This window comes from Euleptes europaea, chromosome 5, assembly GCF_029931775.1.
Source record: "Euleptes europaea isolate rEulEur1 chromosome 5, rEulEur1.hap1, whole genome shotgun sequence".
NCBI lineage: Eukaryota > Metazoa > Chordata > Lepidosauria > Squamata > Sphaerodactylidae > Euleptes > Euleptes europaea.
The window spans coordinates 21,577,617-21,703,848 of record NC_079316.1 but is presented as its reverse complement, the minus strand read 5'-3'; the positions used below and the strand labels follow the sequence as shown (position 1 = coordinate 21,703,848).

Here is a 126,232-nt window from a genome sequence, read left to right as displayed (position 1 = left end):
AACCAACTCTTCTTTTACATTTGAAAGTGATGCCTACCCTGCAGCTGTGTCCTTAGCCAGGTGACACATATAGGGTCAATAAATTAAAATAAAGCCTGTGGTTTGAAATCCAGATGGGGGGTTGCTCTGAAAATCAAAGCTCTCCAATCTGACCTGGGAAGTTAAAGCAATGGTGTTCATACTGGAAAGACACTGGAAAAGCAGCAGACATTGCTGAGTTTTAAGAACTTTGCATGAAATGTCAATATCTTTCATAACCGGACTGGGAGAGTAGCAACAATTGCTCACTCCTGCTTTTTTGAGCTGAAAATCCTAGTTTTTATTTTCACTTCTCCGTTCTCTGGCTCAAACCCACATCTCTTTATTCCCCCACCATTTCTGCTTCAACAACCTTACTGATGAAAATGGATATCTTTGAAATTTGGTTTATATCTAATGCTGAAGTAGTGGGACCACTGGTCTGATCCAGCACTAGTGTTCTTATTTTCTTACAAAATAAACAGGAAACATTTGCTCATTCCTGGGAGAGAATAAAGCTTTTAATACCCCCTCCTCCAGTGTAATGTAGTTGTATCTACAGAGGCTCAGACCATAAACATCTGAGGTCTCTTCTCCCTGCCTCAAAAAGTATTGAAGTTCCCATCTGCCAGGATGAACAACTATGGTCATGCCTTTAACCTAGGGTTCCCAAGTGCCCTCTTATTGCGGGTAATCTACCGGCCATTGCTCCTCTTGCCTGCCCACTCTCAGCAGTGGGTGGGCGGAAGTAGGCGAGGAAAGGGAGGGGGAGCCATCCTCAGGAGCCCAACTGGGGCTGCGGATAAAAAATGCAGCCCCAGACGACCACCCCAATGCTTGAGCAAGGAAGGCAAAACAGGGCTGGAAAACTGCACCCTGTCCTTCTGCTTCATGCGAAACAGCTGATGGGAAAAAAACAGCCAATCAGCAGTGAGGCTCTGGGAGGAGCGTTGCTGGAGGGGAGGAAATAAGGTGCGTCACATAGATGACACTGATCTCCTCCCCCAACCCAGCCTCCCTAAATCTCCCACCGGTGGCAAAGAGGGACCTGGCAACCCTATTTAAACCACTGTTTGATTTGTAGCAATTAGCAAGTGACCACGTTTATTTCCATTCTCTGAAAAGCCTCACTTGCTGATTCCTGAAGATGCTGCAAATAGTATAGCAGGGAGCCAGGTTGTTGTTGTTTTTCTCACCAGCTGGCAACATTATCCCCCTAAGCCCCGAGTTTGTATGGATCTCCACCATGGAGTCAGAGTTGCCAGATCAGCTTTCCAAACTTTTGAAATAAATTCAAAATGTATAATCATTAGCTCAATCTAATGATGCAAGAGAGTATCATAACTTCTGCTTTAAAACCTTGCTTACCTGGCAATGTAAAAGAAAAATAGAGCATAAGAGGCAGTGGGGAAAAAATTTAAAATTAGCACTTCACATCTGATTAGATCTAAATGCATAGTGATTACTTGCACAAAGCGGCTTGTGAGTCATGAAAAACATGTAAAGTTAAACTCTGGTGAAAAATTAGTCTTTGTGTTGCTGTCAATTGGAAAACAGATCCAATTCCCTAGGCCCTGTTAATGGCACGAGAAGATTGCATTAGGGTTCCCCCCTCCACTTGTAATGTATTATTGCTTTAAAGAAAACAATTACTTCCTTTCCTGGAGTAAATCAGCAAAGAAACATATAAGCTGGAAACGGTTTTCTTACAATCCCACCTTCAGTAATTTAAAATAAGGGCAAGTGAAGTATTACTTTGTATCATGTGCTAAGGAGTTTGGAAGGGAGAGGCAGCCTGAAAATGCAGTATTTTAAACCCACAGGATCATTTCATACATTATGTAGTGGTGAAACTCTGTTAGCAACTGAACAGCATCCTCAGTGGACAGCCACCACTAAATGTTGCTCTATGACTAATGCATTTCTTTTTTCTTTTTTTTAAAAAAAGCCCCTTTCATCGATTACAGCCCCATGCACCTTAGACCTTTGCATCCACATGTATTGGAAGCACACACATAGGGTTGCCAACCTCCAGGTACTGGAAGAGATCCAAACAGCACTACAAGGTAATGTTAACAAAAGATAAATTTATAAGAGTGTAGGTAAGTGCAAGAAGTGAACATATATACAAGAATTAAAGGGAAACACAATCAAAGTTTTTCTATACAATTAGCACAAATGGTCCAGCAAGATATGCAATATAACTAAGGAAATTGTCCATTGGATCACATAAAAACAATATAGCTGTCCATAATAGACTTTCCTGTGCTTCTCAGTAGCTGGACACAAGATGTCAAAAACAAGGACCACAGCGAGGAGGTGCCAGAAGAGGTGCCCGGACATGTCGTCTAGATCATGCACACGTTTCGCACATGGCTTCATCAGCTACACGTATCAAAGAAGTTCATGACAATCATATCAAATTCAACGAGGGACCAAACGGATTTCTATCTAAGTCTCCAAAGCGTATGCTGTGGTCCTTGTTTTTGACATCTTGTGTCCAGCTACTGAGAAGCACAGGAAAGTCTATTATGGACAGCTATATTGTTTTTATGTGATCCAATGGACAATTTCCTTAGTTATATTGCATATCTTGCTGGACCATTTGTGCTAATTGTATAGAAAAACTTTGATTGTGTTTCCCTTTAATACTTGTATATATGTTCACTTCTTGCACTTACCTACACTCTTATAAATTTATCTTTTGTTAACATTACCTTGTAGTGCTGTTTGGATCTCTTCCATTATCTATACAGCACTGAGCCTTCATTCTCTCTAACCTCCAGGTACTAGCTGGAGATCTCCTGCTATTACAACTGATCTCCAGTCAATATAGATCAGTTCACCTGGAGAAAATGGCCGCTTTGGATACTGGTGTTAATTACAATGAGGCTCTTTAATATAGATATTCTTAATTACTCAACTGTTATTGTAGAAAGTGGCTTGTTACATGGCACATTTTGGAAGGTTTGACATACTGTATGCATGGTGTATTGGTTTGTATCTTCTCTTTGTTATTTAAATAAAACTTATTTAAAAAAAAACAGCATGAAAGAGGCTCAGATGATCTCATAGAAATGACAGATGAATGGTAGGCATTTCATTCTGTCATTAAACTGAGCTGTTTCCAAAGTATGCTCCAGGATATCATGAGGTTCCTTGGGAACTCATTAGGGGCTTTTCCATAAGAAAATCAATAACAAGCCAGTCCTGAAAGATGCAGCTTGACCAACACATCAATCTTCCACTGAATGATACAGCCACAGGGAAATGTTTTCTAGGGCACACTTTGGGTCGGGTCCTGTGGATCCATTCTGCTAACGGGGGAGCTTTTCTCCAAAGCAAAGGACTTTCTACTGGTACAAGATGTTCCCCTCGAGGATGACCCTCTTACCCATGCAGAACATTCTTTGCACTGGAGGAAAGCATTGCCACTGGCAGAATGGACTTGCAGGATCCAACATTTCCTGTTCATGTGGGGCAACCATGGAACCAATGAGTCCTAGCCTGTCCTCAGCTGACAAGTCAATGTGGAAATAGGTGCCTGAAGACTGACAGCTGGAAAATTGCCAGTGTCATGGCAGGCCATTGCTGATGATCCTTTCCTTCTCAGTGGAAAGAGTGGACCCATGTTTGTTTGTTCTTTTTTTCGTTTTATACCCTGCCCTCCCCCAGCCAGAGCTGGGCTCAGGGCAGCTCATAACAAGAAATTCCATAACAATGTGTGTGTTAAGTGCTTTAACAGCCTTGCTCAGGTCTTGCAAACTGAGGGCTGTGGCTTCCTTTATAGAGCCAATCCATCTCTTGTTGGATTTTCCTCTTTTCCTGGTGCCTTCAGCTTTTCCTAGCATGATTGTCTTTTCCAGTGACTCTTGACTTCTCATACGACAGCCTCAGTTTAGTCATTTTAGCTTCCTGGGTCAGTTCATGCTTAATTTGATCTATAGCCCACTGATTTTTTTTTTTTTGGCACCCCACTGTATCCATAACACTCTCCTCTAATACCACATTTCAAAGGAATCTACTTTCTTCCTATCAGCTTTCTCCATTGTCCAGCTTTCACTCCCATACATAGTAATAGGGAATACTATGGCATGAATTAACTTGATCTTGGTTGCCAGTGACACATCCTTACACTTAAGAATCTTTTCTAACTTCTTCATGGCTGCCCTTCCCAGCCTCAATCTCCTTCTGATGTTTTGGCTGCAGTCTCCCTTTTGGTTGATAATGGAGCCAAGGAATAGAAAGTCTTGAACAATTTCAATTTGCTCACTGTCAACCTTTAATTAAAGTCGTGGTAAGCTGCAGTACTGCAGTCAAAAGCTTTGCTCACGACCTGAGTTTGATCCCGACGGAAGTCGCTTTCAGGTAGTCAGCTCAAGGTTGACTCAGCCTTCCATCCTTCTGAGGTCGGTAAAATGAGTACCCAGCTTGCTGGGGGTAAAGGGAAGATAACTGGGGAAGGCACTGGCAAACCACCCCCGCAAACAAAGTCTGCCTAGGAAACGTCAGGATGTGACGTCACCCCATGGGTCAGGAATGACCCGGTGCTTGCACAGGGGACCTTTACCTTTACCTTATAATTCTCCTGTAGTCATTACTGTTAGATTCCATAACCATAGATACAGTAAAATCACATCACTTAAAATCCACAAACAAAATCCCTAATTTCCAGCCCCATAAAACATCCATAAAGTAGAATTAACAAGTGGCGCTCATGTTGGAGCACAGGACCACTCAAGGCCTGCGAAACACCCAGCATCCCCACATATCGGACTAATAGTCAATAGAAAACACAGGTGGGGGCAGACAGGGAGGCCAGCATGCCTTGACTGTCTTTTCAATAGTCGAAGGCTGCCATCGATACCATCTTAAGCATAGGACACAGGGAATTTCTCCTAGGCAAGCGGCAGTGACATGTAGTGGCTCCAGTCCATACCTGTGGGATCTATGCAAGAGAATTTGCATTGGGTTGTACCCTTTTATTTCTCCCTTTAGTCATGGAGGAGAGACGTGGTTCAATGGCAGAGCATTTTCTTAGCCTGCAGAAGGTTCCAGGTTCAATCCCCAGCATCTCCAGTTAAAAAACCGTCAGGTTGCAAGTGATGCAGAAGACCTCTACCTGAGTCCCTGGATATCCTCTGCCAGTGACAATACTGTTTTGATGGACCAGTGGCCTGATTCGGTTTAAGACAGCTTTGTGTGTGTGTGTTTGGGTGTTCCTCATAAGATCTCTGAATCCTTTCTGTGTCCTCTGATCATTGCTCCATAGACGTGGGATAAAGTCAGCTTCACGTAGCCCAGAATTCTTGGTACATACCTTTTTTCTTTTCTTTTCTTTTTTTGAAACAGATTTTCATTTTCCTTTCGACTTCCCTGGCTTTCCACCATTTTTTATCCTGGCTTCGTTGCTCAGCTCTTCCCACAGCTGCCTTGTTTTTTTTTCACGGTCCAGGATTTCTTTGGGGAATAAGTTCTTTTCATTGAACGGAGCTTTCAGGGCTACAGAACGAAAAGCAAATCCTTGTGAAAACGGGGTATATTTCCCAGTTCCCAAAGTGACCAGCTAATCCCACTACTACCATTCTGAAGAGTCATGCTTTCATTACAAAATCCATCATCTAAGCTTCTTGCTGATTGGCTTTACAGCACTCAATGCTGCAAGCCGTGACCCCCCCCCCCATGTCCCCCCAGTAGGATCCACTGGCAGGAGATTTGGGGGGTGGGGCCTGAGGAAGGCGGAGTTTGGAGAGGGGAGGGACTTCAATGCCATAGAGTCCACTGGCCAAGGTGGCCATTTTCTCCAGGTGAACTGATCTCTGTCAGCAAGAGATCAGTTGTAATAGCAGGAGATCTCCAGCTATTACCTGGAGGTTGACAACCCTACCCCCCAGTCTCTCGCTGGTTGCCAGGCTTTACACAGTGAGTGATTAAATTGTAGAATTAACTAAACTAAACTACTGAGAGCCAGCAGTGGTTAAGAGCATTGGACTCTAATCTAGAGAACTGGATTTGATTCTCCACTTCTTCACATGAGCGGTGGCTTCTAATCTGGTGAACTGGGTTTGTTTCTCCACCCCTAGACATGCAGTTTTCTGGGTGAGTTTGGGCTAGTCACAGCTCTCTCATAACTTTCTCAGCCCCACCTACCTCACAAGGTGTCAAGGTGTCTATTACGGGGAGGGGAAAGGAATGTGATTGTAAACTGATCTGAGACTCCTTAAAGGAAGAGAAAAGCTGGGTATAAAAATCAACTCTTCTTCTAAACAAGGATGCTGCTCAATCGCATATATATACACTCACAACAGAAATTCTCTTGAGATAGATTCACAAGAAGTATGCCTGTTCAGGTGTTGGCAATAACAATAACATGTCTCAGTAGTTTTTTTTCCTGGTATCAGATAATTGCATACTTTTGTAGAATCGCAGAACTAGCAAAATCTGCTTGGAGTATTTGTATAGAATATATTGAAGCCCATGGTTACAACGTACAAAAATCTGTGTATGAGTTGGTGGAGCTAGAGGAAGAGCGTAGCAGCCCAGTGGCCCACTCACACAGATCACAAGGCAAAAAAGGAAGAAAAAAAAACTAAAGATGCTTGTTTCATCACTTTATCCTGGACAATTAAAACCTTTGGACAGCTGCATCCACAACAGCCCCGACCATAGTGCCATCGTTGCGCTATGTAAACCATTCCCAACTGGATCGTCCTGTTCAGATACTCCAGCCCTGCTGCAAATGTTTGCTATTGCACAACAATGTGCAATATCCAGTGGTATGCGAAACAGCAAGGACCACCTCTGCGGTCAGGACGGTGCCGTGCATTTTGTTAGCACCGTGGTGCAGTGGTTAAGAGCGGTGGACTCTGATCTGGAGAACTGGGTTTGATTCCCCACTCCTCCACATGAGCAGCGGAGGCTCATCTGGCGAACTGGATTGGTTTCCCCACTCCTACCCTTGAAGCCAGCTGGGTGACCTTGGGCCATCCACGCTCTCTCAGCCTCACCTACCTCACAGGGTGTCTGTTGTGGGGAGGGGAAGAGAAGGTGATTGTAAGCCAGTTTGATCCTTCCTTAAGTGGTAGAGAAAGTCAGCATATAATAACCAACTCTTCTTCTTCTAGGAAAGGTATTCTTGCCATTTATTAAAGGAGTCACTGATAGGATGGAGAAACTTTTGAAAAAACATAACCTACAAACAGTGTTTAAACCCACCAAGAAAATACAACAAATGCTACGATCAGCAAAAGACAAAAGAGACCCCCTCACCTCTGCAGGAGTATATCGTATACCTTGCAGCTGTGGAGAAGTTTACATCGGGACCACAAAACGCAGCATACAAACAAGGATAAAAGAACATGAAAGATACTGCAGACTTGGCCAACCTGAGAAATCAGCAGTGGCTGAACATGGACTGACACAAACAGGACACAGGGTCTTATTCCAAGACACTGAAAGACTGGACAGTTCTACCAACTATTTTGTCAGATTGCACAGAGAAGCCATTGAAATTCACAAACATCAGCACAACTTTAACAGAAAAGAGGAGAGTTTAAGAATGAATAAGGCTTGGCTTCCTGCCCTGAAAAACCTCCAGACAAAGACAACATTCAACAATAGCCATACAGATTAGTTTTGGATTACACACATTAACAGATCACTTCAGGATACAATGGTTCCATATTAACATACCATATCCTCATTAGCACATTATCTTGATACTTACAGGACAATACTTTTGCAGGACAATACTCAGCTCAAACCCAACCCCTTTCTGACTATATATTACTCTTTCTACACCCTTGACACTGAGAGACACTGTCCTTTAGTGTTACTACTCTGAAGATGCCTGCCACAGTTGCTGGCGAAACGTCAGGAAAGAAAATTCCAAGACCACGGTTACACAGCCCGGATAACCTACAAGAACCAATCTTCTTCTTCTATTGGCAGCTCAGCCCCTCAAACACTGGCCTTATTTTAACCATTTTACAAAGGGCACATTTTAACCTTTCCATTCCTTTTGCAACCTTTTGAAGTGTGTTTGTATGCCAATAAAGGAATCATGATGACACTGGCCTTTATTAAGATTTATTGCTTACTTTTGTAATAGTAACATCTGTCATTTAATTGTGTCCAGAACAGTCTTAGTTGTATGAATTGAGCTCCCATCTCTTCTTTCCCTTTAAAAATCCAGGTATGCAGGTGCCCAATTCTAGTTTGGACCATGGTACATAGAAAGAGGGGGGGTTAAGACTCCCTTCTTGTGCTGTTTCCTTTACCTGAAAGAGCCCCATGGAGCCCCCAGTTACCCCAGTGGGGCAAACAGCCACTCTATGTAGCTACTTCACATTGGAAAACCAGCCTGGGGAAAATTTATTCCTCCCCCCTTTCCCTTACACTTCCTTACACTGGGCCTCCACACACACCTGTTTTTTTTTTAAGCAGGATAAAATGCCACCTTGCAAAATTCTCCTTGCACAGAATTTCCAGACTCTCCTGCCATTCTGCCCTGTCTGTCAAAGCAAGGGCTCTTTGAAATTTAAACATCTGCTAACTCCTTCTTGAAAGAGTTAAAACGAAAGCTTGCCAAGTTTATATCTTGTCCGATGTCCCAAATAGGAGTTTCGGGAAGATTAATGAGAAATTTCTGAAGTGCTTCATATAAATTTAATAATAGCATTTTACATCTAATGCTCCTGGGAAAGAAGGAGCGATCCAGCAATCTGGCGAGATTAACGGCAGGGAAGAACATAAGCATTATTGCCAACTGAGATCATGCACCTTGCTAGTCAAGGAAGCTCTCTGGGAATTGATCCGGCCTCAAAAAGGATTATATTTTAATTTTTTAATTGCTTTCGGAGCCATGTGGGGCTGTCATTCAGCAATGCTGAATCATCAGCATAAGCTCTCCTTTAATTCTCTCTCTGTTTCTCAGGGGGCTTTCTGTCTAATTCTCAGTTTGTTTTGTGTTATCCAGCTTGGAGAAGCAAAATGGCTGTCCCCGGATCACCAGAGATGGGCTGATGCTGAGATACAACAACAGCCTTTTTGTGATGCTAGCTTCACTAGGCTAGCCCGATCTCGTCAGATCTCAGAAGCTGAGCAGGGTTGGCCTTGGTTCGTACTTGGATGGGAGGCCACCAAGGAAGTTCAGGGTCTCTAAGCAGAGGCAGCCAATGGCAAACCACCTCTGAAGGTCTTTTGCCTTGAAAACTCTACCACATTGACATAGGTCTGCTGCAACTTGACAGCGCTTTGTACCACCAGCTTCACTCTCTCAGCCTCAACTACCTCACAAGGTGTCCATTATGGGGAGAGGAGATCTCCCGCTATTACAACTGATCTCCAGCCAATAGAGATCAGTTCACCTGGAGAAAATGGCCGCTTTGGCAACTGGCCTCTATGGCATTGAAGTCCCTCCCATCCCCAAACCCCGCCCTCCTCAGGCTCCACCCCCAAAATCTCCAGGTATTTCCCAACCCAGAGCTGGCAACCCTACCTACTGCTTTTTTTGTTTTTGTTTTTTTGCAGTCTGGACACACACAAAGGAGCTTTTTTTTACCCTATGAAGGTAGGGTTGCCAGGTCCCTCTTTTCCACTGGTGGGAGGTTTTGGGGCGGAGCCTGAGGAGGGCGATGTTTGGGAAGGGGAGGGACTTCAATGCTATAGAGTCCAGTTGCCAAAGCAGCCATTTTCTCCAGGGGAACTGATCTCTATCGGCTGGAGATCAGTTGTAACAGCAGGAGATCTCCAGCTAGTACCTGGAGGTTGGCAGCCATGTCTGAAGGGCCTCTGTACCTGTGTTGTGGAGAGTCACATGTGCCGGCCAGTTCTGTGCTAAGGCTGAGAATTACCTTCTCCTGTCTACCAATAGTCAATGAACCGTCCCTTCGAGTGGGGGGAATGAATATTTGCTCAGCGGCAAATTATGAACATTACTTACTTTTGTATTAGCTACATCAAAAATCAGAACAGCGAGCAAAGGCTAATGTAATTCTATTGTGAAATAGCTCCCAAAATGAATGTTGATTCTGATTACAGTTAAATGGGATTCCTACTGGGTAAATATTTAGCAACGGATGCCATTATTGTATTTAGCATATGGAATTTTCTCTCTGTTTCCAGGTTTTGCCATAGCCAATACTGAAAGAAAGTAATAATACATTGGCATGGCAATGGGGGGGAGGGGCTGAAAGTGCTCAGGGAGCCAACCAGTTGCTATCTGCAGGCCAAGCAGCCGTGGCACCTGTTGCCTTGCAGGACTGGAGCTTTATACGTCAGGAGAAGCAGAAGTAGATACGGTTGAGGTGTAACCCACACAGCAGATGAGTAAGTCCATCCTGGCAACCGGCAGGAGCTTCACAGAGGCAGGGTTATGGGCGGCAATCACCATCAGGGCAACAGCGTTACATCACTTCAAGTGAAAACCTGGAAGTGATGTCCTGCCACTCTAGGAACTGCCAGAAACTCTATGGTTTTCCACTGACGGTGCCCCCATGCTCCCTCCCCAGACTCCTGCCGGTTGCCAGCCACTGGCAACTTGAGGAGTGGTGTTGAGGGGCATCAGCAGGCACTGATTGGCTACGCCTCTGTGTGCCACTTAGAAGAAGGTCATCAGGCGCCAATACCTGACTTGTGGGTGTTACTGGGGTTGCTAGGGACTCACTATGCCGTCTGTGTCTTGGGGGGGGGGGCACAAGTCTTTCCCCTCCCCTGTGGAATGCCCATAGGGATCCAACCAGTGCTACTAATACCCCCACCACAGCGGTCCTCAGGATTGTGCTGCAAATTACTGAATCTATAGAGGTATCCTAGGATGGGTTTATTTTACATTTCTGACACGCCGTCACCTTGTGCAAAATAAAAACTGGGATTTGAGCCACTTTATAGTACTTAGGGGAACAGTATCTGACCTTCTAAATTTGGGGCAAATCAACAGAAGGAGTTGTAATTGGCCTTGCGCTTCCACATGATCATCCAAAGGTTTGCACACAGCCGATGCTCCCTGGGTAGACTCTGTACAAACAATCCAGAGCCCACATGCATGAGGGTTGTTTGGGCATCAGCTCTTCATGCACAACTTCAGATGAACACATGGAGAAGGGCCAGCAGGAACAATCTGATCCCCATTCCATGTGTGGATTCTGCCCAGATTTTGAGCAGAACTAGTGTGAAAATAGGAAAGGCCCTAACATCTAACCCAGAGGGCAATCCACAGGCTAAATATGGCTTTACAACCATCTCCCCCCCTGCCCTTATAAGCTCCATGCCACTACCTTATGATTTACCTGCACACTGGAGAAAGAGAACAGGAAGAGAAAGCCATTCCATGTGTGTGGGGGGGGGTCGGGGGGAGAAGCAGGCTGGATGTGTCCCATGTGCTTTGTTTAATCTATTCCTATCCTCACCAAAACCCATTACACAGTAGAGTATCCACCTGTTCATGATTTTTATGAACTGTTTGCATTGCAGAAGGTTTGTCCGTAATAAACAGAAAACTTATTATGGATGGAGCTTGTCCTTATTTTTCTGTACGAAACACAATCCCCAAGGAGAAGAATAAATTTCAAATGAATGGTGACTCACAGATGATGCACTGGGCGCTTAAATAATACATCTTTTATTGGCACCGTGCAACCCACGTCCCCGTCAACCTCACGTTGACTTGAAGCCAGAAGGGAAATTTCCCTTGGCGTAAAGGAAGCAGAGCGCCAGTTTGCACAGGTAGGACAAGATACAGTTTCTAGGAAGAAATGGTTGAAAGATGTGGTGATCTAGGGATCTTGGAGACAAGCCCTCTGCCTAAATTCCTTGAACACAAGAAGCTGCCTTATACTGAATCAGACCCTTGGTCCATCAAAGTCAGTATTGTCTACTCAGACCGGCAGTGGCTCTCTAGGGTCTCAGGTCGAGGTCTTTCACATCACCTACTTGCCTAGTCCCTTTAACTGGAGATGCCGGGGATTGAACCTGGGACCTTCTGCATGCCAAGCAGAGGCTCTACCACTGAGCCACGACCTTCTCAGTGTGAGAGCTGGTGAAATACACATCAATACTGGCAGGGGCCATAAAATCCCAGGATGTGACCAGTTGGCAAGGCAAGAGCAGAGGTGCAAAATTTTAACCCAGCTCCAGTCTCATCCAAACTTGGATGCTAAGCAGGGTCAGCCATGGTTAGTACTTGGATGAGAGACCACCAAGGAAGGCTGGGGTTGCTGTGCTGAGGAAGACAATGGCAAACCACCTCTGCTCCTCTCTTGCCTTGAAAATCCATGGTCCTCAGGTTGCCTGCGTTGGTTATGACTTGACAGCACACAATTATAGCGGGAACAAATACATTGATTCTTTCTTCAAGATGGGCTTTACAACAGCCGACTGCCCTACTGCTGAAAGGTTCAGAAGGGGAACTACAATGGAAGGTTATGCTTCAGGAGAAATAAGCCAATTCAACAAGTGGTTGTAAGATCTGAAGAAGTTATAAAAGCTGAGAGCATCTTTTGATATTCTTTTTCATTTGGAAGGCAAGTTCAAGTTCAGTCATGGGCTGTACCATTGATCCCAGGAACCTGGGACCACCGAGAGAGACTCTGGTGAAAGCCAACTTAGCAACTTAGGGAAGTACTTTAAGCGTTCATATTTGTGACTGCTTTCGGTAGAATCTGCATACCTTGACTCCTAATCCAGTCTTCTCATTTAGAACCCCCATTTTTTTAGCATCTTTTAAAGGCACCTGAATAAACTATTCATTTTTTAAAAAAACTGAGAGAAGGGGCTACTAAGATCTGCAACCTACACATAATCTGAAGCAGCCCAGCAAAGCAAGGGTTAATATTTGACCTACTTTCCCCTCTCTTGTTTCGCACAAGCCAGACCTCTTAGGGGTAAAACTCAGCACCCGTCCCTTGGTTTGGGGAAACAATGTCTTGCTAGAGGATTTCTTTTACCTAGTTCTGGGAACTTCCAGCATTCCTTTCTCTCCATTTCCCCTCAACTGGAGGGGGACAGAATCCCACCCCCAGATCATCACACAGGGACACAGGAGTCTGTCTTTTCCCCGGAGCACTACACTAGTTTACAGAAACAAAACAGGTAATATATGGACCAAACATAAGTATGTCTCCTCATAAGTAAGTCCCATTTTATTCAGCTATGCTTACTCCCATGAAAGTTTTCTTAGAACTGCAGATGAGCTCTTTTTTGCCCCTATTTGTCTTGCCATCCTGATATAATAATAGCTAGACTGTCCGAAATTTGCCGATTTAAAAGATGTCAACCTTATTGCCCAGGACAGGGTTCCCTAGTTTCAAGTATTCTTAACAACAAGTTAGCCAATTATTAGCAGTTTAGCCCCTTATTAACATAAAAGTCCAATGGAGCATTGCTCATCCACCTTGTCATTGACAAACATCAGCACGTGACACTTGCATCGTCCATATGTTGTCCCCTGCTGATGTGGGACAAGGATGTCATCAACTCTTAAGGTTCTTGAAGGGAAGATGGCACAGAATAGCCTGATATTATCAGATCTCAGCTGCTAAGCAGGGCTAGTACCTGGATGGAGAAACCCCAAGGAAGACTCCGCAGGGGAAGGCAGTGGCAAACTATCACTACTTCTCACTTGACTTCTAAACGCCTTGCTGAGGTTGTCACAGGTTGATAGTGACTTGATGGAACTTACGTACGGATGTAATACAGGTTCCAGGAATGGCTCGGCAAGTCTGGGGGAAAGCCGGCTCTCAAGTTCTGCTGCTGAGGGTAATGTGTCCCTCGTCTTAGTTAATCTGCACTCACAATAGTTGTGGTGAACTCTTGAATTCGCAGCTTACAGGAATGTATCGCAACTAGATGGCCTGTTTGGCCATGACAGACTATAGATTTAACATGACAAACCTTGTTTCCTGCTTCTTGTAACTCCAGGCCTCGCTACTTTTTCAAAGGGTCTGCTAGCAGCCAAGGAATAAATTCTACCATTTCCTATTACCTTTCCCTCCTCTTAACACGGATAAGCTAGCAACCTTTATTTTTGCCTCTCATAGCAAGAGCTAGAGTAATGAGAATATAATGAAGGTCTACTTACTAGCTGAAAGGGTAGGCAGCTTTAAATCTTCCCAGCGTTTCTCCACTGACTTTTCCCCAAAGTATTTATCAGGGTGCAGGAGAAAGTCGAGCTTCTTCATTTCTGTCGTCTCCTTCAGGGCTTCAATGTTTAATGACCTAAATATGACTTTTTAAAAAAAAAGAAAAAACAAGACCAGAGGATTATTTCAGATACAGAAAACCATTTCACATATCAACACAACTGCAACTGAAGCCAAGTTAATTTTTCTCGCCTAATCATGCTATTCCACTTGTGCGGCTGGGAAATTTTCAGAGAGCTGAGTAAATACAGATATATATGCAGAGAGACACTTGCATATTTTATTCTGTACAGCCAAGGAAAAAGCTCACAGTCCTTTATATATTTTTTTAAAAAATCTTAATTTCAATTAAAAGGTAACTTTCCCAAGGAAATGTGTCAAAACCTGTTGCTTACAAAAGTTAAATACACCAATTGTATTTGACAATTCCAACCTGGGAAATTCCTGGAATTTTGAGGAGGGTAGAGTTTGGTGAGGTGACCTGCTGGGTGACCTTGGGCCAGTCACAGTTCTCTCAGAACTCTCTCAGCCCCACCTACCTCCCAAGGTGCCTGTTGTGAGGAGAGGAAGGGAAGGCAATTGTAAGCCAGTTTGAGACTCCTTATGGTGGAGAAAAACAGGGTTTAAAAACCAACTCTTTTTTTTCTACCCATTGTACCAGCTGGGTTGCTGGGCTCCCCTGAACCCCAGGAGAAGCATTTCAGGGGACACATAGCTACAGCGGGAGTGGGAAGCAGGGAAGTTTCATTCTGCCTTCTCCTCTGCTCATTAGATACAGGCCACTAATGTTTACTCAGGCTTTCGCCATCTTTACTAGGGTTGCCAACCTCCAAGTACTAGCTGGAGATCTCCTGCTATTACAACTGATCTCCAGCCGATAGAAATCAGTTCACCTGGAGAAAATGGCCACTTTGGCAATTGGACTCTATGGCATTGAAGTCCCTCCCCTCCCCAAACCCTGCCCTCCTCAGGCTCCGCCCCCAAAACCTCCCCCAGTGGCAAAGAGGGACCTGGCAACCCTATTGTTTACCCATTTATTTTGTCCGTTTCCCATTGCTATTCACTGACAATGTGGTATTTCATTTGTATCATTTGCAGGTTTCCCCCCCTACATTTGTTGTTTGATTTTTCTATACATTTTGAGCCAGACCTTGAGGCTCCATTATGTGGTCAAGCTTTTTGCATCAGGAGAAGACTCCTTGAGCCAGAAGAAAAGTCCACTGCTAGACCAATGGATCTGAGGGATCCAGTCCTTTATACATTAACCATATTTATTTGTCCCAAACGAGGTGTATAGGTAATAGCTACAGGAAGATGTAGTGGTTAGGAGCGGTGGACTCCTATCTGGTGAACCAGGTTGGTTTCCCCGCTCCTATACATGAAGCCTGCTGGGTGACCTTGGGCTAGTCACAATTCTCTCCAAACTCTCTCAGTCCCACCTAACTCACAAGGTGTCTGTCGTGAGGACTGGGGAGAGGAAGGGAAGGTGATTGTAAGCTGGCTTGAGAGTCCTTAATGGTAGAGAAAATCGGGGTATAAAAACCAACTCTTCTTCTTCACATGTGAAAAATCCATTTCCATCTGCCATCCTGAACAGAGTTACACCCATAGATTTCAACAGACTTAGAATGGTGGGACTCTGCTTAATGTTGCAGTGTTATTTCCAGACGGAAAATACTCAAAACAAGTGAATGCAAAGGGAGGGGGGAAACAGTTTTCAACAAGTTTATTCGACTTCAATGAAGTGCAAGAACAAAAAGAAGTATTCAGTGCCAGATCAAATGAGACATCCGAAAGCATCCCTGGCCTCCAAGAATATCCTCTGCCATTTCTATGTTGGTTTCAGCTGATCTCATCCTTTCTCCCCAACAGGGACCCAAAACAGCTTACATCCTTCTCTCTTCCTCCATTTTATCCTCGCAACCATGTGAGGTAGGTTAGGCTTAGAAAGTCTGTCTGGCCCCAGGTCTCCCAGCAAGCTTTCACAGCCAGGACAGGATTCGAACCTGGGTCTCTCAGATCCTAGTATGACATCTGAACCACGACACTGTCTCCTACTGGATCTCAGACTGGTGTGGGACTTCCCACATACTCACAGAGTACCCTAACTTGTAATGGCGACCCCACTGATTTTTGAGGATCTTTGCGTGCATTCCTCTACAATCACATATTCAGGAGTTCCATATGTACACGTGAACCACATGTGAAGCTTTGAGTCACAGCAAAGAAGTCCAAACATCACTAAATATGTCGAAAATGTTGCATACCTGTTGGCTTGATCCCAGCTGTTTTACTGAAGAGGGTGTATTTTCTTCCCTTCCAGTTATGCTTTTCTTTATACTTTTTACCCAATATTGTGTTCTCCCATATATTCACTCTAGGCAAATATAAATGAAATGAAATGAAAACTTGACGTTTCTCTGCCTTCACTGAGAGATTCTGCTTTTCTTTCTTTCTTTCTTTTTTGGAGATCTTCTCTTGTATACAAAGGATCACAGCATTTATTTAAAAAAAAAAAAAAACCAGCCACAGTTTACCACAAACAGGAGAATAGAGTGCCAGGATGAGAGACCAAATGGAATATTTACCCTGAAGTGGAGTTTACCGTCCATGCACCTCAGTTGATTCAACTGGGCTGAACAAGCCAGATGAATTAATTGAATGAAACAACCAAAGACCGTATTTTAGAACACCACTTCTGATAGTTGTGAATTACTTCATACCAACCAGTTAGAAGCCCTTGAGATGAAGCAGTAGCGCATCCAACATTCTACATCATGTCATAATTCACACTGAACATCGAAAAATCAAACTGCAGAGTTATTATTAACTGGAGAAGTAGCAGTCTTGAATTGATGTAATTAGTAGCTCACAGTGTGATCCAATGCTAAATTTCTCTAATCTAATATACATTTAAATGAATGGGGTAGAATGGAGTAACTTTTCACAGCCAGTGTATTGTACTAGCTAGAGTGTTGGACTAGGTTCTAGGAGACGCAGGTGCTCCTCAAGTGTGAAACAGTACAAATATATTCACTGGAAATAGATTTCAGTGCCTTCTTATTTTATAATCAAGATGAAAATCAACTCATCTGTTAACAATACTTGCCAAATTTGTATATCTCTTTGGAGAGATTGTTGAACAAAAATAAAAGTGCACCATGTTGGAATGGGGTTGGAGCTATATTTTCCAGTTTTCCATTTGTTAATTTATTCCTGTTTCCACCTCATCTAGTCTCTGAAGTTTAAGGATAGCTGTAGTTTTAAATGTGATTTATGTTTTTTTTAAGAGAGATCTGAACAGATGCACCCGACACATTTTGAGAAACAACTCTTATTTTAGAGAGGAGGGGGAAAGAACTAGTGAGAATAACAACTGGAAAAGGATCAGGGCCAAACTATATGGTAAAATGTATGAAACAGGCAACCTGTTATAACAGGTGCAGCATAAATTCATCAGTGTCAGTGGGGTGAGATGGCTAAATAGAACCAATATTTTCAGAAGTAGAATACATCTGGATTTCAGCTGCTGGGTGCTACAATAGGGACAGGCTTTGACGTTTTTGTTTTCTTGCTCATAGCTCTTCCTGGGCATCATGTTGTCCACTGTAGGGAAGAGAATCCTAGACTAGATGGGCCACTGATCTGTCTATTATGAGCCTTCACCATTGTCCAGGCAGAAGAATTGGTTGGATCTAACCATTAAAGGAGTTTTTCCCTTGCCTGGTCAACAGAGCAGTGTCTTCTGACTGCTGTACTCAAGACCCTCCCTCAAGCTTTAGCTCTAACAACTGGTCTCATGGATCCCAACCTGAAGAATTAGGTTCAGGTGGGGCTTGGAGTTCTCCCTTAATTACCACTGATTTCCAGACTACAGAGATCCGTTCCCCTGGAGGAAACGGCAGTTTCCAAGGGTGGACTCTATGGCTTCACAGCCCTGCTGAGTTCCCTTCCCTCCCCAAACTGCCCTCCCTAGAGGAGGGATGGTTGCTCAGTACTAGAGTATCCCAACCTGAAGAATTAGGTTCAGGTGGGGCTTGGAGTTCTCCCTTAATTACCACTGATTTCCAGACTACAGAGATCCGTTCCCCTGGAGGAAACGGCAGTTTCCGAGGGTGGACTCTATGGCATCACAGCCCTGCTGAGTTCCCTTCCCTCCCCAAACTGCCCTCCCCAGGGGAGGGATGGTTGCTCAGTACTAGAGTATCTTCTTGGCATGGAGGAGGTCCCAAATTTAATCCCTGACATCTCTGGTTAAAAGGATTAGGTAGTTGGTGATGTGAAAGACCTCTGACCTTGGACATCTGCTGCCAGTTTGAGTAGACAGTACTGACTATGGTGAATGAAGGGTCTGATTCAGTATCAGGCAGCTTCATAATAACATAAGAAAAGCCATGCTGGATCAGATCAAGGCCCATCCAGTCCAGCAGTCCGTTCACACAGTGGCCAACTAGGTGTGCACCACCACCCCAATCTCCAGAACGTCCCATGCCAGAGTTTGCAATCCTTTGGAGAACATACTCCAGAGGTCAAGATTTGGGTATAGCCACCCACAACCCCTCTGAGCCCTGACAGTAGCTTCCTCACATTCTAGGATTTGCTGCAAAAACTCACCAGCGGTTCTCTAATCCATTATTTCTGAAGAATCCCATATATCTGTCAGCAGACCCTATGATCCTGGAAGACAGGGCGTGGCACTAATCAGAGCAAACGCTGCTCCTGAAACTGGCCATCTTACTGGCCCGCCGTACCAACCCTGCATTGCGGATTGAGCTAGATATTTGTTCTGCCCAGTAGCACCACGCTCACGGCAGATGGGTCATCAGGATTATCCTCATGAGCATTATGTCAGCGTGTGAAGGTTACATTCTTTTGCCCAAGGTTATTAAAAATGTTTAATAATACAAAAGCTTCATTATGTTACATCAAGGAAGTTATTTAAAACTGAGGAAGCACTTAGCCGGAGTTTAATTTTACTGTTTTTATGCTTGGGATCATATACATTACAGAGACTCATGCAAGATTTATGCATTTTGCAGTATATGAGCTCACTCAGAATCAGCTTCGCACCTCTAACTTCTCAGTGTCAGAAGTGCGAAATTAGAACAATTTGTAATAAAATGTATTTATATCATACTGCCGTGTTATGAGCAGCCCTGTAGCTTTCAGTTGTATTGCTAAAGAACTTACAGCCTCTTTCAACACAGCTAGAAACTATGGGCTATAAAAACAAGGAGGGGGGCAGAAATGTTATCCCTGTTACCCACCTCCATCCATGCATTGTCTCCATGTGCACCAAGCCAATAAAGCCAGCATGGTCTAGTGGTTAAAGTGCCAGACTAGGATCTGGGAAACCCAGGTTCAATTCCCAACTCTGCCATGGAAACTCCCTGGGTGACCCTGAGCTGGTTAGACACTCTCAGCCTTGACCCTGGCAAGTTTTTGGATGGGAGACCCCCAATTAATACCAAGTTCATGACATGGAGGCAGGCAATGGCAAACCACCTCTGAACGGTTCTTGCCTTGAAAACCCTATGGGGTTGCCATAAGTCAGCTGTGACTTGGTGGGGACAAAGAAAGGGGGATGCACAGAGTTAAGGAACCCGGCTGTCCTCCGCCAACGGGATAGGTTAGCTAAAAGTAATAATAAGTAATAATAATAAAGTGCTGTCAAGTCACATCCAAGTCACATCCAACTTATGGCAACCACTCATGGGATTTTCAATGCAAGAGAAGGTGGTTTGCCATTGCCTTCCTCTGCACAGTACCCCCGGACCTCCTTGGTGGTCTCCCATTCAAGTACTAACGGTGGCCAACTCTGCTTAGCTCCTCAGCTCTGACAAGCTCATTGGGGCTATTCAGGATGATGCAGCCTAAAGTAGGGTTCCCATATTTTTTATCTGAGGACCCAACTAGACCCTACCTTGTCCCCAAGTTCACCACAGGGACATAGAATGATTTTAGAGTCTGGTTTTTACCTTTTTCAAAACACCAAGGGCCAGGGGCTTAATCTCCTCTCCGAAGCCCCTCATCGCCTGGCACTGTAGCCTCCTGACAGCATCAGCTACCAGCAGCATTTTGACAAGTTACAAACGAAGCTCTAAAATGGTGCCGTGTCCCCATTGTGGACTCAGGGACGGGGCATCGTTTAGTTTGTCCCTTCGTTGTTTTGCACAGCAATCTGCTGTACAGAAATTTAGGAGGTGAGCTTAATGGGCATGAAGACAAGCAGTGAAGAAAGATTCATCGGCTAACTTTTGATGGACTGAGATGATGCACATCAAGCAAAGTGCAGGGGCCAATTTTTTTACAAGACAGCCCATTCATCTGTGTTACTCAAATGGGGTGAAAGATGCCTGGCATGTAATGTTTCTCATTCTTCCCTAGGAGGTAGGGAAGCTTCAAGTGCAACTTTTCTTTTAAAGGATGATTTCCTTATGGGGAAAGATGACTAGAGACTTACAGTGCTCTTCTACGGTCTATTTATTGACAAACCGAGCATGGCAAAGCATCTGGGCAGCATCAGTTTATCCATAAGCAAACAGCATGCATTAGCACCCCCCAAAGCAAAGTTGCTGCTAGCCACCCAGCTACAAAATTTCTGCCTCCTGCATTGGCATTTTCATGTTTCTCTGTGAGAAGGAGAAGAAGAAGAGGAGGAGGAGGAATTGGTTTTTATATGCCGACTTTCTCTACCACTTAAGGAAGAATCAAATGAGATTACAATCACCTTCCTTTCCCCTCCCCACAACAGACACCCTGTGAGGTAGGTGGGGCTGAGAGAGTTCAGAGAGAACTGTGATTAGCCCAGGGTCACCCAGCTGGCTTCATGTGTAGGAGTGGGGAAATAAATCCAGTTCACCAGATTAGCATCCGTCGCTCATGTGGAGGAGTGGGGAATCAAACCTGATTCTCCGGATCAGAGTCCACCACTCCAAATCACCACTCTTAACCACTACACCACACTGGCTCTCCAGTTAGAATGTTGAACTGGGATCTGGGTCCTTACTTTGCCATGGAACCTTCTTGGGTGACCCTGGGCCAGTGACACACACTAAACACACATACTAGTCTACCACACAGGGTTGTTGTGAATATTAAAATGGAAGAGAGGAGAATGAGGTAAACTGCTTTGAGTCCCCAGTAGGGAAGGCAGGGTATAAATGAAGTAATCCCTGACCTGGATGGCCCATCCTAGTGTGATCTCATCAGATCTTGCAAGCAAAGCAGGGTTGGCCCTGGTTAATATTTGGATGGGAGACTGCCAAGGAAGTCCAGGGTTGTTACACAGAGGCAGGCATTGGCAAACCACCTCTGTTTGGCTCTTGCCTTGAAAACACTGTGGGGTTGCCATAAATCAGCTGCAAGTGGACAGCACTTTCCGCTACCAAATGAAGTAAATAAACAAACAAATAATCTGAGCATGTGGAGAGTATCCAGTAGCCCTTAGTGTCCATCATGGAAATATCTGGAGCTATCAGCTAAACATCTGCTGAGAGAAGAGAGAACCACTTCCTTTGACAAGCACAGCACTACCATGCCAAATCTTCCACCATCTTTTTCTCTACCTTCATCTTTCCGATTTAGGACCTTTAAAATGGTGCCAGCATTTTCATCATGACAAGAAAGGAATTTCTTTGTCAGTCCCACTTTTTAAAAAGCCAGTATGCTACTGTGATTCAAGATTTGGACTAGAAATGGACATACCAGGGTTCCTCACATTCTGCCATGAAATGTGTGAGGTGATTATGTCAGTTGTTCACTCTCAGCCTAGGCTACCTCATCTGGTTGCTGTGAGAATGAAACTGGAGAAGGGGAGAACCACACCCTGTTTCTTGGAAGGCAGGGTTGCCAACAACCAGGAGAAAAAAGATATCTCACCCATTTAACCGAGACTTAATGTGTGAAAAGGGGCAGCTGAAGCTTTTCATGGCATTAAGGTAAATAACATCACCTGATAAAATAACATCCCATTAAGCCCCTGTTAAAAGGGCAAGAATTTTTTTCCCCTCCAGGTTGTTGGCAACCCTAAAGATGGATGGAATTTAAAATATTATCTCCAGAGAGAAAACTAAAGATAATAACACTACTGTGGCTCATTCTTAATGGCCTACTCTCTCAAAATGTGTCACAGTAAATCATCTTTTAGAGAAATTACTTACGTATATGCTAAGTCTTCTTTATCCTCTATAAAAGGTACGTCCTGTTCCACTAGATTAGGAGGTGACTGTTCCTCCACAAAAGGTACAGGGTCAGAGCTGTTCTCTTTAACGTCATTCCCTTCTTCTGTCTGGTCCTTGTTTTCACCTCTGGGGAAGGATGGGACATAATTTCCAATCCTCCAGTGCCCTTCCTTAAAAGGAACAGAGTATAAAGCCTATATGTTGCAGCATCATGTACCCTTTTGGAGGACTACCTAGCCTAGTCGGAAGGTGATCAGAGTGTCCCTCTGGGTTATACAAGATACCACAGTCCGTTGAAGTAAATTTGACTGGAGAAGGAACTTGGATAAATACTGATGTGTTTAATGCTGTAACAGTCCGTTTTGACCAGTATTAACGCAACTGAAGAAGTATCACATCGAAATAAGGTCTTTTGGACCCATCCTTATTTTGCATTGTTTAAAATTTCAACTGAAAGTCAGACTGTGCAATAATATCAGGTGCATCTAGCTGCTTACAGCCTCTTGGCTAAAGAGACAGTGTCCCTCCAGGTACTAGCTGGAGATCTCCTGCTATTACAACTAATATCCAGCTGACAGAGATCAGATCACCTGGAGAAAATGGCTGCTTTGGCAATTGGACTCTATGGCATTGAAGTCCCTCCCCTTCCCAAACCCTGCCCTCCTCTGGCTCTGCCCCAAAAACCTCTTGCCAGTGGTGAAGACCTGGCAACCCTATCTAATGTAATTCCTTTTGGAGCTGAATGCAAAAAGGAACAATTGTGCAAAGCAAAAGGTTGTAATGTGGAGTCACCATCAGAGACAGAATGAGTATGCAATTACCATATGAATCCCATCTGGCAGAACTAAGTACAGAAATATGTATTCTAGTTCAGCTAGAATACATATTTCTCTTCTTCTGCATAGGAGGAAGCTTCAAATCTGCCAAGACAGTATGCTCCTGGGGGAAAAAATGGCTGGTAACAAACTTATAATACAGCCACTCCAGATTGGTCTAATGAGTATGGGGCCCTGATATATAAAAAATATGGATTATATATCAATGGCTTCTTAATTTCCTCCTCTACTCAGGCAGGATGTGTATAAGGTCATCTTTTTAGACCAGCAATATTTTATGTTTCCCCTGACCTGGATGGCCCAGGCTAGCCTGATTGTATCTACAGGTACTCTCTAAAAGCTAAACAGGGTTGGCCTGATTAGTATTTGAATGAGAGACCACCACGGAAGTCCAGGGATGCTACTCAGACAATAGCAAATACAATTTGCTCAGACAATACTCAGGCAATAGCAAAATTACTTCTTTTTGTCTCTTGCCTTGAAAACTCTATGGCAGGGGTGTTGAACTCACTTGTTATGAGGGCTGGATATGACATAAATGTTACTTGGTCAGGCTGAGCCATGACTTGCCAGCCCAGATCAGGACTGGAAAATAGGGTTGCCAACCTCTAGGTACTAGCTGGAGATCTCCTGCTATTACAACTGATCTCTAGCCAATAGAGATCAGTTCACCTGGGAAAACGGCGGCTTTGGCAGTTGGACTCTATGGCATTGAAGTCCCTCCCCTCCCCAAACCCCTCCCTGCTCAGGCTCTGCCCCCAAAACCTCCCACCAGTGGCGAAGAAGGACCTGGCAACCCTACTGGAGGGGGTGGCTGCCTCGGCTGCCTCACGGGCTGGATCAAAGCTCTCAAGGGGTCGGATCTGGCCCGAGGGTCGCATGTTTGACACCACTGCCCTACAGGGTTGCTATACATCAGCTACACATTGACAGCACTTTCCACACACACACATTTCACACTCAGGGTATGCAAGTCTCTCAGCTCTACTGTTTGCTTAGACAAACTATGGTCTGCCCAATATTATTTCTTTGAGTCATCTATCTGGGCTTTGAGGAAAGCTTGTACCTCTTGGATTTCAAACAATGTCTCCAGCAGTACATTCAGAGGGAGGATATGTGAGGGGTCACACACATGCTTATGGACAAAAGACATGGCGCGCTGTCACTGTAATTATCTTTATACTTATCCCCTATGGAAAGATTGCTGAAGGAAGCCTATGACAACAGGTTACCATTAAATTATGATGAGAAGAAGAATGCAAAGAAACAGGATATGACATCAGCCTTTGTACCTGCCCAAATGTTCCAAAAGGTACACCATTAATGTCGCTCAGAACAATGCTGCAGTCTGTCGAAGATGACAGGATGAAAAGGCAGCTGTTTCGCCTGCAGGTTTCCAGATACGTGACACCATCCTCATGGGGCTGGAATGATCTTGCCAGAGGTGGCAGCTGGGTTGTTACCATGTTGTCACCAGAAGAAAGGCAATAGTCCTGGTAGATGGTGCAAAAGAGACAAGCCCTGAAGTTATCAGAGGGAAAGGACAAGGGTTGGGAACCATTTTTTGTCTAGGAGCCATGTTGAAGAAGAAGAGTTGGTTTTTATGCCCTGATTTTCTCTGCATTTTTAAGGAGACTCAAACCGGCTTACAATCACCTTCCCTTCCTCTCCCCACAACAGACACTGTGAGAGGTAGGTGGGGCTGAGAGAACTGTGACTGGCCTAAGGTCACCCAACAGGCTTCATGTGGAGGAGTGGGGAATCCAGATTAGAACCCACTCACCAGATTAGCGTCTGCCACTTATGTGGAGGAGTGGGGAATCAAACCCACTTCTCCAGATTAGAGTCCTCCACTCTTAACCACTACACCACGTTGGCTCTCTTTAGAGTGGCTGTTGCCATTCTAAAGTGGGCTAGTGAGTCATGTTCAGACACACTCAGAGGGAACAGACTATAACAAGGACTAGGGATGCCAACCTCTTTATGGGAGTTGGAGATCTCCCAGAATTACAACTGATCTCCAGGCAATAGAGATCAGATCCCCTAAAGAATATGGCTGCTTTGGAGGGTAGACTCTATGGCATTATACACCACTGAGGTCCCTCCCCTCCTCAAACTCCACCCTCCCTAGGGTCCATGAATTTCCCAACCTGGAGCTGGCAACCGCACTATAACCTCCTTCACATTTATCCATAGCCACACTCCAGTTGCCCATTGTGCTATCTTACAAGCCTGCAGTATGTGTGCAAACCATGAGAGCAAGGCCGCTTCCATGGCTCTTTCCTAATCAAATGTTGCCCTCAAGATGGGAATAGAATGTGAATGGTAAAGACTCAGGTTTATCAGCCCCACTCACACAGGGTATGGTATACAAGAAGATCCCTAATCCAGCACCCTTTTTCCCCCACTGGCAAGCTAGATGCTTGCAGGGAAACCATAAATAAGGCACAAAGACAACTACCTTCTCCCATTCTTAATCCTTCAGCAACTGTCATTTAGAGGTTGACTGTTCAGAGGAGGCCTCATAACCAATAACCACAGACAAACCTATCCTAAATGACTAGGGTGGCCAACCTCCAGGTACTAGCTGGAGATCTCCTGCTATTACAACTGATCTCCAGCCGATAGAGATCAGTTCACCTGGAGAAAAATGGCCACTTTGGAATGTGGATTCTATGGCATTTTACCTTATTGAAACCCCTCCCCTCTCCAAACCCCTACCTCCTCAGGTTGCTCAGGCTCCACCCCAAAAATATTGATCATCTGCAGGATGGCAACCCTAGTATGAAAACAAATGCCCACTGTCAGGCCATTATTTGAATCTCAGCTTTATCTCATTTCAAGTCTTTTCACTTACCTCTATGTTCCATATTTTCACCCATCCAGCCAGATCCCCTGTTATCAGGTACTGGCTTGCTTTATCAATTGTCATGATAATGGATCCCACGCCACCATGCGCTTCAAACTCTCCCAGTAGCTGGCTTTTCTGTATATTCCAAAACCTGACATAACCAGCAGCTCCACAAGATACTAAATTTGCTCCTCCTAAAACAAGAATGGTGAATTAATAGAAGGACTTCCAGGAAAGTTTGATCTAAAACTGGAGGTTGTGATCAAATTAAAATTGGTAGGTCACTCTCTGACTTCTCCCTACCCTTAAGACAATGCAGAAGGCAAATGGCTACAAACACCTGTATTACAGGATGTGAAGTAAGGTAGAGAAAACTATTGGGGTCTACTGGTCAATTGCTGTCCAGTTAGCATAGATTGGCAATCATTTATAATTCCCTTCCTCTCCCTTAATTCTAAAGGCATGAAGACATATGAAGCTGCCTTAACTGAGTCAGACAATCATTGGTCTAGCAAGGTCAGTGTTGTCTACTCTGACTGGCAATGGCTGTCCAAGGTCTAAGGTAGAGATCCTTCACCTAATCCGTTTATCGGATCCATGCAACCTTAATTTTGAGATTTGTGGCATGTCCTACACGAGAGGGGTACAATCTGTGCTCTTTCCTTAGCTCATCTTGCTAAATACAATGGTTCTTACATAATCAGAAGTTACTTTCTACTGTGCGTGAACCCATTAGATTGAACATTTGTTTATTTAACTTTAGCGTCCATACTGCACCTTTCCAATAGGGTGAAATATGGTTCAAGCCATGGAGTCACCAAACTTACCAAAGTTCTAGCAATAACAAAATGGTCGAGGGGAACCTGGGAATTTATGAGACTGTAAGTCATTATGCAAATGCTTGGCAAACCCAACATCTGCTTGTCAATTTTATGTACTTTACAGACCACAAAGAACCCTCAAGAAACCCTTTAAGGCAACAGATTTCCCAAATCTGAGCAGATAAATTTGCAGAAAGATTGCAATTTGCCTTGGGGGGTGGGAAACAATAATTCAATTCAGAAAAACATCTGGGAAAAGCAGCTGAGAAATTATTTTACGCACTCATGATTATTGGCTGTGAAACTCCCCAACGGAACCAAATTCTGTACTGACTTAACATCCTGCAGTGCCCTTGCTGACTTGCCCGGGATATAAATCAATACTTTGTTTCACTCTCTGCATGTAAGCAGCCTTCTGCTACAGTCTTGCTCATCTGGGTTATTGGAATTTGCTGTCAATATCGAACACAGTCAACTCAATCCTGCCCAAAACAAGAAGAGGCTCCCATTCACTACAGGCCACACATTTTAAATGCCTCTAAACATTCCTTTTTTTTTTCTGTCGGAAAAGATGCCAGCTATTCTCACATGGAAAGCAAAGTGCAGAAGCTCAGGCGCACTTCTTTCACCTTGGCCTTTGTTTGCCCATTATGTGGAGGTTCCCTACAGCACGCCAGTCATACCCATATCCACACCTGTTGACAATCGACGCCAAGGCATACACATGTACAAACTTATTTCTGTGCCACTGTGATCTCAAGCCAAGACACCAGTGCATACTTAGTAGTAGGGTTGCCAGGTCTCTCTTCACCACTGGAGGTAGGTTTTTGGGGCAGAGCCTAAGGAGGGCGGGGTTTGGGGAGGGACTTCAAGTCCAATTGACAAAGCGGCCATTTTCTCCAGGGGAACTGATCTCTATCAGCTGGAGATCAGCTGTAATAGCAGGAGATCTCCAGCCAGTACCTGGAAGTTGGCAACCCTACTTAGTAGGCAATGGCAGGGCTTCCTTAGCCCCAGCCAAAATCTAACCTTGGAGACTTCAGGTGTGCGAAAGTGCTCTTTGTTCATAGTAGAACTGCATAGAAGATCTGGCCAAAGGAGGCCTACAGTGGCGGGAGGCATCCTGCTTTGGAGGCATGGCTATGGGTAAGGGAAATCCATATGGAGATAGTTCTGGGCTGAAATCAAGGCTGCTGGAAGGAGGAGCTACCTCGAATTTGTCCATTTCACTGCCAGAGCAGAATCTTTGGGTCTCCCAACACTAGGGCTGCCAACCTCCAGGAACTAGCTGGAGCTCTCCTGCTACTAGAACTGATCCCCTGCCGATAGAGATCAGTTCCCCTGGAGAAAATGACCGCTTTGGCCTTTGGACTCTACGGCATTGAAGTCCCTCCCCTCCCCAAACCCCACCCTCCTCAGGCTCCACCTCAAAAATCTCCTGCCGGTAGCAAAGAGGGACCTGGCAACCCTACCCAACATGGATGGATCCAGTACAGTCATATTAAATCAGCCCAGTTATGTCATGATGGGATGTTAAACAATATGTTTTAAATACCCTGTGTGGTAAAAATAATACCCAGGCATCCAGCAGCTGTGGGTTTATGCTGGGAATAATTTAACTTCTTTTTTTTTTCTTATTTAGAGCCCCCTGATATTGCGAGGCTATAAACTGTTCCTAAATTTGGCTTTGATGAGCAAGGTTGCCAGGCCTTCCACTATGGCAACCCACACTGCCCACTGTTGCTCTGAGAGGCAGTGGGAGGGGAGGGAACACATTGCCAACATTGCTACATCACTTCCAGGGAAAACCCAGAAGTGGCGTAGGGTAAGTCTAGGAATCACCAGAAAGTGTAGCTTTACCATAGCGTTTCTGGCAATTCCTAGAGCTACTCCGAAGTGACATAACAGCCACATCACCGACGTCACACACACACACCCATGTCATGTTATAAGACAAATGACAATACTTTTTAAAAAAATATGTCAGCAAAATCTGTCCCAGTGATCTCAGTACTTTTCATCCAGCACTACTACATAATAAATTTGTCTCTGCTTCTGTGCTGGCTAAAGGTACAATAGGGTTGCCAACCTCCAGGTGACACTTCCGTGTGTATCAGTACGTAGTACAAAATCATAAACAAAAACCAATATGCGCAAGGAATATAATAAAATGCAAAAATGTATCACATGACAAAAAAGCAAGTTTAAATCAACTATATGCAAACAATGAGATGCAATAATTATGATTATGAATGTCCCATGTCTGACTCTCTCTCTCTCTCTCTCTCTCTCTCAAATCTTCTTGTTTTACAGGTGCAGGTCAGAGACTTTTCACTATTGGATATATTCTGATGTGCTCCCCTTGGCAGGGAGGAAGAGGAAGACAGCTGTTTCAAGTTCTAATTCTTCCCCTCTTCATATCCATTTTGTATCTTATGTTACAAATTCCAATCCCTTCCTGGGCTAGCTTGCAAAGGTTCCCAACTGGATACAATCAAGTTAGTAAAGGTTCCAAGATGAATATACTATGGCATTGAAGTCTCCCTCCAAACCCCACCCTCCTCAGGCTCCACTCCCAACATCTCCAGGTATTTCCCAACCTGGAGCTGGCAACCTTATACAAGAATAAATTTGAATAGATTTCTTACTATTTTGCTTAGTAACGATTTATTGTGATATGGAGGTTTTTTGTGAGAACTAAAGCTCACTTCATCAGATGTAAGAAGTGTGTTCTGTACTGGTGCACATACGTATGTGTGTGTAAAGATAAAATGCAAAATTAGACACATGGTTTGGAACAGGGTCATACCAGGGGGGAGGCTAGGTGGAATCTTTATCCAGGGGCCCATGGTGGCTCTTGGCAGCCCTGGAACTGAAGAATGTTGCCCATATCCAAGCAAGATTCATGTCCAGTAGCACCTTAAAGGCCCTCAAGATTTCCAGGGTGTAAGCTTTCAAGAGTCAAAGCTCCCTTTGTCAGCTACTCTCGGGCGCTTATATCCTGGAAATCTTTTTGGTCTTTAATCTTGCTCTTCTACTGCAGACCAATATGGCCGCCCACCTGAAACTATCCCATACCTGTTACTGACATATTCTCCCGGGCCTCTAGAAAGAAGAGCCTGGTAATAGCACTGCAGTTCTCTGCACCAGAGATGGAGTAGCGAGCCCCGGATAACGTGTGTCTTCTAGAGGGCAGCCGGCCAGTAGAACTCCCTTTCTGCAACTCTACAGAGAAAATTTGTGATTAGTCTGGAAAAGAAACACTTTTTCATGATGCCAACAATACCTACAATCTATAAGGACACGCAAGCTTCCCTTTCAGCAGCTGTCTCCCCAGAATCCCAAATAAGCTTTTGTGCTCCTCTGAGTTGAAAAACCCATTCAGAGAGGTTAGTGTGCTGAATGGAAAACCCCGGGGGGGTGGGAACATATGTGAGCCAGTGGCAATTTCCTTTTCAGTTCATTCTTTTCCCCAAAGGTAAATAAATACAGCCACGAGGATTTGTTCATATTTTTTAAATAAAATCTAAGTCCTTCAACAGCTAGATAAAAAAAATCTATGCACTCAAAATGAATCATGCTGTTCTAGATGGAAATGCTCGAGGCTTATTATTGTACCATATCTACAAAAAACAGTGGAAAGTATTCCAATCATTGCAGAAACAAACAGAACTCTTGTGACGCCGCAAAGACGAACACATTTTTATTCCAGCATAACCTTTTGTGGACCCGAGATGTGCATTTCTGGGAAATATACCAATCTAATGCGCAAATCATCTTACTTTGAAAAAAAATTATAAAGAGGCATTTAAAAAAATCTAAATACAAGTAAAGCTACATTAGAGGTTTAAATAATACATGGCATCTATTTTTACATCAGTTTCCATATACAAGTAAAATTCCCAAAGTGGAACAATGTGAAACACATTTTGGAATACTACATACAGTACACATTCTCACAGAGAAGGCATCTTGGCATCTTAGAACCTTTCATATACTGTACATAAAAAGTGACAGAAATCAAGGCATGCTTGCATTCAACCGTCAAAAGGACTATTAGCTTGTGTGAAGGAGAACATGATTTAGACAAGATCTTGTATTTTCTTGCTAATATTAGAAAGAGAGACACATTAATGATTTTTGGCTCTTGGTGGATGATAGTTTGGAAGCCAAAACTGGTTTGAGAGAGGCACTGTTTCCCCTGGTGTGTAAATATTTCCTGCCCTACTGTTATTTCTGGTCAAACAGGTCTTTGATATACCCCCTCCCCTACAAAAACTTGTTTACCACTGACAAAAGCAGGATGAATACATAACACAAACTTCAGCCCCTCTTCAGCTAGTAGGGTTGCCAACCTCCAGGTACTAGCTGGCGATCTCCTGCTATTACAACTGATCGCCAGGTGATAGAGATCAGTTCACCTGGAGAAAATGGCTGCTTTGGCATTTGGACTCTTTGGCATTGAAGTCCCTCACCATCCCAAACTTTGCCCTCCTCAGGCTCCACCCAAAAACCTCCCACCAGTGGCGAAGAGGGACCTGGCAACACTATCAAGTAGGATTGCCAACCTCCAGGTGGGGACTTAGAGATCTCCTGGAATTACAAGTGATCTCCAGATCACTGAGATCAGTTGCCCAGGAGAAAGTAGCTGCTTCAGAGAACAGACTCTATGGCGTTATACCCCACTGAGGTCCTTCTCCAAACTCTGCCCTTTCCATGCTCCACCCCCAAATCTCCAAGAATTTCCCAACATGGATCTAGCAACACTAGCAACCCTCCGTCAGCTCTCTGATGAAACCAGTGCTTATTTCAACACAGATGACAGACAAACAGGCAAGATATGTTTAAAAATATAGAGTTAGGTTTCAACAGTATTCTCATCACAAGTTCCATTTGGAGAGCAAACAAAGATATGCATTAACTCAGCCGTGCACATGCATGCATTCCGCTTCTCCCGACTGCTCCTGAAGATCATAAGGAAGGAATCCTGGTTTAAAACAAACACTAGTTGCATGCATGTAAATACTGATGAAGTGGGCTCTCGTCCACAAAACCTCATGATTTTAGCTGCAAGAGACTACCGTCACAGTGACACTGTATGAATGCTGAAGCACAGGTTAACTGGAATTAGTTTCACTGCCTTCAACCCCCAAACAGGATTCCAAATCTAGATTGTGTTTGTGTAAAGTGCCAGGGGACTTGTGGCAAATCCGTAGGGTTTCAAAGGCAAGAGACTTATAGAGGTCGTTACAACTTAGTCAAAAATCATTAGGGTTACCCACCTGTAGGTGGTGGCTGGAGATGTCCCGCTATTACAAGTGATCTCCAGGTGATAGAATCAGTTCCCCTGGAGAAAATGGCCACTTTGGCAATTGGACTCTATGGCACTGAAGTCCCTCCCCCTCCAAACCCCGCGTTCCTCAGACTCCGCCCCAAAATCACCAGGTATTTCCCAACCCAGAGCTGGCAACCCTAACAATCATGTTTGTGTGAAGGAAACTCCAGTTAACCTGGGCATTTGTACCTCACAGATAACTAGGGTTGCCAGGTCCCTCTTCGCCACCGGCAGGAGGTTTTTGGGGCTGAGCCTGACGAGGGCGGAGTTTGAGGAAGGGATGGACTTCAATGCCATAGAGTCCAATGGCCAAAGTGGCCATTTTTTCCAGGTGAACTAATCTCTATTGGCTGGAGATCGGTTGTAATAGTGGGAGATCTCCAACTAGTACCAGGAGGTAGGCAACCCTGCCGATAACCTGAGGTAGCTTTAAACCAGGTATTCTTCCTCGTGCTTTGCATGAGTGGGGAGGAGTGAGGTACAACAAACCAAATTTGTGCACATCCTGCCTTAATGGCGGCTTGCCAAGACAGACGATGTTTGCCATTCTAGAGAAATCTACACAGCAAATCATGGCGTGGATCTTTTGGTTTTAATCATTTGCAGGTTGCTTAGATATTTATTCAGATCTAATGAGGTTTCAGTTGTTTGTGTGGCATTCTGTTCTGTTCTAGCCTTTGGGTCAAACCAATAAATTCTATGAGTGATGCCTCATGAATCAGGATAAAAGCTTGTGAAACATGGCCTTGCTAGAAGACAAATGAAACCACCAGCTCTTCAGCTTTTTTTTAAAAAAAGTAGGCAAGTTTGTTTAGGATTCCGTGGGAGGCCTATTCTGAGAAGGAATCTCTCAGAAAAAAATCCATGAATTTTGCATGCACGTGTCTCCAAATAATAACAAAAGGCTATTCTTTTCTTTTTAAAAAACATTTTTTTATATTTTTTTAATAGAGGGAGATGCTTGAATTCTATTCACTGCAGTTTGACTGAGGACCATCTTCTGCTACATGAGCTCTAGGGTTGCAAGGTCCCTCTTTGCCACCAGCTAGAGGTTTCTGGGGTGGAGCCTGAGGAGGGCGGGGTTTGGGGAGGGGAGGGACTTCAATGCCATAGAGTCCAATCGCCAAACCTGGAGGTTGGCAACCCTACCAGAAACCTCCATTTCAAAAAAGGTTTGAGATGCAGAAGGGGAGGGGCAGTTTGCGAGATGCATGCCCTCGAGCTCCCGTTGGTGGCAGTTCGTTGGACTCCTGCCAGTGAGGATTACCAGCCCCACAAGTAAACATGCTGTCACCATTCTGATGATGCAGAGTGGTAATTCTCAGTGAGAAAGGGAGATGGACGCCATATGAGATTTCTTGCTTATAAGCAAATGAATAGATGGAGCGAAGCTGAGACCAGCTTTAGAAAGATTTAAAAAGATGAATGCCCTCAATCTGTTTAAGCATAAAATCTGAATTCAAAATTCTGAAAGCAACCAAGGAAATGAATCCAAAGTAGGGCGCAATAAGGGTAGGATAGTTACTCTCACTGGTCCCGTATTCCATATGGGTTGATTTTCCTGCCTCTTTTGGTACCATTTAATGGTATAATTGTTCAGCTTTTCACTACCTTTTAATTAATTAATTTTATTGATTTATTCTAGACTTATACCCCTCCCCTCCCCTGGGTCCCAGGGCTCGGGGCGGCTCCCAACATTCAATAAACAATCTATCCCTAGAGATAAGACACCATTACAAAATCTTAAAGTACAATTCGTAAAATAGCATCTCTGCTCAGGCATCAGAATAAAACATGATCATTTGGCACCCGACAACCAACATCCCAGACTGGTGTCAAAAACAGGCAGCACTGCTAATAGGTGGTAGAAAACTGGTCTCGACCATCCTGAACTGTCCTCTAATGCTATTAATTTCCTGCACTTTCTTTTCTTTTCTTTTCTTTTTTGCAATTCCTTAATTCTAATTTTGAGATGTGGAGTAGTGGTGAATTTCTCAGGCTATGGTTTGGGAGATTTAGAAAAAGAAGAGTTGGTTTTTATATGCTGACTTTCTCTACCACTTAAGGGAGACTCAAACCGGCTCACAATCACCTTCCCCTCCCCACAACAGATACCCTGTGAGGTAGGTGGGGCTGAGAGAGCACTAAGAGAGCTGTGGCTAGCCCAAGGTCACCCAGCTGGCCTCGTGTGGAGGAATGGGGAATCAAACCCAGTTCTCCAGAACAGACTCCACCACTCCAAACCACCGCTCTTAACCACTACACCACGCTGCAGGTTCAGTTGAGATCATAACCACTGGGTGATTTCAGCCCAATCTCTCTCTCTCTCTCTCAAACCTTCCTCGCTGGCTTGTCGGGAGGAGAAAATAGAGAGGGTGGAGAACCACATAAGGCGTTGCTAAGCTCCTTGGAGAAAGGGCAGGATAACAATATGACACTGAGAGATTTTTTTCCCATTCCTCTGCAACATTATACTTTGAGTTTTATGCCTTCCGGCTTTCAGAAAGCTCCGTGTAACATTTCAGTCATATCCATTAGAAGCCTTTTTTAAGCACATCTAGACCCAGGGGTTATTTATCCAGTGCAAATTAGTCACCCTCCAATTTGTGACTGCCTCCTTCCCCTCAAAAAATCTCCCTTTCCTTGGCTGATGCAGAAGCAAGAGATCAAAAGTCCCCCTTTTCTTATATTTCTGCCAACTGTTGTATAGGCATCTTTGATAGCAGGATTTTGGAAGATTAAATATACAGTCCCTTTAAAACTTGTCTTGGTGGAATACCTCAAGCCAGCTCTGTCAGAAATGTAAAACCTGTTTGCCAAGCCCTTATGCGAACATACTAAGATACGTTTCTTTCCCTGCCATAATACACCCTTCCTCCCCTCCCCAACCCCATATACTCCAGTATTTCTCCCATAATGGAAGCTGCAGTTTGTAGACAGGGGAACAATTACGAATCGCCTGCCGGCGTGGTGCTTAATATATGATAACCATTAGCGTGTGAAGACTCTCAACCAAATGAAAATTTTTCAGGTTATGAACGGCCTCGAGGGGAGGCTTAGTGGCAGGAGGGCTGCCTGCCATTATTTATCACTCTGCGCCAAAACAAGGCAAAAATTAAGGGAATGCTTCCTGCTGATGGTAATAATATATTCTTTAAAATGCTGATGTGCATCCAGGACCATAAACAGAAGCCGTAGCCTTGAGAGCGAGGGAAGATTATCAAGGAAGGCCGACACCCCCACCACCCCTTTGTCACTCTGACAAGGGAAAGGCATAAACAGCTCCTCTAGCTGGAAACTCATAATTAGTAATTTCATAGATCAAAGTTTCCGTAGCCTCGTTGATCCCACAGAATGCAAGAGGGAATGAGCCAGCATGGTGTAGTGGTTTAGAGCGGTGGAGTCTGATCTGGAGAACCGGGTTTGATTCCCCACACCTCCACATGAGCACGAGGCTAATCTGGTGAACTGGATTTGTTTCCCCAGTCCTACACACGCAGCCAGCTGGGAGGCCTGGGGCCAGTCACACTCTCTCAGCCCCACCCATCTCACAGGGTGTCTGTTGTGGGGAAGGGAAGGTGATTGTAAGCCGGTTTGATTCTCCCTTAAGTGGTAGAGAAAGTCGGCATATAAAAACCAACTCTTCTTCTTCTTTTTCTACTCTGGATAGAAAACAAACAGCCATCCACCATGCAGCCACTTTTACTTCCGATGGCCGTAGGAGCTAATTGTCTGGAGTGCCTGCATTTTATCATGAATTTCTATCATATGGGGGCCCTGGATGCTTGAAAGCCACACTGGCTTTTTTAATTTATGAGTGCCATCCATTATTCATTTGTTGATGTTTTATAGAATTTTGTATAGTTTTATGGTTTTATTTATGATGGTTTTATTGCATTTACAGATTGTATGTTGTTAGCCGCCCTGAGTAAGGTGGCCAACCTCCAGGTACTAGCTGGAGATCTCCTGCTATTACAACTGATCTCCACCTGATAGAAATCAGTTCCCCTGGAGAAAATGGCCGCTTTGGCAGTTGGACTCTATGGCATTATAGTCCCTCCCTTCCCCAAACTCCACCCTCCTCAGGCTCCGCCCCAAAAACCTCCCACCGATGGCAAAGAGGGACCTGGCAACCCTACCTCTGATCTCCACCAGCTTAGTTGTATAAGCAAACATTACGTAGCCTTGACAGAGGCCTGAGGTTTGTTAGCAGCCCCTTCCCCACTGACAACCTTCTACTTACCAGAATCTAGGGTGTGGTTTTTTTTTATATACCTTAGGAAATTCCTGGGGATTTGGGGGCAGTGCCTGTAGAGAGAGCAGTATGGAGAGAGGTCAGTGGGGAGTTCACCCTCCAAAGCTGCCATTTCCCACATAGGAACTGATCTTTGTAGTCTTCAGACCAGTTGTGATTCCAGGAGAATACCAGGCCACGGGTTGCCAGCTCCAGGTTGGGAAAAACCTGGAGATTTTGGGGGGTGGAGCCAGAGGAGGGTGGGGTTTGGGAAGGGGAGGGACTTCAATGCCATAGAGTCCAATTGCCAAAGCCACCATTTTCTCCTGGGGAACTGATCTCTGTCGCCTAGAGATCAGTTGTAATAGCGGGAGATCTCCAGCCACCAGGTGAAGGTTGGCAACCCTATCCTTTCACCTGCCAATCCCCATTTAAGGTTACTGTTGCCTTTTTATTTGGGCAGAACCCTTTCCTACGCTAAGGAAAAATCCTCATTATCCTCCTGAGTCCAGGTGTTTTTCCCGCTTTTCCACAGAGCAAGGGAGTCTGCCACTCTCCAGCACACATCTCATGATGATTGGCACTTACCTGAGTGGGACGTTTGGGCTTTTCCTGGATTCAGGTTCAGTTTAATGTAGGCATTTTCTGTACTGTTATTCCATACAACGATTTCGCCACCAGAACTACCTGCATGAGACAAAATGTTAACATGCTGCTGAGGAGGGCTGTGTGCAAACATTTGACTTTGCATTACATATTTTCTTTTTTCTTTTCTTTTCAAGGGAGGAAGATGTTGTCGAAACGCCTTCTGCTAGCTCCACAGAGGAATACAAATTAGTGCTGCTTGAGCTGCTGTACAAACCTACATCAAATGAAACAAAAATCTATCCTATAAATAGGGTTGCCAACCTCCAGGTACTTGAAGGATATGTCCTGCTATTACAACTGATCTCCAGCCAATAGAGATCAGTTCACCTGGAGAAAATGGCCGCTTTGGCAATTGGACTTTATGGCATTGAAGTCCTTCCCCTTCCCAAACCCTGCCCTCCTCATGCTCCACCCCCAAAATTTCCAGGTATTTCCCAACCTGGAGCTGGCAACCCTACTTATAAATTAGAAGAGAACTGAGGTCGCACATCAGAGAGTCAGCCAGACTTATTCCCTCCATGGTTTCTGTTTCCAAATTGGACTTCCGATACATAGGGCTAATTTCAGCAGAGTTTCCCTTAAATGGTCACCCCCCTCACATCACCATGCTTCATGTCCACCTGCTTTCCCAGAATCCCATTCCCTCTATGCAGCAAATACAGGTCCTGCCACTGAATATCAACCAACTTCCTGTTAATTCACAAACAGGTTCTGCAATGGAAACAGGTTAATTGACTCCGTAGCTTAAACAGAACGTGCCGTGCCTCTCACGCGGTAGGACACATTCATTCAGTTTTTCACTTTCAAAACTAATCTCAGACCTCATTGGCTTTCCAGAGTACATTCTGAAGCTGCCAGTAGGTTAATAAGCAAGAGAAAATTATGTGCAAGTGGGATGTCCTCTCACGGAGTCTATCTTAGGGCAGAGCATTACCTGAATTTGCCAGCTAGGGGGTTTGGGACTACATAAATTTTAAGTAGCCAAGTATGTCCGTTTCATACAGTTGAAGAGATGCAGCTGTAAGATGCAACCTGTGCACCCACACCTAGGGTTTAAATTCAGTGTAGGCTTCCTCCAGGTGTCTCTGCCAGTTTTGATTTCCCACTCCTTTACATGAGCAGCGGACTCTAATCTGGTGAACCGGGTTGGTTTCCCCACTCCTACACATGAAGCCAGCTGGGTGACCTTGGGCTAGTCACAGCTCTCATAGAGCTCTCTCAGCCTCACCTACCTCACAGGGTGTCTGTTGTGAGGAGGGGAAGGGAAGGTGATTGTGAGCTAGTTTGATTCTTCCTTAAGTGGTAGAGAAAGTTGGCATATTTAAAAAAAAAACCCAACAACAACAGCTCTTCCAGCATGAAATGGAGATCTCTCATTTCTTATGGAATTGCATGGGCCAAAGGTTTCTGATTAGCAATGGACCCTCTTCCAAACCATGGCACCATGCTAACCCTTGACGCTAACCTTGTTATTACCTCTAAGAAGAAACATTGGCTTTCTTGGACTTTCCCTATCCCTACTTTAAGTGAAGTGCTTCTAGGGTTGCCAACCTCCATGTGGAACCAGGAAATCTCCTGGAATTATCACTGATCTCCAGACTACAGAGATGTTCCCCTGAAGAAAATGGCAGTCTTGGAGGGTGGATTTTATGGCATTATACCCTGCTGAGGTCCCACCCCACCCTCCCCATGCTCCACCCCCAAATCTCCAGGAATTTCCCAAACCGGAGTTGGCAACCCCAAGCATTCCGCCCCCATGCTCGAGAGCGGGAAGATCAAGCCCATTATTTTACAACTCTCATTCCTACCAGGATGTTTCTTTGTCTCCTTAGGAAGCCCTAATTTGTTCACGTCTGGTAAGTAATCAGCTCTGCCAAGAGTATATTAGCTAAACCTGCCCGGGCAGCAGGAGACCCAGCAGTGCATATAGATGATGAGGGCCCTGGTTCCAGTCTCAGGATGATGTATTAGGCAATAAACGTCCCACTACCTGTAACTAGAGTTTGTGGAGGTAAAAACACCGCACATAAGATGTCATCCAGGTGCTGAGCTCCTCCTTTCCATTCCGAGGGCTGAACAAGACTCTGGGTCAAACTGCTCAGGTGGAAGACAGTAATCATCCTAAGAAAGAGAAACAAGCGCAAACAAAACAGTAATCCTCTGTCACTTCTGACCCCTCTTCCCAAATGAGAATATCATAGCCAGAGGCCTATATATTTCCTATATCTCAAGTTCAGCTATCCAGAAGCCAAGATGTACTCCTGGGAATCTTTAAAATGCAATTGAATAAAAGTGAGTCCTCAATAGGGTTGCCAATTTCCTCTTCGCCACTGGCAGCAGGTTTTTGGGGTGGAGCCTGAGGAAGGTGGGGTTTGGGGAGGGTCCAATGGCCAAAGCGGCCATTTTCTCCAGGGGAACTGATCTCTGTCGCCTGGAGATCAGCTGTAATAGCAGGAGATCTCCAGCCACCACCTGGAGGTTGGCAACCCTAGTCCTCAAGAGTGTTGAGGGAAAAGTTTGAAAGTGCAGAGGCAATGGGATTTGTCTAGATCGAGCTTATCAGCTGACCAGTAGAAATAGGATTAAAACACAGGTACATGTTTGTTTGGAAGGAAGAATAGGTGCATATGTGCATATTTGTCCATCTATGCACCATTCCACAGGTGGCAGCTTTGGCAAGGCTGGCACGGGACCTGCAGTTCACAAGCCAAAAGTCATGCTTGGAGAAAATAACTCTGTCTACTTCTCACGCTCCTAGGTTAGCACGCTCTAAGGATGTAAGAAGCTGTCCTTCTGTATCGCACATGCACATTAATACAGCATCTCCTGCCGTCTTCAGCACCAGAATTCCATCAGAACTCAGCACCAAGGAAAGCGGAATCCTGTGGCCTGTATATATTATGGTAACTGAGCAAATTTGCCTAACCATAAGGAAAGGGGAGAGAGCACTCCAGGCCCCACCCCATGAGCATTGGTTTGTTATTTGTACATGCCACCTTTTCTCCAAGATGCTGAGGGTAACACGAGAAAATCTTTTTTCTCACGACAACCCTGTAAGGTTAGACCGGGATGCTCGCACAGTGTGTTGCTTTGACCCCAGGTCTAACACCCTAACTTCTGCAGCTTCTGTACACACTGAGTATTCAGTCGTCAACTCCATGAACACATGAAGATGCCTTATACCAAGACAGATCATTGGCCTATCAAGATGAGTAATGCATAGATCAATATTGCCTACTCTGACTGGCAGCCGCTCACTAGGATCTCAGTCTTTTCCATAACCTATTAGTTAATCCCTTTAACTGGAGGGGATAGGGATTGAACCTGGGACCTTCTGCATGCTAAGCAGATGTGCTACCGCTGAGCCATGGCCCACTCTTTAACCCTTGCCGTTGAGATCTTAACAAGCATTGTCCCTCACTTTCAACCATATCCTCACAGTCATCTGGGCAGAAACTTTGTGGCATGATCCATCGGTTCAGTGCAAAGCTCCACATGTGCTCATTGGGGGAGAAGACTGCCCTAGAGCATGCTATTTATTCAGCCCTTCACTCTTGGCCAGTGCACATAACGCGCATGTGAGCCTCTTATAGAGAGATCTTGTAGATCTTCCCAATGCTACAAACACAGAATAATCAAGAACCTCATGCCTGGGTGTGAGGAGCAAGCGAGGAAGGAGGTAGACCATGTTGTTGCTTAAAATAAGAAAAGAAAATATAACAGTTGGGATTTGCCAAATTCTACACCCATTTCTGTTCTACATGCAGCGCATGCCTAGTCCCATCTGTTATTCCCAGCCAAGTCCATCCTCCGGACCTTTCTGGCTAGGCAAACGTACAGATGTAGTCTCCTTGTCCAAACAATGCAACATGTGTGGAACCCCATGCAAGGAAATCTACCCGATGGCCAAAAAAGGAATAATTTTCACCACTTGGGGTGAGTTCCCTCGGATCTGTTCCACTAGTAGCAGTGCTTTCCTCCAGGCTGGGAAATACCTGGAGATTTTGGGGGTAGAGTCTGAGGAGGGCGGGGTTAGGGGAGGGAAGGGACTTCAAAGGGGTATAACGCCATAGAGTCCACCTTGCAAAGCAGCCATTTTCTCCAGGTGAATGGAAATCAGATGTAATAGCGAGTGATCTCCAGCCACCACCTGGAGGTTGGCAACCCTGATGGAGATGCTCAAGGTTGAACTTTACTCTTCTATATGCAGAACATGTGCTCTGCCATTGAGCCACACGGCCCTTCTAGTCAAAAAGCATTGTTGCAACACAACGGGAAACACTTTAAGGTTCAGTCTTCTTCTTTTCTTTTTTACTCTCTTTATTGGGTTTTTTTTTTATACACAGACTGTATTGCAAGTATCATTCAGGTGCTTTTTCATCACCCATTGTTCCACTGTACTTCTTTGCTGCCAAAACATAATGGCAACTGTCTCCTTTGCAATGCACATTGTTTCCTACCATCCTAGAAGATGAGGGGGATAATTACACACTCCTCTCCTCTCAGTGGTGTTAGGATGAGTTGTGTAGGTGGTTTTTTTAACCTGCATTTTTTTTAAAATTACAAATTGTGGAATTCTTCAACAGCCCGAATTATATATTGGTATAAAAGACCTGGGGTGTTAAAAAAAAACACCCTGCCGGCATAACTATGAAGATGATAAATGCCCTGGATTTAAGCATATGCTGTATTCTTGTGGTATTTACTCAATGGAAGTCCCCTAGAGAAAGGGTAAAGGAAAGCTGCAATTAGTGGTACATTATCACTTACTTAATGAACTATCTGTAATCGCTAGCAGCTGCTTAAAGACCTTCTTTACCCCTACTGGATCTCTGTTATTGTATTTCTCATGTTTCTATGCCACACTTCCTCCGCAGGGCAGTTTACATGGTCTCTTGCTCTTCTTTTGACCTCACAACAACCCTGTGAGGGAGTTGAGCTGAAAGAAAGGGGCAGGCTTAAGAATAACCCAGGCCTAAAGGGCTCAAAAAGACAAGTCATAGATCATGCACCTCCATCCCTCTTTGGAAGAAAGATATTGGGAAGAAAGATGAAACTGCAGATGAGAAGGTTGGGCCAGCACCAACGGGTTGAAATTGAATCAAAAGAGATTTCGGCTAAACATTAAGAAGAACTTTATGACAGAGCAGTTCCTCGGTGGAACAGGCCTTCTTGTGAGGTGGTGGCTTCTCCTTCTTTGGAGGTTTTTAAGCAGAGGATAGACCTGACCATTCTGTGAACATAGGCAGATCATGAGAGGGAGGGTAGGAAAGGATGAGTCCGTGCTCGGCTCTCGTAGTCCTTTCTTACATTCCCAGGGTAATGCCGATCTCCACTTTGGGGTCAGGAAGGAATTTTCCTCCAGGCCTGATGGGCCAGGAATCTTGGAGGTTGTTTGCTGAGTCCCCCCCCCTCTTGAAACCCCCCCTCCTGAAATCTCACTCTCCCCAGGTTCTGCCTAGGTTCTGCCCTCAAATCTCTAGGACTTTCCCAACTCATTGTTGGTAAAACTAATAGGGTTGCCAACCTCCAGGTACTAGCAGGAGATCTCCTGCTATTACAACTGATCTCCAGAGATCAGCTCACCTGGAGAAAGTGGCAACTGGACTCTATTGCCCTCCCTATCGCCCTCCCCTGCCAAACCCCGCCCTCCTCAGACTCTGCCCCAAGAACCTCCCGCCTGTGGTGAGGAGGGACCTGGCAACCCTGAACACTAACCACAGGTCTTTCCTGTAAAATCTGTATGTACTTTTCTTTCCCTTTGTCCTAACTCCATTACATCCGAAATGAGCCCCAAATATGTATTTCTGGAAAAAATAAAACTTGTAGGAAAAGAACCTTACTCTGAAAAGAAGAATTTTTATCAGCCTGCTGAGAGAACAGAGATTTCCAAAGAAAGGTTGAAGTCCTTTAATCCAATCTAATCTATAGTTTACAAACCGCAATACTTATCCGGGCTAAAGCAGGCTTTGTGTAGTATCCAGCACAAGCATATTTCATGTGTTTACATTGATTTTCTATTTCCTGTGCCAATAAAATTTGCTCGTATATAAAAGAGAAAGAATCAGTGGTAGCAGCTGGGCAAAATCAGGCAGAAAGGGCCTGACAAAAGGAAACATTAATTTTGATGCTGTTGTGGTCACTATTTAACCCTGATTTATTGCTAATACAAAAATTTTTCAAGTGTGGCTGGAGGACACTCATCCAACCTAAGGAGCCGTCCTCCGGTTTGTGGCTCTTCTGTTGGTAGAAGAGACAATTAAATTGGAATGCACCTTAAGACAGAAGAAGGCTTTTTACTTTGCAGAGCAAACTGGCAAACCACTGCCTATAATGTTCTGTGCACGTTAAAATTATTGTTATTACTGAGCAGTCTTACAGCATGCCATATACTTGGCACAAGCCACAAGCTGCACCATTGGCCCTCTGGTTGTTAACCCAGAGATGTCAGAAGGAGATAGCATGGCAGCAGGACTTGCCAGTAAGCCAGTTTGGGGACTGGGAGTCATAAGAACATAAGAAAAGGCATGCTGGATCAGACCGAAGTCCATCAAGTCTAACCGTCTGTTCACACAGTGGCCAACCAGGTGCTTCCAGGAAGCTCACAAACAAGACGACTACAGCAGCATTATCCTCCCTGTGTTCCAAAGCACCTAATATAATAGGCATGCTCCTCTGATCCTGGAGAGAATAGGTATGCATCATGACCAGTAGTCATTTTGACTAGTAGCCATGGATAGCCCTCTCCTCCATGAACATGTCCACTCCCTTCTTAAAGCCTTCCAAGTTGGCAGCCATCACCACATCCTGTGGCAGGGAGTGCCACAATTTAACTATGTGTTGGAACCTTTCCAAACCCAATTCTATTCACAAAATGGCCTGCCAAGAAATCTAGTTCCTTACCAGGACTTTATTCCTCATACCTTTGCGGTCTCCCTCATATATCTGATGAAGTTGATTTTCACCTTACGAAAACATATAGACTCAGGAAGCAGTTGTGTTTCTAAAATAGTTTCCTTAATATCTTAATAGTGTCTTATTTTGCTCTGATTATGAGCCAGTACCCATAGCTGTGTTCATCATGTGATGACTGTGTGTGTGTGTGTGTTAAGTGCTGACAAGTCGCTTCCGACTCATGGCGACCCTATGAATCAAAGGTCTAAAACGCATGGTCGCTTTCGCCTCCTTTATTCCCTGTTTCAGCCAGGATTCAGCAAGGATCGAATGCACATTCGGCGAAACGCATGCATTCGATCCTGGCTGAATCCTGGCTGAAACAGGGAATAAAGGAGGCTAAAGCGACCATGCGTTTTCGCCCAAAGTCCTCCAAAATGTCCTATCTTTGACAGCCTTGCTCAGGTCTTGCAAACTGAGGGCTGTGGCTTCCTTTATTGAGTCAATCCATCTCTTGTTGGGTCTTCCTCTTTTCCTGCTGCCCTCAACTTTTCCTAGCATTACTGTCTTTTCTAGTGACTCTTGCCTTCTCATAATGTGACCAAAATACTATAGCCTCAAAATATTGTCGAAGGCTTTCACGGTCAGAGTTCATTGGTTCTTGTAGGTTATCCGGGTTGTGTAACCGTGGTCTTGGACCAAGAAAATACAACAAATGCTACGATCAGCAAAAGACAAAAGAGACCCCCTCACCTCTGCAGGAGTATATCGTATACCTTGCAGCTGTGGAGAAGTTTACATCGGGACCACAAAACGCAGCATACAAACAAGGATAAAAGAACATGAAAGATACTGCAGACTTGGCCAACCTGAGAAATCAGCAGTGGCTGAACATGGACTGACACAAACAGGACACAGGGTCTTATTCCAAGACACTGAAAGACTGGACAATTCTACCAACTATTTTGTCAGATTGCACAGAGAAGCCATTGAAATTCATAAACATCAGCACAACTTTAACAGAAAAGAGGAGAGTTTAAGAATGAATAAGGCTTGGCTTCCTGCCCTGAAAAACCTCCAGACAAAGACAACATTCAACAATAGCCATACAGATTAGCTTTGGATTACACACATTAACAGATCACTTCAGGATACAATGGTTCCATATTAACATACCATACCCTCATTAGCACATTATCTTGATACTTACAGGACAATACTTTTGCAGGACAATACTCAGCTCAAACCCAACCCTTTCTGACTATATATTACTCTTCCTACACCCTTGACACTGAGAGACACTGTCCTTCAGTGTTACTACTCTGAAGATGCCTGCCACAGTTGCTGGCGAAACGTCAGGAAAGAAAATTCCAAGACCACGGTTACACAACCCGGATAACCTACAAGAACTATAGCCTCAGTTTAGTCGTTTTAGCTTCTAGGGTCAGTTCAGGCTTGATTTGATCTATAACCCACTGATTTGTTTTTTTGGCAGTCCACGGAATCCATAACACTCTCCTCCAACACCACATTTCAAAGGAGTCTCTTCCTGTCAGCTTTCTTCATTGTCCAGCTTTCACACCCATACATAGTAATAGGGAATACGATGGCATGAATTAACTTGATCTTGGTGGCCAGTGACACATCCTTACACTTGACTGTAACCACCATTTAATAAACGCTTAACACAACCTATCTCAGCCAGCTATTATGAATACAGCTCCTTTATTAGATGGAGACACTATCCTTCAGCAAAGACACGTTTGAAGGATGAGTTTACATCTTCAATTTAAGCAAAGGCGATAGAATACACTTGATAATCTTATCGCCAGTTTGGCATCTATTGTAAAATAACTTCACAGTACAATAAGAGGTAATGGTCCGTATTAACTGGCAGTAGAAGCTTCACACGTCCTGTTTATCAAATGATATCTACAATTATCATGTGAATAAGACCATGCATAAAAGTAAGCACTAAGTGTTTCTGATAATTACCACCTCATCAAATTTCACAGAGCAACCTTGACATTTTAAACTGCATTGTTCCAAAATTTTGATTCTGTAAATAGCATTATCTACTATAATTAATGAGATTTTTTTTAAAAATTACAGCTGTTCTGGATCTGTTAAAAATCATTCAGTTCCTAGAGTTTCAAAGGAGAGGGAAACACTCCAAAGCAATTTATTCCATCCTAATTTCCAGCTCCTCATAATTTTACAGTGAACAACAGCAATGAAAATTACCTCTACAGAGGAAGCAGTTTCTGTTGTCTACATTTTCAAATTTATGGACAGAAGGATTTCTAATTAAGTCTGCTGTAATTTCTTCCTTAGCATCTGGAAAACATCTTGGCGTAGAAAATACAAGCCCTCCCTCACAGAATCTCTAATGTTTTAATGATTTTTTTCTGCTTCCAGCTGCAAAAAGAATCAGTGGGGTCTTGGGTTGCCAACTCCAGGTTGAGAAATTCCTGGAAATTTGGGGTTGGGGTTTGGGGAGAGGTGGACCTCATGGGAGTATAATGCTCTCCAAAGAATCCACCCTCCAAAGCAGCCATTTTCTTCAGGGGCACGGATCTCTGTCATCTGGAGATCAGTTTTGGTTCCAATAGATCCTCAGGTAGGGTTGCCAACCTCCAGGTGGTGGTTGAAGATCTCCCACTATTACAACTGATCTCCAGGCAGCAGAGATCAATTCCCTTGGAAAAAATGCCCATTTTAGCAATTGGACTATATGGCATTGAAATCCCTCCCTCCCCAAACCCCACCATCCTCAGGCTCCGCCCCAAAAAACCTCCCACCAGTAATGAAGAGGGACCTGGCAACCCTATCCCCAGGCCTCATTTGGAGGTTGGGAACCCTAGTAGGGCCTCATGAAGTCAAGCAACGCTGTCATCGACACTGCAATCCCACCTCCAACAGAAGCTTTCCAAAGGCTCCACTTCGGATAGCGTAACATTGGTAGGGTTGCCAGCTCCAGATTGGGAAATACCTGGAGATTTTGGGGGCGGAGCCTGAGCAGGGTGGGGCTTGGAGAGGGGAGGGACTTCAATGCCATACAGTCCAATTGCCAAAGCGGCCATTTTCTCCAGAGGAACTGATCTCTGTTGCCTGGAGATCAGTTGTAATAGTGGGAGATTTTCAACCACCACCTGGAGGCTGGAAAACCTAAACATAGGGAGGCCTCACCAGCATTGTCAAGCTGCAGCTGGGGTTACTTTTGCCACAGTTCACAAGACCTCAACTAGACATCAATTTTAGAAAATGATATAAGCCACAGCTCCCCAAGGAGCATGTCCAGTCAGCATGAACCTAAGTATCTGCCTCCTGACCACTAAGTGGCACCAAATATAAGACACCAGTGTGTGACACCAGTGTGTGACAATATCTGCCTGACATCATCCTAAAACAAGGATAGGATTCCTACAGCTTTCATATGGAGAAAAAGTATGCACCTCCCCACCTCTATACCATGCAGATAATATGCGCAAATGCCTAATCTACAAAATTCTTTCCATCTCAAAAATGGGAGAAAGTCTGTATAAAACAGGCAACTATGTAGACCATCCCCATCTATAGCTAAGTGACAGAGAGGGATTTGTTCTAGTCTTTCACCATATGAAGATGCCTTACACTGATTCAGACCATTGGTTAATCAAGCTTAGTACTGTCTACTCCAACTGGCAGCAGCTTGTCTTAAGTCCTCAGGCAAATAAAAGTTATTTCCACCTATTTTTTTCTAGCTAAAGATGCCAAGGTACCAGATGCTCACTGCAGCTGGAGGAACTCCCATTCATGCTCTCTGTTGCCCATCCTCAATACAGCAAGTAGCAGGAGAAAAATGGAGGAGGAGAATGATGTCAGACCTCCCCTCCCCATGATACCGTAGAAACTCTATTTATCATTGGGGGATTCCTAGAACGTTGTGGGGAACAGTGACGTCACTTCTGGGTCCTCACCCAAAAGTGATGTCAGTGCATCAGTGATGCTTCCCCCTCCCAGGTTCCATCCCCAGACAGGTCCGGGGTATCCAAACACTGAACATGAGTCAGCAGTGTGATGCAGTAGCTAAAAAGGCAAATGCGGTCTTGGGCTGCATCCACAGAAGTATAGTGTCCAGATCACGCGAACTGGTGGTATCTCTTTACTCTGCTCTGGTTAGACCTCAACTAGAGTACTGTGTTCAGTTTTGGGCACCACAATTTAAGAAAGATGTAGACAAGCCGGAATGTGTCCAGAGGAGGGCAACAAAGATGGTGAGGGGTCTGGAGACCAGGTCCTATGAGGAAAGGTTGAAGGAGCTGGGTATGTTTAGCCTGAAGAGGAGAAGACTGAGAGGGGATATGATAACCATCTTCAAGTACTTGAGGGGCTGTCATATAGAGGATGGTGCCGAGTTGTTTTCTGTTGCCCAAGAAGGTCGGACCAGAACCAACGGGTTGAAGTTAAATCAAAAGAGTTTCCGTCTAGACATTAGGAAGACTTTTCTAACAGTTAGAGTGGTTCCTCGGTGGAACAGGCTTCCTCGGGAGGTGGTAAGCTCTCCTTCCATGGAGGTTTTTAAGAAGAGGTTAGATGGCCATCTGTCAGCAATGCTGATTCTGTGACCTTAGGCAGATGATGAGAGGAAGGGCATCTTGGCCATCTTCTGATCACTGGAGGTGTGAGGGGGAAGGTAGTTGTGAATTTCCTTCGTTGTGCAGGGGGTTGGATGGTGGTACCTTCCAACTGTATGATTCTATCCCAGGGGAAGGACTGGCAGGTAGGATTGAACCTAGTGGATGCCTGAAGCAAAGAGGCTTCATGACCAGTTGGGTAGGTATGCGTGAGGACGTTAAGCATCAAACGGTTTCATTTTAAGACCCCTGTCCTGGTCACATTCACAAACCACATCGTTCTGGCCAGTTAACAGAGGAGAGAAGTATTTGCCGTGGTTTATCTGCCTGCATAATCAGAAAGACATCCTGTTTGACCTTTAGATTTGCCACTAAATTTCAGCTCAGGAGAAATTCAAGACAAATGTGTAGGGTCCTTTTCAGACAAAGTATGTGAGGAGTTTCAAGGGGAGGTAAAACAGACTTGACACGATGAGTGATATCGCTCAGGAGAGCTTTTTACCTTTTCAGAACTGCTGTCAGATTTTAGACACAGTGAATCATGAGGCGAATTTGGAGGGTCCCATTCAGGTGAGAGATATCTACAAAATTTGAAGTAAATCGAAATTATCTGAATAAAATTAATGAAACGTGTGGCATAGCAATATTAAGATGAGGCCATCTTCCTGGAAAAAAAGATATACCTAGGCTGGAGACACCATTTATTTACATTTTCTGCTTATTGTTCAGTTCATATTACTCCTGGATTTCTCCTCATATTTACCTGCTATGTTCAGGAAAAGAGTCACGACTATGCAGTTCAAACTCAGTTGATAGCATCACTTCATTGATTATGAAGCACAAAACAGGAACCATAACAACTGCTCATAAAACATACCCCTTTTATTTTTACAATTTAATCTCGACATTATTAAATCTTGCAGATAATCTTGCTGCCCTCCCTACCTCATTCTAAAATGGCGGCCTTGATCAAGACAGATGAGATCCATTCTTGCTACACTGCACCTTTGAATAGAACATCCTTAGATTCAGTTATCAAATAGCCCTTGAATTAGTTCAACAGCCTGGAAAGATAAGCTTTAAAAGGTTTTATCTCCAGAAAACGGAGGCAAGGAACACTCCCAACTTACAAACTTCTATACACGGCAGTTTAACGTTTACAGTACCTGTCCCAGCCTAGAACCAATATAGTTCGGCTTAGCACCAAGATCTGGGAAATTTCAACAGCTCGGTCTCTTCCAGCATTAAGTTGATGGTGACAGTGTCCATTGAAGTCCCAAATCTGCAATGAAAATTTTAAAAATCAGTAATAATAACTAGGCCAGGTCTACCTAGTTATTAACCTCTCGAGGTTTCATTTAACCTTTGACATTTTAAATGGTCAAACTTTAACCTTTAACTTGGGATAGGTTAACAGAAAACAATATACATATTTAGAACATGAAATTTCAATTTATGTATTAATTTTAATACATAGGTAGATAGATATAGTTAGAGTTGCCAGGTTTGGGTTGGGAAATACATGGAGATTTTGGGATTGGAGCCTGAGGAGGATGGGGTTTCAGGAGGGGAGGGACTTCAGCAGAATAGAATACCATAGAATCCATTTTCCAAAGCAGCTATTTTCTCCGGGGAAACTGATCTTGGTTGTCTAGAGATCAATTGTAATAGTGGGAGATCTCCAGGACTGGCAGGTAGGTGTTACCTGGAGGTTGGCAACCTTAGATACAGCAAGGTTGTCAACCTCCAGGTCAGGCCTGGAGATCTCCCAGAACTACTGCTGATTTCCGGATAGGGTTGCCAAACTCCAGGTAGTGGCTGGAGATCTCCTGCTATTACATCTGAGATCAAGGTGACAGAGGTCAGTTCACTTGGAGGAAATGGCTGCTTTGTAAAGTAGGCTCTGTGGCATTATAACACATTGAAGTCTCTCCCCTCTCCAAACCTCAACCTTCTCAGACTCCACCCCCAAATTATCCAGGTATTTCCCAACCCAGAGCCAGCAACCCTATCTCCAGACAACAGAGATCATTTCTCCTGGAGAAAATGGGTGCTTTGGAGAGTGGAGGAGCCCCGTGGTGCAGAGTGGTAAGCTGCAGTACTGCAGTCCAAGCTCTGCTCACAACCTGAGTTCGATCCCAGCGGAAGTCGGTTTCAGATAGCCGGCTCAGGGTTGACTCAGCCTTCCATCCTTCCGAGGTCGGTAAAATGAGTACCCAGCTTGCTGGGGGTAAAGGGAAGATGACTGGGGAAGGCACTGGCAAACCACCCCATAAACAAAGTCTGCCTAGTAAACATTGGGTTGCGACATCACCCCATGGGTCAGGAATGACCCAGTGCTTGCACAGGGGACTACCTTTACCTTTTTTACCTTTTGGAGAGTGGCTTCTATGGTATTATACCTTCCTGAGGACCCTCCCTAGTTCCATCCCCAAATCCCCAGGAATTTCCCAACCTGGAATTGCCAGCCCTAAGATAGGCACACACACAAACCATTAAATATACTACTGTTATTGGCTATGTACACCTTTCTAGTTCTTGTGGCATATTATAGTATTCTGGATTAAGGCAGGCAGAGAGTAGTGGCTTCAAATCATCTGTGGAGGCTGTCTTCTTAGTTAGAATGCTACCCCTGACTTGTTGCATTAATGCAGGGGTCAGCCATTTCCATGTTTTTGCTACACTGCCCCCTCCCAGCACATAGTATACTTCCGGGCATGTTTCCAGACCTTCAGGAGCAGATTTAGAGAGAACATGTTGAGGGAGTTGGGAATGTTTAGTCTGGAGAAGAGGTGGTTAAGGGGGGACATGATTTCTCTCTTTAAGTATTTGAAGGGCTGACACTTAGAGGAGGGTAGGGAGCTGTTCCTGTTGGCAGCAGAGGATAGGACTTGCAATAATGGGTTTAATTTGCAGGAGGAAAGGTACTGGCTGGATATTGGGGAGGGGAATTTACAGTTGTTGGACAGTGGAATCAGCTACCTAGGGAAGTGATGAGCTCCCCCTCGCTGGCAGCCTTTAAGCAGAGGCTGTATAAAAACTTGTCAGGGATGCTCTAGGCTGATCCTGCATTAAGCAGCGGGTTGGAATAGATGGCCTGTATGGCCCCGTCCAACTCTATGATTCTAGGTTGGGGAGTGGAAAGCAGTACAAATCACTTCTACAAACTTACTCCATTCATGAATCTGACCCACTGACAGAAAAATAGATTAATTTCATTTAAGGCAAGTATGAAATAACAGGATTATAAAAGAGTATAGTTACAGGAGCCAGCTTAGATAAAATTAGCCGAGACTAAGTCCTGTTCAAAATCAATGGAATCGATTAGTAATTATGACTAACTTAATAACTATTGTTTGCTGAGGGACAGCCGCAACTAATTTCTACTGCACTTGTGGCATTTTCATACAATGCCAGTTATCCTAACCCAGGACCAGTGGACCCATTGTTCCCCTCGCCTTTTCTCTGTGCTCTGCAGAGGGTATCTTCTGCTGTGCAGCTCACTTCTGTGTATGCAGAAGTGCTAACAACATAAGGTTGCCAGGTCCCTCTTCGCCATCGGCAGGAGGTTTTGGGGTGAAGCCTGAGGAGGGCGGGATTTGGGGAGGCGAGGGACTTCAATGCCACAGAGTCCAATTGCCAAAGCGGCCATTTTCTGCAGGTGAATTGATCTCTGTCGGCTGGAGAGCAGTTGAAATAGCAGGATATCTCCTGGAGGATGGCAACCATATAACAACAGTGGAAGTGGGTTCTTGAGAGAAGTGAGTAACCAGAGAGAGGTGTGAAGAGAACAAGGTCACAAGATCCAGGCCACTATGAGTAACAATTTATTCTGCACAGTTGCCCACACAAAACATTGTATATAGGCACAACAGATAGTCATCTGAAAATGAGAAGCAGAAAACATATTATGCAACATCAAATCTTGGAGTCACTACTAATGACATTGGGTGGGCAAATTTCATAGAGCAGAATGATTAAATCTTGTGTGTTATGGATAAATGTTTAATAAAAAATGAAGAAGAGAATGGTATAAGCTGCATCAGGTCCCCATTTGGAGAAAATAACGTACATAAAACAAAATAAATTTAAGACAAAGATCTATTAGAAATACAAGGTAGCCAGCTGGATTTTAAGACTGAGTACCATGGTTCCAATCTGTCCCAGGGAAACTCTTGATGATTCTGTGTTATTGTGAACCTATAGCTGTTTTTCACTCACTCATTGCTGATTGCTGGTTAGTGAAACGTCTCACTTCTAGACCCAACAAGGAGCTCTTTTATTTGCCAGCATACTTGACATCACATCAGACCAGCACTACGCTGTCATCAGCAAAATATCCCAGGGGAAAAAATGGCACAATACAGTGGGGTTGTCAACTCTAGGTTAGAATAATAGAATCATAGAGTTGGAAGGGACCACCAGGGCCGTCAAGTCCAACCCCCTGCACAATGCAGGAATTTCACAACTACCTCCCCCCTCCACACCCCTAGTGACCAGAAGATGGCCAAGATGCCCTCCCTCTCATCATCTGCCTAAGGTCACAGAATCAGCATTGCTGGCAGATGGCCATCTAACCTCTTCTTAAAAATGTCCAGGGAAGGAGAGCTTATCACCTCCCGAGGAAGCCTGTTCCACTGAGGAACCGCTCTAACTGTTAGAAAGTTCTTCCTAATGTCTAGACGGAAACTCTTTTGATTTAATTTCAACCCGTTGGTTCTGGTCCGACCTTCTTGGGCAACAGAAAACAACTCGGCACCCTCCTCTATATGACAGCCCTTCAAGTACTTGAACATGGTTATTATATCCCCTCTCAGTCTTCTCCTCTTCAGGCTAAACATACCCAGCTCCTTCAACCTTTCCTCATAGGACCTGGTCTCCAGACCCCTCATTATCTTTGTTGCCCTTTTCTGGACACGTTCCAGCTTGTCTACATCTTTCTTAAATTGTGGTGCCTAATTTAGGTTGGTAAATCCCTAAAGAATTTGAAGAGGGGGAGGAAGGGGGAGGGTTGCCGGGTCCCTCTTAGCCACCGGCAGGAGATTTTTGGGACGGAGCTTGAGGAGGGCGGGATTTGGAGATGTGAGAGAGTTCATTGCCATAGAGTCCAAATGCCAAAGCGGCCATTTTCTCCAGGATCTCTATTGGCTGGAGATCAGTTGTAATAGCAGGAGATCCCCAGCTAGTACCTGGAGTTTGGTAACCCTAAGAAGGGGAGGGACCTCAATGGGGTATAATGCATACAGTCCACCCTCCAAATCTGCTATTTTCTTCAGGGGAACTGATTGCTGTCATCTGCAGATCAGTTGTAATTCTGGGAAATCTCCAGGCCTCACCAGGAGATTGGCAGCCCTGTTAAACAATATATCTATAAACAGAAAGCTATAATTAACAACATCTCACTACTGCCTTTGAAATGAGACTCGTGTATCCACCCTGTAAAAAGTAACGTGAGCTTGGGGCATATTTTATCTTCTGCATTGCAATAAATCCTACTTTTTTGCAATGTTGCAACTTGTAACTGCCTGCTAGAGTAGCTGACTATCTGAAAATAAATAACTGGCATTTATCATTTGTTTAGATTTCCTTTTTGGTCTTTTGCTGAGAGGGTGCATGAAACATAAACCTGTTTGAGCACTGGAACCCCGAGGTCTTTCTAATTGCATCCAATTAAAACAGGGAAAGGTTTCTGAACATCTAACAGAATTAAGCGCTGTATTGAGCAAAGACCATCCAAATGCTTGAACTGCAGTTGCGCATAGCTTTTAAGGCACTGTGAACCAAAGGTCAAAAAACATTATCTGCCTTCAACAGACAAGAAAAGACTGTACTTTTCAAGATGCAGGTGGTTGGTTGCCAGACTGAATACACCCCCACAGCAAAAAACAAAACCCACAAACCCTCACTGTCCATTGAAAATGAGTATATTGGGTGAAAACTGCAGTCTAACGTAATCAGTGTGGTATAGTGATTAGAATAGTGGACTACAGCTGGGGATGCCTAGATTCAAATTCCTGCTTGCTATGAAATGTTCTAGATGACCCGGGGCCAGTCATTCTCTCTTCTTTTAGCCGTCTTTGCAGAGAAATGGAGGATGGGTGAACCATGCATGACAGCTTCAGTTCCTTGGAGGAAGACAAAGCTTCTAGCATGGCGTAGTGGTTAAGAGTGGTGGTTTGGAGTGGTGGACTCTGATCTGGAGAAATGAGTTTGATTCCCCACTCCTCCACATGAGCAGCAGACGCTAATGTGGTGATCCAGGTTGGTTTCCCCACTCCAAGCATGAAGCCAGCTGGGTAACCTTGGGCTAGTCACAGCTCTCTTAGAACTCTCTCAGCCCCACCTATCTCACAGGGTGTCTGTTGTGGGGAGGGGAAGAGAAGGTGACTGTAAGCAGGTTTGATTCTTCCTTAAGTGGTAGAGAAAGTCAGCATATAAAAACCAACTCTTCTTCTTCTTAAAATGTAATAAATGCTCTTTGATCTGTCAATTTTCTACATGCAAGAAGTTTTTAATGAGTGTCGACCTTCAAAAGCATAATCCCCCCTGTGGCATTCTGCAGCTGTCCAGTCACAGAAGGTGACAGATTAGCTCTTTGTTTATTTCCTTCATTTGTACACCACTTTTCTCCCCTCAATGGGAACTCTAAGACGATTACACCATTCGCCCCTCTTCCATTTTATCCTCACAACGACCCTATGATGTAGGTAAGGATGAGTGCGGGGGACTAGACCAAGGTCACTCAGCGAGCTTCCATGGCAGAGCAAGGATTTGAACTCGAGGTGCCCAGACCTTAGTCTGACACTCTGAGTACTACACCATACTGGCTCTCAATAACAGTGTGCCCTTTCTTCTGCGGTTTTATAATGCCAGCGTCTGGTTGTTATTGACTACTGTCTAGTGCAAGTGGAGCTGTCCTCAGTGAAGAGGAAACCTCCTGCCTCCCACAGCAGCCTGCTGGGCGCCCATCAAAACCATATCTTCTATGGTCAGTGGACCCCCAAGAATAGTATGAAGAGTGGAGTTCTTCATTGGGAAGAGGGGAGGGGCTCAATGGTAGAGCATCTGCTTGGCATGCAGAAGGTCCTAGGTTCAGTCCCCGGCATCTCCAGTTAAAGGGACTAGGCAAGTAGGTGATGTGAAAGACCTCTGCCTGAGACCCTGGAGAGCCACTGCCAGTCTGAGTAGACAATATTGACTTTGATGGACCAAGGGTCTGGTTCAGAAGAAGGCAGCTTCGTGTGTTCATGGGAAAGGGCAACTGCTTAAAACCATCTTCCCCTCTTCTGCAGGCAGAAGTGTTTTCCGCAAGCCGAAAAGGAGGACAGGAGCCAAGCCATAATACATTCCCTGCCACTCCTGTGACGGGGGCCCCATTCCCACTGTGCATACATCTGTTTTGCAGCATGGTACCTCTGGTGCTCTGCACCTCTGGTGCACGTTCTCATACCTTCACTGTCCCATCGGTGCTTCCAGTGAACAGTCTCGTCTCACTCCCATCCAGTGCCATAGTGGTGATCTCAGCCTTCCCATGGCAACGTGTGAACTCTTTGATTTTTTGCCCGGTATCAATCAGCCAGAAGATAACAGTCGATCCCGTATCGGAGGTGATTACCTAAGAAAAAGCAGACACGCACATACATAAAAGTTGCTGGACGGCCAATATGGCCTAGTGGTAAAGCATCAGATCAGGATCTGGAGGGATAGGCAGGGTATAAATGAAGTAAATAAGTAAACATAAATAAATTAAAGCCCCATTTATTTCTCATTCCATGTTACACTTTCATTACAACAATCGCAGATGAACGTGCACTTCACTTAAATAATTGCCCGCGGATGAAATGCAAATCCAAAAGGGGGGAAATGGACATTGATTTTTTCATCTTCTTTCTTTCAACTCATTAGAAGATTTATCTTCTTTCCCTATTAAAGTTTGTGGGCTGCTTCTTATCCTAGCTTAAATACCTGCCTTCACAGCGAGTGCCGTTTAACTAAAGAGTAATGATTTCACTGACAAGATCATTAAACGGAGAAGAGACTTGGTCCCTCAAAAGATAATAATTGGGATTCAGAGAGGAACAAAGTGCCCTTTGCAACAAGAATGTGGCGTCTTTTCCACAGATCTTCCGAGGGCACACTAGACAAACTGCTTTGCAGTCTGTGGCAAGATAAGCCATCCCAACTTATCTTAGCGAATCGATCCATTGAGTAATGGATCTTAAAAGATGATCGAGGGAATGTCTCAGAATGCATTAGTTTCCATCTGGAATTTTAACCGTGTAGTCAGATGCTATAAATGGGCAGAACAGCCATTTGGACAGATTACGCTCTGTCCCTGCTGATGTTGGTGGCATGCTTTGTGGCTCATGATAACACAATTACTTCTTGCCATTTTTTGGCATGATTTATTAGATCGTGGTGGGTAGCCATGTTAGTTTGTCAACAGTAGTAGAAAAGAGCAAGAGTCCAGTAGCACTTTAAAGACTAACAAAATTTCTGGCAGGGTATGAGCTTTCGTAAGCCACAGCTCACTTCTTTAAGTAGAGGAGAGTGAATTAGACACACAATGGCAATGTAAATGTCAAAAGCAAGCAAATGACATTAGCAGGTGTGACTGGATTAGGCATGATATGCAGAGGGTTAGTAAAAAGGTAAAGGTAAAGGTCCCCTGTGAAAGCACCGGGTCATTCCTTACCCATGGGGTGACATTACATCCCAACGTTTACTAGGCAGACTTTGTTTACGGGGTGGTTTGCCAGTGCCTTCCCCAGTCATCTTCCCTTTACCCCCAGCAAACTGGGTACTCATTTCACCAACCTCAGAAGGATGGAAGGCTGAGTTGACCTTGAAACCAACTTGAAACCAACTTCCGTTGGGATCGAACTCAGGTCGTGAGCAGAGCTTGGACTGCAGTAATGTAGCACCACGGGGCTCAATAGAGGGTTAGTAGGCGTGGAGAAATTAGCATTGGAAATGAGACAAGAATCACAGATCTTTATTCAGTCCAGGAGAATGCATTGTCTTGAGCTTTATTATTAGTTGTAATTCAGCAGTGTCTCTTTCTAGTCACCCTTTGAAATCCCTTTATAAGAGAACTGCTATTCTTAAATCAGCACATGAACGTCCTGGAAGGTTAAAATGTTCCCCCACTGGTTTCTGAATGTTGTGGTTTCTGATGTCAGACTTATGTCCATTCAATCTTGCTCGCAGGGACTGGCCTGTTTGTCCAGTGCAGAGGGTGGAAGGGCATTGCTGGCATGTGATGGCATAAATCATGTTAGAAGATGAACAGGAGTATGAATCTGAGATAGCATGGCTGACTTTGCTGGGCCCAGTGATGGTGTTGCTAGGATCTATATGAGAGCAAAGTTGGCACCTTGGTTTGTTGCAGGCCTGGGTACTGGAGTTCATGCTACTGGTAAGTAGTTTTATCATTGCAGGTGAGAGTTGTTTTAGGTTAGCAGGCTGTTAGGTTAGGTTAGGTTAGGAAGACAAGGTCATCCTCCCAGTGCATTAGCGAGGGAAGTGTCACAGTCCAGCAGTATCTGATATTTATTTATCCAAACATTACATTTCTGCCAAAAAGGGGCCCAAAGCAGTTTACACTAGCACAGGGGTGTCAAACATAAGGCCCGTGGGCTGGATCCGGCCACATGAGAGCTCTTATCCAGCCCTCGAGCCAGCCACACACACACACTCACACTCGATCTGGGCTGGAGAGGCATGGCCCGGGGGACCTGGGGTTGCCAGGTCCCTCTTCACCACTGGCGGGAGGTTTTGGGGGTGGAGCCTGAGGAGGGCGGGGTTTGGGGAGGGGAGGGACTTCAATGCCATTGAGCCCAGTTGCCAAAGCAACCATTTTCTCCAGGGGAACTGATCTCTATCGGCTGGAGATCAGTTGTAATAGCAGGAGATCTCCAGCTACTACCTGGAGGTTGGCAACCCGGCCCGGCCCAACCAAGTGTCGTTGATGCTATATCCAGCCCTCCTAACTATTGAGTTTGACATCCTGCACTAGCACATACAAGAAATATAAGACATGTAAGGACTGACTCAGATAGTGCCAGAGCTGCAAGGGAACAGCTTCCATGTGGTAGGGTCCTCTGCTGTTTTGGTAACATATATAAAGAACCACGTCATAGCTCAATACCTATAGTTCCTTTTTATAGACACTGCAGGACAGGAATGGGAAAGTGGTTTAAAAAGCACCAGTGGAATTAAAAAAGAGCTTTTCATTCTGAAATTAATAGACTTCTTTTCTGATCCGTTTAACTAGGTCAGAGATGTGGGTTCCTATTCACTGAAGGCTATTTTTACATTTTACAAAGATAGACAATGGTTAGAATTAAATTCTGAAGTCTACAATCAGAAGAATGTCCATCAACATGCTCCTTCCGCTCTCGTGAAGACATTCTCAACCATCCGATCATGAGTCCTGCAGGAGCTTACATCTTACAGAATCTTACAGGATGTTATTCAGATCATGTTTCATTAACAAGACCTCCAGATGCTTTCATCTCTATTCAACATGTGTGTCCTGGCTACTGTGGTTGAAGGTGAACAAGCTGAAATCGAATCCAGTTAATAAAGAGGTAATACTGATGGGGAAGGAAAGTCATTAGGTTATAGCTCCCCTTATTGGTGGGGTAAAGTAATCTTGTAAGAGCTTCATGATACTTCATGATTTTGCCCTATCATTAGGACACAAGGTGCTATAGTGGCCAGAAGTGAGATTTGCCTCTCCCAAATGGTCCATAAAATGTTTCTCTGCCATCTTTGCCATGCCGATTCATGCATCTCTAAACTCTTCAGCTGGACTACTATGGTGCTTCTCTTGAAGTTTTCTTGGAAAATTCAATTAGTACTTTTTGTCAAGAATTTCATGTCATGAGCACATTACGCTAGAGTTAAAGAGCTTTGTTGACTACCTGAGTTCTTCTGAGCTCCATTTAAGCTTCTGGCTTTGACCTAGAAAGCCCTCGGCAGTCTGTGTACTGGAAGAGCAGTACTTTTCTGCTAGTTTGCAAGAGGCATTCAGAGATTGTTTGCCATTGCCTGCCTCTGTGTAGCAACCCTAAACTTCCTTGGTGGTCAATTGCCCCTCCTTCCCACAACAGTGGCAAGTTGATAGAAACTGCTTGTAATCATAGGAAGAGCTCTGACCCACACACTGAGAGTAGGATGTACCATCAAGTCTCAGCCAACTTATGGTGAACGTTTTCAAGGCAAGAGAGAGTGGTTTTGCCATTGCCTTCTCTGCATAGCAGCTCTGGGCTTCCTTGGTGGTCTCCCATCCAAGTACTAACCAGGGCTGACCCTCCTTATCTTCCGAGATCTGACAAGGTGTGGCTAGCCTGGGCCATCCAGGTCAGGGTGACCCCACAGTACCTGCGCTATCTGCCACAATGTCTGTGCTATCTATACTTAACCTATTGGGTTGGATCCAGACAGCTTTTTCACTCAATCTCACCAAATTCCCCTTCTTACTACAGTCCCCATCTGACATGGCTATTTTCTACGCAGGTCCCATGATCCCCAGCATATTTGTGTGTGTGTGTGCGTGTGTGTGTGGTCCTTCCTGTTTTACTAGCTGAAAATCTGGTTGAATCCAGCCCATTATAAAATTGGGTTGAATCTCATGGATCCATTCTGCTAGAGGTGACATTTTCCTCTGGTGCAAAGAACCTTCTGTTGACATAAAAGGTTCTTCAAGCCTCTTGCCAGGGGAAGATTCCTTTGGCTGGGGGAAAGCGCTACCACTGGTGAAGGAGCTGTGTTGGATCCCACCCACTGTTCTGGAAGCAAGTTGGCAGGTTGCATTTGGGTATTTTGTTTCTTTACGAGTCAACAGATAACACCTGAATGTAAAATTATAAAGAAACTACAGCTAGATAAAGGGAAGTCAGCTGCCCTTCAACTTGGGCAATTAAATGAATCAGCCTTGCTAAGCAGCGATATGCTGCATTCTTATTGTGTTAAATTAGCTGCGCTCCTCTAAAGCCTTAAAAGCATCATTACAAATGGTGCCCAAGTAGAATTTTAATTGCCACCCCAAAGAGCTTTTAATAATAGAAGCATTACCAGCGGTCTCTTCTATTTTAGACTCTCCTTCAAAGGAGTAAGGAGACTGCAGTGAAAGCATTTGTCATTGCATGGAGGTAGTCGAAATTAAACCACCTGTGTCTTGCTCTTGGCGGTGACAGAAAAGGACCAATCTGAAGTTTGTACCGAAGGGTACTTTTATTGTGTGGCCGCTCAGGCTCAGCATGACACACTTGCCATTTTGTTTTTCTAGTTGGCTTCTCTTTTCTTCTTTTTCTGGCTGGCAACTTAAACTCGAAGGGAGGTTGCACTACTTCTAATAGAAAGGGATGGAGGTTGGAGTGAAATAGAACATCTCAGCATCCAGCCTTGATTGAAGAAGGTTCAGTAGATGGTAAGCTTACTCAGGCTGAATAACATTGTATGATGGGGCTGACTGTCTTTATGATTATATCAAGTGGGGAGCCATGTTGGTCTGCAGTACAAGAGCAAGAATTGAATCCAGTAGCCCCTTAAAGATCAACAGATATTCCAGGGTATAAGTTTTCAAGAGTCAAAGCTCCATGTGTGTGTGTGTGTAAAGTATTGTCAAGTCACAGCTGACTTATGGTGACCCATTCAGGTTTTCAAGGCAAGAGGTGGTTTGCCATTGCCTTCTTCTGCGTAGCAACCCTGGAATTCCTTGGTGGCTTCTCATCCAAATACTAACCAGGGCCGACCCTGCTTAGTTTCTGAGATCTGATGAGATCGGGCTAGCCTGGGGAGAAAGATGCCTTAGGTGACATAGGAATTATGTGTTCCTTTGAGGGAAGTTGTAAAGCCTTCTTGGGGGCTGCTCCCTATTTTATAGCACCCACACCCAGTTATAGACTCATCATCATCACCCAAGCCTGAGAACCTTTCAGAAGTATCTTGGCGAACTTTGCAGTTTGTTTATTTATTTATATATCCAACTTTTATGCCGCCCATTCCAGGCTTTCAAGTCAGGCTCAGAGCAGATGAGTTAGGAAAGGAAGGGGACAATTCATTTAATTCAATGAAATCTTATTCCGCTCAGCTCATTTCAGATTTGTGCCATCTCTGAACTGTTTGAGATGGGACAGGTTTTATACCTAAACACAGAAATGACATGGGTATTATTTGCTTGGGAGGAGACTGGTTTTCTGCCTCTTCCTTCTTAGCCCTATTCTCTTCTCATGAAGAACGTTTGACCTATACAAGATGCACATCTATCATATGTACGCACTCTCTCTGTTGTGCCCATCCTCACTTCCTCCCTTATAGCCAACCTCTGGCATTCATTTCTGCTGCCAGCTATTTACAGTCCGGGGTGCTTGTTAGAGCCATGACCTTTTTGACCGTCATACATTTCCCACTTTTCGTTTGCAACACTGTCCTTCACATCTTCCTTCATTGTTTCCATCCTGCTCGGCTGCTTCTTCTTCAGTGCCTCCAGCTCAAGGATTGCTCGCTCACTGATATCGATTGTACCAGCCAGCCACTGTCACACCAAGAATACATTCAATCCACTTTAAATGTCCTGTTTGCACTTCTGCTGGTGACTTGATGGCTATTTGCTCATTAAGCTGAGGCCAAGCCAAGTATGACACAGAGCATGCACTCAGCAGGGAGCTGTGGCCCGTCACAGGTCTCTGCTGAGTATACATATATCATGCACATGTTTACAATCACATTTGGCACATTTCACATTTTCCAGCATAGAAGAAGTTGGTTTTTATATGCTGACTTTCTCTACCACTTAAGGTAGAATCAAACTGGCTTAAAATCACCTTCCCTTCCCCACAACAGACACTCTGTGAGGTGGGTGGGGCTGAGAGAGTATGAGTAGCCCAAGGTCACCCAAGGCTTCATGTGGAGAAGTGGGGAAACAAATCCAGTTCACCCTATTAGCCTCTGCTGCTCATGTGGAGGAGTGGGGAATCAAACCTGGTTCTCCAGATCAGAGTCCACCACTCTCAACCACTGCTCTTAACCACTACACCACGCTGGCTCACATGTAAAATGTGAGATGACCCTTGACTTTTATCTTTGTGCACTCTCAGCTCATGAAAATATCAGTCTTTTTACAGTCTCTCATTTGTGATTTTATCCTGCCAGTGGGAAGGGAGCTTATGGCCTAAGAATTTGCAGCTACCGTATATTTCACCTTCTGCTGTCACACTTATTCAGATGCCTGGTGCTTGATACACATAAGAATACAACACAGGCTGCAGACATATAGAATTTCACACACACACCTGGCACTATATTTTTTACTAGCTCTTAATGTACTGCTGTTTGGGGGAGGGAGTTGGAGGAAGCAAGTAAAATTTCTTGATGTGTGTGTAAAGTGCCATCGAGTCACAGCTGACTTATGGCGACCCCAGCAAGGGATTCTGAAGGCAAGTGATTAAGCAGAGGTGGTTTGCCATTGCCTTCCTCCAGGTGAACTAATCTCCACTGGCTGGAGATCACTTGTAATAGTGGGAGATCTCCAGCTAGTACCTGGCGGTTGGCAACCCTTGCTATACTATACCATTCTACACCCCCTCTTAATTGATGCTGAATGCTAAAAACATGGAAAATGCAAGCAGACAAGTGACTTTAAACCATGGTTTGCATGTGAAGCTCAAACCATGGCTTGAGATCTAGGTTTTATCCCAGCAACTGCAAGCACGCTCCTTCCCCGGAAGCCCCTTTTGATTCCTGAAAAGGTGATGCTAGATTTTGTGAGACTCCTGTAGACAAAAAGCCACTTGACTTAGACCCACATGGACAAAAAGCCCAGACTCACACCATAATTTCATATTGCGTTTACAGCATTTTGTAGCTCCAGAAAGTTCCATGCCAGCTCTACAACTCAATATGTGCTGTATCTGCATTATGTGCTATATTTACCCAGCTTGGACACATCACCAGCTGGTTGTCCAATTCTCTTATTAACCTCCACACTATTTTTGCCAATTACATAATTGAATAGCATTGCCCCGTAAACTGATCTCTGTCTAAGTTCAATTTTCACATTTAATTTTTGGACCACTTGGACATTTTGCACAATGAAGCAGCGGATCCAGATTCCATTTCTTTTATTAGTGAAATGCATTTCTCTGGAGTTCCATCTGCTTTTAGGAAGTCATAAATTATCTCTCTCTGCCTGGAAAACCAAATGAACAAGCAAAGCCTAGAAATATGGTGTACAGGCATTTACCCATATCTGGTATACATTTTTACTAGTCATATGAGAGAGAATTTGTTCCTTTACTATACTCCTTGCTTTTATGATATATATTTATTTAATTGATTAAAGCATTTATTAGCCCCTTTCCTACCATACAGGAACTCCAGGTGGCTCAAAAGCCAGAGGCTCAGTTCAGACATCATATCAAACTATGACCTTTCTTAACTATGGGTTGTATTGTACCAATTGCCAGTGGAAAGCGGGAAGGGGCTGTGGCTCAATGATAGAGTATCTGCTTTGCAAGCAGAATATTCCAGGTTCAAACCCCAGCATCTCCAGCTAAAAGAATCAGGCAGTAAGTGATGTGAAACACCACCGTCTGAGAACCTGGAGAGCTGCCATCAGTCAGAGTAGACAATACCAATCATGATAGTAGCCATAAGGTAGTCCCCTGTGCAAGCACTGGGTCATTACTGACCCATGGGGTGATGTCACATCCAGAAGTTTACCAGGCAGACTATGTTTACGGGGTGGTTTGCCATTGCCTTCCCCAGTCGTCTACACTTTACCCCAAGCAAGCTGGGTACTCATTTTACCGACCTCAGAAGGATGGAAGGCTGAGTCAACCTTGAGCCGGCTACCTGAAACCAACTTCCATTAGGATGGGACTCAGGTTGTGAGCAGAGCTTTTGACTGCAGTACTGCAGCTTACCACTCTGCACCACTGGGCTCTGTTAGATAACTTTTTAAATGTATTAATTCCATCCTTTTATCATTTCAGTAGGGTATGGTTATAACCAACATGGTTATGTTGGTCTGCAGTAGAAGAGCTGCAGTAGATAACCACAAGATTTTCAGGGTGTAAGCTTTCAAGAGGCAAAACTCCCATACTCAGATACAAATAGCTACTTGTAATCTGATGAAGGGAGCTTTGGCTCTCAAAAGCTTACACCTCCAAAAAAAATTTGGTCTCTAAGCGCTACTGGACTCCCATGTAGCTATCCTTTTATTATGTGAACCTTCAGGTTCTGAATTGTGTTTATATATGTATTGCATGTTACTGGACATTGTATTGGGCCTACCTTGCATAATTCCAACAAGCCACTGTGCTTTACGGACTCTTTTTTTAAAATATAGAATAAACTGGAGAGATAGAGCAATGGTCTAAGGCAGCTTTAAGAGTTCATGTGTCCTTATTTTAAAAAAAGCCATGCTAAGGCAGGGATGCGAAGAGGGGAGACAGAGAAATTACTCTCTCCTGCATCATGGAATTTTTGAGGTTCTGTTGGCTGGAAGGAACAGTCACATTAAATTCTTCATCCTTACTGTAGCCTCTAATGCTGGTGGCTTTTGTCCATGAGGGTCTTCCAAACTCTAACATCAACTGCTCTGAGAAGAAAAAGAATGCAGGGGAAATCCTCATTGTGCTGGTGATTGCTAGGATATTTTAGTTCTCAACCTATTTGAGCTTCACATACCAACCATAGTTTTAGAGTTGCTTTTTTTGTTTGTTTTTTGTTTTCCATCTTTTCAGCACTTGGCTTCACAAGTTCAAAAATTTACTCTACTCTCTGGAGATGGAGTAAGTACCATGATAATGGTTGTCAGTTTAGACAACCAGTAACCCATGGTCACAAGTCTTTTAGACGACATTAAAAAAACAATGGGGTTTGCCAGACAATTATAAACCATGGTTTATAACACCAGACATCACACCAAGCCTTATTAACCATAGCTTGTCATCTTGATTGAACTCAGACACAGAGTTCTTCTGTACATATGCATCTCATAAATCCTTTGACCTAGCCACTGAAGATTTTACCACAATAATGCATTTGTAATTTAGATAGGGGTGATTCCTCGACAATTGGCTGGACCCTTGATGGGGTCTTTCTTGTGTTGTGGCAATGTGATGACATTCCTTCAAGTATTTACCGTTTTCCATTTCCGTTCACATTAGTTGAACCACTGCCCAGGAACTGCTGAGAGGCCACTGCCAAGCGCTGATGCAGTCGCTGGAATCCATTGTACCATAGATCGAATAGAAGAGGCTTAACACAATATTCGGTTTCTTCTCCTCCCATGACTCACCCAGAGTGCAGAGCAGAGAATCCATTGGGGAAGTCCTCCCTGGCTGTGCCTCCTTCGCTATCTCAAGCAGCAGGGCCAACCATGCGTGCTCTCTCGATTTAGTCCTCCAGGTCCTGAAAGCCCCATTCGTCTTGGGAAACAGGGTCTTCCCAGGACAGCCAAAGTAATTGAAAGAGCCCTTGATTTCTGCAGTGCATTATATAACAAGGAACACTGGAAGTGCCCATTCTGTGTTGTTGCTAGGGTTGCCAGGTCCCTCTTCACCACTGGCAGGAGGTTTTTGGGGCGAAGCCTGAGGAGGGCTTGGTTTGGGGAGGGGAGGGACCATTGCCGTAGAGTCCAATTGCTCATTGTCTCCAGGTGAACTGATATCTATCAGCTGGAGATCAGTTGTAATAGCAGATCTCCAGCTAGTACCTGGAGGTTAATCATTCTTAACAATGCATAAGATAAATCAAGTCCATACATGGAATGGATACCAAAATATATACAGCAAGAATCACAATTCTCTTATGTGTTGCAATGTCCATCTCCTATTGGATCAGTATAGTCACACACTTATGCAAAGAAGATGCCACTGGATTCCATGAGATGGGTTTCCGGTACTGTACTAATTTCACCGCTGGGGCTTCTTCAATTGGGACAATCCTTATGTGGCTGTAAGGTGGATCATTTGAAGGAAAAGATATAGTCTTCTACTATTTGGAATCCAGTGGAATCTTCTTTGCATAAGTATGTAACTATACTGTTCCAACAGGATATGGACATTGCAACACATAAGAGAATTGTGATTCTTGAATATGTTTTGGTATCCATTCCAAGTATGGACTTGATTTATCTTATGCATTATTAAGAATGATTACTCTCAGAAACCATTATATGGAGTAAGTACATGAAGTTTGGCAACCCTAGTCGTTGCCCAAAGAGAAACGTGCACAATGCACATGGCCCTGGTAAAATATCTTCATTACCAGCTTGCCCGGTCCCTGTATCTCCTGGGTTAGCCTTGACACATCCCTGTCTCGTGGCCTGTGCATGAGGCTTTTTCTATCTCCTTCCATTGTTTTCTTCATTGAGGACTCCCTCTGGGTCTCTCTGGTATCTCTAACAGAGACATTAACTCTCACGTGGGGATTCTTCTTTCTCTTCTGGTTTCACTGGATGCAAGCAAGCTGCAATAACGGCTTGTGCTATGGCACGTTTGATTGGTATATAAAATCAATCGCACCTCGATCTTTCAGTCTGGAAGAATCCTCAAGGGATTTTTGCAAAATCAGAATGTAGAGAACAGCCATTCCCCCCCCCCCCCTCTGACAGAAATGAAGGCACAACTCATAGTGGAAACAAACAGGTCATTTAAAAAAAAAAAACCTTACAGCCTCAGCACACAGCAGTAAGGGGAAGTACTCCACAGCTGAAAGTCTCCAAGATAAACTGGCAGAAAGTGAAGACAAAGCCAAAAAACGCCTAAGTTAAGCAACATTTCTTCAAGAGATTCCATTAGCTACTTAATACTTGTGAGAAGATTCGGCTTTCTGCTTTGGCTCTTGCCAAGCAGTCTGCTCAGGGCTGATTTTGAAGACTGTCGGGAAAATGACAAAGAATAACTCGGCCTGTTTCCTCCCTCCAGTGCTGTGGCCTCAATCCTGATCAGCCCCTCTCCTTCAGTGACTGCTTCTAGTCCCTTAAAAAAAAAAAACCTGCAGGGTATCCCAATCATGGATCTTCTGGTGGCTTGGAACTTGGCCTTTAAGGAGAGTCTCTTCTGATATTTAAGATATTGATCCACTGTAAAAGACAGCCTGCAAGAGGGCTTTATGAAGCACTAAAATAACAGTATGCCAATAAAATTATCCCCCAAAATGAAGCAGCTGCATAAAATCCAATAAAAAGAAATCTATCCGCATAAATCACAGAACTGACTGCTACAAAACGCTCAGCAACGGAGCAGTGGCTCTTAGAGCCAAACTGTGACAGAGAACTGGTCGCTACCACGAGATCACCATTGCTATTTGAAAGCGATTACAGGATCAGGCCCACAGCACAGAGATCTTTCCACCCCTCCCCCACATCTTTTCAAATGCCAAAAGAGTCATGGGGGGGGGACTCTTTTGGCACAGCTCATGGCTGTATAGGGTTGCCAGGTCCCTCTTCACCACCGTCAGGGTTTTTTTTGGGGTGGAGCCTGAGGAGGGTGGGCTTTGGGGAGGGGAGGAACTTCAATGCCATAGAGTCCAGTTGCCAAAGTGGCCATTTTCTCCAGGGGAACTGATCTCTATCAGCTGGAGATCAGTTGTAATAGCAGGAGATCTCCAGCTAGTACCTGGAGGTTGGCAACCCTATGGCCCTAGCTGGCCTTTACTCCCAAGCCAATTTATGACCAACGCCTGTGGTGGTTCAGGAGCATCAAAAGGATCATAATCTGTGCTTGCACACAGCAAAGGCTGTCAGTCAGTGTTGCAAAACCAGTTTCAGTTTCTCATTACAAGGCCTAACTACATGTTATGTTTTCCATGTGTCTTCCCCCAGGGTCCACCCCAAAGGCTTTTATTCAGAGATCAGCCGGGAGTTTCCCACAGGGAACCTAATTCCCAAATGTACACAAGCCCAGTGAGGGTCAGGAATGTGGCATGCAGGGTAAAGGGTTTCAGCCTTCCCCACTGTGGCATTGTTCCAACCTGAAATGGCCCCAGAGGATATATTTGACCCCTTTAGGGTTGCCAGCCTCCAGGTGGGGGCTGGAGGTATTCCAGAATTACAACTGATCTCCAGACTACAGAGATCAGTTCCCATTAGTGGTACATGTGTGTACTCATAGGCTCTACCTGCAATCCCATCCCTATGGGTTGAATTGCACCCCCAGGTCATTTTACACCTGGAAATGATGCATGCAGGAAGGCAGAAATATCTTTTCCTCATATGCCCATATGCCATGGTCCCAATCCAAACTGGATCCCACACATGCTTGGAAATTAAATTCCCATCAAGATAACTTGCAGGTGACATAGGGTTGCCAGCCAAGCATGGCAACCAGCAGGAAGGCTAGGGGCAGGGGCATAAGGGGTGCATGCACCATCAGCAATGTTGCTGGTAGGGTTGTGCATATCGATAAACCGAAAATAAACCCAAAATTAGCCGTTTCAGCAATATTTGGGTTTTATCAAATACCAAAACCTTGGAATATTAGATATATGCTGCTCAAGATCAATGGATCAAGGAGCTTCTAAGGGATAAAGGATAAAGGAAAGGGAAACCTTGGAATAAAGCAGAAGCTGAATAGCTGATTGCCGAATCAGCCAAATAGGTATTCGGCTTTTTTCCGCTTTGGTTGTCCCCAGGCTTTTCCCTATGGGAATTTTTTTAATGACTTCTGGGGGAGGCATTTTGGGAGGTAGAGTTCACAAATTTTCAAGGTAGCTTCAAGGGACTCTCCTTGCACGAACCCCAAAGTTTGATGATGGTTGTGTCAGGGGGTCCAATTTTATGGGGTCCGGAAGGGATTGACCCCCTCCACCATAGAGAAGCATTGTAAACTTCAGCATACTTCTCTATGTAGGATGGGGTGACCCCTTCTGAACTCCATAAAATCAGACCCCCTGTCCCAAACTTTACCAAACTTTGGAGTTCATGCAAGGAGAGTCCCTTGAAGCTATGCTGTGAATTTGGTGACTCTACCTTCAAAAATGACCCCCTGGGAGAATTTTTACTCACTTTTCACAGTTTGTGATGGCTGCATCCATCCCAAGATTCATGGGAAAACTCACTTTCCCATGAATGCTTGCAACGGGTATGCACAATTGTGTAGGATCATTGCAAACATTCATGGGAAATGAGTTTTCCCACAATTCTTGAGTGAGAAAGCAGGCGACCGTTATAAACTGTGAAAAGTGAGTACTTCTAAAATTCTCGGGGGGGGGGCATTTTTGAAGAAAGAGTCACCAAGTTCACAATGTAGCTTCAAGGGACTCTCTTGCATGAACCCCAAAGTTTGGTAAAGTTTGGGACAGGGGGTCCAATTTTATGGGGTCCAGAAGGGTTTGACCCCCTCCTCCATAGAGAAGCATTTGCTTTTTTTTTTTTTTTTTGCACAACCCTAGTTGCTGTATCTCTTTTGGGTAAAACTTAGACATGACAATGGGTATTTCTAGGGATTGCTGGAAATACTATGGTGAAACCACAGAGGTTCTGGCAATCCCTAGAGCTACCCTGTATCACTTGCAGGTTTTACCCAGAAGTGATGTAGCATCCTTAGTGCCATCGCTGATTTTTGTTGTTTAATTTTTCTGCTCAGTGTGGTGGAAGTCAATGGGGCTTGCTGGAAAAAGGCCTCCTGCCCTAGTGGGAACCTAGCAAGCCTACATGTGTCTGACTAAAAGTAAATTCAGGGAATCTAGACACAGCCATTGGAAACCCATAATGTGTTGTTCAACTTTAATTTTCACTCAGTTAAACAGGACTTATTCCCAACCGAACGTACACAGGACTGTAGCCAAAGTTAAGGCTTAATTTGTTAAATTGTAGAGCTCTTTCCTTGACAGCATGCAACGTATCTATTACTTTTGTCCAACTGGGCTGCATGATTTGTGCGCTCATCCATACGAAATGAAAAAAATCACAGGGTCTTGAGCGTTTGTGTTAAGAAAATGTTGATGATCTTCCATATCACCCTGCAGTGTGTGTTACCAAGACGTCTTCAGCTGTAGCTGAATCTCAATCCAGAGATTAAAAAATGCTACTTGGGCTCAGCTAAAGGAAAAGGGGGGAGGAAGAGAAATCAATCACACAGGCCTTTCCCTGTCTATCGAGGATGGCTCTTCGTTGAGATTCTGGTCATGCTCCTATTGCAAAGGCCGCAGCGCAGACAAACAGCACTCCACCGGCATACCAAGTGGCTTTGCATTTAACCAACACGTTTTATTATAAAATATGTCATCATGATCCTGGGCCACCACGCTGCAAGGTCACTTTAAGGGAAAGGTACCTGCAAAAATGAGGCACTGGCTTAGTTATGCTTAGGGTTGCTAGCTCCAGCTTGGGAAATACCTGGAGATTTTGGGGGTGGAGCCTGAGGAGGCCATTGCTAAATCCTCCAACAGCATTGGTTCTTGTAGGTTATCCGGGCTCTGTAACCGTGGTCTTGGTATTTTCTTTCCTGACGTTTTGCCCGCAGCTGTGGCAGGCATCTTCAGAGGAGTAACACTGAAGGAGTGTCTCCCCAACAATAAATTCCACATTTTAATCACTCACTATGTAAAGAAGTATTTCCTTTTGCCATCTTGAATCTACTGCCCATCAATTCTAGTATTTGGGGAGAGGGAGAAAAATTTCTCTTTGTCAACATTCTCCACTCCGTGCATAATTTTATAAGCCTCTATCATGTCCCCCCTTAGTCGTCTCTTTTCTAAACTGAAAAGTCCCAGACTCTTCAGCCTGGGGATGCCAACTGCCAGGTACTAGCTGGAGATCTCCTGCTATTACCACTGATCTCCATCCGATAGAGATCAGTTCACCTGGAGAAAATGGGTGCTTTGGCAATTGGACTCTATGGCATTGAAGTCCCTCCCTTCCCAAACCCTGCCCTCCTCAGGTATGCATATTTCACAACTATATCCAGACAGGTGCCACCCAGTAGCTTCTCAGGAAGTTTTCCAAACCAGGTTCATTTGAACCTGAAAGTGAGAATAAAAGAGATCCTTTCATTAGCACTTCAGTAGGGGTTTTTTTTTGGGGGGGGGAGGTAATCATAGACTTGGATAGGGTCGAAAGACTGCACTAGGGTTACTTACCTCCAGGTGTGGCCTGGAGATCTTCCCGAATTGCAGCTGGAATTCTACAAGGATCAAGCTTCAGACAGTCCCATCTGTAAGTATGGGGTGGGGGGAGTGTAATACTGGTCTACTTTATAGGGTAGTTGTAAAGATTATAACACATTTCTGAAACACGGCAAATGCTATAAAAATGCAACATACTACTATTACTCTGTATGAATTATACACCAAGTAAACTGTACTCTGCACCAAAAAGCCTAAATCATGAATCGAAACAAACTGCTATCAAATGTGCACGTTGGTTTACGTTGCAAAGGATGTCTTAGCCATGCAGTCCTCAGCAGAGCTACACCCATCTAAGTTCATTGATTTCACTGGATTTAGAAGGGTGTGACCCGTGGCACAGAGTGGTCAGCTGCAGTACTGCAGGCCAAGCTCTGCTCACGACCTGAGTTCGATCCCAACGGAAGTTGGTTTCAGGTAGCCGGCTCAAGGTTGACTCAGCCTTCCATCCTTCTGATGTCGGTGAAATGAGTACCCAGCTTGCTGGGGGTAAAGGGAAGATGACTGGGGAAGGTACTGGCAAACCACCCTGTATACAAAGTCTGCCTAGAAAACGTTGAGATGTGACGTCACCCCATGGGTCAAGAATGACCCGGTGCTTGCACAGGGGACCTTTACCTTTATAACTCAGTTTAGGATTGCACTTTCTCTCTGCTAATGACAGGAAAGCTGTGGAAGAGTAAACACTACCCCCTGCTACCTCTCTCAGTTGGGGAGGGAGGGTGCTTATCCTTCATTCATTTGTTCACAGAAGTCTATATAGCACATCGGCTTTTAGACAAAATAACATAACCATCATTAAATTCCATTTGAGAAGGAACGTTTGTCACTTTGAGAAAAATAATATCAAATGCACATTTTAAGGTAGCAAATTAAAATTACAGTTAAAATGGCAACAGAATCACAGGATATTTAACCAGGCACTGAGTTAATGGCAGTAGCTTGGGTTTTTAGTGCAGCCGAGATATGTTTGGCAGCTGCCAGAGAGATGGGGTATTCATTTCCAGACAGAAGATTGAGTAAGAGATAATCGTTCAAACAGCCAGGAAAAGTTGCAAGGGGGGTTTATCAGAGAAGCTCTAAAACCACCTTAGAATTTGCATAAGAAGGAAAAACGCCACAGGGTTTCAGGCACCACAAGACCACAGGAATAAATCCTTTAGCCACGTGGTCTGCTCATCCTTCTTCTTGCATTTTGGCTATACCGATGTCATGTACCTGGTGCCTTGATCTGAGCTGAAGTCAATTGACCCGATATATATTGAATCCACTGACATTTGCCAGGGAAATAAAACTCTCGGGACTCCGCAATGCTCGCATTTCTTTCCAGCAAGCACACTAAAAGCCAATAATGAGTTCGCATCAGCACAAAATCATTTCTCTTCCCAATTCAGCGCTCGCTGAAATCCCATTAAAGCGAATCAGATATTCAAACAGCTTATCTGACTAATGCAAAAAGGGTTTTCCTTTTCCTTTCCTTTTTTCTTTTTCTTTTACCTGCTTGAAAACCAAATTGTAAAGAACGCAGGTAACGGCTTTCCTGTGACTCGCGACTCTGCTCTTGCCTGTATCCGGCTCCATTTCCAGTAATGTCAATTGGTTGTTAAATGAGATGAACAGACGCCCGCGAGGTTCATCAAAGTAAAGCAGAGAATAGAAGTCGAGGCTTTTGGGGAAGGAACCAGCAATCCTCTGGATGCAAAGCTGGTGCTGAATATCCCAGATCCTTAACACCTGCACAGGGTGAAAAAGGAGAAGTAATCAGAATAGGGTTGCCAGCTCCGGGTTGGGAAATACCTGGAGATTATTTTTTTTTTGGGGGGGGGGAACTGGAGCCTGAGGAGGGCACAGTTTGGGGAGACTTCAATGGGGTATAATGTCATAGGCCATTTATGCATGGTAATTAGCAGCGCAGTCCAGGCTGAATTGCCCCGCATATTTTTTTGAATTTTTCACACTGAACCATCATTCCGGAAGTGACTGTGAAGCCAGCGCATACCTGCTTCGCATTACTTAAGAGCCCCTATAACGCAACCGTTTGTGTTAGTTCCGCCACTGCCACGAAGAATCCCCTCAAGGAATCATGCAAAACAACAGCGGCACATTTGCTATGCACATGCTAATGGCTATGCAACCAGGAACAAAGGAGCAGGTGAGTGTGAGTGAGTGAGTGTGTGTGTGTAATTTCTCCTTTTGTGTCCGGACAGTGAATAGGCATTTTTAAAGTCACATTTTAAAAAAGAGCTTTGAGCGAGCATCAAAATTGACCATGCATAAATGGCCATAGAGTCCACCTTCCAAAGTGTCCATTTTCTCTAGCTGAACTGATCTCTGCCGCCTGTCTCCCATCTGAGTACAAAACAGGGGTGACTCTGCTTAGCTTCCAAGATCTGAAGAGATTGGGTTAGTTTGGGCTGTCCTACCCCCTTCCAATTCTTTATACAGACTTATGTCCAAAAAATCAAGCATCAGATAACATAGAGGCACTATACAGATACTTAGAAACTACTTGGTGCTTACACTACCTAATGAAGGTACCACAAATAGCCCTTTTGGAGTATTACATTTTTGGCATTCCTATCTTATATACTGGGAGAATGTGCTATGCACAGTCCTCTAAGTATGAACGATGCAATTTTGTTTATGAACGATGCAATTTTGTTTAGAAAAATGTGTATTTTCCAGCCACTGTAAGTGCTACCTGAAACCCCGATTTTCGAAGGCATGCATTCACCTATACCGAAGCTGCAAAATTGTCCTTTTAAAAAAAAGATATTTTATTAACATTTTCAAAAGCAAAGAAACGAACAAACATATACAAACACTTCCATTCATACATTTTGTGCTTACTTCAGGTTATCAGTTTACATGAACATTGTTCTGTTGCTATTTACTTAAACATTGCTGAACCTAACTGTGCTTATACTCCAAATATTTATCTTTATTTACTACTTATTAAAGATATGTGACTATTGTCCTTTTCACACAAACTGATCATGAGGATTGTGCACAGCTCACAGTCATGATGAGAACACATGTATCATGTGCATGTCTGCAATTACATTTGGCACATTTCACATTTTCCAGTGTAGAAGAAGAAGAAAAGTTGGTTTTGATATGCTGACTTTCTCTACCACTTAAGGGAGAATTAAACCGGCTTACAATCACCTTCCCTTCCCCTCCCCACAACAGACACCCTATGAGGTAGGTGGGGCTGAGAGAGCTCAAAGAGAACTGTGACCAGCCCAAGGTGACCCAGCTGGCTTCATGTGTAGGAGCGGGGAAACAAATCCAGATTACCAGATTAGCCTCTGCCTCCCATGTGGAGGAGTGGGGAATAAAACCTGGTTCTCCAGATCAGAGTCCACCACTCCAAACCACTGCTCTTAACCACTACACCATGCTGGCTCTCGACAATGGCTTAATGGGATGTTATTTACCAGGTGATGTTATTTACCTCCATGACATGAAAAGCTTCAGCTGCCCTTCCACACATTTTCTCCGCCCCTGTTGGCACCCCTCTGTATGCCTCATGGAAATCCTCACTTTCAAATCCCCAGACTGAAATGCACCTTTGTTTCTGAATATGGAAGTGGCCATATTAAAATGAACAGTCATTCTCTTTCCAATGAAGGCCTTACCAGACATGAGGTATTAGCCAATCACGAAGTATTAGCCGATCACTAATTCATACGCTTGTCAACCGAGGCCTTCGAAAAGGGAAGCCTTTTATCTTTCTGGTTATGTTTCTTGTCCGACATGGCATTGCAATAGTAGACGTTTGATTTGGCTCGGCTGGCAGTCATTTAGAGATTGCTCTAGCGGAGCAGAAGGGCATTGTATGCAAATACCAAAACCAGCTCAGGTGCCTGCTCATCCATCAAAGTGAAACAGATTCATGCTCGTGCCAACAACAACACAGCACTGTTTGTTAGAAAAATAATGGCAAAGCAAGCAAAGGGAAAAACAATGTTAGCAAAGCTATTGGGAGTCATAGCAGCCGGCTAATGCAATCTGTTCAAATCTGAATGAGGAGCTATTGCCTTGGTTCTCGGGACATAAATCTAGGTTGCAGTATCAGATGTGTACAAGGAACAAGAAAGAACAAGAGAGCTAGGCTTAAGGTTCCATTCAAACCTTCCCGTGGGCTCTTAACAGCAGCCTGACACATAGATGAAGAGATAGGGTTGCCAGGTCCCTCTTTGCCACCAGTGGGAGGTTTTGGGGGCGGAGCCTGAGGAGGGCAGGGTTTGGGGAGGGACTTCAATGCCATAGAATCCAATTGCCATAGTGGCCATTTTCTCCAGTTGAACTGATCTCTATTGGCTGGAGATCAGTTGTCATAGCAGGAGAACTCCAGCTAGCACCTGGAGGTTGGCAACCCTATGAAGAGAGGGGCCATGGCTCATTGGTAAAGCATATGCCTTGTATGCAGAAGGTCCCAAGTTCAATCCCTGGTATGACCTCAGGCAGTGAGCACTGGGAGAGAGCTCCCTCCACCCCAACCAAATAGGGTTATGGCCTGACACTGGACAGGGTAAGTTGTTTGTAGCTGTAGCCAATGCTAAATCCTCCAACAGCAAATTCCATATTTTAATCACTCACTATGTAAAGAAGTATTTCCTTTTGTCCATCTTGAATCTACTGCCCATCAATTCTAGTGTTTGGGGAGAGGGAGAAAAATTTCTCTTTGTCAACATTCTCCCCTCCGTACATAATTTTTTAAACCTCTATCATGTCCCCCCTTAGTCGTCTCTTTTCTAAACTGAAAAGTCCCAGACTCTTCATCCTGGGGATGCGAACTGCCAGGAACTAGCTGGAGATCTCCTGCTATTACAACTGATCTCCATCCAATAGAGATCAGTTCACCTGGAGAAAATGGCTGCTTTGGCAATTGGACTCTGGCATTGAAGTCCCTCCCTTCCCCAAACCCTGCCCTCCTCAGGTATGCATATTTCACAACTATATCCAGACAGGTGCCACCCAGTAGCTTCTCAGGAAGTTTTCCAAACCAGGTTCATTTGAACCTGACAGTGAGAATAAAGGAGATATTTTCATTAGCACTTCAGTGGGTTTTGTGGGGGAGTAATCATAGACTTGGATAGGGTTGAAAGACTGCACTAGGGTTACTTACCTCCAGGTGGGGCCTGGAGATCTTCCTGAATTGCAGCTGGAATTCTACAAGGATCAAGCATCTGTAAGTATGGGGTGTGTGTGTAATACTGGCCTACTTTATAGGGTAGTTGTAAAGATTACAACACTTTTCTGAAACATGGCAAATGCTATATAGATGCAACATACTACTATTACTCTGTATGAATGATACACCAAGTAAACTGTACTCTGCACCAAAAAGCCTAAATCATGAATCCAAACAAACTGCTATCAAATGTGCATGTTGGTTTATGTTGCAAAGGGTGTCCTAGCCGTGCAGTCTCCTGCTACTACCTGGAGGTTGGCAACCCTATTTATCAGCCATGCCTAGAAATCCAGAACTAATCGTCTCAAATTTGCTGCTACCCACCTTATCCTTTGCAAAGCTGAAAAGCAGTTTGCGCTCAGTAATGAACTGGACTGCTACGACACTGTCCGAATGGCCTTCCAGGACTCCAGCGGATTTAGAGGTAACGTAAGGGTTCCAAAGGCAAACACGGCGATTGACTCCTGCAGTTGCTGTTCCAAGTGAAAAAGTTAAAAAACAATTTTAAAAATTCTTTCTAAACCAATAAATACACCTCAGTGGCAGCAACTGGGGAAAAGCTTCTCCCTGTCCACTCTCTCCATACCATGCATAATTTTATAGACCTCTCTCACGTCTCCCCTTAACAGCCTTCTTTCCAAGCTAAACAGCCCTAAGCTGTATGCTTCAGTTCAGAAATGGATGTTTGACAGTTCTCCACTGTGCGTGCCTTTAGAGGTTTGCATAGGATCTACATGCCCTTCCCTGTCCTGCAATTTGCTTTAGCTATTATATCAGCCATCTTCCTACTCTTTCTACTTTCTCTTCAAAACCATCGTGAAGTGTATAGGATGTTCTACACTAGATAAGCCTCCACACTGTGCAGCATCCTCTCCTATCCCTGGCAATATTTCTTTATTGGTTTTTCTGTTTATCTATTCTTCTTCAACACCCTGTTTTGAGGCCCTCGGGCTCCCTTTGTTCCCTTTTTTACCTATCATCCCCGTTTCACATCTGTATGAAGTTGAACTCCATCTGTATGACTTTATGAGTTTCTTTTTTTTTAAAGCGCTAAACTGAGATTCCTCCTGTCAGCAGGTGTTCCTCGTGCTCTTATATTCGTATCTGACTCACGAAGGGCACCACGGAGAGGGTACCCTCTGGGCATTTCTGAGCTGCAGAGACAGTGGTGAGAAAATAGGAGCAACAATTCACACTTCAGTCCCAAAACTGGCTGAACGATTATGGTTTCCCCCCCTGAGAAATACAGAGAACTGGAGTTTCATGAAGGGAATAAGGATTCTCAGAGCCCTTGCAAGACAGCAGCTTGTAGAACTTCTCAGGGAAAGCCACACTGGTTATGATTATCTGAAAATCCACTCACATTTGTGCCACAGTAATATGAAGCGCCATGTGATGTAGTGGTTAAAGTATTGAGCTAGGGCTGGGGAGACGACAGTGCCCTGAAGCTCACTAGCATTGCACTTTCCTGAGAGTAAGCCCCATTGAACAGACCTCAGTAGGATTCTCAGGAAACCTGGATAGGGTCATACTCTAGGTGATCTTAAGCCTGTCAACACGCCCTCTATCTCTCAACCTAATTGAGGCGGACAGGTTAGGTTTCGCCTCTCCCTAAGAGTGGCCAGGGAGACAGTTGAAAACAGCACTTACAAAAATTGAGGGCAGCGGTTAGAAAGGTCTGAGTGAGTCTGGCTGAGCGAAGCTGTGGAGAAGAGCAGCTTAAAGATGGCTGAAAAGTGTCAGTTTGTAAGGAAGGCTCTCAAATGCTGGAAATAGGGGAAACAGTTCAAAAGTTCAATTGAAAAGAAACTTCTACCTGACTTTCTTCAGTGCTATGAAGGAGGAGGAGGAGGAGGAGGAGGAGGAAGAAGAAGAAGAAGAAGAAGAAGAAGAAGAAGAAGAAGACGAAGAAGACGAAGAAGAAGAAGAAGAAGAAGAAGAGTTGGTTTTTATAAGCCGACTTTCTCTACCACTGAAGGAAGAATCAAACCGGCTTACTACCACCTTCTTTTCCTCTCCCCACAACAGACACCCTGTGAGGTAGGTGAGGCTGAGAGAGCTCTAAGAGAGCTGTGACTAGCCCAAGGTCACCCAGCTGGCTTCGTGTGTAGGAGTGGGGAAACAAATCCAGTCCGCCAGATTAGCATCCGCCACTCATGTGGAGGAGCTGGGAATCAAACCCTGGTCTCCAGGTCAGAGTCCTCCGCTCCAAACCACCACTCTTATGTTGAAACTCGAAATAAAAGTTAACTCCTTGTTTGTGTAACCCTGTGGGTGGGTTGTCTCGGGGAAAGAAGCACGCACATATGCATGCATAAGCAAAGATCTTGGTCTAAATATATATTTAGGTTACGAATAAATGGTGGTGGCGTGTGAATGAAACAGTGTTTGAGTCTCAAACCCCAATAGCTCTCTGCAGCATCTGAGTGAGGGGCAATTATTAAAGGGGTCTGGGCTACTCTGTCTGTTGGCATCTCTGTGAGTAAGAGGAAGGACCTGGTATGTGACATGGTCATGGCTCTCTCTATATTTTAAAAGATGGGTGGTAAATGTGTGACTCCCTGACCGACCTGTAACCCTCAACCTGTGGGAGAGAGGTTGTGGAGGGTGGTAGGCCCTCTGTGTGAGTGAGAAAAAGGCCGTCATGCTAATCTAACTATCAGGATTGTTGTGAGGGGAAAAACTGAGGTATCCTGCCCTGAGCTCCTTGGAGGAAGGGTGACATAAACATGAAAGAGATATATACATCTCTCGGCGTTTAGAAAATTGAAGACCTGGCCACTGCTAGGTAAATGGCCTGTTTTACAACCTCACTACAATTTACTACAATTTGCTGTAGGAAATGCAGCCCTAGAAAAGGACAACCTCATTTTGTCAAACGTGTGCTCCATGCGATTGCCACTTTCACTGGACAGGGCCACTGGGAGTGTGTACCTTCCTTACAAAGAACTCTAGTAAGCATGATAAGTCTGATGGGGTTGCAAACAGGCCTGATTAAAAATGTCCTGTCCCTTTAATATAGGGTTAATGTGAGGAAAAGAGCCCCGTGGCACAGAGTGGTACGCTGCAGTACTGCAGTCCACGCTCTGCTCACGACCTGAGTTCGATCCCGACGGGAGTCAGTTTCAGGTAGCCGGCTCAAGGTCGACTCAGCCTTCCATCCTTCTGAGGTTGGTAAAATGAGCACCCAGCTTGCTGGGGGTAAAGGGAAGATGACTGGGGAAGGCACTGGCAAAACACCCCGTAAACAAAGTCTGCCTAGAAAACACCGGGATGTGAAGTCACCCCATGGGTCAGGAATGACCCGGAGCTTGCACAGGGGACCTTTACCTTTACCTTTTTAATGTGAGGAAACGGGCAGCTGAAAGTTTTCATGGTAGGGAGGTAGATAATGTCATCTGGAAAATAACATTCTATTAAGCCTCTAAGACACAGGGCTACATTTTTTATCCAGACATTTGGCACCCCTAGAGTCTAGTCACAGCTGGATTTAAATTCCTGTAAAAAGGTACCCTGGCACCCCACTCTTTACCATTCTTTTATACAGCTACAGTGACATCCCTAAGCAGTTACATGCTTCAAAGCCCATTACTTTATTGGACTTAGAAGGGCATAACAGTGTTTAGGATTGCACCACTGGTCTTTCAGCTTCCAGTCATATAGTCAAGGCCTGTATGATAATTGTTATTTATACACTGTACCTATTTACTGTGGGAAATCTAGAAATATAACAACAATGTTGTCTATGTGGTGTAGTGGTTAAGAACTGTGGACTCTGATTTGGAGAACCAGGTTTGATTCCCCACTCCTCCACATGAGCAGCGGAGGCTAATCTGGGGAACTGGATTTGTTTCCCCACTCCTACACACGGAGCACCTTGGGCAAGTCACTCTCTCTCAGCCCCACCTACCTCACAAGGAGTCAATTGTGGGGAGGGGAAGGGAAGGTGATTGTAAGCCGGTTTGATTCTCCCTTGATTCTTCCACTTCCTCCACGATTTTTATGCATGGGTTGGGTCTGCCTGCTTGGACCTGGGTTCATTGCACGTTAAAGTAACCCGGGTTGGGGGAAACTGTATGCATTGGCTTGAATGATCAGGGATGAAACTGTGTGCTAAACGAACCATGAATACAGAAAAACAGTCTCCCAAGGTCAAATCAGGTCCCACCCCTTTAAATGCTGCTCTGTAATTGGCTTACTTGGCAGTGCTCCCCGTGAGAGAAGATTTCCTTCCCCCCCAAACCCAACTGCCGCATAAAAAAGCATTTAAGGACAAAAAAAAATGGAGCTACCTGAAAGAAGTGGTGTGCGTGTGGGGGGGGGGGGAGAGAAATCCAAGCCTTGTTTTTAAAAAGCCTTTCTTTTGCTCAGAAAGAGCTCTGAGGTAGCAGGAAGCATTTGAATCCCTGCCTCTTTACACACTGCTTTGTGATTGGCTGTGAGAGAAGCCAATCTTCTGTTTTCCCCTGTTTAACCATCGGCATGGTGCTTTGAGGAGGGGGTTAAAAAGGGGTGGGTGTGATGGTGCTGGGAAGCTCAACCTGAGGACAGTATGCACATTCTGTGACTCTGGAATTAGCCAGGATGAACGGTTTAATTCGGGCCAGAAGAGTAATGGGAAAAGCCGGATTCGTTTTGTGTCGAAACAGTGTTGAGCTTCCAAGGAATGAGATATTGTGCATACTGAAAAATTTGATCCTGGCTGAAATGGGGACTAAAGGAGGTTAAAGCGACCATGCATAAAACACCCTTGACATCATAGTACCATACTATTATCACCAGACTATTAGGACCAAATGGGGAATCATCAGTGGAAATATCATCAGTTGATTGACCACCACTTTGCTGGAAGGTAAATATAATATCCAAATGTTAACTGAGCATGAAAAGCCAGCCATTAGAACTTGGCTGGGTTCACTCATGAGTTCCATGAACGCAAATAGAGGTCTAAATTCGTAACAGTGTAGAGATAAAAAGAACATGGGAAGGATCAGAAATCGAAGGCCTTCCAGCCATATTCGGATCATTGGTGCTTTTCCCCCCCAAGGTAAAGCTTTTCCTGAGAATGAACATTCTGCTGCTGAGCTGCCACACGGGACTGGGAGGAAGGAAGGAGACTCTTTAGTACCTTGGGCTAGTCACCGTTCTCTCAGAACTCTCTCAGCCCCAGCTACCTCAAAAGGTGTCTGTTGTGGGGAGAGGAAGGCGATTGTAAGCTGGTTTGAGACTCCTCAAAGGTAGAGAAAATCAGGGTATAAAAACCAACTCCTCCTCCTCTTCTTCTAGTAGGGCAGGTGCAGCCCATGGGCCTTGCGTTTGTACCCCATTTGATCTGACACCCAATCCAAAGCCAAGTTCTTACACGCACATGCCATTCCAAACATATATGGAGGCTATATCTAAATTATTTACTGATTGTATAGCCGTTTACCACTGCCATCCTAGGCAGAATGACCCCCCCCCCCTTCTATGCTCATTGACTAAGCACTTCAGGGCACTTAGAAGAGACCCACTCTGCTTTAGATGGCACTGCAAATGTCATAGCTTCCCCCAAAGAATCCTAGGAGTGGCAAAGATTCCTGGTCCCCCCCCCCAATAAATCAGCAACTCAAAGAGTTCCCTGAACAGAGGAAATAGCTGCCACACTAGCTTGTGTCTGCTGTGTAGACATGCCTTCAAACACTCGGTTGTCATATTACATCTTACAATGAAGCAGAAATCATTAGTTACATACCTATTAAGTTGAGCCGGGGATGGAAGTCAAAAGCATTAACTCCTTGAGTGACATGAAAGGTTGTCATTGTAAGATGAGGACTTAATTTCTCTCTCCAGGCCAGCACTAGGGTGTTCGTACTACACGTTGTAACAGAAATAAAGGCATCTAAAGAGGAGCTGTATGCAACTGAAATTGGAGATGGGAAAGAGAGGACACTGGGATTAAATTCAACCCAAAGTAAGAGGTAGGTCAAATATCATGAACCTGCTGCTGAAAAATCTGCATTGCCTGTTTCCAGGCACAATTCAAAGCACTGGTTCTTAGACCTGTGTGTGGCCATATGTTACATTTTTCTGTGTACCTGTAAAGGGTTTTATGGGCTCATCTTAAAATGTGTGATGTGAACCCAGCCCCAAATAAAGGTATGGTAAAGTACAATATTAGCTGTTATTCCTCCGCAAGCACCCAATAATACTGTCCTAAATTACTTTTTTTAAAAAAGCATAATTGTCTGGGAAATTGGTTTGTTATATTCTGTGGTAAATTTTGCTTTGCAGTCCATCTGGAAAGACAGATTAGAATGCCTAAAAAAAACCTCACTCTCACTTCATGACCGGCCTCTTCGGGCTGCCGGGACATTAATGAGAAAGAAACATTATGAGGTTTAGAAGCCAATTTTGTAACAAAGACATAAAGTTGTTTCTGACTAAATTATGTTGTAAGTCAAGCTCCTTGGAAGATGTCAGACTGAAAAAGGTGATGTTAGAATAATTTCCATAGCAGGAAGATATATGACAAATTAAAGTGTTCTGTTGCATGAAGAAAATATGAAAGGGAGTAGAAGAGTTGAGAAGGAAATGGTGAATGAAGCAAAAATTAAAATTACCAAGGGGGGGAGGACCTCAGTAGAAACCATCAGTTAAAGCATCATATGAACCAGGGCTAGGGTGGCCAACCTCCAGGTACTGATACAAATAAAATAGTAGTAGGCAAAAGTAATAAAGCAATAGGCAAAAGATAGCAAGCAGCACAAACAGCAAAGCTGTCACTGTATTGCAATAAACATAAATAGGCAAACCAAGCTAGGCAACCGAGGTTACAAAGCGAAGAAGTAGCAAAGGCGATAAGAATCAGCTAAGTGCTGATAATAAGTGCAAAAAAGTTCATGTAAGGAGTGGAGTGATTTTCTAGTCAATTTCAATGTATCTTCAGGCGACGGAGATGCAGATGGTAACGCGGCTCCGGACGTATTCCAGCATTTTCACTACAAAAGTAGCTTCATCAGCCTGATATAAAAATATATACACAAAAGTACAAAACAACCTCTATAATAAACTACAACAATTCTTATCATAAATATGTATAAATATGTAACTTACCACAAAGGCTTAATCTTACTATTCCTTTGTGGTAAGTTACATATTTATACATATTTATGATAAGAACGCCTCTACTTTTCTTACTTTGTTTTCACCCTTGTAGTAATTCTGCTACTTTGAGAATCTGCCTACACTGTAATGTTTTGAACCTATATTTGCATCAACTATATTTTCTACTGTCTCTCAACCACATCTCTGCAGCAGCTCTCTCACACTTATCTTATGACCTTTAAATGGGCCCTAATTGTTCTTCAGCTTCTACTTGGTTGGTTTTTTAAAAAGGCATTTGACAACCCATCCCAGATCAAAATACTAAAAATTACTGGCTTTCAGTCTGAGGAAAAGAAATAAAACTTTTTTTTTTCATGGATTTGCTGTAGTCATGGAGTCTGCCGATGTTTTTTATTACTAAGGTCTTACATCAGTAGGGTTGCCAGGTCCCTCTTTGCCACAGGTGGGAGGTTTTTGGAGTGGAGCCTGAGGAGGGTGGAGTTTGGGGAGGGACTTCAATGCCATACATAGAGTCCAATTGTCATTTTCTCCAGGGGAACTGATCTCTATTGGCTAGAGATCAGTTCTAATAACAGGAGATCACCAGCTAGTACCTGGAGGTTGGCAACCCTATACATCAGAGATGGCTCCACTTCTGTATTCTTGAGGCCGTTGTGTTCTCAAGATGGTGAGATGGGGAGGGGGTTAGCAATAGCATTGTCAACAGCCTGGAGAAAAACATGTGATGCCACTTTAAGAGAGTAGAAAAGAGCAAGAGTCCAGTAGAACCTTAAAGACTAACAACATTTCTGGCAGGGTATGAGCTTTCTGAACCTATATATATGAAGAAGTGAGCTGTGGCCCACGAAGGCTCACATCCCTGCCAGAAATGTTGTTAGTCTTTAAGGTGCTACTGGACTCTTGCTCTTTTCTACGGCTACAGACAGACTAACACTACACATACATTTACAAACAGAACGGTTTTGTATCAGCTCAGGTATGTATTTTAAGATGTATTCCTATGATATCAGATTGTTACTCAAATATGTTTTGAATCGTAAAAGCACACATCCAAGGAATGCAGTCTAAATATTTCTTTCTGGAATGGGCTGACATTACAAAGTGTGCAGATCAGTATCAACCTCTGTTTTGTCTATGGAGGTAAATAACGTCACCTGGTAGATAACATCCCATTAAGCCCCTATCAAAAAGGGCAGAATCACTTTTCTCCAGGCTGTTGGCAACCTCAGGGGGGAACATCTATTTTGCCACCCAGCTTGATCCCTTCTGTGAAACTCAGCAAATGTTCTTTCCTCCGATTTAATTAAAACCTGTAAACCAAACTTGGAGCCAAATTAAAACTGCCTCAGGAGCCGGATTGGATGCCAACTGGATACCTCCACCTTACATGAATTTCAAAAGGAGGGGATGACCAAACTACCCATATTGGCCACCTTGCCAATAAAATCCTCTTCTGAACTCCTGTCTGTCCTGCCCCCCCCCCCCACCGCCTTCCCTCACTGCAGAGGTGAGGTAAGTTAATAGGGTTGTCAGCTCTGGGTTGGGAAATTCCTGGCGATTTTGGGAATGGAGACTGAGGAGGGTGGGGTTTGGAGAGAGGAGGGACTTCAATGCCATAGAGTCCAGAGGCCAAAGCAGCCATTTTTCTCTAGGTGAACTGATCTTTATCACCTGGAGATCAATTATAATACTGGGAGATCTCCAGCCACCACCTGGAGGTTGGCAACCCTACATTGAGTCTACCCTGCAAACCTGCCATTGAGGTCTTATTTCCATTGAGACGGTACACTTGTGCCTGGACTGGTCTGCCACGGGTTCATTATGATGGGGGAAGGGTTCACATCATTGAATGTGCCTGCATTTATTTCAAAAATCCCTGAACATACAAAGCTAGCATGTCAGAGAGAAAGCAGGCTAGGAAGATTTGTTTGTTTGTTCACGAAGGAGCATTCACTGATGTGCTCCCCGTTTGCAGCCGGAGGTAGTACAGTTCAGATACAGGTTATCACCTCAGTCTGTGAAAGCACCCCATACCTTTCTGAGTTTGCTTGCCCAAGGCTGCCAACTGGTGGGAGACATTCCATTGGGAGCCCCTCCTTTTTGACGCTGCCATTTCCTCCAAGGGAACTGATCTCCGCTGACTGGAGATCAGTTGTAATTCTGGGAGAACTCCAGGCCCCACCTTAAGGTTGGTAACTCTACTTCTTTGCTCCAGGGATGCCAGCCTCCACGTTGGACCTGGGGATCCCCCAGAATTACAGCTCATCTCCAGATTACAGAGATCAGTTCCCCTGGAGAAAATGGATGCTTTGGAGGGAGGACTCTATGGCATTGTACCCCACTGAGGTCCCTGTCCTCCCCAGGCTCCAGCCCCAAATGTCCAGGAGTTTTGCAACCTGGATCGGGCAACCTTACCCCCCATCCTCCACCGGTGGCGAGGGGGAACCTGGCAACCCTACCTTGCTCCCAACACCTCTCCAATCAGGAAATGGGAACTTGTTCCAGAGGCCCCCTCTGCAGGTCTTGGCAGGATGTGTCTTTGGGTTTGGCAGGACGAAACAAAACTGCACTGGCACCTTAAAGGCCAACAATGCTTATGCCATTATGAGTTTTCATGAGTCACCGCTCACTTCTTCAGAATCCTACTTAGGTGGGAATCCTACTTAGGTGGTCGATTACAAGGTGGGAGAAGTTAAGCCTGGCAACCCCAGAATTGAAGTTCTGCTGTTGAATTTTATATCAGGCCAGAGCAGTGCTGTGGTCGAAAAGGGAGCTATTCCTCCTGTCAGGCTAAGAAGCCCATCAATTATTCAGGCCTGAATAGGTAGGGGGCATGCCATGCATGCAAAGCACTTTATCGTTTTTAAAATTAAAGAGCTGATCTTCATAAGACGTGACATGGGCTTAGATCTCGGAACCACTGTGATAATCTTCTGCAGTTTTGATTTCGGAGTTTTAACTGCTTGGCAATGAGATTGGGTATGAAAGAGACCATAAATGGAAGTGCTCGGTCTTTGTGGGGCCGGACATTAAAGCAAATACTTGGGGTTGGATCCTAGGCAGAGCAAGTGGAGTCACACCATTTCCATGCCTTCCCTTCTCACTGCAGTCTTCTGTTCCAGGTAGGGTTGCCAACCTCCAGGTGGTAGCTGGAGATCTCCCACTAATACAACTGATTCCCAGACGACAGAGATCAGTTCACCTGGAGAAAATGGCCACTTCGGAAAGTTGAATCTATGGCACTATACCCCACTCAAGTCCTTCTCCTCCCCAAACCCCACCCTTCTCAAGCTCCATCTTCAAAATCTCCAGGTATTTTCCAACTTAGTTGATTGACAGTTCGCTATCGTATTTTACTGTGTTGAATGTTTTATGGATATTTATATTGAACTATGTTGATTTTATGGTTGCTACCCACCCTGAGCCAGGCTTTGGCTGGGGAGGGAGGGCTAGAAATTGAAATAATAAATAAGTTTTTTTTTTTTTTTTTTTTAAAAAGGAGCCCCGTGGAGCAGAGTGATAAGCTTCAGTACTGCAGTCCAAGCTCTGCTCACGACCTGAGTTCGATCCTAACAGAAGTTGGTTTCAGGTAGCCGGCTCAAGGTTGACTCAGCCTTCCATCCTTCTGAGGTCGGTAAAATGAGTACCCAGCTTGCTGGGGGTAAAGGGAAGATGACTGGGGAAGGCACTGGCAAACCACCCCATAAAACAAAGTCTGCCTAGTAAACATCGGGATGTGACGTCACCCCATGGGTCAGGAATGACCCGGTGCTTTGGACAGGTGACCTTTACCTTTTTAAATAAAAATAGGAGAGGAGGATAACCCTTATTTGAATATTTGTGCATAGTGCCCACAGTATATGACAAAAGGCTTTAAAGCCACCTCCCTGCATTGTTTCTCAGGTCCACCAGTACCTTGTCTAACCCATTCTTTGTCATGAAGTCTGTGCCTTAATACATAGCAACATCTGTGATCTCCAGAGACCAGCTCTTGCCAATTAATCGTCATTGTCACGTTTTCATCTTCATGGGAATTGGAAGGTCTGTCGAACAATGAGATCAGGGCAGTGTTGAAGAGAATTGCTTGAACCTGGGAGAGAAAGAATTAATATTTTTTAAGCTGTATTTTTACTACTCTCAACATTTCAAAGCAACCTATTAACTGAAAGCAATAACCGGACTATCGTACAAAGCCTCTACTTTGTTATAAATTCATAATGTGCGGGCATTTAAATTTCATAGCCACTGCGATGGCGATTTCCGTTAATGAGGCTGATGGGGTTTGCTTAGGAAGGGACAATGGACATCAATTAAATAGGTATAGCTTAGCAATATGTATAGCTTGGCAAGGGTATGCATTTGACAAAGAGGAGGACGACCCAATCTAAAGGGAAATGAAGGGAGCAAAACCTTGGACAGCTATTAATAGTTTAGCGAAATTCATGAATATGAATACGAGAAGTGAGATACAATGGACTTTTATTTCAACAGGGGAAGAAACCTTGCCCAAGCCAGACGTCTGATGGCCAAATGGCAAAGGAAGCACACACACAGGAGATCTGGAATAGTATCTCTTAATATTCTCATTTCTAATAGAAGCAGCCACAGGTGGATCTGAATTAAAGCAAAGCTGCCACAGTGATAAAAAGAGGGCTAATCTCCCTAACGCACTATTTTTCCAATCTAAATCTCCACCCAAACTATTAACCCCACAGAGGGAAACCACATTTGCTTGGATTCTATGAAAGATGAGCTCCTAGCAGGTATGCTCCAGAGCCACACACACACACACACACACACACACACACTAGCATCCTCGGATCTCAGAAAAACTGGTGCGTAGAGTCATGGCAACTCCATGGACATAAACTAAGGGACATGAGGAATTGGTAACACTTCCTCCATTTTCCTCTTGCAGTGATGGAGCCTTTTGGATTAGCAGAGACTCCACCAGTGGAAGAAAGAGGAAAGGTGATGTTCAGTTCCTCTTCTTTACAGCCTCAACCCCTATGCCCTGTATAATTTTTGTTCCTAACATTAATATTTCAGATATCTTAGGAGGCTTCAGGGAGAAGGAAGAGGTGGGATAGGTCGACATCTACAAGCAGCTTTATGCTCACAGTTCATAGGACGCAACCTACTGTGTTTTCCCACTGTGGGGTTAATAATTCAGGTGGAAATTTAGTATGTGGATCCTAACTCTCTTTCCACTTGCAAAATCTCTCCAAACCTGAACTTCTGAGGGCAGAGAGATACACACAAAATTTGATTTCTAAGAAAAGCAGCCACGGGGAGTTCTGAGTTAGAGCAACAGTGCAGTGTTGTGAAAGGGACACTTCTGCTCACACAAGATTTCAGTCAATTCCCAGTCCCTCTTCAGGGCCCACAAACTGTTCGCAAGTAGGGTTGCCAACCTCCAGGTACTAGCTGGCGATCTCCTGCTATTACAACTGATCGCCAGCCGATAGAGATCAGTTCACCTGGAGAAAATGATTGCTTTGGCCATTGGACTCGATGGTATTGAAGTCCCTCCCCAACTCCTGCCCTCATCAGGCTCCACCCCAAAAACCTCCCACCGGTGGCGAAGAGAGACCTGGCAACCCTATTCCTAAGGCTCCTCTGACACTCCTCCCCCCGCCCCGCCGGCTACATTTTAAGAAGCACAGCCAGCTGCAGCAGTAAAGGGAAAGTGGAAACGTTCCATGCTGTGAACACGGTGCTGTTCATGACCTTAGTAGAGAGAGGGAATTTAGATCGAGAAAATGGTGGGGTAAAAGGTTAACAGTTTCTGTTCCCACTACTGCTGCTCCAATCCAATTTGGAGCTCTACTAAACTGCTTTTAAGTTAGCATAAAAAGTCGGGAGACCTGATCGATATCCCACATGTCTTGTAAGTGTGAAAGCGTTTCTCACAATATGCATAAGATGCTGCCTTATTTTGATTCAGGCCATCCCCTCTAACTCAGCTTTGTCTTCTTTGAATGGCAATGGTTCTTCAAGCACTCAAGCGGAGATCTTTTCCAATCCCCCAACCTGGGATCTTTTTAGCTGGACATCTTGAGTTTGGAATAGAGTTTTGTGCTCGCAAACCACATTCTCTACCACTGAGCTATGAGCAGTCCCCAAATTGCTTTGGTAATGACTCCTATGTCTTTAAATTTCTGACTCAAAGGAAAAGGGCTGAAAATTTGTCCCCCATGCCATGGCCCCAATCCAAGGTGATTCCCACACTGAGCTTCTTTACCCTTCTTGGGACCGGCATCTGAATGTTACCCGTGGTGGGACATATATCATAACCTACAATTTGAAAATGAAAGCTTGGTACAAAAAAACCTTGGTGAGCCTGTAGGCACTTTTGGAATATGGAGAACAGGGAATGGATACCACCACAAAATGGAGCTGGGCCAAATCACAAAATGGCTGCCATAAAGGGCTGGGGCTGGGAGATGAGAAGCCAAGCAGCTTCCTGTGATGAAAGCACCAGTTTCCAAAGTAGTGCTCCCTGGAAACCCAAAGGAGATGCCTCCTTGGTTCTTCTGAAGCTCCTCCTAGTGGAGGAGTGGCTGTTTGCTTTTGGGAAGAAGTAAATGGGTGCCAGAAAACCCATTGGCAGACACCATAGGTGCCACGTTGGGCATTAGTGGTATAAATGATCTGAAGGAGCGGATGTTAGGAAAGACCTGGACTCTGGAGAATCACTGCCAGTCAAAGAAAATTAATGGTCTGGCTTGGTATAAGGTAATATTGTATCTTCAGTCATTGCCAGATGTTGTACTGTACTTGCCTGCCCACAGACATCCCCCATTATCAAAATGGCTTCATTTCCATCATGAGGATTGTACCAATAGTTCATGCATATCACTGTTCCTTCCAGGCCTTGAAGTCTGTACTGACAAGAGAACCCTTGCTTGGAATTCAGCTCGGCAAAGTAAACCTCTTTGCTTGTAAATGCAACTGCAACCTAGAAGAAGAAGAAGAGTTGGTTTTTATACCCTGATTTTCTCTACCTTTAAGGAGTCTCAAACCAGTTTACAATCACCTTCCCTTCCTCTCCCCACAACCGGCACCTTGTGAGGTAGGTGGGGCTGAGAGAGTTCACAGAGAACTATGTCTAGCCCAAGGTCCCCCAGCAGGCTTCATGTGGAGGAGTGAGGAATCGAACCCAGTTCACCAGATTAGAGTCCACCACTCTTAGCCACTACACCACGCTGGCTCCCAAAAGAATGAAAGAAAGTTAATGAGGGAGAAAGGGGGAGAGCGCCTCCAACCCTAAGTCACCCAAAGGTCTCTAAAAAGGCTTGCCCATTCTCCCGTTCTGCCCCTTCTGTATCCAATCCCACAGCATAACATTAACACAACAAACAGGTTGTATTTTCTTGATAACACTGATACAAAATTGGCAGAAATCCTACTCACTAGTATGATTGCCTTAGTTAATTATTGTCTTTCTGCATCTCATCCTGCCCATGCTGAGTCAGTCAGAACTCAGGTGATAGGACCATGATTTCTGGGTAGTTGTGAAGGACCTGAGGTTCCCTATGCCGGTTAGATGTAGTATGGGCTGGATCAGACAATTCTGATGCACCTTTACTCCTTCTCCTGGGATGGTGTTATGGCCCATTTATTGGGAGAGAGAGGAAGAACTAATGCCATATTTGTTCTCCCCTCTATGACCATGGATGCATCCAACATGGTGACTTTTCAAGGCCTACTCTAGCCCCTCTTGCAACATTAGGGTTGCCCACATCTGGGTACTAGCTGGAGATCTCCCACTATTACAACTGATCCCCAGCCGATAGAGATCAGTTCACCTGGAGAAAATGGCCACCTTGGCAATTGGACTCTATGGCATTGAAGTCCCTCCCCTCCTCAAACCCGCCCTCCTCAGGCTCTACCCCAGAAATCTCCCACCGGTGGCGAAGAGGGACCTGGCAACACTAAGCAACATACTGGTAACCCCAGTGGCACCATACAGTTTGGGAATTGCTGCACATTTGGAATGACACAGTACCTGTAACTCCAAAGTGGAGAAAGACAAAGGCATTTCATGGGATTCCAAATAAGGAGCCAGGTCCTCTTATTCAGTACAAGTGAAGCAGCAATCAGAGAAGGCATAACACGTCTTGGCATAACATGGCTGCCTCGGCTGGCTTGCAGGACAGATAAGAGCTCTCAAGGGGGCAGATCCGGCCCTTGGGCCTCAAGTTTGCACCCCTGCCCTAGAGGATTGTGGATCCCTGGGAACAGCATGGAGGTGAAGTGGGGTCTACAGGGGGAAGAAGAGATTATCAAACATTATTGCCCCACTTTTCTGCTGTGCCTTCTTCCAGTGGAAAACACCTAAGCCAAGCTGTGGAAATTTCTTCTAACACTTTAGCAGCACTATCCTACTTTCATCAATACGTACCTTGTTAACATTTGGTAGTGCAACCAGAGAAGTCACCCAGAGGTCTTTTGGTTTGACAGATTCCGTAGTGATCTGAAGAGTCCTCTGTAACATTAAACTCTCTGTCCAGATGCCAAGCAATCCACTCCTGCTCACAGTCAGGTAGCCACTGAGGCTTTTCAAAAACATTATGTTTTCAACATTGTCTTTATGGACTGGTGGGATAAGATGGAGGTCCTTCCACTGGGGGATAACTGATAACTTGGTTTGTTCATCTCTCTCATACAGCTCAAGGAGCACAAAGGAGGTCAATTTCTCCCAACTGATAAGACCATCTCGGGCCAAATCTATCTTATCAAACAGGTCACCATATTCTTCTTTGGTGCCTTGTTTAATCGCTGCAGACATTTTCTCCATGAATTCTTCTCTAGTCATACCGATGTTCTCATTTAACTCTGAGGACTTGAAAAAAACAACAACCATGAAAACGTACAGTCCACAAACTTGCTAAAGTTTCATGTTCAAACTCTCGACTAAATGTATGAACTACCCTCATTGCATCATGTCTGAGGTAACCTAAAAGCTCTGTGATGTCTGCTCCCCATCGGCAAATAACTGACTGATACCACATTCCTCAAGAGACAAACATATTTTGACCCCACCATTCCTCCAAAGAGCTGAAGGCAGAGCGTATAGACCTCTCTCCATTTTATCTTCACAATAATCTCGAGAATGAGCCCCAAAACTTGAATCTCAGGGCCAAGGCCTGACAATCCTTGTTCATATCCCCACACTTTTGTAGGAATGTGAATGCATGAAATTAAAATGGCATCTATCCTACCATTCCAGGAGCAAAGTCTGAAGCCTTCCTCTAACTTAAGCTGCTCTTCCTCTGATGGAAGAACCACCCAGGTTTGTAAGAAAGGGATCTTAAACTGGAGGAACTTCCTTCAGACAAAGGTAGGATGCATGTCGTTTTGGAGGGAAAGGGAGGAGCAGCATTAAGACAAATGCTCTTAATTCCTCTTTACCCAGTTTCCCCCCAAAATCCAGAAATCCATTTCTTTTCCTCATTTAGGAATCTGGAGTCAGTTTTTAATCAATCCTGTTTTAATCTAGGAGAAGTTCGAACAGAGGAAGGGTACTACATTGGCTCTTGATGAGGGAAAATGGGTAATATCAATTCTTCTCCCACTTGCATCAGCAGAAAAGTGAGTAGGATCCAACCCCATAAATTTTTCCCCGTTACGGGGATCCCAAAATACAAACTATCTCTAAAACGTATGGACACATGACAATCTAAATCACAACCCTGTGTCCAAGTAAAGTAACTGCTGTCTTCCTTCAGCAAAATACAATTAATAGCTTCCCTCCGCTTTGGTAACTGATTATAAAGGACTTTTTGTTGTTGCGAAGACCTGAGGTTGCAAACTGATTTCATAAGCTGTGGGAATAATGATTTTTGCTAGAAGCAAGACTCTGTATCCTATTTAATAATCACCCTATCTATTTAGCCTTGGGGCATTATTTTAAAAAACAGAAACACTTGTATTTTCTCATATACAAAAATGAAAGCACTTGGGGGAGAGGGAAAGGGACATGTTATGTATAGAGCGTCTCCTCCAGATCCACTGTTGTAATTAGTTAACTGAATAGCAGACATTAAAAAGGCACTTCAGTTTTTATACTTAATGCAGAGGAGGGGGTGGAATCTAAAGTGTAACACCATGATAACTTTGTGGAAAATCAGGTTTAATTAATTTTCACATAAAAATCCCATTATTATTTCAGCACTCTCTATATCCCACTGTTCCATATAGTACTTTAATGAACCAGTGTCTTAGAATGAAAATCATGCTCTGACTCTTAAATTCTATTTCTTTAAAAAAAAAGGGGGGGAGAAACAGGCATCTGTATGCAGTCAGTGTTAATTTTTACTTTTTGAAAATTACATTTTGGGGGTTGGAACTCATCAATTTTCTACTAGTGACAGCAGGAGGCAAGTCCCCTTTTTACACCAGCACAAGATTTTGTGGACTAAAGCTAGGGTTGCCAGGTCCTTCTTTGCCACTGGTGGAAGGTTTTGGGGGCAGAGCCTGAAGAGGGCGGGGTTTGAGGAGGGGAGGGACTGCAATGCCATAGAGTCCAATGGCCAAAGCAGCCATTTTCTCCAGGTGAACTGATCTCTATCGGCTGGAGATCAGTTGTAATAGCAGGAGATCTCCAGCTAGTACCTGGAGATTGAGAACCCTAAGATGGCATGACCCCACCCCGGCGTAGGTGCCACTTTATCATGGAATAAGGTGGCATCTGCTCAGGCACGGGGGCAAACACATCGGTGTTCGGGCATCACTGGCCCCCACTGCCAGCGCAGCTATGCCAGCAAGGCTTTCCCAGAAGAGAAGGGAAAGCCCATGCCAGCATGTGTGTGTGGGGGGGTGGGAGTTCCCGGGGGTGGAACTGTCTTTAGGCAGCTTCCACAGCCCTTTCACCCCGGGAATGCCCCTATTTGGGTGGTGCAGCCTCGCTTTGTGCTACGAGGCATTTTCCCTTTTTTTTCATTTTTCATTTTTTAAAATTCTTTGTTGTCTTTGTGGCAGCCGGGAAGGCACGGCTCTGCCCCTCCTGACTGCCACGAATCTACCCCCCCCCTTCAGGATGTCAGGATGGTACATCTGCTCATCGCCAGGGACAGGCCTCATAACCAGAAAGTCTGTCTTCTCCCGGAAGGAGGGTTAAACCACTCTGCCATGCTACCAGGCAGAGCTACCCTTCAAACTTTCTGCTCTTTTGCTGAGGCAGATCCAAACGATCACTGCCCTCTCCCCACCCCTCAGGCAGACCTGCCTCTGTGCTTCCCCCAACATTCAGTCCCCCCTCTGAAAGGTGATTGGATGCTGGAGCTGCACTCCCATAGCTTTGGGGATGAAACAGCTGAGTGGCTGTTTTTACATTCAGGGGGAAGGACGGCCTCCTGTCTGTCACGTCAGTAACATCTACTCTGACTAGCAGATGTCTAGGGTCTCAGGTAGAGGTCTTCCAGATCACCTATTACCTGATCATTTTAGCTGGAAATGCTGGGGATTGAACCTGGGACCTTCTGAATGCAAACCAGATGCTCTGTCACTGAGCCACAGCCCTCAAATTAATTTCAGTAATGGTTGAAGGGTCCTACTTTGGGGACAAGGGGCCATTGGTCAAGGGCAGAGCACAGATTTTGCATCCAGAAGTCCCCAGATTTCATCCTCTGGCATTTCCTATTACAAGATTCTTGGATAGCAGAGCTGGGAGAGACTTCTTGGCTGTAGAGAGGCTAAAAATAAGTTTCAGGCATTCCTTAAAGAAGGAAATTAACTTTCTCTGGTTCATAAGCACCAGCTTTTCTGTTACCATCAGGATGGCTGCCTGGGTGGTTATGAGATTAAGGGCACTTTCACGTATGCTGAATAATGCACTTTCAATCCACTTTCAATGCATTTTAGCGATCATTTGCAAGTGGATTTTGCCATTTCGCGCCGTAAAATCCAGTTGCAAAGTGCATTAGGATTGTTGGTTATGAGATGCCAGCTTGGTGTAGTGATTAAGAGTAGTGGACTCTAATCTGGTGAACTGGGTTGGTTTCCCCACTCCTACACATGAAGCCAGCTGGGTGACCTTAGGCTAGTCACAGCTCTCTTAGAGCTCTGTCAGCCCCACCTACCTCACAAGGTATCTGTTGTGGGGAGAGGAAGGGAAGGAGATTGTAAACCAGTTTGATTCTCCTTGGGCACTTTCAATCCACTTTGAAGCTGGATTTTACTGTGTAAAATGGCAAAATCCACTTGCAAACGATTGTTAAAGTGCATTGAAAGTGCATTATTTGGCATGTGTGAAAGTTTAAAAGGTAGAGAAAATTGGCATATAAAAAACAAATCATCTTCTTCTAGGCTGGGTTTCATGCCAACCTTCCCCATAAGACCCTTCTACTGCAGCCCAAATGCCCCCTCCCATACTGTTCCTAGCCTTGGGAGATAGGGGAGGACCATGAAGAGAGAGTTGGAGGGATGATACAGGAGGAGGGAATTGGCAAATATCACACTGCCTTGCGCATGCAGATCTTTTTGACTACCAGCACTGCTTATCATCGCCAACATGATCATCATGCAAATGACAGAAAACCTACAGCTTGTATAAACTAAAGAAAGTAAGCTTTGCTTCCTTATGAAAGACGCTGGCAGAAATTTAGCACAGATAATGATTGATGAACCTCCCAAAGCAGCAGAAACCTTTCGGAGAAATGTTAAATTCAATCCATCAAAGCAATCCGTCATTAAAATGGTGAGCTGAGCCTTCAAGAGTTTTGCACAAAGCCAAACTTCTGAGCACTAAAGCCAAGCGAGGAACTTGAGATCATTTGTAGATTGCACAAAAGAAGCATGTACAAAGAGCATGTCACGCAGTGTTGCTAACTTGTGATTATTTTTTAAATGCCTCATCAGTGTATGGAACCAAAGTTGATTCAGTGGGAAGAAAAAGGGAAAGTTTTAGGCTGGTATTGAGGCATAACCTGTTGAGTTTGGGGCAGGCCAGGGGAGGAGACTGGTGGTTTAGGAAAGGTTAGTGGTGAAACCTACCCTGATCTAAATGGCCCAAGTTAGCCTGAATGTACCAGATCTTGGAAGCTAAGCAGGGTTGGCTCTGGTTAGTACCTGGATGGTTGACCACCAAGGAAGTCCAAGGCTATTCCACAGTTGGAAGCCATGGCAAACCACCTCTGTTCGTTGCTTGCCTTGAAAACTCTATGGGATCACCATAAGTTGGCTGCAACTTGACAGCACATAGCAGATTTTAGGCAAGAGGTTTTAAAGCATAGAGCAGATCAAGGGGCGGAGTTAGCAGAAAGAAGTTAACCCCCTCTAACTCAAAATACCTGGTTTATACAACAACATAGGGTTGCCATGCTCCCCGTAGGGCCTGGAGGTCTCCTGGAATTATACTTCATCTCCACACTACAGCTCTCCTGGAGAAAATGGTTGCTTTGGAGGGTGGACTCTATGGCATTGTACCCCACTGGGGCACCTTCCCTCCCCAAACCCTGCCCTCCCCACGCTCCTCTCCCAAATCTCAAAGAATTTCCCAATCCAGTGTGGACAACACTATCAACAAAACCGCAACATAAACAATTCTGAATGTACTAATATAATATCTGGTGAATGGCAATGCTACATCCTGCACTCTACTGAGATAAGGTTGCCAGCTCCGGGTTGGGAAATAAATGGAAATTTTTGGGGTGGAGCCTGACGAGGGTGGGGTTTGGGGAAGGGAGGAACTTCAATGCCAGAGTTTGGAGAAGGAAGGGACTTCAATGCCATAGAGTCCAATTGACAAAGCAGCCATTTTCTCCAGGTGAACTGATCTCTATCGGCTGGCGATCAGTTGTAGTAGCAGGAGATCTCCAGCTAGTAACTGGAGGTTGTTAACCCTATACTGAGAAAATTTCGAGAGAAGGAGCTGTCTTTTTTCCTCCCAGTAGCACTAGTGTTGCCAGCCTCCAGGTGATCTCCTGCTATTACAACTGATCTCCAGGTGATAGAAATCAGTTCCCATGGAGAAAATGGTCACTTTGGCAATTGGACTCTATGGCATTGAAGGCCCTCCCCTCTCCAAACCCCACCCTCCTCAGACTCCACCCTCCCAAATCTCCAGTTATTTCCCAACCCGGAGCTGGCAACCCTAAATAACACCTCCTCATGGTGCTGGCAGAGTTCGAGAAACAATCCAATCCCACCCTTTGGGGGTTGCTTTCAATAAGTTTTACTGCAACAGGATTTGCAATAACTGACTGAAGGCCACTAATACAACAGAGAGACCTTCAGAGTACAAGCACTAGCACGCATGGACACACAGCAGAGAAAGAAAAAAATCAAGAGGCAGGCTGAACTGCAAGAGAAAAACATTCAATAAACTTTAAACCCTAGAGAATGCACCACAGCTCCCCCTACGATACAAGTGGACTAAACTATTCTTTCAGCTGCATTTACATTAACTAGACTTTTAGCAGGCTGATGCTTCTCCAACACATGACTCATGGAATGCTGCTCTTGAGTAGGGTTGCCAGCTCCAGGTTGGAAAATACCTGGAGATCTTTGGGGCGGAGCCTAAGGAGGGCAGGATTTGGGGAGAGGAGGGACTTCAATGCCATAGAGTCCAATTGCCAATCACGGCCATTTTCTCCAGGGGAACTGATATCTATCGGCTGGAGATCAGTTGTAACAGTGGGAGATCTCCAGCTAGTTCCTGGAGGTTGGCAACCCTACTCTTGAGGATCCCCTCACTTTCAGGAGCACCTGCAGGGGAGAGAAGAGGCCATTGCCATTAGAAAGTGTAGACTGAAAATCTCCAATGCACACTACTTTTTGGATCCTAGCCAAGATCCTTCACTGACTGTTCCACTCATCCAAACATCAGAAGGAATCTTCGACACAACTACAGACCTAAGAGGTTTTTTTTCCTTCAGATTTTCCTCACTTTGTTATCTCTGCCTTTGAAATGTCAAGCTATCTTTCCTTGAACTTTTCAAAAAGCTCCTTTTTTAAATGATCTATATTGTCCATCTGTTTAAAGCTGCCTGTCTGACGGATTTTGTATGATCTACCCTACATTTTTCAAGCACGCCGACTCAGTCGTTCAATGGAGCTGGAACAGTGGTTCTATTTCAAGTTCAAAGGCTTGCTCTTGGATATATTCAAGGCTGAGGATTGGTTTAAATATGATGTTGGAAATGTTAAAGAAAACAGACCCTTGAGAGGTTCCACATGGCCGGGGTCTCACTGAAGTAGGGTCTCTGACACCCACATATGTAGAGTTGCCCAACTGTATGACGAGTTGCCTTGCTAAAACAGCATGTGAAAGAACCACTAGCTCACATGAAATAAGGTTAGAGTTGCCAACCTCCAGGTGCTAGCTAGAGATCTCCTGCTAATAACAACTGATCTCCAGCTGATGGAGATCAGTTCACCTGGAGAAAACGGCCGCTTTGGCAATTGGACTCTATGGCACTGAAGTCCCTTCCCTCCCCAAACCCCGCCCTCCTCAGGCTCCACCCCCCAAACCTCCCACGACTGGCAGAGAGGGACCTGGCAACCCAAAATGAGATGCCATTGTCTAAGTAAGTGGCTCATTTAAACCAGGCCTGAACTGGGCAGCTTGAGGAACAAACAGTGCATTTTAAGAGAATTTGTTGGGGTTATTTGTTCATATCTCACAATATCCAGAATATTATTCTTGAGGACTAATCTCACACTGTCTGAAGGACATAAGGTTGACAACTCCAGGTTGGGAAAGGCCTGAAGATTTGGAGTCAGAGCCTTGGTAGGGTGGGGTGGGCTTTGGGGAGGGCAGGGACCTCAGTGGGGTTATAATGCCATAGAGACCTCTTTCCAAAGCAGCCGTTTTCTCCAGGCGAGTCTGGAGATGTTGTCATTCTGGGAGATCTCCAGGCCCCATCTGGAGGTTAGCAACCTTACCTGTGGTGAGAAGACACCACCAAAATAAAAATACTTTGTATCCCCTTGAATTCAAGCTCCAGAAGTTGACAAAAGTAAAGTTTAACTGAATTGTTTTCCAGAACATAATAGTCTTCCTAAAAGAAAAGTGGGAGGGGCTGTGCCTCAATGGCTGAGCACATATTTTGCATGTGGAAAGTCTCAGGTTCAGACCCTGGTACCTCCAGTTAAAAGTAGTACTTCCCACTGCGTCCAACTGCCCTTCATGAAATACAATGTGGTGGGTAGGGGACCCTCAGGAACAACATGAGGGGTAGGGTTGCTAGGTCCCTCTTTGCCACCAGTGGGAGATTTTTGGGCAGAAGTCTGAGGAGGGTGGGGTTTGGGGAGGGGAGGGACTTCAATGCAATAGAGTCTAATTGCTAAAGTGGCCATTTTCTCCAGGTGAACTGATCTCTTTTGGCTGGAGATCAGTTGTAATAGCAGGAGATCTCCAGTCACCACCTGGAGGTTGGCAACCCTAATGAGGGGTGAATTGAAAGTTTGCAATGAAAGTTGAAATAACTGGCTGAAAAAGACACTTGGCTCCAACCTGTTATGTAGAATATTTTTTGAAAGAGGAGGAGGAGGAGCAGCAGCAGCAGCAGCAGCAGCAGAAGAAGAAGAAGAAGAAGAAGGAGGAGGAGGAGGAGGATGTCTTCTCAAAGGCTTTTGTGTCTCATATGATGCATATTGTCCTTCCTTCTCCTTGAATACAATATAGGCCAGATATGGGTCAACACGAGGAGGAGTCTCCATTTTTTAGTAGTCATAACTCCAATCAGTAAGGCACCTGCAAATATTGGCATATGCAAATGTAACCCCATCGTTTAAGAATACAATGAGGCAGAAAATATTCTCCTGTGCCTCCCTGCGGTCATTCCATCTGCAGAATCACACATTTACATATAAATGCAACACTAATCTCAGAGCTAATAGAGAACAGCTTCTCCCTCCTGAACTTTTTTCAGAATCCCCATGTAGATGAGACAGGTCTCTCCGGTGAACTGCCTTGCATTTAAACCATTTGTTCACTAGGCATCAAAGTACTAAGGAGGCTAACTGTGGAAATGGTTCTTTCATAAAGGGGACACCAGTCTGCTCTCAAGACAATTGAACTGCTTATGTATTTATCACTCTAATATAGAAGGAATGACATTTGTGATAAGACAGCCACAAACCATTCATGGACTGCAGTCCAGATAGGCAACAATGCACAGGCAGTCCAACAAAGCACTTGGAGAGGTGCATTCCCACTGCTGGAAATGCGTATCCCATCCTCACCACATATAGGGTTGCTGAGCTGTCACCGGAAGTGATGTAAGATTGCTCCAGAAATTGTTAGAAACTCTATGGCTTCTGTTGATTCCTAGAGCTACTCCTTATCACTTCCAGGTTTTCCCTGGAAGTGACATAGCAATGCAGCCAATATTGCCCTCTTTTTTCTCCCCGCTGCCATTTGGACCGGAGGTGGACAACTAGGGTTGCCAGCAGCCATAACCATATATTACAAATGGAGGCTATGTCGGTTACATCGTGCTCCATGTCCACGACAATGCAGACGTGCATCTTATTTATTTAACAAATTATACCCAGCTTTTCTCCCCAGCAGGAACCCAAAGCAGCTTACAACAACAGGGTTCTCTCTCCTTTTACCCCAGTGGCTGCCTTGATACTGTGCAGTAGCTTCAAGAAATAACAGAGAAATTTTCCCCACAGAAAATGCCTCATCCATCAAGGCAAGTCACTATACATTTAACATGAGGAGACAGTCAAGGAGCCATTTGAAGTGACCTCCACATGGAGTTAATTTTCAATGTGCCAATGCTCTAAAAGCCTTCTCTAAGTGCCAGTGCATTCCAAGCTTAGGAAGGGACTGCCAGGGAGAGGGCCTTCTAGCTATCTGCAGATAATTTATCCCATGCTCCAGTAGAGTTGCCAGCCTCCAGATGAGGCCTGGAGACCTCCTGGAATTACAGTTGATCTCCAGACCATAGGGATCAGTTCCCCTGGAGAGAATGGCAGCTTTGGAGGTCAGACCTTTAGGCACAGCTCTCTTAGAGCTCTCTCAGCCCCACATATAGGGTTGCCAGGTCCCTCTTCTCAACCAGCGGGAGATTTTGGGGGAGGGCCTGAAGAGGGCAGGGTTTGGAGAGGGGAAGGACTTCAATGCCATAGAGTTCAATTGCCAAAGCGGCCATTTTTCTCCAGGTGATCTGATCTCTATTGGCTGGAGAGCAGTTGTAATAGCAGGAGATCTGCTAATACCTGGAGGATGGCAACACTACCAACACCCTCCTCCGCCCTTGATTGTTTCTAGTCAGAAAAAATGGCATTAAGTGGGGGGGGGGGAGAATACCCTTCTCCATGCACACTGCATTCATAACCCAAATTGGTCCCAAAACATGCACATACAAGAATTGAGGAGAGCCTTCAAATCACACGTAACTTGTCATGCAGGACAGAAGGTGGGGAAGCCAGACCCATCCCGTGCATTCTGTAAAGTACAAAGACTGCTTTTTTTAATGTTCCTCCAAACTAGGGTTGCCAGCTCTAGGTTGGTAATTACCTGGAGATTGGGGGGTGGAGCCTGAGGAGGGCGGGGTTTGGAGAGGGAGGGACTTCAATGCCATAGAGTCCAATTGCCACAGCAGCCATTTTCTACAGGGGAACTGAGCTCTGTTGCCTGGAGTTCAGTTGTAATAGATGGAGATTTCCAGCCACTACGTGGAGGTTGCCAACCCTGCTGGCCACACAGGGTTGGCTTTTTCTCCCTCCTTGGGGGAGCCTTTTACCACACCATTTTATTTTCATCTCAGTCCACCCCTGCCTGCAAGAGAACTGTTTAGTAAAGTTTTCTCCGTGATGTACTAACTTACAACATACTGGGAGGTTTTGACATGGGAAAACATTCAAAACTATGACACCCCCAGTCCTGAAATGGTACAGTCTAGAATTCTTCCCTCTCACTCACCCAGTTTGAATTAGATTGGCTACGATCCTCCATTTGTGAAAACTCTGAAATGTATCTAGAAATGAATTTTTTTGGGGGAAGAGATCATGAATCAACCTGACATCTCAGTTGATACTTTTGAAGTCCCAGCAGTGAAAAATGTTGCTCCCACATGCAAGTCTTTGCCAGATAGGAAAGTCATTTTAATTTGCATTTGGCACAACACACATATTCTGTTCCATTAAGACGCTGCTAGAAAGTTTGCATTGGGGCTCAAAGGTATTTGCTTCTCAGCATGAGCTATCCGTCACTCTACATTCCTGTGCCCTAGGGTTTCCAACTGCCAGATATAACAGGAGATCTCCTGCTAATTCAACTGATCTCCAGCCGATAGAGATCAGATCACCTGGAGAAAAATGGCCGTTTTGTCAATTGAACTCTATGGCATTGAAGTCCCTCCCCTCCTCTCCCCAAACCCCGCCCTCCTCAGGCTCCGCCCCAAAAATCTCCCACCAGTGGTGAAGAGGGACCTGGCAACCCTACTCCCCTTTATACTTTTGCTAGGCTCAAGAGCATCTGATGAGGCATATATAAATTTGACATATTTTGGCCCTGACTTTTGATCAGACGAAACTAAAAGGCAGCTAACAAATGATTAAAATCCACAGTACTAATAAATCAAAGGCAATAATTGTTTGGATCTGCATTCTACCCTCCCCCTACCTCCTAGGGCTGTCGATTCGGTTTGTCCCGAACCAAAAAACAGCCGAATTTCCCCCGATTCGGCGGTTTTCAGTTCGGATGGAACCGAATTTTTAAAAAGAAGGGGAAATGATGAGCCGAATTCGGCGAGTTTGGGCCCCCTGAATAAATTCGGCAAATTCGGGGGCTCAGAATCAGCAGCATAACTGTCAGTTAGTAAGCAGCAATCGGTGGCCAAGCTGGGTCTTCTTCTGGCCAATCATTCGCGGTTAAGTGCGTGAGACCAGCTGCTGCATGGCCCGGGGAGAGAAAGAGAGAGTGTCTGTTTGTGTGAGAGAGAGATCCCCGTGGGGAGGGGGAGGGTGCACATTCACGGCTTTCCACGGCTCCGGGGGGCATTTTTGGAGGTAGAGGTCCCAAAATTTCAGTGTAGCTTGAGGGGACCCTTCTTGCAAGAACCCCCAAGTTTTGTAAAGATTCGATTAGGGGGTCCTGAGATATGGGGCCCAGAAGGCCCCCCCAAATTGCCCATTGGAATAAAGTGAATAAGAACACATTTGCGCATTTCCACGGCTCCGGGGGGGGCATTTTTGGAGGTAGAGGTCCCAAAATTTCAGCGTAGCTTCAGGAGACCCTTCTTGCAAGAACCCCCACGTTTGGTGACAATTGGGGCAGGGGGTCCTGAGTTACGTGGTCCCCCCCACTTCCACCCTCTGGAATGATTGGGAGCAGGCGATCCTGTGCATCTAGAGAGCGGCAAATCCAAGGCAAAACCTCTCATGCATAAATGTAATTGTATTGGATTACTCCTGAGTCCTGACTCCCAATCCCTGCTCCTGATGGAAGAGAAGAAATCCACAGTAAGACCCATTTTGGGGCTTTTCTCTGTAATTTTTTTTCCTGTGTGTGTGTGTGTGTGTATGTATGTGGCGGGGGGAGATCGGATTTACTTCTCCTCTGTGCTCCTGCTGGAAGACATCCACACAGTCTGATTGTGGGTTTTTTTCTCTATACCTTTTCTCCTGTGTGTGTGTGTGTGGGGGGGAAGCAGAGTCTGTGTGTGGGGGGGAGCAGTTTCTGTGGGTGGCTGGGGGAAGCCAAAGGGGGCTTTTGCCCATTCTGCCGAGTGCGGTGTGCCCGCTCGCCTCTGTGGGAGTGCGTGCTGTGCTCTGCTTTTGTTTTTTGCCCCTAGCCTGGGGTTGAGTGTGACGGTGCGGCTTGCGTGAGTCGCTCCCCGGCGCCGCTTGGCAACTGCGCCTCCTCCTCCTTGGTTGTTTTCCCGTTTGGGGCCGAGCCATACTGTTTTGAGAGGGTTTTTTTTCCCCATTCTGCCTGGGGGGGCATGCCCGCTCGCGTCTCTCTCTCCCTGGTTTGAGGGGGGGGCTTCAGTTGTGTGTCCTCAGGTTTTCCCTCATTCATAAGATCGGTTAGGTCTATTTTGATGCTCGCTCAAAACTGGTTTTCAAATTGAGACTTAAACGATGCATTTGCCTGGTCCTAAGAGTCCCGACTCCCGAGTCCGATGCAAAAGGGGAAATTCCACCCCCACCTGCTCCTTATGCATAGCTAGCGTGCCTCTGTCCCTTTCCATGGTTTGCAAACTCCCAAGGTCGCTTCACGTGTTGCTTTGCATGGTTTTGCAAACTCCAGGTCCAACGGTCTATTTATTTCTATTCATTCCAATGGGCGGAGTGGGGGACCCCTTCCGGGCCCCATAAGTCAGGACCCCCTGCCCCAATCTTTACAAAACTTGGGGGTTCTTGCAAGAAGCGTCCCCTGAAGCTGCGCTGAAATTTTGGGACCTCTACCTCCAAACATGCCCCCACGGAACTGCGGAAAGGTGCGAATGTGTTTTTAGTGGCTATAAATGGCTGAATTTTTTTTCCCAAACTCCGACTCTCGTGCTGAATTGCACGGATCCGAATTGGGAGAGTTCGGACTTTGGCATTTCTTGAATCAAACGGGCCAAATTTTGCCGAATCTGAATTTTACCAAAAAAAAATTTCAACAGCCCTACTACCTCCCAACCAAAGGTTTCTGAGATGATGTCCATAATGTTAATTAAAATGTTAATCAAAGGCAATACAATAATTAGACAACAGCATCAAAACCTTGGCAATTAGCAATATACTGTTAAGGAGAATGTACAAGCAAGAGAAGAAAAAACACACATGTACAACAGCACTAATCATCCCAAGGCCCAAATGAATAAAGAACTCTTAAGGTGCAATGGACTCCAGTCTAAATCCATTTCAATGGGCTTAGACTGGAGTAAGTCTGCATAGGATTGCACTGTCAATGCCTATTAATGATCGTGGGATGGAAGGGTCCACAGCTGAGCCACCATCAAGAAGACTGATCTTGTCTTAGAGGATGGGGTTTTCCAAAGAAGGGCCTCTAGGGGAATACCAGCACAGAATTTGTCTTAAAACGAGTCCTACTCACTGTTGGTTGGATTGGATGCAAGTTTTTTGCTACCACCATCGCTCACACATGTCATCTATAACATTTCATTAGCCCGAGTTCCTCAGAATACAAAGAAGCAACCAACTGGAGATAGGGTTGCCAACCTCCAGGTAGTACATAATAGGAAAATATACACTTTAAATCTTTTATTGCTAGGCAATTCCAGTATTACTTCATGCTGTTGCCTAAACACAATTAAACACAATAGCAAAACTCCCATAACTACCTAAGACAACCTAACAACATAAAACATACAAGGGAAAAGAATTGCAATTCAGCAACGACCCGAGAAGCTCCAAGTCATAGACAACAACTGCGTCTGCAACCATTCTTGACCACGAAGGTTCCAATTGGTGCCCGAAGGTCCAGTTCCTTCTAGAATATAGAAAGGCCTGGGGGAGAGCCCCAAGGCAAAATAATACAACTTGAAGAGGAGAACGTGTAGCCAGCTGTAGCACGTTTTGCTACGCTTCGTCAGCTTATTCAAAGTTTATTGGCTCCTAATGCATGTCAATTTCACATTTACTGCATGCTGTAGGATGCCTCCTGGAACTGCAATAGAAAGCAAAAATCCTTGCTGTATGAAAACTGTTGGAACTAAGGTCCCCTTAACAATGTAAAAGCTTATTAACATGAGGATAATAGCCCATTGTTATAATTTTTGTTATTTACAGTCAATCTAATTAACAGTCAATATAAACATATCTTACCCCTATTAGTCCTAGACTGTAAGGTGCACCCAGTTTCTCCCATGGCATTAGCTATCACTACTGTTTGGTGATCTAAAAAGATTTAATGAGCCAGTTAGGAGGTTACACCTGATCTCATGTTTCCCAAAGAAAGGCGTGGGACTACTATGTTCTTAAAGAGACAGTCATCGTGAAGTACACATATAAGTTTATAACAGAATTTATAACAATGGGCTATTATCCTCATGTTAATAAGCTTTTACATTGTTAAGGGGACCTTAGTTACAACAGTTTTCATATAGCAAGGATTTTTGCTTTCTATTGCAGTTTCAGGAGGCCTCCTACAGCATGCAGTAAATGTGAAATTGACATGCATTAGGAGCCAATAAACTTGGAACCTTCGTGGTGAAGAATGGGTGCAGACGCGGTGGTTGTCTATGACTTGGACCTTCTCGGGTTGTTGCCGAATTGCAATTCTTTTCCCTTGTATGTTTTATGTTGTTAGGTTGTCTTAGGTAGTTAGGGGATTTTTGCTATTGTGTTTAATTGTGTTAAGGCAACAGCATGAAGTAATGCTGGAATTGCCTAGCAATAAAAGATTTAAAGTGTATATTTTCCTATTATGGATTGTTGATTTATGAGCCTTCATGCTGCCTCTTCTATGAAGTATCCTTAATACTGGCACAGGTTGTATATTTAAGATTGTTTAAACCTCCAGGTAGTAGCTGGAGATCTCCTGCTATTACAACTGATCTCCAGTCGATAGAGATCAGTTCACCTGGAGAAAATGGTTGCTTTGGCAATTGGACTCTATGGCATTGAAGTCCCTCCCCAAACCCCACCCTCAACTATAGGTCTCAACTATTGGTGGTCCTTATGAAACATTACCTATTAGGGTTTTGATACTTGTATTACTGATACAGGTTGCTGATGAAGCCATAGGCGAAACGTGGTCCCGATCTAGACGACACGTCCTGGCATCGTCCCTTCGTGGCTTTCTTCTAGTTGTTGCATTTAGTTGCTTGACAACTGAACTTAATTTTTGCATTTACTAGAGACTCCTTACTAAAAGACACCTAAGTGGGTCGTATATTTTGACTTACCTGTTCAATTAGGATCTGTGATATCCTCTTTATGGTTATATCTTGTGGATTGCTTGTTGTACATTTGTATCTTGTTGTATCCCTATTTGTATATATCTTGCACTTTCTCACTATAAAACTCACTTTTTTGCATAAGCAATTTGTTTATAGTGCTGTCTTGGGTTGCTCCAACCTCCAGGTGGTGGCTGGAGATCTCCCACTATTTCAACTGATCTCCAGGTGATAGAAATCAGTTCCCCTGGAGAAAATGGCCACTTTGACAATTGGACTCTATGGCATTGAAGTCCCTCCCCTCTCCAAACCCCGCCCTCCTCAGACTCCACCCCCAAAATATCCTGGTATTTCCCAAGCCGTAGCTGGCATCCCTATGGGATGTCCCCTTAGGCTATGGGCCCACTGGGACTTTCCCCAGTAGCCTCAATGGCCAATTGGCTTCTATTGCCATTAACAAAACAATCCCGAGGCAGAGCAGATGGTGGCGACAGATCTACCAAGGCAGCATCAGGAATGCTTGTTCTTCCAACCTGGAACCCTTTCCCCCAAACCCACCAGCATAACATCCCCATTCGTCAGTTCCACGGGGATGAGCATTTCAATTTGAACCTCACCTCTGCAGAGTCCTACCGTTATTGGGGTCAATTTATATTCGTTGGCTTGAATGACAGGAAGAAGGGCAACTCCTGCCCAAGGAGGAATGATCAGCCATTTCTTTTTGCAATTATAAATGTAGTCTATGCACAGTAAATCAGAGCTTTTGAGGAATCATTCTGCTCTCTGTTTTACCCTTGCTGACAGCTACCGTTACCAACAAGGGAGTGACTTTCGTTTCCACCCACGAATGAACAGTGGGAGCTGTTTTGTCCTGCCAACGAGACTGTCTATCACATTCAGAAGCCATAGAATTCATCTGCCCCAGAGTGATCATTCTCCAAATGCAAGCATGCTGGGACTTCACAGTTATACCCTTACAGCAATTGATTGAATGAGCAACCCCCCATCCTGTGCATGCAGAGAGGGGAAAGGAGATGAAAAAAAATGCTTTTACCATCAGAACAGCAAGGAAAAATACCGACTGAAACAGTGTCATAATAAAAATGGAGCAGGCAGAACGGACATGTACCACTCTGGACTCCTTAGAGGAAGGGTAAGATAAAAATGCGAAAGAGAATTCCAGCAAACTTGCAGAACTCGCAGTTAGGAGCAATTAAAAATCACAGCTTAACAGAAAGCACAGTGTGACCATGTGGAGAAATTCGTTTTAATTTGGAGGTTGAGGCTGTACAAAACCTTCATTTCGTTTTAAAAAGTTTTTCTCTCTCCCAAGCAGAGGACAGGCAGGAGGGGGGGAAGTCAAGGGCTCTCAAGCCTTGCCCAAGCACCAACCCAACAGTGCTTTAGAAATGCTAATGGACTTCCTGACCAGAGACAATGAAGTGGTCAGCTCCCACCAGCTTGAAGCTGACACCAAGAATAGACTGGGGGGAGGGGGGGAGGCTAGAATGTGTCTTCCAGAGTATTTGCAAAAAATCTCCTGCTTAAATAGGATTTAGGGGATCCTACTGGTTGTTCTTTTTTAGAAATGCCTTTCCTGAGTGATGGTGTTGTTTTAATAGCTGGATGTTGAGCAGTTCATTCCATTATGAACAGTTAAGTCCCATTCGTACTGGGTTTAAACGATATACGATTAGTAAGCCACCTTCGCAGAAATAGATAAGGCAGGGTATAATTTTTTTGAAATAAAGATATCATTCAAAGAAGTGCCTTCTGCTCCTGTTTCTCATTTCCAAGTCTCAGGAAAAGGAACAAAGCAACAGCATCTGGATAAGGGTTAGGAGGAGGAGGAAGAAGAGGAAGAGTTGGTTTTTAGACCCCGATTTTCTCTACCTTTAAGGAGTCTCAAACCAGCCTACAATTGTCTTCCCTTCCTCTCCCCACAACAGACATCTTGTGAGGCAAGTTGAGCTTAGAGAGTTCTGAGAGAGCTGTGACTAGCCCAAGGTCACCCAGCTGGCTTCATGTGTAGGTGTGGGGAAACAAACCCGGTTCTCCAGATTAGAGTCCACCTCTCCTAACCACTACACCACGCTGGCTTTTTTTGCGGACAGAGAATGTTGTACCTTTAAATTCTATTCAACAAGTATGTCTCTTTCCCCCAAGCAAATGCTTATTTCCTTTATGTATTATCCACATTTCTCACTGCGACTCAAGACAGATTACAACATGTAAAGCAATGCAGTCAGTAGGATGAGACACCTAATAAGCAAGGTAATAGAACTAGAATTACAGAAATCGGAAACAAAGCATAAAGTATTAGACATGCTACGTTAATGCAGAGAATGGTAGTCCATAATTAGAAAACAATGCAGTATAATAGAGAAATTATGGGATGTTGGCATATTAGTGAGCTAGTATAGAACATGTGGATTTTGTGGACAGATCCATCACGAAACTGATATCTTCTTTATCCCACTAGATTTGGGAAGTGAAGGCTTTGGAGAGAGAAAAAAATCAACCCGTATTAAGTTTGAGGCCTTCTACCACACAAAAGAAAACCACACAAAACGTGCACCTTTTTGAGTCCCCACTGGGGAGAATGGTGGGGTATAAATGAATAAATAAATTCCCAGCAAAGGTGGCCAAAGTTCCTCTCGGGCAGGGCTCTCATGCCCCAACAGCTATACATCTAGCAGAAATTTAGCAGACCAGGTTTGTTTTCTATTGCTACTATCCCTACTGTGAAAAGCTTCATCTACTGGTTTTCTCGTTACACAATAAAAGCTTTCATTAAGAAATAACTTGTCCACCCTAATTCCCACTCAAGCATCCTGCAATAAGCCATTTGGGTTGCCTGTGGTAGAGCAGAGGCTTTATATTAGCAAACACACAGACACACATATGGCTACTTCTCTTCCCACTGGAAAATTCTGTCTTGGGAGCTCTTGAACGAGAATTCGGCGGGTGATCTGGAACTGATATGCCAAGGAGGAAATGACACTTTGCTCCCTCTATTAGAGCTCTGAAACAAGACCTCTGGTGGATTGTCCGCTCACTGCTCAGCTGAAGAGGCTTTCTTCACTATACCCCAGGAACAATGCAGCCAGAAGATGAAGCTGACGTGGGAAAGGATCGGCACCTCCTTGACCTGGCTTTGCCCAGGGACGCCGCTCTACAAAAGATGCCAGCCACGTCCCCCTCATTTCCTGCCAAGATACAGTCTGATATATCTGGATGCCGTCAGCTCCCATTAGCAGGCCAGCTCACAGAGGGGGGGAAAGGGCAATTCATGGAAGGGAAGCCATCATCTCAATTAGACCCAATTTAAACCACAGGCCTGACGTGCTGCAGTAATTAGAGATCAAAAGTTATGTTTGTCCTGCTCGTGTTCATTCTCTCGCTCATCTCTCTCGTCTCTCCTACCGAGGCATGGATTAATATCCGAGGTCTTCTCGCTAGAGTGTTTCGTCTGTGCTAGGGCTGCCGAAAGAGCCAGTGGCCAAAGGACAGACACCCCTCTTTACATACAGTGGTACAGCTGGGAAATTTTCGAGGCTGGCCTGAATGGTTTTATGTGGTCTCCAATTTTACAGTATAATGGATACTCTGAATACAAAGCTACAGGTTAGGTTTTGGGAACCCTGTGCTGAGCCCATGACCCACAGTCCCAAATTCCACCCCAAAGTTTGTATGTATCAGCACCACCATTGCACACAAACAGTGGCAGTCATCAACTCCTTGGTGGTGGAAAGTGCCCATCAAGTTGCAGCTGGTTTGCAATGCAAGAGAGGAAGAAGAAGAGTTGGTTTTTATATGCCGACTTTCTCTACCTCTTAAAGAGAATCAAGCCGGCTTACAACTGCCTTCCCTTCCTCTCCCTGCAACAGAGACCTTGTGAGGTAGGTGGGGCTGAGAGAGTTTGGAGAGAACTGGGACTGGCCCAAGGTCACCCAGCAGGCTGCATGGGGAGGAGCAGGAAAACCAACCCGGTTCATCAGATTAGAATCCTCCACTCATTTGGAGGAGTTGGGAATCAAACCAGTTCTCCAGATTAGAGTCCAGCGCTCTTAACCACTACACCACACTGGCTCACATGTTAACAAGCTTGCAACAGGTTTTCATGCCTTGCGGGGCATTGACTAGACCAGCTCCATAAGTAACCAGTTCCCCTCCTCACTTCAGCCTCCTCCCCATGCTACATGACGTTTTGTCTACAAGAGTCTCCCCGGCAAAGTCTTTTGGGGGGTCAGAAGGTGATGGTGGAGAGCAATCCACTTGTAGAAAAAGCTGGTAAGATCCAGCCCAATAACAAGAAGGCAAATACAGAAGGGCTGAGTTAAGGTTAGATTCCACTTCTGTACAGCAGTTCAGATCTGGATGGCCCAGGCTAGCCCAATCTCATCAGATCTGGGAAGCTAGGCAGGGTCAGCCCTATTTAGTAAGTGGATAGCAGACCACGAAGGAAGTCCAAGGTTGCTACATAGAGCCAGGCAACGGCAACCATCTCTGTTTATCTCCTGCCTTGAAAACCCTAGGGGGTCACTCTAAATTGGCTGAGAGTTGATGGCACTTTCCACCCCACAATTATTTGCCTTTGTAAATTCCCACACCATTTCTCCACTGATACTCCTCAACTTTCTGTGAGCTGGGCCTACCACAGTTCCTAATCCATAGATCTGGACTGTGCCCACCATTTGCTTCCCCACTATGAATATGTGAGCATATTTTTAAGAAGGGTGAAGAATTCCACTCTGACACCATCCAGTAACCTCACTGATATGTAGATCCAGGTAGGAGGAGACAGTTCCCTGTCAAGTCAGTCCTCAGCATCAGCAATGGGGCCACTTAAGCTGATGCACTGAGCTAATGGATTGCTGGACACCTCCTGAACAGATTCATGGAGGGGAGGTCCATCAATGGTTACTAGCCATGATGAGGAAAGGGAACATCCATATTCAGAGGCAGTAAATCTGTCAGTATCTGTGCTAGCAAGCAACATCCTTAACTTCTACCCCCCACTTGTTGACCATCCAGGGTAACTGGGTGGCCACTCTGTGAAACAGGTTGCTGAGTAGATGAATCACTGGTCTAATCCAGCAGGATTTTTCTTACATTCTTATGGTGATTCCTCGTTGGGAGTAGTGTTACAAGCCCCTTTGCTCTGCTGACTCATTTATTTACTAATGCTGCCTGCCTTCTCTGAGTGAACAAGCAGAGCCAAGGGACAGGAGCAGATATGGCCACTAGGGTTGCCAGGTCCCTCTTCACCACTGGTGGGAGGTTTTTGGGGTGGAGCCTGAGGAGGGCAGGGTTTGGGGAGGGGAGGGACTTCAATGCCATAGAGTCCAATTGCCAAAGTAGCCATTTTTTCCAGGTGAACTGATCTCTATTGGCTGGAGATCAGTCGTAATAGCAGGAGATCTCCAGCTAGTACCTGGAGGTTGGCAAGCCTAGTGGCCCCTCATCTCCCCCTGGGCAGACTGGGAAGGGCAAAGTGGAAAGGGCAAATGAAAGGCTGTCAGGAAGGAGGTGGACTCATTAAGGGCTTCTCGCTGAGGACCTTGAAAATACTGGAGACAGCACAGCTCTCGGCAAACAACAACCTTTATTCTAACTACAGCCCAACCCTAGAAAATGGCTGACCATGAGAGACAGGGTGTGGTTTAGGAAGTGGGCTGTCCCGCTCTTCTTTAAGAAACATGAACTGTCTTGCTGCTCCCCTTGCTGGTTCCAGATGTTTCACTTCTTCTGGCATCCTTCAGCCCCCTCCCCTGTTACCAGTAGGGATTATTGGCCAAGCCCCACGACCTCTTCCCTCACTGTGAAGTCTTCTAGAAAAGCTACAGTGACCTTTTTTTTTCTTCCTGGAGAGCCTTGATTTGTGGCTGAACACTGGATTTTCAACTTGTTCTCTGGTAAGTAATGCTTTCTGCTTTGTGTCATGTATTGTACACTTGAAATCAGTGTGGGGTAGTGGTTAGCGTTCAGTCTGGGGGTGCCTGGGTTCAGACCTCCAGTCTGCTGTGCAGTTTGCTGGGTGACCTTGGATCAGTCACACTCTGTCAACCTAACTTATCTGACTGGATTGTTATGAGGATTTTAAAAAATGAAGAAGGGGGAGAGCCATGTATTTTTCACTGAACTCCTTGGAAGAAGGGTAAGATTAAAAAAAAAAAAACAGGTTAGAGTACACACAGCAGTGTTACCTAGTATTGTTGCAACAGACCCAGCGTGGTGTAGTGGTTAAGAGCGGTAGACTCTGATCTGGAGAACCGGTTTGGTTCCCCACTCCTCCACATGAAGCCAGCTGGGTGACCTTGGGCCAGTCACGCTCTCTCAGCCTCACCTACCTTACAGGGTGTCTGTTGTGGGGAGGGGAAGGGAAGGTGATTGTAAGCTGGTTGGATTCTTCCTTAAGTGGTAGAGAAAGTCAGCATATAAAAACCAACTCTTCTTCTTCTTGCTAACTCCCAGTTCCCTAATATTAACGTTTCTTCAGTGAATGAGTAACAGATTCCTGAGTTGGATCCCCGCAAACAGCAAGGTTTGTGGATCTTTCCTGGACACCCCCCAACAGTTTTTTCCAGATTTGAGAAAGTCTATTCCCAGGATCAGATGACTCACATGGACTAGAAGCTACATGGGCAGGGCTGCCAGGTCCCTCTTCACTACCTGCGGGAGGTTTTGGGGGTGGAGCCTGAAGAGGGTGGGGTTTGGGTAGGGGAGGGACTTCAATGCCACAGAGTCCAATTGCCAAAGCAGCCATTTTCTCCAGGTAAACTGATCTCTATCGGCTGGAGATCAGTTGTAATAGCAAGAGATCTCCAGCTAGTACCTGGAGGTTGGCCTCCCTACTCATGGGTTTGGACAAGGGGCTGCAGATGGTGGTGGTAGGGAGCAAAATCACTCTCTTTTCTGTCAACAGAGCTACACTGATGGAAAAGACAAGGAGGAGGATTTCATCCCCTTCCCCATTGCAGCCTCCCCAACGTGCATAGCTATTAGTCCTCATGGGTCACACCACCCCAGGAATAAACCTTCCTGAGTCTGAAAGGACTGCTGCTAGGAAGGGAATGTGGGAAAGATGTTTGACTGTCAGCACCTTTTGTTAACAGATCACGGAATCTAATTGTGTTCTTTTTCCAGATCGCCTACATATCTTCGACAAGGCTGAACCGTTTTGCTTGCTCCCGTTGCATTTGAAAGAAGGGAAGCTTAGAATGGTCAGTAACATAGCACTAGACAGCAAGACGATTTCTAGGAAGCCAGGTGCCCGCGGGCCAGATTTTTTACAGGTCGAGACAGAATTTTACCCTCTTGGCTGATCACCAGGATGAGAAGAGGCAAAGCCAGAGACATTTCCGTCCCTTGGTCTGCTCAGAGACCTATTACTGAGACCCGGCAACTACGTTGGCCTCTCCGCTTTTCAATTCCATGGGCTGTAAAAGCTTCCTCGAGGGCCGTTCCTGCTTTTAGAGCAAATGGCACCCAGGGGCCTTCTGAGCTGAACATTCAGGGCAGATGGCCCCCCTCCATATTCAGAGCACCGCTCTGTCAGTATTTATCTGCTGTTCGGTGCTGTGCGGCAGTCTTTGCTCAGAGGCACACTTCACTTTTCTTTTTTTGTTCCAGGCCGTTCCGCTGCTCTGGCTTCTGCAACCCTTGAAAAATAGATGGGGTGCCGTTTTTCTTTCTGGCGCAAGGTGCAACGGAAAGCAGCCGTTTATCTTCATTGGTGCAGTCGCTGGACTCTTATTGGGTGTGCTTAGATTACAAACTACTATCGCCAACTCCTTTTCAGACTATCTGTCACTGTCCTCTGATCATTTCGGTTAAAAACCAGCTTGGAAACCATACCCTCTAACCTGGCATCTGTTCCCCATAATCTCAGATATATGTATAATCCTGCCCAAGACACTGCATTTGTTATCCAGGTCCGTCATATTCCATGACTGTCAGACATGAGGTTTGTGGTCATGAGGGTCTTTTCGGTGACTGCCTCTTGGCTGAGGAATATCTTTCTTCTCCTTGCTGCCTGACAATTATTTCAGCTTTCCTTTTACTGATTTACGCCACACTTTGGTAACTTCAGTTTGCAGTTTCTTTCTTTTCTTTGCATTGCCATTATGGACTATGTCTAGGGTTGACAACTCAGGACTGGGAAATTTCTGGAGATTTGGGGACAGTGCCTATGGAGGGTGGAATTCAGGGAGGGATTTCACCTAGATGCTATGGCATACCATTAGGGTTGCCAGGGCCCCCCTCACCACGGGTGGGAGCTTCATTGTGGTGGTGGTGGGGTAATTGGCGCAATAATGTCACTTCCGGGTTACCCCATAGAGTTTTCGGAGGAATGTGCTAGATCATCCCCGTCACTTCCGGGGTAAAACCGGAAGTGACGTTATTGCGCTGCTTGCCAGCCAGCTGAGGGGGTGCAGGCAGCACCTTTAATTGGTGGGTAATTGCCCACCGTTACCTGGTACCTGGCAACCCTACATACCATACAGTTTTCCTTCTGACACGGCCATTTTTGCCAGAGGAACTGATCTCTGTACAATAGAGATCAGTTGTTATTCCAGCAGAACTAAATATGTCAGCTTAAAGTTATTTTCAGCTGTTTCCCCCCCGTATGTTTTTATTGTGGTGTGAGTTTGTTGACCCTGATGCTAATATTGGCTTTATAAGATTCTATTTATTGTTTGGGGGGTTGCATCCAGACTAATATTTGTTTATGGGTATGTTTATTGTTTTATTGGGTTGGAGCCACAGGATCCCCCCCAAAAAAGAAAGGAAACCCTTTAGTATGTCTTAGAGACCAACAATATTTTTGGGATATTGTTGGTCTCTAAGGTTCTACTGGACTCGAAGCTAACTCTTCTACTGCAGACCAACATGGCTTCCTTCCTGAAAATTACTCTATAGCGATTATTTACAACTGGATTATCCTCCATAGACAAGCCTATCCAGTTGCAAATGATTGCAATAGCCCAGTGATAGTGTCATAGCCTATGGTGTGTGGATGCAGCCAACAATCGGCTATGAGGACATAAGTGTAAAGAAACATAGAGCTGGAAGGGACCTCAAGGGTTATCTAGTCCAACTAGGCTTGCCAGGCCCAACAGCTCCACCGGCGGGAGCTTCGTGGGGCCGTGGCGTTAGCGCGCAATGCGCCTTCGCAATGCACCTGGTTTCCATAGAGTTTTAGCCAAAAGTGACGCAAGCACCACGTCTGCAATTGGTAACCCTAAGTCCAACCCCCTGCACAATGCATGAAATTTACAACTACCTCCCCTCCCCCACTATCCCAGTGACCCCTGCTCTATGCCCAGAGGCAGGTAAAAAAACCCTCCAGGATCCCTGGCCAATCCTGCCTGGAGGAAAATTCCTTCCTGACCCCAAAGTGGCAATCAGTATTGCCCTAGGCATATAAGAAAGAGCCATAATAGCCAAGCACTGATGCAACCCTTCCTGCCCTCCCTCTCATGATCTGCCTAAGTCCACAGAATCAGCATTGCTGACAGATGGCCATCTAGCCTCTGCTTAAAAACCTCCAAGGAAGGAGAGCGCACCACCTCCCGAGGAAGCCTGTTTCACTGAAGAACTGCTCTGTCAAGAAGTTCTTCCTAATGTTTAACCAAAAACTCTTTTGATTTAATTTCAACCCATTGGTTCTGGTCCAACCTTCTGGGGCAGCAGAAAATAACTCCACACCATCCTCTCTATTACAGCCCTTCAAGTACTCGAAGGAGAACCACCACCTCTCAAGGAAGCCTGTTCCACGGAGGAACCGCTCTGTCAGGAAGTTCTTCCTAACGTTTAGTTGAAGAACCCAACACTATATTCAATTCCTGCAGTGTCCCCTCCACCTATCACACTTCTGTAGCGCTACCTCTGGTACCTCAAACACAAGGGTGACTTAGAAAAAGATATTGTACAAAGATATGGTAGAATAAGCACAACGTAATTACCATCTGAATTCTGGCATATTCTCCACATGCAACAAAAAACCAATTGTTGTAAGCCCCGAGTTAGTAATAGCTTTCTAGAGTATATACATATTTGACAAATGGATGGAGGAATGGATACGCTGACAGATAAATATTTGTAAGTTTCCTAATAGGTTCTCATTGATCTGCTGTTCCTCCTGTGAGTGGGGAGGATGTGATCCTTCATTAGGTGACATTTCAAAAGCAATTAGAAAAACCCTTCCACTTGTAAACACACTCACCAGAAAAAGCTCTTGCATTTTCATAAAGTCGTGAATAGTCAATCTGTTTTCAAGCTGTTCCACACTTCTCACGGAGCCTTTTTCTCCAGTCGTGCTCAGCAGCTGATCCTCAGTAGCAACCATGGCTTTTCTTAGCGCGAGAGGCATGTTTGTTGCTAAGGTTTAGTTGGCTTTTATGTACATCACTAAGACTCCAAGTTGTTCTTTTGTATCGTTTCCAAAATCTTGCTTGGCACACCAGCTAACCCAAGTTATGGGGCAACGCCTATAGAAGGTCAAAAAGGATTTCATTGGTGTGTGTGTGGGGGGGAGGAAACAAAAAGAAGAGCTCACTGCATATTCCAATTAGGATATTTTCATTCATATTTAGCCCAGATTGAACACTGGATTTTAGACCATGCTGTGAAAAGCAGAGAAAATAAGTGACGCACAGTAATACTAAGCAAATAGAATCGAGCAAATTTATAGTAATTCACAATTTGTTCCTGTAAATGGAATAGAAGCTATTCACCCACAGAAAATCCATTTTGCTTACCTTGTCACCACTGACTTGTTATTTATTCTGATTAAAATTATATTATCTTTTCAAAGCATGCTTGATTATTTCCAATGCTCCTTTTTCTCAACTACTACCAAGTTTACACGGTATTGATGGGACTGTTTGGGGACCTGGATTTCCTTTCCTTCAAGCCCTCAAGTGTTTCTTAGCAACCTGATACAACACTAGCAAAGCTGTCTTCCCTCCCTCTCCCAGTCAGTGGTCAAAATAAAGAGTGGGCTGAGCTATCCTCAGGGAGAATCTTGCAAAACAAGCCAGGAAAGAGACATAGCAAATTAAAAGACTCAAAGCCAGATCTTTCAAGAATACTAGTTTCAGCACAGCAAAGACGGGGGAGATTACATTTTGCATGGATGAGTGCGCACATGTGTGCCCACACATTGTGCACTCAGTGATCTTTTGATCTGCAGTGTAGTTGAATGGCACCCCTTTGTAGACTAGTAAGCAGACAGGTAACCCTGTGCTAGTGCAGACTTTTTAGACCCACTAAGTACACATGAACACATGAAGCTGCCTTATACTGAATCAGACCTTTGCTCCATCAAAGTCAGTATTGCCTACTCAGACTGGAAGCGGCTCTCCGGGGTCTCAGGTAGAGGTCTTTCACATCACCTCGCTGCCTGGTTCCCTTAATTGGAGATGCTGGGGATTAATCCTGGGACCTTCTCCATGCCAAGCAGATGCTCTACCACTGAGCCACAGCCCCTCCCCTGTCAAGAGAGGGGAGTCAGGGAGCAAAGGAAGAGCCAGCTATATGCTAGCTTTGTCGCCTGTTATTTCGCTACATGGTCAGCACAAGGGAAGAGGCAGACTTATACTACCATCTAGGGTTACCAACATCCAGGTGGAGCCCGGAGCTCTCCTAGAATTACAACTTATATGCAGACTCTAGAGATTCATTCCCCAGAGGAAATGGCCACTTCAGAGGGTCGCCTCAATGGCAGCGGTTCCCAACCTTTTCAATCCATTTATTATTATAAAGGAGCTTTCCTGGGGATATATCTGAATCAATCTCAAGGTAGAGGCTGGACTTCCACCTGTAGGGAATGCTGTAGCTTTGGATGTCCTGCATTGAGCAGGGGGGTGGACAGTTCATAAGACTCCTTCCATTCGAATGATCGAATGACTCATCAGTCTCTGAGGGCGACATCCAGAGTTAAACAGAATGCTTTGATCCTACCCTGCACAACACATCAGACATCCAAATTATACTAAAATCATAGGGTCCCTTCATCACACTTGCCTGGTTTAAGATTGCCTTTAAAGGTTAATCCTTCTTCAGAAGTCTCGAGTCGAGATCAATTTCGGGCTCGCTGCAGAGAGCAATCCAAGGCTTTGTGGATATTCAAAAACAAAACAGAAAAAAAGCAGTAGTCTCACAAATCAAAGCTTTACACATAAAGCAAGGCTACTTGGGTCAGGATCGACATTTCCATGAACTCTTACTCCCCCCCACCCCACACAATCCATTTCAGTCAAAGCAAAAAGGGAAATTAGCCTTACCGCAGCTTGCTTTGATTCTGTGGGTAGGAGAGCAACAAAGGGTTGACTCCTCCAACCCCATCTGGAGATGAATCCCCTCCCTCTTCTGGGAGATGAAGAAAAAACATGAAGCAAAAACATTGCTTTCAAGTAGACCTAAAGGTCCAGTGACTGTCAAAGTTCCAGCATGCATCACAGCCCATTGAAACCAGATGTGCTAACACCTACGTGTCTCCATAACACAGCATGGTAGAATGGTTAAAGTGCCAAACTTACACAGAGAACTCTCCAGGTTATAAGAACATAGGAAAAGCCATGCTGGATCAGACCAAGGTCCATCAAGTCCAGCAGTCTGTTCACACAGTGGCCAACCAGGTGCCTCTAGGAAGATCATGAACAAGACAACTGCAGCAGCAGCATCCTGCCTGTGTTTCACAGCACCTAATATAATAGGCATGCTCCTCTGATCCTGGAGAGAATAGGTATGCATCATGACTAGTATCCATTTTTACTAGTAGCCATGAATACTCCTCTCCTCCATGAACATGTCCACTCCCCTCTTAAAGCCTTCCAAGTTGGCAGCCATCAAACTTCCATTCTGCCATGAACACTCTCTCAACCAAAGCTACCTCGCAGGGTTGTTGATAGGAGAGGGACCACACATGCCTCCCTGAACTCTTTGAGTTGAGTGAAACTTAAATATATAGGTTTGGTTCCCATGAAAAAGATCCATGAATGCAAGGGAGGGGCAGTTTTTGCCAATTCCCCTCTCCCACAGTAGCTTTCCGACCCCACCCACATGGTCCCTAGGGGCCTCCCATCCTCCAGGAGCAACACTGGGGAAGGGTCGTAAATGGCATGAAGAAGCAGGCAGAGAAGTTACACTTCCATGCACAGAAGACCTTCCATACACGGAAGATTTAGACGGACTCCAACCCATAGTGCCCGCATTAGGTGGTCATTTGTGTTTATCTACATTCCCATTACAAAATTCCAAGGTGCCTGTTTACAATAGGCAGATCCTGCAAATAAAATTTGGGAGAGGTGTTCATGAGCCTTCCCAAATCAGGTTTATATCTACATTGGATCTGATTACAAGTTTCTTCAATAGGATTCCTCAAACCTGATATTCCAGACTGTACATTTGATGAGGAACTTTCTCACCTCTGGAGAAGAAGAAGAGGAGCTGGTTTTTATATGCTGACTTTCTCTACCACTTAAGGGAGAATCAAACCGGCTTACAAATCCAGTCCTCACCTGATAGATGATCTTGTAGGAAAGTCGGTGGTGGTGGAGCAGGAGGGGTTGCTGTTGTGATCTTGAATGGGCTCACCAAGGGAACAGAACTTGGTAAGGCTATCATGAACTCCTGAAGATAACATCAGCTTTTCTAAGACCTTGGTTTGAATTCCCTAAGCTTCTGAAGAATAGAGAGCCCCGTGGCACAGAGTGGTAAACTGCAGTACTGCAGTCAAATCTCTGCTCAGACCTGAGTTCAATCCCGACGGAAGTCGGTTTCAAGTAGCCGGCTCAAGGTTGACTCAGCCTTCTATACTTCTGAGGTCAGTAAAATGAGCACTCAGCTTGCTGGGGGTAAAGTGTCAATGACTGGGGAAGGCAATGGCAAACCACCCTGTAAACATACACATGAAGCTGCGCTATACTGAATCAAACCCTTGGTCCATCGAAGTCAGTATTGTCTACTCAGACTGGCAGTGGCTCTCCAGGGTCTCAGGCAGAGGTCTTTCACATCACCTATTTGCCTAGTCCCTTTAACTGGAGATGTCGGGGATTGAACCTGGGACCTTCTGCATGCCAAGCAGATGCTCTACCACTGAGCCATGGCCTAGTTAATGTCAGGATGTGACGTTGCCCCATGGGTCACTAATGACCCAGTGCTTGCACAAGGGACTACCTTTACCTTTTACCTGAAGAATAAATATGCTGCCTTGGGCAGAATTCATGGTCACTTGCAGGTACAGGATGCACCAAATTGTTGCCAGTGTATTCTTCACAATTCCACGTCACTGGTCCACAGATAGATACTGGGGTGGATCCAAACATCCTCAAGTTAAAGGAAGGCTCCTTAGATTGAAATGGCTCTTCCCACAACCGAAGAGCCACTTAAGCTGGAAAAAGGCTCTTTGGCTGGAGAATGGCTTCACATTTTGCTCAGTGGAGTGGTAGAACTGGGGTAGAATACACCCCAGTGGCATCAAGGAGCAGATTGGACTAGATTCTATGACCTTAACACCCACACCGGTAAACCATTGCAAGGAGCCTTTGTTCTTCTCCTGAAGAGAGACTGCCCATTGCTTTATCTCAAGAAACGGGTCCATTTTTCCTAGTCATAAACCTATTTCTCTGATAAAAAATTGTGGAGCTTTTGGCCAACCTCAGAAGACTGCATTCTGAGACCTTATAAATCTAACATTTAATTCAACAAGAGGCTAACAACCCACCATTCAAAGGGCTTCATACGCATGACCCTGTTGCAATCCCTTATATACTGCTCAGTTATCCCCATGATGCACTTGAGAGGAAGAACCTGATGGCTTACTAAAGGCCGCATAGCAATTTTATGGCACAGGTGGAATTTCAACAGCTTCTCCTAAATAAGAACTTGTTCTTAGCTATTACGCTTCAACAGCTCCGAAATATCTCCGCAGTCCTCATTTAGGGCGCTTTCCAACACACGGAATAAAGCACTTTGCAACTAGAGTTTACTAAGTGATATAGCAAAACTCTCTTGCAGACTGTCACCAAAGTAGATTGACAGTGCATTATTCATAGGGTTGCCAGCTCTGGGTTGGGAAATACCTGGAGATTTTGGGGGTGGAGCCTGAGAAGGGCAGGGTTTGGGGAGGGACTTCAATAGTGTCCACCTTCCATAGGATCCATTTTCTCCAGGTGAACTATTCTCTGTCAGAGGTTAGTTGTAATCCCAGGAGATCTCCAGCTAGTACCTGGAAATTGGCAACCCTAATTGTTCCGCATGTGTGAAATATAGCAGAAGTAACTAAAATAAGGGCACCCCTAAGACATGACAGTAGATCCCTGAGTAAGGGTCAATCCAGGATGTACATGGAACTCGCATGCAGAATTCACCCTTCCAACACCAGGAAGAGATCTGTTTGCAAAATGTAAGCATGTTAGCATTAGAGAACCTATGGCACTTTGGATCAGGCTTTAATCATAGAATCATAGAGTTGGAAGGGACCATCAGGGACATCTAGTCCAACCCCCTGTACAATGCAGGTCATTCCAAACTACTTCCCCCCCCACACACACACACATCCAGTGACCTCTACTCCATGCCCAGAAGATGGCCAAGGTGCCCTCCCTCTCATGATCTGCCTAAGGCCATAGAATCAGCATTGCTGACAGATAGCCATCTAACCTCTTCTTAAAAACCTCCAGGGAAGGAGAGTTTACCACCTCCTGAGGAAGCCTGTTCCACTGAGGAACCGCTCTGTTAGAAAATTCTTCCCAATGTCTAGACAGAAACGCTTCTGATTTAATTTCAGCCCGTTGGTTCTGGTCTGACCTTCTGGAGCAACAGAAATCAACTCGGCACCATCACTTATAACCTCCCAGGGATGCTCTAGGCTGATCCTGCATTAAGCAGGGGGTTGGACTAGATGGCCTGTGTGGCCCTCTGGGATTCTAAGTTTTGTGTATCTGACAGACCCGTGTAATCAGGTTTTCGCAAGGCGAGAGACAGGCATCTCCCCTGTCGCACCCGCAGTCTAGTTTCTCAGCTGTAATTGAGTATACAGAACATTTTGAAACTAGGTAGTTTACACACCATTGACTTTCAGGTGTTCTAGCAGCATCTCAGAGCAATAAGAAATGCTTTTTAAAGCAAGTGCTGGAAGTAATACAAGTAGTTTACTGCCATGAAGCAAGAAAAATAAAATTCCGAAGATGCTTGCTCAGGAAAGTAATCTCTGGATGTACCCACATATGCGGGGAAGACAAATTTGGCCGTTGACTTTGAGCTGTATTGTCGCAAAAGAAGTTTGCTTGATATGTTACAGCGCCGGAACTTGCAGTATTGCATCAAGACGCATTTGTAGTATTGAAATGTTGGTGGACAAGCTGCTTGTCATGGCTGATCAATCCTTCCTCTTCTGACTGTCCATATTTAAAGACTGTAAACTCTTCAGGGCAGGGACCAATTGTTTTTCTTATGTTACACTGTAAAGCACTATGTAGCGTGATGGTGCTGTCTATATGTAACAAGGCCAGAGGTTAGCTTGTTCCTCAATGATCAGGGAGCATTAGCAGCCTCTTAAGCTATAATGGTGTTCAAGTAAACCCCTATGGGGTTGGGGGAAAGCAATATACTTAGTTGCTGAAAGTGTAACATCGATCTTTTATATGCTGGGTGATGCATTCTCACCAATAAGGACCCTGCAAAGGTGTGCAATGCGAACCTATGCAAAGACACATCCGGCATTTTCTAGGGTTCCCTGCAATGCCCAAGCTGGCTGTCTGCATATAAGCCAGCCGCCATATTAATTGTTTGGTTTCTAAGAGATCTGCCAAGTGGAGTGCAATGGGACTTCCCTTTTCCCACCATTTCAAGACCACTGAGCATTCCCTCCCCCCGCCCTGAATTCTGTTCCTGTGAGTTTGGGGATCCTCATGTACAGTGCAAGGAGCAAACTGGAGAGAATTATGAGTGGAAAATCAGAAGAAATAGCTGACCCTTCTCTACCTCCCCCAACAGAGGTGCCTCATGCATCATCCTTTAAGACTGAATTTTAACTCCTTTGAACAGCATTTCTGTGTTATACCCAAGAACCTGTTACTTAGAATATCTGCCCACTTTTCTCCCTGAAAAGATCCGAAGCAGGTCACAGGGGAAGTACAGTAAAAAATACAATTTATACAAAACTCAAAAGACACAGGTATATATCTAGGGCCACTCCTGGATCCAATGGGCCAGTTTCCAAAGGCCATAGAGCAGGGGTGTCAAACATAATGCCTGGGGGCTGTATCCGGCCCCTTGAGAGCTCTTATCCGGCTTGCAAGCCAGCTGCCACCACCCCACTCTCAATCTGGGATCACAAGGCATGGTCCAGCCCGACCAAGTGACATTTATGTCAGATTCAGCCCTTGTAACAATTGAGTTTGACACCCCTGCCATAGAGCATAAGTCACATACTATGAGCCAAGAGTTATTTGGTTCATGCCCCCGGCCACACCTAAACTTCATGCCTGGAGACAGGAAGAGCTAACGAAAGCTCAGCATTGATGTTACCACTGGCAGCAACATTCCTTCCCATCTGTTCTCCCCATTTTTAGAAGTCTGACTTTCCTCAGCTACCAATTGTAGGAGGGAAGACTGAAAAGTCTTTGTGTCTTCAGAAGAAACAGGCATGTCTGCCCTTTCACTCACAGCTTGCAAGGGAAAAGATCACGCAGGTAATCTTACAGATGTAAACTATTTATTGAATATTTGCCACCAATATTATTAAATACATAATCTTGCAGTTTTTCGCTTTCAAGTTAAAATGTCAGAAACAGAACACCAAATATTTACAATTCTTATAAGGAATGTTACATAATGACACATTAAGGCGTAAATTCTTTTGGCTTATAATTCTGAAAAGAATGATAATAGCAAAAAAGTGATGCAAAATCTTCATTGTGAGATTATGATTAAGCTACAATGTTTTTACAAAAATATGGTGTCAGATGGCAATAAATCCCATTCAAAATCCTGCATTATGTCCCTTCAACTGGGACTGATAATTTATACAGTCAAAACTTTAAAGTTTACATATAAAGGTATCCTATCCACCATTGAAAAGTACAGCTCTCGACATATACAGTTTGTTTGTTTGTTTTGTTTTTCAGGCCACAGTTTTGAAGGTCTGGAGTATCAAGTTGGTTTGATGAATTAGTCGGTTGGCACTTATGAACACATTTATTGCCCTGTTGTAAGAAAACAAAACATAATTCAGCAGTATGACAGAGACCCCAAAACCATCAGGTGACGTTCAAGTATCTTCCATCATAAATCTAGACAGACACATGTGCAAGCATTTTTACTCTACAATAACCAGTGGATAGGATTCGAAGGGTCCATGCTGCTAGGGGAATGAGACTTCTG

The 126,232-nt window shown here is 44.8% G+C and overlaps 2 protein-coding genes across 2 annotated transcripts in view; both read right to left on the bottom strand.

Moving 5' to 3' along the window:
- Positions 1-5,374: 5,374 nt before the first annotated feature.
- On the bottom strand, positions 5,375-118,214 carry WDR49 (WD repeat domain 49). The gene is made up of 18 exons (XM_056850068.1): positions 118,068-118,214; positions 92,431-92,871; positions 90,808-90,984; positions 87,939-88,113; positions 82,651-82,818; positions 77,241-77,389; positions 73,214-73,450; positions 56,025-56,189; positions 49,741-49,856; positions 39,055-39,185; positions 37,005-37,103; positions 29,926-30,072; positions 26,033-26,220; positions 24,468-24,668; positions 22,319-22,509; positions 16,424-16,533; positions 14,096-14,242; positions 5,375-5,520 (listed from the first exon to the last, which is right to left on the bottom strand). Exons 1-18 carry the CDS (start codon positions 118,212-118,214, stop codon positions 5,375-5,377), a joined length of 3,135 nt encoding a protein of 1,044 aa, XP_056706046.1.
- A 7,333-nt stretch (positions 118,215-125,547) lies between these two features.
- Positions 125,548-126,232, bottom strand: part of PDCD10 (programmed cell death 10) — a 15,202-nt gene continuing 14,517 nt past the window's right edge. Inside the window, exon 7 of the mRNA XM_056849432.1 lies at positions 125,548-126,054. Coding sequence (XP_056705410.1) covers positions 125,973-126,054 — 82 coding nt within the window. The 3' untranslated portion in view covers positions 125,548-125,972. The remainder of the gene's footprint in view (positions 126,055-126,232) is intronic.

Bases quoted from the DNA above. Each gene is read 5' to 3' on its own strand.
- WDR49 (XM_056850068.1), bottom strand. From the start codon at position 118,214: ATGCCTCTCGCGCTAAGAAAAGCCATGGTTGCTACTGAGGATCAGCTG. The intron at 73,451-77,240 runs GTGGGTAGCAGC...CACCCTGTGCAG, and splicing joins TCAGCTTTGCAAAGGATAAG to GTGTTAAGGATCTGGGATAT. The intron at 39,186-49,740 runs GTACTGTAAACG...TCTCTTTCTTAG, and splicing joins TTGGTTCTAGGCTGGGACAG to GATGATTACTGTCTTCCACC.